A 143,064-nucleotide genomic window follows, 5' to 3' on the forward strand; every position below is an offset into this window, starting at 1 on the left:
CTGACTGTTGTTCCTTGTTGTTTCTGATGATAGGAGGGAGGCCCCATCAGCTTGTGACTCCTCCAGGAACGACCCACACAGGAGCTCCGTCCACATCACATCTAACCCCATCAGAGCCCAGATACTCTTTGAAACTCCCTGGGGAGTGCAGAACCCAACATCCACAAAAAACTGAGTTGCTCCTGAAGTATTACCAAAATGGAAAGAAATACTTTTACATAAAAAAAAAAAAACCCAAAAAAACCCCCCAAACCCAGGCAGAGTGTGATGAACGAGCTTGCGGAAGTGGGATGTATAGACCAGGCATTAACAGGTATTTAATGTCACTAAGACTACAAGAAGAGCAGATGCTGTCACCAGTGAGTGCAGTAAAGGTTATCTGGGAGTGGGGAAATTGTTCACGGGCTGCTGGACGTAGGAGAGTAATGCGCACTAACCTTTTCAGAGCATCGCTACGTGACTCTTCAAGCGCAGGAGACACGTAGCCTCTCGCTTAGAACTTACTCTACAAATAGACTTGGATGAATCTGCACAGAGGTAAGTAGATGTAAATTGGCAGGAAGTATTTGTCATAGCAAAAATACCAGTCCCAGTTACCCACTGAAAGGAAACTGTCTTTATCAATACCGGGATATCCAAACCACGAAATCAATTCCAACCACTGAAAAGAAAGAGGTCGCCCAGGATGCTTAAGGGTGGGAAGGTGTTGAGGGGATACAATGCTATTAACGTTGAGACAGAAATTAAACATTTCTTTCCAAAGCTAAGATGAAGCTGGGAAGTAGAACTAGGGGGCCAGGGGACTTTAATTTTTCAACTAATTAGTCTTCTTCCAGGTTGCAGAGAGGGCCCACTGGTAAAGAGAAAGGGCTGCTCTTGCGGGCGACCCAGGTTCTCCCACCTGTGAATTCAGTTCTGGGGATGCCCTCTTCTGGACTCTGCTGGTTCCTGAACTCACGCACGCACATCCGTACCCCTTCCACTCATTAAAAATTAAAATAAATCTTTAAAGAAATCTTTACAACTTGATTTTCAATTGTGTGAGCATATATTACCTTACACAGTCTTTTGAAACCTAATATTAATAATACATGAAGTGCAAAAATTCCAAAGGCTCAAGGGGGACATGCCAGTTATTTGTAACCAACTGATACGGGATTAATTTATTCCTAGAATGTATGTATGTATTGCTTTTAGGAGGAGGAGGAGAAGAGAAGGGAAGGCACTGCTGGTTACTTCCCTGTGTCTTTCTCAGAATCATTCTTTGTACATGGGCTGGCTGGTATGAGGGTTCCTGAACCTACTGAAGAGCTTGGAAAGCCTTTGAGGGTACCCTGTCTGTGGCCCTTGCTGTGGTTCTCCAAGGTCTGGATCCTGAACCCGGGGGGTGGGGCTAGATAATGAGGCACTGGGTCCCCCCAGAACTGGCCCCTGTCTGCCAGCTCTCTTGAGCCAGGCCTGCCTGGCAGATACTCAAACACTCATTAGGCAAGACAGATCTGTAGGCAAATATTTATCCATGTGCAGCTGTGGGCTGCAGGTGCGGGGCAGAGTCCTGTTTACCTAGTGTGCAGCCAAGCAGGCGCTGCCTGTTTGCTAAGTGCCTCACTGGCTCTGTTTAGATGCCCACCTGGGAGCAGGCTGGGCTAGAACAGTCAAGCGAAAAGTCAGGAGCTGCTGCCCTGGCAGCCAAGCCTTGCAAAGGCCCGAGCGTCAGAGTCCTAAGTGCCGGCGTGGCTTAGATGGTAAAATAAGCTGAGCTCCCGTCTCTCTCTTGCAACCGTCTCCCGCATTGTCTGCTAAGCTGGGTCATTGTCCACCTCTTCCTGGGATCTTTCTTGGGATTCAGCTCCCATACCTACTCATCAGGGTCTTCATCACTCACCCCTATTCCAGAGCAGTTGGGGCTGTTACTAACCATAGTTTTACCCCAGCAGTTACCACATGGTAGCAATGGTTGGCCCTTGTTATCCACATAGGATTGTTTCCTAGATTCCCTGCCAATACCAAGGGAGAATGCCCACGGCCCTTCCATGTTTTATCGTAGTGGTGCTGGGGATCAAATCCACAGCTTCAGGAGCAAATCCTCTGCTCCTGAGCTGCTGTCCTGCTAGGCTTTATTTCTTGGCATCATCTCTAGATGACTAACAATGTCTAACATGCCGTGTAAGAACTTGTATTACATGGTTCAGAGGACAAAAGGACAAGCACAAGGGATCTCGACATGTGCAATACAGACCCAGAGTCTTTTCTGAATGGGGAGCATGCAGATGTGGAGGGGGACTATACTTTTATAGATTTATTTATTTTTATTTTATGCATATGAGTGTTTTGCCTGCATGTATTTTTGGGCACCACATGCATACCTGATGCCCAAGGAGGCCAGATGACATGACCAGAACCCCTGGAACTGGAGTTACAGTCTTGTGAGCTGCCATGTGGATGCTGGGGATTGAACCCAGGTCCTCTGGAAGAGCAGTTAGTGATCTAAGCTCTGAGCCATCTCTTCAGCCACCACACTTATTTTTTCACTTACCTGGTTCATGTTTGTCTTGGTGAGATAGTAGAAGGGCAAGGATGGGGGACTTTTGTACACTTTTATTTCCCCAGCATTCCCTGGGGATACCAAACACCTGCTCAGGGTCAGCCTGAGGGAAGCCATTCAAAAGGGCTTTGAGTACCATACCAGTGAGTCTGGGTTTTCTCTAGGCAGAAACAGGAAATTGTTGGGTGAGGAAATGCAAATAATATAAACAAGTAAATAATAAACCAAATGCTTCCAATTGAACAGTATAAATCCCACACCATCTGCTCTCTCAGTCATGCCCCTTCCCCTCTCTCTTCCCTTACCCCAGTCCATTGGCCTCTTTGCTTTTTCTTTTAAAATTTTTTAAAAAATTAGTTATTTTCATTTAGTACATATGGTTATTTTGCCTGCATGTGTGTCTGTGCACCATTTGTGTGCATTGCCTATTCAGGAGGACAGAGGAAGGCACTGGATTACATGGAACTGGAGTTGTAGACAGTTGTTAGCCACTGTGTGATGCTGGGAATCAAACCTGGATCCTCTGAAAGAGCAACCATTGTTTTTGACTTCTGAGCCATCTCTCTAGCCCCTTTTATTATTTCTTGAACAACCCGGGAACACTCCAGCCTCAGGGTCTGCTACAGCCTGAGATTTACAGCATCCCCACCCTCTAAAGCTACCTGCTGAACACTAGTCTCCAAGGTGACAGGATTAGGGGGTGGTACCTTTGGTAGGCAAAGGCTATAGGGGGTCCTCATTAATATAGTTAGTGTCAACAATACATTTCTGTTCATAAGTACTATGCTTGGATGCATCTTGCAGTCTGTGTGCTGAAGCTCATCCCCCACCCAGTGCAGTAGTCCTGGGAGATGAGACGTCTAATGGGGCTAGCTAGAAGGGCTCTGTCCTCCTCAATAGTTTGTTTAATGCTTTTGCTTCAAGACTGGGGTCCTGATGAAAAGATGAATTCAGTAACCTCTCTCCATCCTTCCTCCCTCGCATCCCCCCACCCTCTCACACTCCTTTGTCTTTATACCTTCCTGTACGATGGGGTTGATGCTGTGGGAAAGCCTGGGCCTTAGAACTGAAAGAATTAACCTTTTCTTTATAAATGACCTAGCCTATATGTGGTGGTTTGAAAGAAAATGGCCTCCAAAGGAAGTGGCACTATTAGGAGGGCTGGCTTTGTTGGAATAGGTGTGGTGGCCTTGTTGGAGGAAGTGTGTCTCTGTGGGGGCGGGCTTTGAGGTCTCCTTTGCTCAAGCTTCACTCATGTGGCCACTCAGTTCAGTTCCTGTTGCCTGCGTGTCAAGATGTAGGACTCTCTGCTCTAGCACCATGTCTGCCTGCATGCTGCCGTATTCCACCATGATGGTAATGAACTAAACCTCTGAACTGTAAGTGAGCCACCCAGTTAAATGCTTTTCTTTATAAGAGTTGCCATGGTCATGGTATCTATTCGCAGCAATAGAAACTTTAAGACACTGTAGCAAACTGTTATAGTAGCACAAATTGGATTAAGTCAATGAACTATCCTTTGATGGTATTTTGCTACAGCAACCTAAACAGATAAGACAGGGCCCTCGAACACCCTGTTTCCTTGTCTTGAATACTTGCCCTTGAACATCACAGTGATCTCCTTACTTCTTTACATCTCAGCCTCCAATGTCGCCTGACCAGAGAGCCTTCCATACACTATGAAGGAGTCTCCATTGTCCACTGCCCCCATCCTGCTCATTGGCCTTTCTGACCTTTGAACCTGCCTATCAGCTGCCTGTTTTGCCCTAGAGACAGGAAGACAGGAGTGCCACCCTGTGTGTCCTGTGTCCTGCTGTAATCCCAGAACACAGAGCTTTAGGCTCACTGAATGCCTGCTGAGTGAATGACCGAATGTGGAATATTAAACTAAACCACACAAGTGCCAGAATGAGCTAGCTACTGCTCACATGGGCCATAGTGGCCCTGTATACAGACCCCTTTCTTAGCCCCCTTTGCTCTGCACGGCAGTAGGAAGGGGATTATGACAAGCCTTTAAAAGTGATTAGTGATCCAGGCAGTAGTGGCACACGCCTTTAATCCCAGCACCTGGGAGGCAGAGGCAGGCGGATCTCTGTGAGTTCGAGGCCAGCCCGGTCTACAAGAGCTAGTTCCAGGACAGGCTCCAAAGTTACAGAGAAACCCAGTCTTGAAAAACCAAAAGAAAAAAGAAAAAAAAAGGGAAAAAAAGAAAAGAGAGAGAGAGAAAAAGAAAAGAGTGATTAGTGACGGCACAGGGGCTTCCCTGATCATGCAGAGCTAGGATGCAATGCCTGCAGGCTCAGGGCTGCAGCAAATCAAACTGAAACACTCACTGTGCAGGGATTGCAGCAGGAAGAAAGAGTCTGTGTTTTGAGGCAGGTATTTTCTGTGTTCGGCTCCCAGCTCAGCTGTTTACTGTGTGACATGAGACCAAGAAATCCCTCACTACGAGCCTTGGCTAACCCTCGAACAGAACAGTACAGAAGATGTTTCAGTAGGGCCATTTCCTGGACTATACCATTTGCTCTGTCTCCTTTTAGGGACCCGGGTAAATTGAGTCATACACTTTGCTTAATCCGTTGATTGTTTCCGGATACAGTAGCAGTAGTTCCCCCTGACTATAATGGGAGCTTGGCTGACTATAATGTAGCTGCCTGACTGTGCTCAGGCTCCCCTGCAACCCCACTGAGTGTTGCTTGGCAAATGATGCCACACTCAGCAACGGGAGATCTGGGACTGGGAGCCATATTGTCATTCCAGAGAGCTTCCAACTTTTTGTACTGGGGTAGAGTATTGTTCTTTAAAAAAAAAGATTTGAATTTATTTATTGCTTTTGACAAGTTCTCACTATGGAGCTCAGACTGGCCTGGAACTCATGATAGGGGCAGGGATTGCAGGTGTGCGCTACCACGCCTTGGCTTTTTTTATAGGTAGGGGAAATTGAGGCTGGGGAGACCAGAGAGAGATTTGCCTTGGGCAGAACTGGGAAGAACTGGGACCCAGATCTCTCTGTGTCTGCCCTGTGCTCGCCTCTGGCCCATCCCTCTGCATTTGGGGGCAGCAGCCAAGTGTCTCTCTTCTCCTGGACTGTGGACAGGAAGCGACCAAAGAGGGGCGTTTTTTCAAGTTTCTTCTCCATAGCCGGTTGCAGGCTTGAGGACGGGTGGGGTGGGGGTGTGGGTGGCTGGTGGGCAGAGGAACCTATTCTGGTCTGCTAACGCTCATCTCTTCCTTTCTGCCTGCCCCTCCTGTTCCCCTTCTTGCCTCCCAGAGAGCTCTACTAATTAATCAGCAGACATTAGCTGCTCCAGCTGGGACCAAGTGGGGTAGACTCATTAGTACAGAATGACATTCAAATAACATTTTTTTTTCTTGAGACAAAAGCAGTGCTCCAGAGTAGGCGCCTACGGAGGGCTGCATGAAGAACCGGTATGGGCCAAGAAACAGTTGTAAGAGGCAGAGAGGAGACCGCATAACTATGGAAAGAGGACCAACAGGCCTGGCCTCTAAGATGCCTGGACAGAAGAGAGATTCAGAGCAACTGGAGCTTAGGCAGAGATTCTGTCCTCCTGTGCTAACTGGTGTCGACTGGTTTGTCCCTCAGAACCTTGGGTGGAAATCCAGAATCTCTCCTTACTCTGTATTTTAGAAAGTCTCCCTGTGCCAGCTTCTCAATGGACTAGGAATCTCTCTAACATGGAAAAGGGACTCACACTGCTGACTGGTTGGTTCCTCTGGGGGCCATGTAGAATATGGGGCCATTATGGAAATGAATCCAGGAAATAAAACTCCCCCATAGGTCTCCTCGGAATAGGCGGCTTAGAGGAGCAGTGTTGTGTCATGGCCTTGGGCCTGGATGGTTTGGGACAGAGTCTGCCTTTGCTCTTCTGCCTTCCACAGTGTCCTTCAGAAGGCTTCTGGTCCTCCTGGGCTTCTGCTTGCTCTTCTGGGCTGCGAATGTGAAATACAGTAGTAACAGCTGCTTCTTGGGGCTATTGAGGACCATGGGGGTGACATCCTTTGTAGAGCATGTACCAGAGGAGAGGACTGGCTTGCTTTCCTTCTTTCCTTGCATTTTTTTTTTTCGAGACAGGGTTTCTCTGTAGCTTTGGAGCCTATCCTGGATCTAGCTCTTGTAGACCAGGCTGGCCTTGAACTCTGAGATCTGCCTGCCTCTGCCTCCCGAGTGCTGGGATTAAAGGTGTGCGCCACCACCACCTGGCTTTCATTTGTCATTCATCATTCTTTATCCAGTAGAGCTAAACAACTCTTGGGTTGTTTAAAAGGATTATTATTATTGTTGTTGTTGTTTTGAGACAGGGTTTCTCTGTGTAGCATTGAAGTCTGTCCTGGAACTCGCTCTGTAGACCAGGCTGGCCTCAAATTCACAGAGATCCACCTGACTCTGCCTCCCGAGTGCTGGGATTAAAGGTGTGCACCACCACCGCCTGACTTAAAGGTTATGATTGTTGTGTATGTTTGTATGATGTGTGTGGAAGCATGCCTGCCATAACAAAGGTGTGACGGTGAGTGCCAACTTGAAGTTGGTTTTCTCCTTCCACCTAGACATGGCTTCTGGAGACTGACTCAGGTTGCCAGCTTGTGCAGCAAGTACCTTTACCTGAGAGCCATCCCGATGGTCCTACACATCAACTCTCCTTGCCTTCAGAGACAAGAGACTCACACTGGCCCCCTGCAGGGAAGCTTAGGCATCGGGTTCCATTGGATGACCCACACACTGAGAACCTACCATGTGACAGCTAGGCTAGACCCTGGGGATCAGGAGGATGTGACACCGTGCTTTTGGGAGGAAGTTAGCATAGGGGAAGAAAATTACTAGACCATAGGATAAGAAGGGCTGCTGGATTTTCTCAAGGTGCTCTTTCAGATGCCTTGCCTCCTGGCCCTGATGAACACCTGCACAGTTGTCACCTTTATTTTCCTTCAGGGAACGTGGCCGATGCACCTGTTGTCTTAGATGCTGTGGAGAGGTGTCAACCAGGATGGGTGAATGTTACAGTTTCTCTCCTAAGTGTTATGTGTTGAACACTTGGTCCCCAGCACATGATGCTCGTGGGAGGTGGTGGTGGAGGCAGGGCCTCGCTGGAGGTCAACAAGGGGCGTACCTTTGAATTGGATCCTGGCGTGAGCCTATCTTCTGTCTTTGTTTGCAAGCCGTGTGCTCCTAGCAATGATGTAACAGGATCATAGAGTAATTCTATTTCAATTCTTTGAGGAACTTCCATACTGAATCCCAAAATCTCAATAGCAGGGTATAGGAGACCCTTTTCCCCTGCAGTCTCACCAGCCCGTGCTGTTGTTGCTTCTTTCATACTGGCTATTCTGACTCTTGAGTAGTCACAGAATATTAATTTGTGTTTCCCGATGACTAAGGATGCTGAACATTTTTTTCCATATGCTCCATCGTCATTTGTACTTTTGTGTTTGGAGAACTGTCTGTTCACTCCATTGGCTCATTTATTGATCGAGGTTTTTTTTTGGTATTTAGGTTTTTAAAAGTCTATTATATGTTCCAGATATTAATAATCTGTCAGATACATAGCCAGCAGGGATTTTTCTTTCCATTCCGTAGGTATCTCCTTTTCTTTTATTGTGTGTGTGCATGGTCTGTGTGGGGGCGTGTGTGCCACAGCACGTAGGTAGCGATTGGAGAACAACTTTGTAGAGTTGGTTTGTTCTACCACCTTTATGTGGATCCGAGGGATTAAACTCAGGTTGCCAGGCTTCGGAAGCAAGCACCTTTGTCCCCTGCAGGCATCGGCCCCTAGGCTGTCTCTTAATTCAATTAACGGTTTCATTGCCATGGAAAGCCCTTTAATTTCATGTAATCCCATTTCCCAGCTGACGGCATTACACCCTGAGCCACTCAGTCCTCTTCAGGAAGTCCTTGCCTATGCTTACGTCTTGTGGTATTCCCCCTGACACGTCCCTCTGACAGTTCTCAGGGTTTCGGGTCTGAGATTAATGTCTTTGTTCCATTGTTGACTTGGTTTCTGTAAATGGTGATACATAGAGCCCCAGCTTCATTCTTCTACACTGGATGTCCAGCTTCTGCAGAATCATTTGCTGAAGAGGCTGTATTTTCTTCAAAATATGGTCTTGGAGTCTCTGTAAGAAAAGCTCAGGTGACGGTGCTGTGTGTGTTAATTCTGGGCACACTGCTCTATTCTGTTGATCTGCAGGTCTGGTTTTGTGACTGTGGATTTGTGGTATAACTGATACCAGGCATGGTGATCCTTACAGCATTGTTTTTGTTTTAATTTTTTAAAATCAGGATTGCTTTGGGTATCTGGGCTGCTTTGTGCTACCATATGGATTTTAGATTATATTTTTTTACTTCTGTGAAGAATGGCATTGGAATTTTGATGGGGCTTGCATTTATCCTTTAGATCTCTTTAGGCAACACAGCCATTTTCCCTACATTAGTTCTGGCCATCTATGAGCATGGATGTTCTTTTCATATCCTGGTGTCACCTTCACATTATTCAGTATTTAAAGATTTTTATTCTTGATTTCTTTTACTTCTGTGTTTGTTTGAGATAGGGTTTCATGATATAGCTCTGACTGTTCTGGAACTCACTAGGTGAAACAGGCCATCCTCAAACCCACAGAGATCCATTTGAGTGCTGGGATTAAAGGCATGTGTCCCCCATACCTGGTTCTTCAGTTATTTTTATTCCTAGGTATTTTTGAAGCTATTGTGAATGGGTTATTTGGCTAAATTCTTTCTCAGCATGTTTGCTATCTGTATGTAGGCACACTGCATACTAATAGGATTGATATTTTCCTGTTGACTTCATGTCCTGATGTTTTGCTGAAATTGTTGATGAGTTCTGAGAGTCTCTTCTATGCAGGAGCATATCACCTACAAATACGATGGCTTTCCTGCTTATATCCATTTGATTTCTTTCTCTTATTTTATTGCTTGAACTATGACTTCAAGGACTGTACTTAAGAGTGAGCACTCATTTCATTTCTAGTGGGAATCCCTTGTATCTGGGATGGCTAGTGTGGGCTGTCAGCTTGATGAGTTCTAGACTCACTGAGAAGACAAGCCTCTGGGCATGCCTGCATGAGAGTTGAGGTGTACAGATGAGGGTGATTAAAGTGGGAAGACCCCCCTTAAATGTGGGCAGCACCACCCCATCGACTGGGGCCTGAGACATAATAGAAGGGAGAAAGAGATCTGAGCCCAGCATTCATCTCTTTCTGTTTCCCGACTGTGTTTACAATGTGACCAGCTACCTCATAATCCTGTAGCCATGATGGACTGTGCGCCCTCAAACTGTGAGTCCAAACTAACCCTCCCTTCCTTAAGTTGCTTCCATCAGGTATTATCATAGGAACGAGGAGCTAATACAGAAAAGTGGTGTGGGACTAATGTTGTGATGGACCTGACCTTGTGACTTGTCTGTCTTTGGAACGGGTTTGTGGTATGAACACGGAAGAGTTTGCAACTTCGTACTCAGAGAAGCCCTACAACAGCCCCTGTTCCTGTTAATAAAGGGGCAGTATATATTTTTTTTTCTGAGTTCTTGCTTTGTCTCAGAGGAGGTTCTAAGTGTTTGCAGTTGTCCTCACTTGCTTTTGGGAGCAGGGACTCCCTGGTTGAGGCTGAGCCCCTGGGCTGGGAGCAGAGCACTCTCTGCCTAAGGCTGAGCCACTGGGATGGCCTCTGACCTCTTTTTATTCTGCTTCTAAAGGTGTTGTTCTTTGTTTACTGTAACACAAAGAGTAGTGGCTTTCCAGCTAGCCCCAGTCACTCCCCAGGGATTCTAGTGGTCCACGCCTGTGCCACCCACCATCATCCTTCTGCGGGGAGCATTTAAAAAAGACTCAGCAAGTTTGAAGTATACAACATATTGTTAGTAACTATAGCTACCAACGTTGGCCAGCACCTCCTCAGTCCTCCTACCAACCTTAGCCCTGGGAAAAGTTTTCATCAATTCATCCACCCACCTACCCACCCACCCACCCACCTACCCATCCATCTCTCTCTCTGACTGATTTCTCTGTGTATCCCTGCTGTCCTTTAACTCTCTCTATAGACCAGGCTGGCCTTGAACTTGAGACTCACCAGCCTCTGCCTCCTGAGTGCTGGATTAAAGGCACGTGCCATCACACTGGGCTCATCCCTGATAAACTCTAAGATTTTACTCTGCTTTTCTCTCATATAAATGTGATACGATTATGTAATACTTGTCTCCCTTATTTCTCTTAACATAATATCTTCAAAGTTCAAATTTAACTGGGCATCCTGCTTTTTATTTTCTTCCTAATTTTGAAACTTTGGCTTTGCTCTGAGATCGAAAGTGCTGGAAGATGTGTGGCAGAGAGTGGAAGGGGAGTGAGCAGCTTCACAGCTATCCTGTGGGAACTCTGTCCTGAACAGATCATCAAGCCAAGACAGAAGCCTGTTTTCTTACTTTGGGGATAAGAAATGGTGGCAGCACCAAAGAAATGCTCTAGAAGCGGGATGTGGTGAGGACAGAGCTGAACCCGTGTGTTAACGGGTCAGTTGTGGGTTGAGAGGGAAAAGGGGGACAAGGAAGACTCCAGGGCTTCTGACTTGAACAACTGGAAAGATCACGAGGAGAAGCTCCTGTGTACATGTCACTGTGGAGATCACAGGAGGTGACATACAGTGGAGAGCTGTGGTCATGGTCCTGGCTGGAGCTGGTCAACAGGACAAATGTCACTGAGAGCAGGGCACCTGGCTGAGGACACCGTGGAGTTGCATAGACAGATGTGTGTGGGTCTATCACCAACAACCAAGACTCTAAGAGTCTGGTGCGCTAAGTTGCTGTGGATGGCCTGCTCTTCCAACGTGCTATGGAGAGTGTAGCTGAATTCTAATTGGTCTTAATAATAAAATACCAGAGTCAGATATTGGGGTAAATGCTGAAAGATCAGAGAAGTAAAGGAGCCAGCCACTAGAGAGACCTTTTACTTCTACTGAATCCTCAGATCAAAGTGGGCAAGATCCTGTCTCCACGAATTCTCAGACTGAGTGCCCAGCTTGAATGGGGTGGGCTCCCATCTCATCTCTTCCCACTTTATATTCCTCTCTTGGCCCAGCCATATCCTCTCCTGTCTCCACCTCTCTAGTGCTGAGATCAAAGGCATGCAATTCCCAAGTACTGAGATTAGAGGTGTGAGCCATCACTGCCTGACTCTGTTTCTCTTTTAGACTAGATCAATCTCATGAAGCCCTAGGAGGCCTTAAACTCACAGAGATCCATCTGCCTCTGTCTTCCAAGTGCTGGGATTAAAGGTGTGTGTCACCACTGCCTGGCCTCTATGGCTAACTAGTGACTTAGCTCTGCGCTCCAATCTTCAGGCAAGCTTTATTTGTTACATCATGAACAAAATATCATCACAAAAGGGAGACTGGTATAACCTTAAGAACAGGGAGCCCTGGGGCTTCTGCGCTGGAGGCTGACACAGTAGATCTCTGTTACAAAGATCCTCTGAAGGAGAGAGCATTTGAAGGGCTGCAAGGGGACTGGGCTGTGACAGCAGCCCTGCTACCACATGAGGAGGCGTGGCCCAGGACAGTGGCTGGGGTTCAGGGACAGGAAGGCAAAAGAGAGGATGGGTTTGTGTGGCACTGATGGGGCTGGATGGCAGGATAGGTGTGGGGAGCAGGAAGATGGGTACTAGATCCTTAGGAAGCTCTTACAGGGTTGTGGGTTGCAAGAAGAGAGTCTTCATGTTTGTCTCAGAGGGTGCAAACTGTCTTCACCCCATTCCCCAGCACCCACGGCCCATGTTAACAAGGAACACTCCACAGAGGGAACATATGTGCTGTTATTTTTAGGTGATTAGTCGCACACCGTGGAGCGTTTGACAGTCGTGGGTAAACAAAAGCCATTTGTCAAGATGAGCTGCTCCAGCCTTGTCCCCTTGAGCAGGCCAGTTGCCGCACTGTGAGTTTCTGTCGCTTCGGTAGAGAGGCTAATCAGCACTGTGGCTCCTGAATAATAAAGCCGCGTCTGCTCAGCTTCCCGCGTGCAATGCCTCTTTCCAGACGCCAAAGTCGCAGGTGCATCTTTTTGCTGCCATTTTATGGAGAAGCAGAGACTCATGGAGGGATAGTGGGTTTCTTATGGCTCTAGGATTCTTGGATCTGAAGGATCCTAAAGCCTTGGACTACTGAGAGACTTCTTTGTACTTCCTAAATCCCTGCCTTCTCTGGTCCCGAGACGGTAACACTGCCTCTGAGCAGCTTGGTGGTAAGAGGATGCCATTCCTCACACTGAGCTCAAATCTGGCTGCTGGGAATTCCATCCAAGCCGTCCCCCACATCCTCCTCTATGGTGACTCAGGTAACTAGGGCATGGGAAACTCAAAGCCCTATTGTGGATCTGATAAGGGAGTGCCTTGGCCCAGCTCACAGGGGTGTGCTGGCCCCATGGTTCCACCCAGCGGTCTCCAAACTACCACATACCATCGGCCCGCCATATCTGTGAGTTCTACATGTGTGGATTTTACTAACCTTGGGTTGAAAATAGAACACGCACAGACTTTTCTTGTCATTATCCCCCAAAGAATAGAGTATAACTGTTGCAGACCGTTTCATGATGCCAGGGGCTTTAAGTCATCTAGAAACAATTTACAGTACTCAGGGAGAGGTGCATAGGTTACACGCACATGCCCATGCCATTGTGTGTATGAGTCCCTGCCATGTTCAGATTAGCATCCATGGGGGTTCTGGACCCTCCCACCCTAGCAAATGGAAGGATGACTGCATTCTATTATAGAATTCTGGATGTACCAAGACAGACATCTTCTGTATTTTTAGTATTCCTTTCTGCCCCGTTGCTCTGAGAGAGTTCCATAACAGCATTGCCTGCTGCCAGCTCTGGAAGAGAAGGGCCATCGCTGAACTTCCAAGTGTGCCCTATTGAAAATCTTGGGGAGGGGATGCTCTTTGATCCTGGATGCAATGCTAGATGCTGGTGTGCCTGTGTGGAGAGAAGGGTTCTGGTCTTGTATAGTATATTTCTGACATCTCCTGGACCATACTCTCAAATCCCAGCCCCATGTTACTCCTGGCGTGTATTGAACACCTCCTGAAGCTCTTTGGAGATGTAGCCCCTCTTTCCTGTCAAGCCCAATATGCCCATAGCTTGTTGTGATTCCTTCCTCGTCATTGGCTTGTTCTATTTTCTGTTTCTATGCTGGGATACCTGAGACAGGAAATTTAGAAAGACATAAGGTTTATTTAGGCTCATGAGTCTATGTAGTTTTTTTTTTTTAAACTCTTTGGGGGCCCACTACCCAACTCCCAAATAAATACACGGAGACTTATTCTTACTTAGGAATACATGACCTTAGCTTGGCTTGTTTCTAGCCAGCTTTTTAACTTAAATTAAGCCATTTCTCTTCTACATTTGCCTCTGGGCATTTTAACCTTCCTTTATTCTATATATCTTTCTTCATTTCTTACTCCCCAGGTGGCCGTGTGACTGGCAGCTAGTATTCTCCTTTCCTTCTCTTTTTCTCGCTCCTCCTCCTCTTCTCTAGCCTGGATTTCTCCTATTTATTCTCTCTGCCTGCGTATTTCTCTCTCCTGTCTAAGCTATTGACTGTTCAGCTCTTTATTAGACCAATCAGATGTTTTAGGCAGGCAAAGTAACACAGCCTCACAGAGTTAAACAAATGCAACATAAAAGAATGCAAATGTCTTTGCATCATTAAACAAATGTTCCACAGCATAAATGAATGTAGCACATCTTAAACTGATATTCATAACAGTTCTATGTGTTGGGGGTCCAAGAGCGTGACCTTAGCCTCTCGTGAGGTAACTGTCACATGGAGGGAAGCAGAGGGGAGGTGAAAGGGGAATCATGGTACATTGCATCAGTGTGCACGGAGGGAGGGAACATTCAATCCCTGAGTGTGAGCTGTCTTTCCTGAGGGACAGCAGCAATCCATCTAGAGAGTAGTGCCCACTAGAACTAAAGTTCTCTCTTCAGGCCCCACCTCCCGACACTGCCATAGTGGAAATCCAATTTTAATCTGTGCTTCTGAAGAAAACAGCCATATCTGAACCACAGCATCGGGCTGGAGGCCAGGAGGAGAGATGAAGATTCGAAGCAGGAGACGTGGCAGGAATGTTAGCCTTCAGCGGGGAAGGAGGACCATTTCAGTGGCTCCTCAGGTTAGAAGGGTCTGGAGATGACTATTTGCCAAATCTTCATTCCAGATGTTGCCAGTGATGACACTTGCTTCTGAGATGAGAGCCCCCTAGGGCCAGGATGGGGGCCTTCTGCCTTTTCTATTTAGACTGTCTTTGCTCATTAGTCATGCTCAGCTTGATTTTTAAAAATCATTTTCTAAACCAACCGTGTTTAACAATAGCCAGCCAGTTGAATGGTCCTCATAGCCAACCCTCAGCTCCCGTTCTTCAAGTGTGGCACACCAGTTAATGAGTTCCCCCTCACAGGTCTGGCTCCTCGTCACCTGTGCCAGAGATTCTCCGCGATGGGCTCCTCAGTGCCAGCCAGCAGCAGGTGGCTCGGCCCCACGCTCATCCCCGGATCTGCCTTGCTGACTTACACCTGTTGCAAGCCGGGTTCCTGGAAAGGATGCTGACAGCTCAGCGCGTGGGACATTAATTAAGAGCTAGTCTCAGATCAGCACTTGTGGAAGGCAAGGAAAAGAAACAAGATGAGGCAGAGGGAAGTCAAGCTGGGACATGCAGCGGTGGCAGCCTCAGCTGACAGGTGGGAGCTCTGAAAATGTCCCAACCTCTTAGCGCTGTCATGGGACCCTGGTTCTGATTAGTTAGCAACCGGATTTGAGCAGCCCCAGGAGCAGCATGTGACCTTGGGTAAGGTGGCCTCTCTCTGCTGAGGCCCTGAAAGCGCTGGCAGCTAGGAATGCTGGTGGTGCTTCCCACACCCAGGGAGACAGGTTTGATCCCACAGGAGGACATATTTGGCGCGTTGCGGTATTCATTACAGCACCCATGAGCTCACTCAAGTTTAAAACTAGGCCAAAGGCGTCCTTGGATAGTGTTTGGCTGAGCGCGGAGGACTCCCCAGGAGTAGCTGTTACATATCAAATAGGCAATTATTTGTGGGTATTTATAAGTGATAAAACTTATTAAAGAGTGTGGCTCCAGGTAGGATGACCATACTCCAGTGAACAGCCCTGCCTTCGGGAGTATATGGGGCAGCACACATTGGAGCCAGTGGGTAATTAAAACAGGAATTGAGGTCATGAGTTTGGGGGTGTAGGGAGGTGGATCTGGAAGGAGTGAGGGGCAAGATCAGTGGCATGAATATAACCAGAAGACATCATTTGAAAATCTCAGAGGATTAGCGAGAGGAGGTCACTTGTTCATGTGTTTGGGAAAATAGCTCCAGGAATGGATGGATCCAGGAAATCAAAGGCTGCCATGAAGATCCCCCCGCCCACACCCCTGTCTCTTGTCTCGAAGTTTTTTGAGTTGGTCTCACTTCAGGCAGTCTTTCTTTGTGAACTGGGGCCCCAACCCACGAGCAGAGTAGAACAGGGTACAAACTAGACTGAAGCAGGAACAACCAGTCAACCCAAACTGGTTAATGGTGCCAGGCTCATCACGTGGGAAGACACTCACTGAGCCAGACTTGGGTCAGAGGCCTTCGCTAGACTTGGAGATGAACCCAGCCCCTCTTGATAGGAAGCTCAAAAGACATTTCTGCAAGCAAGCAAGCAAGCAAGCAAACAAACAAAACCAAGGAGAGAAAATCTAATCAAAGACAGTCGCGTCCTTCATCAGTGGGATACCTCTGCTACTCTTCCAGAGAGTGGAAGAGCATCAGCTGGTCTGCCTGTGAAGGGCTAATGACCTAAGAGCCTCAGGCAAGTGGAGAAACTCTGAACAGGAAGGTTGGTAGCATTTGCAGGCAGTTAGGGGCTTGGAAGTCAACGTATCGATAAGAGTCACCATTAGAATTTATGGCCTTGGGAATGCAGATAAAAAAATCTACAGATGAAATTTTCCAACCCAAAAGTTCCATTTTTTGACTCTATATAAAACCCTCAAACCCCCTGCATCTGGGTACAGTCTCTGCCTTTTGTTGACAGTCTGCTTTTGTTGAGGTGGGTCTCCCCACAAGCCTGTTCTAATAGCCTGACTGGGGCCTGTGCCAAGTTCAAGTCCACATGTATAACAGGTTTGTGCGGCTGCCAGGAGATACACTGCACTGTGTCCTGGCCACGTTTCGGGGATGCATTCACAGGGCCCCAGCTTCTGGGTAAGTGGAAGAAAAATGTATTAGGGTTGGTGGACAGATTTGCATGGATTTCGTGTGACCATGGGACTTAGTCTTCGGCTGTCACTGAACACTGGCATGCGCCAACGTGTTTACCTGAAGTGCAGAGCGGATTCTGGCCGGGAGAATTAAGAGAGAGTGTGTGTAAAAGGCACCTGGCCAAAAGCCCGGCACAGGCTTTGTTCGGGTATTAAACACGAGAATATTTTAAACTGCGCTTCTTGGATAATCAGAGAGTCTGATTAGGAGGCAGTGGTTGCCCTGGAAACACAGGTTTCTCTGTACAAAAGGTCAGGAACCCCTGAGGACTGGGTTTGTCTTCTGCCTTCCCTGGGGAAGACCCGAGGGTTTTGATCTGAGGACAAGCCCTTCTTGTTCTCTCATCAACCACTGGTTTCCGAAAGGTCCTCTGTGGTAGTCTGAATGTAAATGCCTCCGTAAGCTCATAGGGAGTGGCACTATTAGGAGGTGTGACTTTGTTGGAGTGGGCAAGGTCTTATTGGAGGAAGTGTGTCACTGCAGGGGCGGGGTTTGAGATTTCCTACGCTCAAGATGTCACCCAGTGTCAAGTCCCCTTTCTGTTGCCGTCTGATCAAGATGTAGCCAGCACCATGTCTGCCTGCATGCTGACATGCTTCTGTCATGATAATGGACTGAACCTCTGAACCTGTAAGTGAGACACCCCAAGGAAGTTATAAGAGTTGCCACAGTCACCAGGCGGTAGTGGCACACGCCTTTAATCGCAGCACTCAGGAGGCAGAGACAGGCAGATCTCTGTGAGTTTGAGGCCAAACCTGTCTACAAGAACTAGTTCTAGGTCAGGCCCCAAAGCTATAGAGAAACCCTGTCTTGAAAAACCAAAAACCAATAAATAAATAAAATAAAATAAAAAGAGTTGCTGTGGTCATGGAGTCTCCTCTCAGCAATAGAGACCCTGACTAAGACAACTTCCTTTTAGCCTATGCATTCTCGATGCCCAATTTCTTGAGAAACTCTCGGCAACAGGCTCTTTGCTCCGTCAGCTCTGGTTCTGAGATGGAGACCAGGTTAAGTGGGAGGCTGGCACAGAGCCTAGTTCGCTTTTAAACCATCATTCCTTCTTTAGTGCCAGTGTAATTCACTGGTCACCAATATCTAACTGGGAAAACAGGATGGAGCATCTTTAAAATCATTAACAATAGAGTTACCATATGATGAGGCAATTCTACTTTTTGAGCTATATGTGTTCCCCCAAATTTAAAACAGAGACATGAAGAGATGCTTGTGCAATATTCAGGGTAGCTTTATTCAAAAGTAGTTAAGACGTGGGATCCTTTCAAGTGGCCACCGACAGATGCAAGGATCTCTGTCTACAGTAAAACATTTGGTCTTAAAGAAAATTTGGCATAATCTACATCACGGACAAAACTTGAGGGCAATATGCTCAGTGAAATCCACCCAGTTGTTACAGGGTTCTTACTATGTGAAGTGGCTACCAGAGTCACACAGGGACAGGGAAGTAGGTTGGCCAAGGGCTGGGGAAGAGGATGGTGGTGGATGTAAGACACCATGACCATGTCACTGCTGGGAAACGCACACATGAGATGCCATGTGGGTTTATGCTGTGTGTGTTCTAAGGGCATGGAATGAGTTCCACTATTTCCCACTAAATCTCCATTTTTGGACTTCTCTGTAATTGCAAAGCCCAGCAACCCAGAACCTACATCTTTGTACGCCCACAGCAGGAAAGCAGTGGGGTTTCCTCTTCAACGGTGCAACGTTTGATTTGTTTATTTTAAGTAAACAATAACACTTTTAGGGCACAACAATCAAAACAATGCAAAATAGCATAGAATAAAAATCTGACCCCTGCACCTGTCACCATCCACTCTGTTCTCACCCCGAAACAGATCCTGCCAGCTTCTTGTGTGTCTTTTATGCAGACGTAAACGAACATGACTGACTTCCCTTTCATCTCTCCTTCATTTATAACAGGTTTTGTCTTTGCTTTGATCACTTAATGATGTGTCTGGCAGCTAATTCCAAAGCTGCAGACAGATGCTGGCCCTTCGTGGAGACCACATTGTCCCCTATGGAAGCCCTGAAGCCACAGCGCTTCCTCTTGCCACACTGCTGGGCTCTGGGAATATTTGACTTCAGCCCGGCAGGCTCTTCCAGGATCCACAGGCACACATAAGCATCTTGATAGAGGGGTAGGACAAACAGAAGATATTTTGGGACTTCTCTTGGGTTCAGAATGTATGTGGCCCCTTCAGTGTGTTTTTAAATGTTGTTGACTGAGTGGATCAGGACACCAAGATGAACAAAACCCAGACACTTCATGTGGTAATTTGAATGTAATTGGCTCCCATAATCTCAGGGAGTTGGACTGTTAGGAGGTGTGGCTTTGTTGGAGGAAGTGTGTCACTGTCGGGGCGGGCTTTGAGGTTTCCTATGCTCAGGATACCGCTCAGTGAGACAGTTGACTTCCTGTTGCCTGCAAGTTGTAGGACTCTCAGCTACTCCTTCATCACCACGTCTGCCTGCATGCTACCATGCTCCCTGCCATGTTGGTAATGGGCTGAACTTCTGAAACTGTAAGCCAGTCCTGTGAATAAAATGCTTTTCTTATGAGTTGCCATTGTCATGGTGTCCCTTCACAGCAATAAAACCCTAACTAAGACACTTCATTATATTTTAAAAAGATTTATTTTTATTTATGTATATGTGTGGGTAAGTATGTGTACAAGTGCAGTTACCATGGAAGCCAGATGATGCTATTGGATCTCCCAGAGCTGGAGTTACAGGAGGCTTCTGAGTTTCCAGCATAAGTCCTGGGAGTGGAACTTGGGCCCTCTGCAAGAGCATCAAGCACTATTAACCACTGAACCATTTCTCCAGCCTAGAGTTCACAGTCTTATGATGGGTAATCTTGACTGTCAACTGGACAGGAGTTTGAGTTACTTAGGAGGCAGATCTTGGGATATGTTTGAGGGAGTTTCCAGAGAGGTTCGGATGGGGAAGGAAGCTCACCTGAGTGTGGGTGGCACCATCCTGTGGGTTGGGGGCATGAAACTGAGTAAAGGAGGAGGGACGGTGCTAGAGAGTTGGTTTAGCAGTTAAGAGCACTGACTGCTCTTCCAGAGGACCTGGGTTCAATTCCTAGCACCTACCCGGCAGCTCACAACTGTCTGTAACTCCAGTCCCAGGAGATCTGACGCTTTATTCTGTGGACACCAGGTACATACATGGTGACAGACATACACACAGACAAAACACCCATACATAAAAAACAAGTAGACAGTTTTTTAAAGCGAAAGAGGAACGAGCCAGTGGAGCAGCAGGATTCATCTCTTGCTGCTTCCTGACAATGAATGCGATGTCACCAGCCGCCTCACATTTTGTCACATGACTCCTGCCATGATGGATCTCACCCTCAAACCAGAAGCCATAAGGGACCCTCCTTTCTGTAAGTTGCTTTATGTCAGATATCTGGTCACAGCAGTAAGGAAAGTAACTGATACTGGGAAGGGAGAAAAGTGAAACAATGGACAGCTGGAAGGGTGGAGGCTGACCGTGGGTAAATTCATCGAGTATTTAGGCTTCATATGCTTTGTTTGAGCTGGCCTTGACCTTTCAGGGTTGCTGTGCAGTCAGTTCAGCACCACGAGGACCTCCATAGAGTAAGTGCTCACGTGCACAGAACGCTCTTTTGCTCCTTTCTGAGAGTGTAAGGGCGTCACCTGCTGAGTAGGAACCACACGTAGGGTGACCTTCCCAGGTTGACGCCATGCAGTGTGAGGCTCTCTTACGACGCTGGGCAGCAGCCGTGACTGCAGCTCCTGTTGGTTTCTGGAGAGCCATAGCGAAGCCTTGTGCTCCACAGTCAAGGTGATGCTGGGTTATAATTCCAGCGAAGTTAAGTGCATTGATAAAGTTTTTATTTTTTACATTTTTACCCACACAGGAAGCAGAGTGCATTAATGCACTCTTGACCTTTGCTATTTTTTTTTAAAATCTTAAAAATAAAATCATTCGTTTGTTTAGTGTGTGTCTCTGTGTGCGGAAGTCAGAGAACAGCCTGTGGGATACAGAATAAAGCTCGGGTCATCAGGTTTGGTGGCCAGTGCCTTCATTTGCTGAGCTATCTTGCTGGCTCCAAACCTTTGATATTTTCAACATATGATGTGCTTTTTAGGGCATCACTCTATTATAAGTGGAGAAGGATTTATTTTGTCACTGCAGGGGCGGGGGACAGAGGGAGAGGAAGACTGCTTGGAGGTAGTCCCACGGTGGGAATGAGGCTTGAGGGGGTGGAGAAGAAGGACCAGCACAGTCCACCAAGGAAAGAGTAGGGTCTCCGTCCTCCCTTGAAAGTCCTAATGCCATTTTATTACTTTATCGATTTTGTGTGTGCATGCATGTTTGCATGTGCATGCACACCATGGAACACCTGTGAAGGGCAGAGGCCAGCTTGCAGGAGTTGGTTCTATCCTTCTATGTTATGTATGACTCCTGGGGACTGAACTCAGGTTGTCAGGCTTGGCAGCCAGTACTTTAACATGCTGCTCCATCTCCCAGCCCATCACCCTGTTTTAAAGGAGGTGAATCCCGTTTAGATGTGATCTGCCCAAAGTCAAGCTTGCTGGAATGCAGAGCTGTGTTCCGTGCTCCATGATGCCTGTCTGTGAGTCCAAGGTCAGTGCTCCAAGTGAGTGCTGCAGACATCAGGGCTCCCTCCTGCTGTGACTTGGTGCTTTTGGGGACCATGAGGGCAGTGCCCTCTGAATGAAGGCAGAATTTGTGATGCCCAAGGCCTAGATAGGCAACTTGCACCATTGCTCAGCTCTGCTTCTCTGTGTGAGCTTCCCTCTCACAAAGGTTCTCACCATGACCACCAGTGTCTCCAGACATGCACTTGGCCACCTCAGCCAGCAGGAAGGAAGTGCCTCTTCTCCTGACAGTTTCTTCTAAAGTCCTAGGGAGAGTTTTCACTGCCACACCGGGATCATGTGACCACACTCGTATGGCTAAGGAAATACGGTCCTCTTTGGGTTGGACCTGGATCACATCATCATCCTGGAACCAAAGGGGTCAAAACGACATGGGCTAGGTGTGGAGGAGAAGCAGCCCCCCCCCCATAATATTGGAGGGAAAGTAACTAGCCAGTAAAGTCAGTGACTGTTCCTCATAAAAGCCCAGAGGATGCTGGACTGAGATCAATAGTTTGCTTTGACCCTGGGATAAAGGAGGCACAGGGCAACTGAACCCAGGGGTTAGGAAAATCCTTGAGGAAGAGGTACAAGAGGAAATCTGGCCCAAGGAAGCAGTTCACATGAGGGGTGTAATAGCCTCGGCAGTCGGGAGAGTGTGGCTGTGTGCAGGCTTGGCTGTGGCCAGCACCTTGGCTGTGGAGGAGCGCATCCCCATCTTCTCCTGCACTATCAGGTCTGCAATTTGGAGAGAAGATGTGAACAAAAGAGTCCAGCTCCCCTGATTCATGGGCCCAAGTCACGGACTCCATCGGCTGAGGTCCTCAGGGGATTAGCAGTAACGAAGCAGGGAGAGGATTTTATGAATTAGTTCCAAGCCCTGAAGGGACAAAACCAGCCTAAGGGAAGGCAGAGAGGTGAGCCCAATCCCCATGGCATCCACTGCCCCTTTGTGCAGAGAATCCTGTGTTTCCAGGGCAACTGCTGCATCCTGATTGGACACCTCACCTTGCCAGGGAGTGCAACTTGAAACCTTCTGGTGTATAATTTATTTTGAACGCTCTGTGCATGAAGCACCGTGTCGGTACCTTCCAGATAGGATCTCCTTTTATCCTCTTTCTGTATGAGGCATGTGTCTGATGTGTTCCTCACTCGTGCGACAAATAGCTGGCAAAGCAGCTGACGGAAGGAGGGTCGGTTTGAGGATACTGTCCATCCTCACAGGGAGCGCATAGTGGCAGGGCTGTAGGGATGCAGGGGGTAGGGTGACTAACCAACCCCGTTATGTCCACAGTCATGAAGCATAAAGAGAGGAAAGTTGCTGTTCCTTTTGCCTTATCCTTTTCATTTTGCCTGGGATCTCAGCTCACAGGGTGTTGCTGCTCACACTCAGGGTAGGTCTGGCCTTCCTCAGTTAAACCTCTTGAAAAGCCAACACAGACACAGAGGTATTTCCTAGGTGGAGAGAGAGAGAGAGAGAGAGAGAGAGAGAGAGAGAGAGAGAGAGAGAAGAAGAAGACGAAGAAGAAGAGAGAATTAACTGTTAGAAAAGGAGTATGGTCCCCATTTTACAGAAAACTGGGAATGCCCACCAACACCAGCACACTGGGAAGTATAGAGAAGGCAAGACTCTTCTAATCTTACTTGAGGTCTAAGCAGGATTTTTTTTTCAAGCTAGGGCCTTTTTATACTGATAGGTCATAGGCCCAGTGGAAGCCCTATGTGTCTTCTCAAAAATGGCATGTATATATGTGTGTGCACATGTATGTGTTTGTGTGTGCTGCTTCTGTCCTTAGCCACTAGATAGGTCCCAGTGACATGTAAAGATGAGGCCAGACAGAGACTCCATCCCAAGTTTATCAGAATTCTTAAAGCCCTTCCCAGAGCTTGGTCCCTTCTTTCTCATTTAGAGCCCAGGTGGGGGTTCCCCAAGGTCTAGTTGCCTCAGTGAGGATGGTGAGGGGTTCATGAGAGCTGAGTAGGCATATAGGGCATGGGGGCCAGAGCCAAGGCCTCAGAGGAGATAGGAACAAACTTCATTATCCTGTTCCCAGGAGACTGGGCAGCCTGTGGTTAAACGCTTCCTAACACGGTGAGCTTGGTGGATAAGGGAAGAAATATTTAACTCCTGAGTGGGGTGTAAGTGGGGTGGAGATTGCCTGTGCCTGGACTGGGAATTCCTTGTCATTTAATAGGGCAGGGCTGAAGCTGGCTTCTCAGGAGCTCTTGCTGTCACTACGTGGGAGCCACTCCTTGTAAGCAGGAGTCCGCATGATCATCTTTGGAGGCGGGTAGGGAGCTGAATTAGCCTCAAAGCTGCTTCCTATGGTGTTCCCAAGCTATATCACATCTGAGGGGGGGATGCCCTTGGTCTCCATGGTGGGGGATGGGGGCTGTAGTATTCACTGTACCCCTGTCTGGTTTGTCTTTGGGAACAACTCAGGGTACAGTCTTGGGGCTCCCTACTACAGGACCATGTTATTTCCCCAGGAGGTGACCTGGTTCCCAAACCTCTTCCCTTCTCCCTCACTACCTGTCCTGTGGGTTATCAGTGTGCTGAACTTCCTGATTCCAACCTGAAGCTCTTAGCTAATAACTGTCTACTGGAGTCTCCCTGGGTGGAGACTGGCTGCTTCCGGGCTTCTGGACATCCCTTCCAACACACTCTTCCTCTGTGATACCGCATCTCCATGAAGGGCTCTACTGCCTCATGTAAGAAAACCCCCTTCTGCTCCTTCCTTGACCCACCCTAGGCAGGCCCACTCAGCCCTTTGAGCTTTCTCCTTGGCAATCCATCGCCATCTTTCAGACTCTTCTCTATTCCTACACTCTAATTATAGGCACTCTAAACCACTTCCATTTAGGACCCATTTATACCAGAGAAACTTTGGCATGACCCGAGTATACAGATATATAAAATAGGAATGAATGTCAAACACGTACTGATAATAAATCATAAATACATAGTACAAAATGTCACTTCAGAAGTTGTTGGAAATTCTGTCCTAATCCCAAGCCTAAATTCATTTAATGGTTTATTTTTTTGTAACGAACCTCAAGGAACAACATTTAAAAATCAAACATTCTAATACAATCCAATTCAAATATAAATCAGCTTGATACTTTCCGTGCTAAGAAATGGTGATGGAAAATATCAAAAGTCATGTTTTCCCTAGTTCGACATGTTTCTGTAAGAAGAGGGACTTTGAACATGCAGTAAAAACACTGTAGTCCATAACACAGTAGTCTTGATTCAGAGCTGATGTTCAGACAGTGTTTTTTGGAGCAATGGTGTGCACAGTTATGTGTATTCAGAACCAAGGCTGCTGTGAGGACCTGCAACCCAGCACAACACGGGGGCGCCCTGCACAAGCCACCCTGGTTTCATTGCATGTTTGATTTTGAATTACCTTTTGGTTGTGCGTGTTGCCAGATTTTTCTCAACCTTGGCATTCATTATGAGACTGGAAGCTAGATTAAGAAGCGCTTCAGAAGCCAGGCTCCAGTTCACATGCCTTCCCTTCCTTCCTGTCCCTTCCATCGCTTCACCCTTGGTCACACTGCCTGTCCCTCTCTCTCTTCTGCTAAAATTCCCAGTGGCTCCTCAGCATCTTTGGCAGAAGTCCACCTCCTTTTTACTGGCAGCCAGGGGCTCTCGCTTGCCACCGCCGCTTTTGTACCCGCCTTCAACCTTTTGCACACTCGGATGCCTACAGTGCACCAGATTCCCACACACTTCAGAGCCATTGCCCATGCAGCGTTCTCTGCCTGGGAGGCCTTCCTCCCCCACTTCTTCATTCCTTTTTGGTACTTAGTACTGAAGCCAGGGCCTCTGCACGCTAGAGATGCTCTCCACCTCTGAGGTACAGCATTAGCACCGGCTTTTGGTTTTAAATCTCAGCTCACCAGAGAGTGAGGGAAGCTTCAGACTCCTCTAGAAAACACCCCTCCCCACCGAATGTGTCTCCTTCGTGCCCATGTAAAGGGCTCTGGTATTAGCCTTTGCACTTCCAGATTTATAGATTTGTCTCTGTCCTCCAGCTGACTGTGAGAGTCTGGAGGACCTGAGCTGGGTATGGTGTTCATCATGAGGTTTCAATACCCAGCTTGGAGCCAGGCACATGCCTACTGCTTAGCCATGACCACAGGAAGGAATGGGATGTGTGTCAATCGTTCTCTCTGTGGCCCATATCAGGGCCTGTTGATGTACTCTGGTTTCCTATCGCTGTTGTCACAAGCGACCACAAACTTAGTGGCTGAAACAGCACAAATCCATTCTCTAACAGTTCTGGTTAGCAATCAGGCAGGCTCAGTCTCACTGGGGGAACTTCAAAGTGTGGACGGGCTATCTGTTTCCCTTCTGGACACCGATGGAAGGAACTGCTTGCTGGTGTTTTCCAGCTCCTTGAACTCACCCACTTTCCTGGGCCCTTGGTCTTTTTTTTATGTCTTCCAGCTTCTGAAATGTTGGACGGAATACTCAAGCTGTCTCTCCTCCCTCCTCTTCCTCTCTTTTTCCATTTTCCTCATCACTGGGATTTTCACCGAACCCAGTCGGACAATCTAGAGTAAGCTCCCTATTTTAAGTAATTGACTGACGCACGGGAGAAGAGCCATGAATGGGCATTTCTCTAGGTGTGGCGTGGCTGAGGGGCAGGTAATGCTCCTGAAGCTCTGCTCTCTTGGGCTCACATGTATCTTTGTCTCAGACTGACTTCATCTTCAGGCCACCTGAGGCTGCCCTCTCATAGCAGCCGCACCTGTGCCTTGCCCCCTCATCTGCCCCAAGCCCCTGCCCCACTCCACTCGACCCAAGCCACAGGCTGATTAGGTTGTGTTAATCCAAACCAGACACAGAACAGGCAAAGGGGGATTCCTAAAGGAAATGCTGGTTGCTATGCACCAGATGAGTGACAGCTCCCACGCTGTTCTAGGGAGTGTGGACAGTGTTTCTGGTTCTGCTGCCCTTTGCTGTGTGATATTGAGCAACGTATTGAAGTCTCTAAGCCTTGCTGTAGAAGGAAGGGTGGGATTGGATGCTCTTTCAGGGACCTTCCAGCTCCCACAACCTTTTCACTTGGAGGCTTTCCCCATCTGTCTAGCCCATCTGCTTGCTTGTGCTTGCAGGCGTTAGTAGTAACTGTCCTTAGAAAACATGGTGTGTTTTCTGTAGAGAAGGATGCGGGGAAGAGCGATGTCTAGAATCTGAAGCAGGACTGCGCGGGTTCCAGAGAGGGTTTATGTTTCATAAGAAGAAAGAGCGAGGGGGCTGGAGACATGGCTCAGTGGTTAAGAGTAAAGGGTCCGAGAATAAGAATATAAAAATGTAGATTCCAAAAATAAGAATGTAGAAATAAAGAAATATAAAGTTATAAGTCTAGGAGAATGAGAACAGACTGTCAGCAGCTTTCTTAGCAGCTTGAGGATTAACTATTAACAGTGGGTTATTTCACTTTACAACCCACAGCTCTATTTACAAGGCCAAAGCATCTCTCCACAAACTGAGAGCTAACCTACGGACAGATATGAGCTGAATCAACTTTTAGGAAATAGATATATGACCTCTGGGTTATGTATTCTCCTGCTATGTGAAACTGGCAGCATCAAAGGGGAGATCACAGGGCTTCAGTAAACACTACCTAAAAGTACCAGGGAAGACAATAGATTAAGTACAAACACTAATTTAACTAAAAACTCTGTTAAAGGGGATTGTAAAATAAGGCAATCTGTATCTAAGTTTTACCTTGAGATTGTAAAAATTCCTTTGTTCAGACCTAATGCTTGGTGCCCCTGTTATAAAAAGGTGAGTTCAGAAACCAGCCATGGCCACAGCCTTACAAAACCCATCTCTGGCTGTGGTCTCAACTAGCTGACAAGCTTTCTGTGCCCCATGGAAATTTTTTATTTTATTTTTAATTTTTTTCCTGGACTCTGATCTCTGGAATAAGTTTGCTTCTAGTTTACTAGACTTTGTGGTCTGTCCCCATCTTGGCGCGACCCCCCTGGACCCAACAAAGAGCATCTGCTGCTCTAGCAGAGGACTTGGGTTTGGTTCCCAGTGCCCACATCATGGCAGAACACTCACACATGTGAAATAAAAGAATATTTAAAAAAGGCTAGCGGGAGAGTTGTGAGGAAGTAAGCATTGGGTTTCTGGAGAATTTGCAGGCTGAGCAAATGAACAGGTAGGAGCAAGCATGAAGCAGGGCTCTGGTCTGCCACGGTACTCCAGCCCTGCCCTGTGCCTGATGTCAGGGGGTGGTCAGGGCTGAGGTCCATGAGCAATTCAGATGTCCTGTGAAGAGGGCTCTGGCCTCGAGGGATGTCTCAGACATTTGCTGTCATTTGACATGCTCTGCATTTTATTGTTCCCAGTCAGAGCTTGTGGACAGAATATCAATTCCATGCTGTTCAACAACCTTGTTCTCTGTGTTCATGTTGGAGTGACTGGAGAATACAGAGGTGTGCGCAGCCAGGACTAGCAAGTACTGTGTACACTGGGATAGTAGGTCTGCAGTCTTGCTACTATTAGAGCCGTCTGTGGGGCTCTTAGGCTGCACACCATAGCAATTGAACCAGAAGGGTGGGGGTCTGGAGCCAGGCATCACTATATATATACATATATATGATTTTCTCAGGTTTATTCCACTGTACTTTGAAGTCTGGCCATGTAAAGTGCATACTGTCCCATGGGAGGACGCACATGGCAGGCTGCCCACCCCCACACAGAATAAAGGAGTGGGGCTGGAGATGGAGCCGCCGTGGGCCTCAGCTTCTGGGAGGTTGGATGGAGACTTTTTGTTCCAGATCTCTATCGCTTTCTCTGGACCCACTATGGAGGTGATTACTTTGCTATCATGGAATGGATTTTGGCTGTGAGTCAAGAAGAGCTCTTGTTTCCCAGCTAAACGATGGCAAATCAATTTGAGGTCTTGGCTGGAGCTGCTGATTAGGGCTGGCAGCCAGGGAGCCTGGGGCTGGCTGAGCCAAGTCAGGGCTCAGCTAGTCTATGGGAGGAGGGAGCAAGCAAGAGCTGAAGGCCAATGTTGAGTCCAAGAACCCAGAGCTCTTGTCCAAGACTTGGAGGGGTTATAATCTCAATTTATTTATAATTGCAACATTGATAGTCTTTGTTTATTTGTTTGGGGTTGGGGTTTGCTATGTAGCCCATGCTGACCTGAGAATTCACTATGAAGCCTTAGCTGGCCTTGAACTCACAATTTTCCTGCTTCAGGTTTTTGAACGCTGAGAGTCCAAGCATGAGCCATCATGCCTGGAGGAGATCGATAGCAATCATAGTCTTAGGTACCATGTACCAAGAAGTTGATATGCCTGGGCTAGGCATTTTAATACATTTTGTGGCTAACTGGGTATCACAGGCCTTATCCTTTTGTAATGCGACTCCTAGGAGGTCAAATGAATGACTCCCAAGTTCCAAAGGAGGTGTCCTGGGAAGAAATCCAAACGTTTTATCCTGTGCTTAGCTGTGTGTTGTTTTGCACATAGGACTCTGAGCTCTCATGAGTTTGGCAAATGCAAGTCTGAAGGTAGGCCTGACTTAGACTATGGGCCCAGGAAGGGAATGAGGGAACCTTAACTGTACAAAATGATCAGTGGCGGATGTTTACTGACTAAGCCTCGAAGAAAGACCTGTAAGGTAGGTCGGGGTACATATTGTGAAGTCAGTGGCCCCCAACATGTCCTGGTCTCCAGCTATCTTCCTTTCTGGGATTCATGCTGTGCAGAACCTTGCTATCTTGATGGTCCCCATGTAGATTACCAGGGCACCCACTCCAGGATTGATGCCCCAAAAGAAAAGCGAATGTTCACTGCTCAGAGCCACTAAATTGGGGGGGTCGTTTGTGATGTGTCTATAGATAAATAACTATAACACATTGATATCATTTTAAGATACAAGAGGAATTCTTGGAGGAGATAGTTGATCCCCATCATCCTCTTGGCTTGTTTTGTGGCCCTAGGAAAAGTCACACATCTTCGAAGCTTCTCTTTCTCCTGTGTAAGGTGGAGATAATTCCGACCTCACAGATTGCTTTTGAGATAGGTCATGTATTTAAAGCAATCAGCTCTTGCGGATGGCATATAGCAAGTGTTTACTGAGTAGGGGAGGGGGGCTCCCTTTCCCTCCCTAGCTTATTATATTAGCATGACCATTACACAGACAGGGTCATTTCATTTTTCTCACAGTGAATGCACCAGGGAATTGATGTAACCAAGAGCTGAAGATCCCTGAGCCTGCCTCAAGATAGGATGGATGGATGGATGGACGGATGGATGGATGGAGGGGGAAATACATTGGGTCTGGAGACTAAGATGGTGATGCTAGCTCTCATGCAACCTTCTGAGCCTAAAACTTTTCTAAGTTCTATGTTTGGAGCTGGGGATGCCCTGCCCGAGGTCACACAAAGAGGAAGGACTGGAATCTGCATTTCTACCTGGGTCAGCAGGGATGCAGAGGCTGGATTTGAGGATGTCTCTGGTTGGAGGAGCCTAACTGAGAAAATATTGTCTTCAGGCAGTATCAAATCAATCTCTTAGATAAGGCAAGAAACCCCAATTAATTACAAGGACTAAGTGAACGGTCTAGAAGCTGGGCTTTGCAGCCAATTAGGGAGACTTAAAGGAGGTTTCATTAACTCTCTGCCTCCTGGCGGTTTTTAGTTTAGAGAAAGGGGGAGCTTTCAAACTAGTGTGAGCTCCAGGACGCCATGGAGAATGCAGACACAAGAGTACCTCCAGCCAAGGGTGGCACAGAGGGGTTCCTGAAAACACAAGATAACGGGTTTGACTTTAATCCCCCTGTTCACTCTAGGCTTCTTGACTTCAAGATCTTTTGGTCCTGTGGTGAAGTCAGTGGTCAACACCTTTTCCATCTGGGGTACCAGACCGTGCCAATGCCATTTGTAAGTCTATGAGTAAGCCAGCGGGAATGTAGACTACTCACTGGATCCTACCAGGTGCTCAAATCCAGGATACCCAAACTCATGTCCTTCCCCCGAACTTGACCACATCTGCTGGGTTCCATATCCTGGGGTGTTCTGCCATCCAAGGTGGAATCACGATGCCTCCCTCCTCCACGCTCTGCACACGTGACCCTGTCCATTGCTGTACAGTGTATCCCTTCATTCTGCCCGCCTCATCACACTCTTTCCTCACTGGCAAAGATCAGGCTGTACCTCCACCTACCTTGACACTGCACTGTCTCCTCCGGGTTCAGGGTTTCCAGCCTCTTACTCCCAACCTGAGAAGACATTCTCCTGTCTGTATCTCAGCTTACTGCCCTTCCACAGCTCCTGGTGGCCTGCAGGCAGAGCCCAAATTCTGTGCGGTTGCTGTTCCCAGACTCAGTTTTCACCAACAGCTCAGCCACCTCTGACAGACATCTCTCACCCTTCCTCGCTCTTTCCTACCTCCTGGATGGAGCTTATTTTGTCCCCACCTCCACCTTTCCCTTTGTTCTTGGTACCCGAGGGCTCTCCTTCCCCATTAAGTTGTTGCCTTCTCATATGAGACTCATTTTAGTTGTTGCCTCCTCCAGGGAGCCTTCACCAAAGGCCCAAGTATACATGAGTTACTGCATATGCTCTGGTGGGCAGCTGGTCTGTCTCTCCCTTTCTAAGCAGTTTCCTGGGTGGATCAGGTTGTGTGGCTGGTGTTCTTGGTGTCAGTACAGTGCCAAGCATGCAGCAGACGTTTGACTTAACTAAGGGGATTAAGACACTTTGAAGAAAAACTTCAGGATTCAAACCAGGAGGGCGGTGGTGTTTACCCACCAGGGAGGGTGCAGGTGCACTGGGATCCACTGTAAGGAAAAGAGAGGAGAGGAGAGAAGCAGTGCCTGTCTCTTCGTGTCTAAGCTGTCACTAAGGGGCAGGGCCTTGTGTGTCTGGCAGAGTCCCCCGCATGGTGGACTCCCAGGTAATTCTGGAGTCCTTGTTCTTTCTTTCCCACGATCTGGGCCTGAACTTTGTCTTGCAGAACTCCACAGGGAACTCACCGACAGCCACTGCTCCTCTGTGAGACGTCTTTACCTTCCGAGACTCTGCTGCGAAGGTCTGGGACAACTGGCCCTTTCTGAGGGAGGGAGGTTTTGGGCTCAGACCTGCTATTCTCACTCTGCTGCAGTTCCCTCTCTCTCTGGCAGTGCAGGAAGAATTTGTAATTGCTTCTAGCCAACAGCACAGGGCACATCCTTCTGCAGTTAGTAATAGGAGGTTGTGGCTTCCATTTGGCTAGCAGGCTTATCTAGAGTTCTCCCGGCTGGCACACTGGGGTAGAACAAGCCTCATGTTGTGAGCTGCCTCAGCGGAGGGGCCCACATGGCAAAGGTCAGAGGACATTCTCCAGCCAACATCCATCAAGTACATCCTCCCAGCAGCTGTGTGAGCTTGGGAGCGATCCTTGCTCAGCTGAGCCTCCTGATGAGGACCGCAGCCCTGACCTGCACTTGGCTAGTTTCCTCATGAAGACCTGAAAGCAGAGAATCCAGCCAACCTTGTGCCCAGGCTCCTGACCCACAGACACTGGGAGGTCACAAGTGTGTTGTTTATGGAGATTGCAGTCATGGGGGAGATAAGTGTATTCCCAAACCTTAAATAGAGTTAATAGCACTAGTCGATAAGTGCTTGATACACGATGATAAGGGCATGCGTGCAAAACTCTACTTACTCCTTACAACAGTGGAGGTTAGAATAATTATTATCATTCTGCTTCCCTTGTGAGAAGATGCTCACAGGGGTTAAGTGTCTTGCTCAAGATCGCTCTGCTGGGTGGCAGCGCCTGTCTGTATGCTTGGGGCTTTTATTGCAACACAAAGCCGTGAGGCTTTGTGCTCCGTGTGCATGGTAACAGACTCTGCTGTGGCCAAGAGACAGCAGCTCTATCAGGGGACTGTGCAGAGGGGAGTGACGTGAGCTAGTAGCTAGAGGATTGTGCCGAGGGTGCAAAGGGGGTGAGGGGTAATTTATACAAATGTGATGTAGCATTGAATGGGGACCTGGGTACTCATGGAACACTAAGGTGCACGTGGCTCTGACGTAGCAGGCTGGAATCACTGGAGCCATAGCACACAGGGCCATTTTGGTCATGGGGATGCTGTCCACCAGGTAGATACCATCCTATAGGTGGGTGGGAGGGGCTGGGCAGGGAGTGACATATTGATGCTTGCATTTTAGATAGACCCTCTAGCTGGGGCTGGGATGGCAAGGAAAGGGAGGCAGAGAAGGGAAGAGGTAGAGGAGTCTGTGAGGACAGACCCATGCCTGACAATAGGAAGTGCTGAGAAACCAGAGAGAAATGGGCCTCACTTCAGGCTGGTCAGAGATGGGGGGTACAGACCCCCAGTGAAAGGGGTCTTATCCTGAGCCCTCAGCAAGCTGTGTCTGTGTCTAAGAGGAATGCTGAGTGCTGTCCTCTCTGTGTGTCCTCAGCCTCCCGCAAGCCTCCCTGGTGCAGAAAGGAGCAGGTGCCCCGTCTGCGTTGCTGGATGAACTACTGATAGACATTTGCCCATCTATTGTGTTCATGGGGTTCTCAGGATGCCACATCCCAAGGAGCTGGCAGAGAAGGGCAGCCTGGGATGGGATGCGAGGTTCAACATGCACAAACCCTACTCTGGGATTGTAGAGCTGGCCTTCAGAGGTAGAGCGACCCTGGAACTTGGGCCAGCTCCAACTTTAGCCTCCATTGATTTTTGAGGTAATTTCTACAGTGTCCTGGCCAGAAGCTGGGGGTAAGACATTGGAAGACATTGGGCGTTCTGGGGTATCTTGAGCTGTGTTGGTTGTCACCAGTCACTGGTGGTGCTAACGGACAGAAGAAGGCTGACAGACGGAAGCTGCTGTACAAGGTCTTTTTCTTTGTTGTCATGGTTGGTTTTGTACATCTTAGCATTTGCATCATACAAAGTGGGGAGCACAGCCATGGCTTTTGGTCAGGTTCAAGGGAGTGCAGGGGGTGGCCCTCCCCTCCCCCAGATACTGACACATTTAAAAGAAGCAGAGCAACAAGGACAGAGCACAATTGTGGGAAAGGGGATCCCCTACATGAGCAGGATGGTCCATCTCCCCTGGGTCTCAGGAGAACCCACCTCCATCCTGGGGCCAGGAGGAGCACCTCTGTTTTCTCCCTGGTGAAAAGGGTAGGGCTATAGGAATAGGGACGAGAGCAGAGGACATTTTCTGGGAGGCATACCATACCCTTAGACCAGGGAGACAGCCCCCTTGGGAGCCAGTCTGATTTCCCAGGCCTCCCAGTTCAGTCACGAGCTGGCTAAACCTTAGAAAGATGGAACAAGGTGCTGTGGTGAGCACCCTTGCCAGCTGGGTGCTAGCCCTTGGGGCTGGAACTCCCATGCCATCCTTACTCTATCCTCAAGTCTTTAGGGTTGCTGGTTTGCCCACCAGCTACCCCACGGTGTGTGTGTGTGTGGGGGGGGGGCTCTGGGCTGCAACACATCTGTCTCTGTACCGCTCTCTCATTTTCTCTCTCTCACGTGCCTAGGATGGCCTACAGACCTCTCGGCTCCACTGAAGGAGGTGCTCCTGAAGCTTCTCTGCCAAGGACTCGCCCTCCAGTGCTTTGGAGCTGAAATGGAGGGCGTGCATTTTGGAAACCCCTGTGTCATCACCACAGAGACCCAGGGAATGCCCTTGTTCTCTCTGATGGGGAGTCCCAGGTGCAGGGGCCTGGTGGCTTTCCCCAAAGGTTCACGTGCCCATGTCAGTGGTCTACCTCATTCTATCTCCAGCCACCCACCATGCTGTGTGTGTGTTTATGTGCGCGCGTACACACGTGTGCACATGCTTGCATCCATGTGTGTGCTCATGTGCATGAATTCTGGAGCCTCTTTTCAGTGTGTTACTTGCATATCACATTTCTGTATGATATACTCATCTGCTTATTCCATGGGATGCACACACACCTCCTGCTCTAGGCACATCAGGTGAACAAACATCCCTTCCCCTGCTCACAGACCCATGTTTTGTCCTCCCAAGAGGACATAGCATCTTTTAACCCATTGTTTCCTCCCCATAGTCAGGTCTGTGTCAGAGATGTCAATCGTTATATCCTCCTGGGCTTTGTGTGGGTGGAATGAGATCTATACCAAGTAGAAATTCTCTCTCTTGCCTGCACCTCCAAAAGGCCTCAAAATCTGCTGTCTGGGCATGGAAAAGAGGAGACTTAGACCTAGGCTAAGCCAGCCCAGCTTGAAGGACTGTGGGTGGAGATAGAAAGCCCTGATCCTACTCTGGGTATCCAGAGGGGCCATGGAAATCCAGAACCAGCAGAAGGGTCTGGATTACCTCAGGCCCATGAGGGTTATCTTGCATGGCTGGGTTCTCTTGCTTACCTGCAGGTCCCTGGGTCTTGGTCTCTACTGCCCTTCTGGTGCTCTGTGTCCTGCCATATTGAGGCCTAAGAGTCTCTGTCACAGGGAAGGCCTATCCTAACCCTGGTATCCATCCCGTGTCCAGGTGGGAGTCTTACTCAGGGTTTAAGGAAGCCTGGGGCCCCTGGACTCGCTCCTGCTTGTCTCTGACCCTGGACCCCAATGCATTTGAGAGTGACCATCCTGCCCAGGATAGAAGAGGGAAACAAGCAGACAACAGGGGTGCAAGATGGCTCCCCATCACAGACACAGACACAAACACTGGCCCTGTGGGATGACACAGGGGTACAAGGGGATGGGGGAGAAGGGTATGTCCCAGGAGCTGGAGCTGCCGAGGCCCTGCTCCTTAGAGAGGGGACAGACCAGGGGACTTTTCTGGTTCCCTAAACATATGGATTGTTTAGTCTCCTCTTTAAAGTATTGCGGTCTAACTGATATGGCTTTAACTATTGGAAACGGACAGGAAGACACACGTCTTCTCTGAAATCAAAGCATAAGTCCACTAAAATGGAAAAACCTGCAGAATGCAAGGGGGCCAGTGGGACAGAGGCTTCGGGAGTGGGCAAGTCGCCCCCTCCTGGGCCCCTACTTTTGGGATAGGCCCTGGTAGGGGCCCAGCATGGCTTCCTGGGGCACTGCCTGGGTCTGTCCCAGTAGAATTCTGAGGACCTCAGGTAGGAAACCCCCAAGGGTGGGAGGACTCTAGGCCAAGGGGAAGGTCTCCTGTCAGATGTGGCCACCTGGACTAATGGTCTCAGGGTGAGGAGGAGGCATCTTATTCTGGTTCTTGCTAGCCAAGCACAACTTATACATACACCTGTTTGAGACCCACACACGTGAACACCTGTCTTGGCCCATCTGACAGTTCCCTCAGACGTTTCTGTATCTAGCATGTAACTGTCACTCTTGACACACATGCCATTTTGAAAATACATGCATATACAGGCTACCACATGCAATCTTTAAACACATGAGATGGCAGGCACACACCGAGAACATGGTTGAAGCTCAGGCACGCCGCGACCCACAAACACATATACACAAGGTACATCAGAGAAACTACCTCTGACAAAGAGGCATGACGACTAACACACATGCAGTCTCGAGACACCACACTCTAACCATACGCAGATGCAGGACGAGGCCTGCCATACTTATGTGTGTGGTGTGTGTGTGCGTGTGTGTGCGTGGACTCACACATTTGTCTCTCTTTTGTGCCTTCCCCTCTGTCCCTGTTCCATTTCTACACAAGTCACAAAGCAGGCAGCCTCAACAGTGTGGGGTGTGAGGACAGATGGCAGTCTTATCCATCCCAGAGGAGAGCTGATTCTTGGCCAGTGGGATGAATGGACAGTCTTTCGTCTGGTGGGAAGTGGCTTTTCCCCAGCTGCTTGGGGCTTTGACCAAGAAGGGTCCTCCTGGGGACAATGGGGACTTGGAAGCACATGGACAGGACATGGAAGGGAAGAAAGGTTGAGAGGAATGGGGGCAGTCTGGCTGTACCAATGACGGGTCCCATGGCACAGACCATCACTGCCCGATGGCTCCAAGTATTTTCTGGGGACCTGGGCAGCCCCTTGGCTGGGCAAACTGGGGCCTAGCCTGGCAGTGGGGTCCCAGGGCCTAAGTCAGATGAGGGAGAATAAGGGGTTTCCCTGCCCTAGGCTCCTCCACAGATGTGCTGAAGTCCAAAGAGGATCCATTTGGAGGGAGCAGCTTGGCAGGGGCCGTACTTTTTAAAGTAGGTTGGGGAGAGGTGTGCTCCTAGGTAGACGCCACCAGGAAGAGGGAAAAGGACAGCCCGAGCCTCTTGCCCAGACTCTAACCTGGCCAGATCCAGCTCGATCCTCTCAGGGCAGGCTCACTGTGAACAGCCTTTCTCAGAGCCAGGGCCGTTCAGTGCCTCTGCCCTGACCTGGACTCCCACTGGGGATTCAGACAGAGGCCAATGGTCAGCATGCTGGGCAGGGCTGGAATGTGTCATTACTTTGGCTGGCTGGGGACAGTGGTCCTCCTGGCAGTGGGGAGCATGAAGGAATGTATGGGGGGGTCACCACACTAACATAGACCTCGGGCTTCTGGAGGGGCACCCAGTGCCTTTGGTTCTGGGTTCAATGCCCCCTGCTGGAGTAAAGCTGTCTTCCCTTTCAGGCTATTTGGGAGTGGAACAGGGCTAGAAGCCCTGGGATGAAGGGGAGAACAGAGGGGAGGCGCCCCTGGCTAGGGAAAGGGGGCAGAGGCCAACTGAGGTTTTCCCCTTTGGAACTGATACTTAACTGAATAAAAAGAAAAGACTAACAATAACAAAAAAAGTCATAAGGTGGATGGGGCAGTAGGGATGGATTACTTCTTGAACATGTCCTGCAGCGGCCCGGGCAGGTATTTGAGCACTGTGTCCAGGATGCTCTCTTCCTCCTCCTCCTCCTCATCCCCACATCCTGCAGGGATGGCCTTCTTGGGTCGGGTCAGGCTTCCCTCGCAGGGCTGTTCCAGGGCTGCCTTCTCCTCTGCCTCCTTCTCTTCCTTCTTCTTCAGCCCATACTAGGGAAGAGAAGGACAGAGAAAGGTGTGAAGTCAACAAGTCAGGGGAAGCAAAGGGTTGGTTTTCTCACTCAGTCAGACTTTGGGGACAGGTCTCATCAGCATTTTAAACTCCCCAGGAAAGCTGCTTTCCCTGGAGCCCTGAACCAGTCCTTAGTAGGTGAATAACATAAAAGGCTGTGCCTCAGGCTGGGCGGTGGTGGTGCACACCTTTAATCCCAGCATTTGGGAGGCAGAGGCAGGTGGCTCTCTGTGAGTTCGAGGCTAGCCTGGTTTGCAAAGTGATTTCCAGGCTAGCTAGGACTATTATGTAGAGAAACCCAGACTCAAATAAATAAATAAATAAATAAATAAATAAACAAACAAATAAATAAATAATCGAAACCCAAAAACCAAAACAAAACATAAAAGACTACCTCGGTTTCCTGTAAAATGAACCCCTTTGTCCTTTTGAAGGCCTCTAAGTTCTGAGTTCTGAATGTCTTCCAGGGCAATTTTCGTGACACAGTTGGCTGACTGAGGGCTACTTGCAGTGTTACTTGGCAGCATGGTACAAATAGACTTGCACTAAATGAACGATAGCTCCCTCCCTGGTGGTCAGGGTAGCAGGGAACTGTTTCTAATATCCACAGATTCTGAATTCCACTTCTATTTGGTTCCAGGAGCTCTGGCAGGGAGGTTGGGCCTGCTGCTTTGCTGCATTTCCTGTATGCTTTTATAGCTCTATATGCCACTTCCTGTATGCATATATAGTTCTATACACCACTTCCTGTATGCATATATAGTTCTATATGCCATTTCCTGTATGCGTATATAGTTCTATATGCCACTTCCTGTATGCGTACATAGTTCTATGTGCCACTTCATGTATGTGTACATAGTTCTATATGCCATTTCCTGTATGCGTAAATAGTTCTATATGCCATTTCCTGTATGCATATATAGTTCTATATGCCACTTCCTGTATGCATACATAGTTCTATGTGCCATCCTTGAGGGCATGTTCCAAAGACATTCATTTTCTTGATGAGAGTGTGGCGCAGAGGGCACTAGGTCTAAGATGAGAGCTGGGACTCGGAGCAGGATGCTGACCTTGTCTCGGATCTGCTGCCGGACCTTCTCACGCTCGGCCTCCATGCGGGCATGCTTGGCCTTGCGCTCCTCCTCCTGCTGCCGCAGGGCCTCCTGTCGCTCTTCCTCCTTCTTCTGTGCATCAGGGTCCTTCTCCTCCTCTCCCCCCAGCATCTTCCCCATGTCCTTGGTGGCCCCTACAGGAATATGTGGTGGTCAGGGGAGGAAGAGGGTGTGGTCGGTCGGGAAGAGAAGGCAGGTTTTGAGGTTCCCTTTCTCATGGGTCAGGGGTACATGGGGGAAGGTGGTGGGGCTCACCTCCAAGGGCTTGCTTCATGACAAAGTCCATTCTGCAGGCTTTGGTTAGTGCTCCCTAGCCCGTGGCTGAATTTGCATTCAACACACCTGGCTGCTGTGCCTCCAGGAAATGAGCCCACCTGCAAGAGAGGATGGGGGGCAGGTCAGATGAAAAGCTCTCTTCCCGAGAAGGGTGGTGGAGACTGACACATAATGACCTTACTGCTGTTCTCACGGGGCACCACCAATTGAGGATACGGCACAATGCCCTGTTAGGAAGAACGAGGAGACAGAAGAGAAGTATTTACTGAGCATGTATCATGGACCAGGCATGGATGTACAATTAAACAGCTTCTGTTATATTCTTTAAAAAGAAGACTTGTTCATTTTTCTTTCATGTGTATGAGTATTTTGCCTTCCCGTAAACATGTGACCTGTGTAAGTGATGTGGGATTCCCCTCTGTATGATTACCATTAATGAATAAAGAAAACTATCTTGGGCCTGCACAGGGAATAGAGGTAGGCAGGGAAAACTAAACTGCATGCTGGGAGAAAGAAGGAGGAGTTAGAGAGAAGCCATTGAGCCACTGCCAGAGACAGACGTGCTGAAACTTTGCTGGTAGGCCACGACCGCGTGGCGATGCACAGATTAATGGAGATGGGTTAAATTAAGATGTAAGAGTTAGCCAATAAGAAGCTAGAGCTAGTGGGCCAAGTAGTGATTTAAATAATATCGTTTCTGTGTGATTATTTTGGGGCTGAGCTGCTGAGCAGCTGGGAACCAACAAGAGGTCCTCTTGCTGCATGTAAGTTCAGTGCCTGTGGAAGCCAGAAGAGGGCATCATACCTCCTGGAACTGGAGTTACAGATGGTTGTGAGCCCCCCTGTGTTGGGAATAGAACCTGGGTCCTATGTACTTCCAAAGCAGTATGTACTCTTAACCTCTGAGCTATCTCTTCAGACTTGGTTCCTATTTTAAAATCTTCAGTTTGAATATATATATTTTCTAATTTGATTGAAGCCGGGACTATCGGCATGAGACTGGAATTTGGGCTTGGAAGAGCTGTGCTTCGATGACATCCTCACTGGTTGTTTGTCATGTGACCTTCAACAAGCGACACCCTTTCCTTATGCTTTCAGTTTCATCTTTCCTGAAATGGAAGTGGCAGGGCCTGGGCTACTGCAGAGAGCAGAGAGGAGACAGGCTGGGCCATTGGTCCAACTCACCAAGCAAGCGAGCACCGTGCTAGTGGCTGCAGAAAATCAGAGAAACATGAGAATAAAAGAAAGGTCTGGTTAGCATGAGTGGGACCTACCCAGACTCTGGAAATCAGACCAATAGAGAAATAAAGCATTTGTTGTAGCATATGTCTAAGTTTTGTGTTTTATAGCTTAATGTTGATTTTTATTTTGAATTGCACATGCAGGCATTGGGGATATTATCATCTTGGCAATTCTGGCCTTTACAGAGTAAGGACCTTATAGGAGCTCTGCTAATCTTACTTCTTCTAGCCTCCTCCCTAAATTACTGATTTTCAGTTTTTATTATATTTTTAATTGTTTTTTTTGTCTCAGAAGATTTTCTCCAAATAAAGTCATAATTGGAAGGCAGTATGAAGAATATGGAAAAGTGGGGCTAACCCAGTGGTGGCAGAGGGGCCTGCAGACTCGGGCCCCAACATCTCTGAGAATTGATCCCTGGGCTCCAACTTAGAGGTCTTCTATTTTAATTGTTGACTTGTAATGATTCTTTAAAAATGTTTATTTTAACTCATATGTATGGGTTTTTGTCTGCATACCACATATGTGCCTTCCAGAAGAAGGGGTCAAAGCCCCTGGCACTGGAGTTACCAATGATTGTAAGCCATCATGTGGATGCTGGGAATCGAACTCAGGAGCTCTGCAAGAACAGCAAGGGCTCTTAAGCCCCGAGCCGACCAGCCAGTCCCTGAGTTACAATGATTCTTTAACAGGCAAGGCAGCTGCCAATCCCTCTGTTTTGTGTGGCTGCATCCACGAACTGTAATGTAATGTGAGCTGGAGGTTGACTGGGACTAGACCTCCCCCACCTCCGGGCCCTCTCATCTCTTATAGACTTCAAGTCTCTATTACTTTCTAGGAAGGAAAAAAGGGTTCGGGGAAATGATGCCAGAGGATTTTACCAGGCTAGTTATTGCAACCAAGTTGAATTCAAGGTCACAGGCTATTCGTGGATGGATTATCCTCATTTCGTTCAGAATGAGAAACCATTAGCAGACTGTGAGTTTTTCATAAGAAGGGATCAAGAATGTATCTATAGGATTAGAGCACTTAATGGGTTGTTTTTGGTGGAGAGAAATCATAATGTACTAGATGAAAAAGGTCCCAAGGGTTTTTGCACCAGACATAACTAGTTAAAGAGTCTAGGCTGGGGCCGAGTCTCTGGAAAAGCATCAGCTTGTTCCAGATGGGGAAGTATTGAGGTGATCATTTTCACTGATATTAAAGGAGAAAAATTCGGGTCAAGTGCCTGGAGATGCAGTCAGAATTTATACAAATGGCAGCTATTGCTGACTACATATTTATGGGACTCCACTGTCCAAAAGAAACATGCAGACTTTCCAGTAAAGGCAAGAGAACCCACCCTGACCCAGAAATCTGAGTCTGAAGGTTGCTCAGCTCTGTCGAGATGTTTCCCATTGATTTTAGACCTCGGGAGAAGACTTAATTTCTAAGAACAGGAAACGAGCAGCGAACAAATTGAGTGATTTCAGGAACTCTTTAGTTTCTACGCAGTGTTTACACGGAGCCCAAAGAATTACCAGGTGGTAGTGGAAGACGTAGGACTCTAATTTGAGCTGATTCAAATTGGAAGGCAGGACACCTGGGCTGTAGCTCAGCTCTGTCCCTGACTTGCTTGCTGCATGACTCGGCCAAGTCTCTCTTGGGACCAGATGCTCCCCCACATCCTTCCTCGATGTTTGAGCTGCTGACCTGCGCACCATGCCCTCAACCCCTTTCCCTCTTGGTTCTGCACCTCACCTCTTGCCTCTCCTTTCATCTCCCTTCCCTCTTTTCTTTCTCCCACTTCTCTTCTATTTCCTCATCACCCCCTTTTCCTTACTGACTCATGTTCTGCTTGCTTCTCAGACTTTAGCCTCAGCCTCTGCTTTTGTTTCTTCTGTAAACTTCCTCTTGGGGGTTTCTTGAGACTAGAGGCTTTATTGATTGCTGATACATTGACTTCTAGACCTTTTCTCTGGGCTTTCAATCCCTGGGTTTATCCATGTAGCAAGTATTAATTGAGGGCCAACTATGTGTTAGTATCTTAGACACAGAGACTCTAACAGCGAATTAGAGAGGCGAAGCTGTGCGTGCAAGCAGATTACAATCTGAGGTGTCTCCGTGTGAATAGTATGCATACGGGGAAAAATGTCGAGGGATGCATTTGTGTTCTCCGGGGTGTTTTGTGGACACAACTCAAATGCAATACACCACCCATCAACAATCCTTATTTGGACACTTTTGCATTCATGCATTCATTCAGCAATGGTCATCACTACTACCCCTCCCCCCCAAGTCTTCAAAATACATCTATTGAAGGACTGAATCTTCTCAATGCCTATATCTCTATTGCTCCAGGTGGGTCCTAAGTAATTCTGAAGCATTACTTAGCTGGGCTTCTTGGGTCTACATGAAAGTCCTGTTGTCCCATCCTTAGTGTGGCCCTCTTAGCTGGCAGGCAGTCTCTTTGCTCGTTTGGCTGAGATAGTACTAAGTGACTGCAGAGGCCCAGGCTGCGCCTCACCCCTGCCTCCGTCAGGCATGCTGTTGACGGGGGCCCTTTCCTTCACTGAGAGCTCTTCTCTGCAGAAGGAGTGGCCAGTTTGCAGGTTAGAAATTATCTGTGGGATGTGCCTGTCACGTGACAGGTGCTCAGTAGATGGAAGCTATCATTAATGTGATTAATTACGGCGATTGCACACACCTGCAACCTCCCCTCTCCTAGCCCCATGGAACTCCCTCCTCCTAGAAGAAGCAATCTAGATTTTTCTCTTTGTACTTCTTCCGTTACCCACGAATCACCATGCCCTCCTAAGTCTTTAGTGTCCTTTTCCTAGTCTCTCGGGTCTCCTCCCTTCTCCAACCCTTTACTTGAACAATGCACTTCTTTGACTCTCTGACCTCTAGTGTGGCAGAGAGTCTGCACCCCGCTTCCTCTTCATCTCCCGGTGAAGCTCCATGGCTCCCCAGATCCTCTCTTTGCACACAGCCCAGAAGCCACTCTGATCAGCGTGGCTAGGACTGACCAGGAGTGCTCACAGCCCTATGCCTCCTCTCTCTTTCTGTAGCGTTGGACGCTGATCACTGCTCCCTCCCCCTAATTTCAGCCTTCTCAGATCTAAATTCCATGACACAGCACTCTTATGGTTTTCCTTCTCCCCAAACAGGTCCCCCCCCCCCTCTCTCTCCTTCTCCCTCTCCCTCTCTCTCCTGGTTCCCTTCCTTCTCCAGGCAAAGTCCCTTCTCCTTTCCTCTGCTCCTCCCATGGAAACCTCCCATCTGTGCCTACCAATCTAGGATCCCTAGTTAGACTCAGAGTCACACATCTAAAGCCTGCAGATTTTTAACCCTCTGCTGTATAGCACCACACGTGCCATTTCCAAGTCAGTCTCTGGAAAATCAATCCCACCCTTGCCGGGCTCCCATCTCATCCTCCAGCATGTCTTGTTTAAATCCCTTCAACTGAAAACTCCCATCAGTATTTCCCATCAGCACACACTCACGCACTTACTCATCGTGTGTTCTTTGAGTACCTGCCATCTACCCGGCACTGCGGAAGAGGACAAGGGCGTGCTCAAACACTGGTTTGCACAGCCTTCCGTTATTTGGTGACTGTGATTGGGATAGAGGCGCACAGAAGACTTCTGGTGTCCACCCCACCTCCTCCCTCCTACTGCTTCGATGGCTTGGTTTCATGGCTCTGTCTGTCCTCTAGCTCCTGTCTTCCACATGACCCTCAGATTAATCCTAAAAGGCACATGTGAGCCTACCACCCTGTGCCGGTGTCTCATGGCCTTGCTAAACCTCCCACAGTCTGTGCTCTAACCCTCAAAGCCTGTGGTTGAGCCCCTGCTCCCGTCCTCTGCCTCTCTTTCCTCATCTCTCATACATGGCTGTGTCTTAACATCTTCCCGAGGCAGGGCAATTTGGACACACTGTTCCCACAGCCTTAGAACCCCTTACCCTCATCTCTACTGGCTCAGATCTTGGCACTACCACTTACTGAACGATCCTGAGTACTTGCCTGGCTGTTTTCTCATGTGTAAAATGGAGGCAGTTGATGCGTGTGCAAGGCCGGCTGTGAGCACTGAGATTATGCAAATCAAGTGTCTAAGCCAGTGTCTGGCCTGTAATAAGCATCCTTACAATCATCATAACCATCGGCAACAGTGGCCACATTAACTTTCTGAGATCATTTGCCAATGCTGCTCCCTCCATGCAAGTTCCCAGTTCTCCTTGACAAGATGGGACAGCATCTTGCTTTGTAAAGATCTAAGGCACTTTCTAGGGCAGTTTTGCCGCCTCTTACTGTCTGGGTATCTTTTCCTTTGTTATCATAGACTCTTTTCTGTTGCCCGAGTCTTATTCAGTTCACCTATCTGGAGAATCCCACAGGGTATCTTTAGCATGTTTGCTCAGTGGAATTTAATGTTGTGTGCACGGGCTCAAAGAACGAGCCTGCACGTCTGATCCTGAGCTCCTTAGACACTGGGTTCTCTCTCTCTGTCTCTGTCTCTCTGTCTGTCTCTCTCTGTCTCTCTGTTTCTCTCTCTCTCTCTCTCTCTCTCTCTCTCTCTCTCTCTCTCTCTCTGTCCCTGTGCCTGTAGCTTCCACACATGGGTGGGACTGGAAGAGGTCCTGCGGACTGGGTGCAGTTGAGGACTAGGGCCTCACCGCCAGGAGGCGCTCCTCAGCGGCTGCGGAAAGCTGCCGTCTGTCTCCGCGCGGGAAGGGTGCTGGTGGGGGTGGAGGCTGCTGGTGGTGGTGGAGGGGTGTTGGACTCGGGGAAGGAGAGGGGGAGGTAGACTAATGCAAAAGCTTCCATGATGTCAGTCACGGGAGTCCCAGGGCAGGTCCTCACCTTCCCTTCAGACCGCACCCCCCAACACCCCTACAGTCAGCTCCAGACCAAAGGCAGTCAAGGCACCAGTTCCGTCGAGTCCCAGGGACTTGGCCCCCTCCTTTTGCCTGACAAGTACCTGCAGTGTTTGTCTTTGCGGCTGTTTTTCTGATTTTTCTGATTAGAGTACGGGCTACAATCACACCTCAATTCAACACTCAGTTGCTTTTTGCAAGGGACCCCACGCTAATGGTGGTGGCCAAGACAGAGGACATCTCCCTTACTTCCCCACCAAACGCCCCTAGAAGCAAGATGTCCCCGGGGAGGAGAAGGGGTGATCAAGGATGGGTGAACGTAAGGGATTGCTCGTCTGGGTCATGAAAGTGGCAGGGGCTTCCCTCCACTGAAGAGAGGGTAGGCTTCCCAGGCGCTGCTTCCCGGGCCCTCATGGAGACCAGCACTCGCGACTGCCCTGGGGCTTTCAGTTGGCCACTGCGTGTCCCCTTCCCCCAACACATCTTTCAACCCTGAGCCCCAGCCTGGCTTTAAACTTTGCAGTGAAGGGGGCAGTCTGAGAGTGGGGAAAACCGTGTAACTCCCACACGGGCTCAAGCTGCTCCAACCGCACTCCTGCGGGAAGAGGACAAATAGTCCCCCTGCCCCCCACCGACGTGGGCACTCCTCTCGCCAACTGGCCTCTGCCACCCTCAGACTCCCCGAACTCTACCTCTCCAGGCGGCTTTCTGTCCCAGGAGCAGAGGGCCCTGGAGGGCTTGGGGGTAGCCACACCCCGAAGTAGCTAAAGACCACGTCCCCCACCCTAGTCTGTGAGCTCGAAGTTGTTCTCCAGGTTCACTGTTGAATCTCCACATTCGGGGCGGTCAGGGTTCCAAGAGCCCCACTGTCCCCTCTCTGGGTGCTCGCCCGCCCACATCTGCCTGCCCAGTGTCCGCACCAGCCCTCCGCCTGGTTTCCGCGGGGAGCTGTCCCTTCAGCACCATGCCGAGCGGGCAGGGGCTGCAGTTCCCAGCACGCGCCCCGCGGTCTCGGGGAGTCCCTCAAAGACTCAACTGCTAGGCTCCCCCACAGTTCTGAGGTCAGAGCAGTTCCCTACTGCCCCCAGCCCAGCTCCGCCTCCCCGGCCCGAGGCCAGCACCGACCTGGTGGTCCCAGCAACCGTCTAAGCCACTGCAGGGCTCCGGCCGACTCCAGCAGGCGGTGCCGTGCGAGTGCTCAACCAGCTTGCGCCGCCGCCTGGTGTAACTCCGCCAGGCGAGCTGGGGCCGCGGCTGCTGCTGCGGGCGGATGCTGAAGGCGCCCTCCAATCACACCCCTCAGCCAGGCCCTGACGCCTTACAGCTCCTCTTCCAGAAGGGAAATTCAAAATCTCTCTCTCTCTCTCTCTCTCTCTCTCTCTCTCTCTCTCTCTCTCTCCCTCCCTCCCTTGTTTCCTCCCTCCCTCCCTTCTTCCCTCCCTATTTCCCTCTCCCCCTCTTTCCCTCCTCCTTTTCCTCTCGCTGCCTCCTCCCCTCCTCCCTTCTTCCTTTTCTTCTCCCGGCTTTTCCCTTTCTCCTTTCTCTATGCCCTTCCTTGTCTACTCTGATTCTTGTCGCAGAGAGCCCTACTGATCTGCTTCCAGATAGACTTCTTTCCCAACTCCACTGTGTCCAAGCTCCAAGAACCACAAGCCTGTAGCTTTGGAGGGGCGATGCGGGCAGCAGTGTTTGTAAAGGGTTTTTAACCAGAAATCAAAGGAGTTGCCTCCTCAGGGAAGCTCTCTTTTGACCTGGCTAGGCATGCTAGGATAGGCATACGCCCCTTGGGGTGCCCCTTTCCCTAAAGGAACCCCAGTTTCAACCACATTTTCTCTCTGCTTGCTTGTGTCTTGCCTGTGAGCAGCTTCTGGACTGGGCAGTCCACTGTCAGATCATTTCTGCAGTTTATGACCACAATGTTCAGCTACAGGCTCACTCCAGAACCACTGGTGCACAGGATAAGGACGGCCCTCCTGGGGTGGGGAGCAGGGGGGGGCTCTGTTCTGGACCCAGGAGCAAATGACTACTGCAGAATCGAAGGGGGATCCTTAGGCGAACTGCTCCCCAGTCCTCTGTAGATGTTATCCTCTGGTGGTGGTATTCTAGAAGGCCTTCCTTTCCCTCCTAGGCCAGGGAAGAGAGGGAAATCCAACGATGGGGGGCAACATCAGCTCCGTCCTCAGCCTTGTCCCTTCCCCTCTCGCTCTCTTGTGTGTTCTCTTATTCTTTCCTGATGAGCCTTTCCATTCTGCCTGTCATCTATTGGCTCCCAACCTCTTCCTTTAATCCAGCCTGAGGTGCAGAAAAATGGCTCTGGGGGGTGGGTGGGTTTGTATTTAGCCTTTGCAAGCTGTGCAGGAGTTCATGCATCCATCAGGGTCATGTCAGAGTAGAGACAGCTTCTGCTTCTGAAAGGGATGACTTCTCTCCCAGGAGGGAGAGCTGTGGCAGGACAGGGTCCAGGGGAGAAAGGGGGTTCACAGTAGACGTCTCAAAGTGGAGAGCCTCACAAGTCTCTCTGCACCCTGCTTTCCTGAAGAATTGTGTTTGTGAAGTTTCCCTCTGTTCTCCCCTTTCAGACTGCAGACTTTGTGTAATGGCAGAGCTCTCTGTTTAGCATTGTTGGGGCACCAGCATAGGGTGCTCCTTTTTCCCTCTCAGTTCCTAAGGTGACCTAAAGAGTGAGTGAGTGTGTGTGTGTGTATGTGTGTGCATGCGCGTGCACACACACTCCTGTGTGATTAGGCTGACTTAGACTTGCCACTAGTGCTGGGAGTTCTAAGCCAAGAGATCTGACATTCTGTCATTTCGAGAGTGGCAGTCGTCCTCACCCCTTTCTCGAGGTTCTTCAGCAGCCTTCCCTGGGAACAGAGCCTGTGCCAATGGCACTCTGGCTACAGCTGGGACATTGCCTTTGACATGGACCTTGATCAAGCTAGGTTCAAAATCCAACTAGGCTTCAGAAAAAGACCAAGCTCAGTCCTGGGCACTACATTAAAGATGGACTCCAGTTATGGGCACTGCACTTTAAGATGGGCTTCAGTAAGCTCTGGGACATTGCTCTTGTGAAGAGGCTGGTCTGGGGATGGAGATGTTGAAGGATTTGAGGATAGCTCACTGTCAGGACAGAACTGATGGGGCATTAGTTCTGTAAGGGCTGACGAGTCTTGTTTAATTGAAATTGACTCAGCTTAACATTTGGCAAAGTGGAAGCCAAGGGTGTGCTTGCCGAGTGGGTAAATAACCACGGCAAGGGAAGATCAGAGCTGCCGCCTTTGTTTTAGCTAATTGACTAATTATTATTTTTACCATTGCTGGAGATGACCCCACGGAAATGGGGACGGTAAAGGGAGGTGAACTGGAGCTCTAAGAGGAAGACCCAGTTCTCAGCGGACGCTTTCCTCTCTGCCTGTGCTTCCTGGCCCGAGGCCATTAGCTGCAGTTGGATAAGAAGACCATCCAGGCACAGTTACATTTGAATCCAAGCCTTTTGTGACTCTGTCTAAAAAAATCCTCATTATTAGCCAGGAACTGAGCCTGGTTGTGGAAATCTTCTGATGAGCAGGGTTCAGCTCGGTCAAGTTTTGGTGCCTTTGTCCTGTTGATCAATTAGGGGTAACTCACAGCAGAGCCATGGGTCTCTCCCAGGGACAACAGAGGTAGAGAGATGCTCCCTGTTCAGTGTGAGCATCCCTGACACGGTCCCCAAATCTTTGGTTATTATTTAAGAAAAATGGCCAAGAGTTGCAATCATCTCCTAATGACAGTGGTGCCACTAACCTCAGAAACGAGGTAAAGCACCCAAAGGGTCGAGGTGCTGACTTTGGGGCTTTCATATATCACACTTTCTTCTTACTTAATTTCCACAAACCCTCATTTTCAAGACACAGACATTGGCACCCAGGGGAGAAAGTGAGTCTAGGTTTGGAAAGATTCACGAACGGGGTGAAGGCGCCTTGGATGTTCACTAGGAAGCCGGTTAGAAAACCCGATGCTAGGACTTACAAGGACCGGGACAGTGTGTGAGGAATGACAGCTGTTATAGGCTGCAAATGTGTCCATCAGTGAGAACGGCTTCCGGAGAGTGTCTTTCCAAAGGCCACTCATTTCTCCCCTGCAGTCACCTCACTCCAGGGAGCACTCTATGACAGATAGGCTCTGACCTGGAGCTTCGCTGCCAGCTTCTCACCTCAGCTCCAATGGGCTGGGTTCGGGGAGACCTGAACTGCCCCACATTCTGTGGTTCTAGCTTGAGCCCAGAGGGGCAGCATTGGCCTTGGTTTGGAAGACTGACCTGGTGCCAGGAGAAAGAGAACTGTGGGGGTTGGAGCACAGAGAAAGGATCTAAGTCATTTTGATTCTCTGGTGAGTTCCTGCCTTATTGTTACCAACAAGGCTAGGGCATGATGTGAGTCTCCAAGTCCACGACCTCTGTCAACACGAAACAGTACAATGTGAAGGCAAACTCATCCTTGATCAATGCTGTACCTGTGCTTGTAGCCAATGTGGAATCATAGAACAGCCATGCAAGATGCAGGTGCTATTATTGTTGTGGTTAAGAGCACAGCCTGCTCCTCTAAAAGTCCCGAGTTCAATTCCCAGCAACCACATGGTGGCTCATAACCATCTATAATGAGATCTGGTGCCCTTTTAAGGAAGATACCTGGTCAGTCATTCTCATCAACTTAGACCATGAAGCCCAATATGGACAAGTTCAATAGAACCACCATATACAGGCTGCCCATGCATGCTTCAGCATTGCCAGGGCATAAATTTCATTAATTTTTTTTCATGACGTGTGGGTCTGTGGTGTGGGAGGTCCTTCTGTCTATGTGTTGCTTTTATTGGTTAATGAATAAAGAAACTGGATTGACCTATAGCAAGGTAGAACTTAGTTAGTGGGGAAAACTAAACTGAATTCTGGGAGAAAGAAGGGTGGAGTCAGAGAGGTCATGGAGCTGCCAGAGACAGACACGCTGAAACTTTGCTGGTAGGTCACAACCTCGTGGTAATGCACAGATTAATAGAGATGCATTAAATTAAGATGTAAGAGTTAGCCAATAAGAAGCTAGAGCTAATGGGCCAAGCAGTGATTTAAATAATATAGTTTCTGTGTGATTATTTCAGGGCTGAGCAGCCGGGAACGAAACAAGCGGCCTTCCTTACGACAGGTCTGCTGCCATGTGACTCTCGTTATTTGGCGGGGAATCCCTCCTGTCCTGTTAAGATCCAGTGTGATGGTACATCTCTAACTCTATTTTTGTAGTATAATATGTCAATGGTGCTATGGGGGGTTCAGGTATAATGCAAGGGTATACATACAATCGTGTAGACTGTGTACCATGGGGCCCAATTTACATAGACAGTGCCAGATTTCGCAGTTCTCAGGATGGGCCACTATTTCTGGTTACTAACGTTGTTATCAACTAGAAATGAACCAGATATTAGGACGGTGGGCTTGTGCCATTATCAGTAGATGTGGACGTGAGCCACAATGTGTGGGCACGCAGGTTACTGTCATTGTGTGGAGCAGTAGAGGTGTGTAGATGTGTACATGTGCAGCCAGAAAATTGTTCTGCAAACATGAGAAATATGTCACTGGAGGTGACGAGGCTTCCTTTCCACTCTTCGCCACCTAAAGGCTGTAAGCAAGCCAATACGCCAGCCCCTGCCCTCTTTGAAAGGAGCAAGAATCCTCAAACCTGGCATTGTCACTGTAGTTTTTCAGAAAGTTCCCCGACTTCACATCTGTGCCCTGACTCACTGGCAACACATGGGTGTGTCTGTGGAAATTCTCTAGGGATCCTTTCTTGTCCCCAGAACCTTGTCTTCAGTTCAGCCCACCCCCCTCTGCAACCGCCTACCGGTTCCTCGTGGGTCCTACATGCCCTTATCCATGCCCATCTCCCCATCCAGGCACCCATTAGCATGTCAGAGCAGCCGTGTTCCAGCCCACACAGTGTACCCTGGGGCATCCCTACACCGCAGCTCCCTCTCATCCGGAGATTTCCCGAAACCTTGCATTTTCCTGTCTGTGTCCCAGTCTGCAGTAATCTGCCAGCCACTGAAAGAAGGGTGTTTGGGTGGTGACTCTCTCTTCTCTTGTCTCAGGTTCTTTTTCAAGCTCCCTGTTGGGGCTTACACCCCCTTACTTCCACCCCCAGCCCTTCCAACCCTTCTGGACACGGTCAGATGTCCCTGTCCTCTGATGACCTCATGAGCATCTCCTATCAGCCCCTGATTTCCAAGATCTATGTCTTGCCTTGCTCTTGCATGGTGGGGGCAGTACTATTAAATTCTGCTACCTGGGCTTTGGAGTCTCCCCTTTTTGATGATCATTCACCTTCTAGACTCTTGGCTTCTTTCCTTCCCTGAGAAAAACCCACTCAGAGATTGTCCTTATGTCCCAGAAGCCTCTCCTTCAGCACGTGGAAACAGCATATGAAATCAGTGGTCCACATGGGAATCCCACTTTACGTCACAGGACTCTACTCTCTTAGACGTGGCACGTCAAAGGGTCCCACTCCTATTCAGAAGGGATGGAGCAGAGATGTGCTTTTAAACACTCTGTAGTCTCAGGCCTTTGTCACACACAGCAGAGCAGTTCTGGGCCTGGAGAACTGCATCTTGTTGTGACCCAAGAGAGTCCGACCCATGTGCTGGCTGGAAAGCCCTGGTCCTGAGTCTGCAGAGCCTGAGAATGCTGTGACTCAGCACCCAATTTTATGCACAGACTGAATCACAGAATCACAGAACGTCTTAGGACTGACAGAGGTGCCACACACTCACTCAGCCTCACCATCTTCACTTCTACAAATCTGTGTCTGGAGCTTGGAGTTGGGAGGTTCTCCGTCTGGGAAGGACTTTCACTGCCCAGGCTCCTTGCTCCTTTTGTGTGGAAAGCACCCCTCTCCTTTGAAGGATTGTGGTCACATGTAACTTTTCTGAGAGCTGGTAGTCTCCCCATTGATGCAAAGGCGACTGTCAGGGCCTTGTGTTCAGTGGGTGAACAGAAAATGATGTCTGTGTCCAGTTAGGACCGGCATGAACTGGCCCACAGGCAGATCTTGCTTGTTGATAAAATGAATTGGCGAGGACGTTATTGCTGTCTTATTAAAGCAAGACGTATCGAAGATCATGGACAGATGATAATAAGCTCCTAAACCCCTGGTCAGGAAATGAAGGAATGTGCTGAAGGGCCCCAGAATGCTATTTTTTGGGACTGATGGTGGGGAGGAGTACATGCGGTTAGGAGACAGGGACGATGGAAAGCAGTTAAGCATGCATCAAAAGTTAATAGCACTCAGTGGTGAACACTTGCCTGGTGCACACATGGCCCTAGGTTCGGTCTGGAGAAGCACATAAAAAGGGAGAAACAGCCAGCCATAAAACTAATAATTTTCCATATTTGGTGCTTGGGAAAATGGGGCCAGAAAAGGGAAGAACCTTTCTTAAAGTTACAGAGCAAGTTCATGCACCTTCTAATTCCCAGGTAACGATTCCTTTATAGGTACAAATCAGCACCCAGCCATGCCTTTCCTAAAGACTCCCTTTGTGCCAGGTGCTATTTTAGGGACACAAAGATGCCAGCTCTTTAAGCCACACAACTACCCTTGGTGCTAGGTGTTTTCCATGCACGTGTTCACTTGTCAAACATGGACAGAGAGCCTACGGCATGCCAGGTGCTTCCTACCTGCTCTCTCTTCGCCGCTTCACACCAAGAGAGAAACACATGCTCTTATTCACCCTTTTAAGGTCCTTTCTGCTCCCAGACTCTCTGGCGGGAGCGGGGGAGAGATACTCACAAACAGTCCACACTATGACAACATGCGAAGTGCTGTCCTAGCAAAGAGGGAGCTGGAGGGAGAAGGAAACACACACAGCTTGCCAGCCAGATGGAACCAAAAGCTCCAAGCAGGGAAGAGACACGGGCTACGATGATCCTGACTTCAAAGGCTCCAGGGCATCTGAATCATCTCCAGTGCTGCCCAGAGGAGACAGCATGGTTCTGCTACAGAGAGGTGAGGATGGAGTCTCAGTTGCCCTCCGGCCTTCCTGATTAGTACTGAGACTCAGTTTTCTCATCACTACAATGGGAGAGCCATCTCTACCTCCCAGGGTAGTTGGAAGACTTTGGAGCTCTGTTTTGAAAAATGATAGCTCACTCCCAAGAGCACCAGCCCCTCTCCAACTCTCTGGTCACACATGGGGCTCTCTTCTGGATTCCAGGACTGTGTGGTTATTAGACAGAGCCTACTTTTATGACCTTCTTAGACAGGAATTCTACCTTTAAATCCCCTAGAGTTTGAATTGGGATGAGAAAGAAAAGAAGAGAATGCTCAGGTGTGTAGTCCCATCCTTCTTCTCCTTCTTCCCCCTCCCCTCTGGCTTCTTCTCCAAACACAGGAGACTGAGACGTGGTACTCCCCAGCAGGAGCTACCAGAAGGAAGTCCAGTGGACTTTAGACATCAGGCTCAAAGAACAGGAGGAATTTTCCACACACAAATTTAGAAGTGGCTGTTTCTGTTGCTCCTCAACCTCCAGCTGTTTCTCTCTGGTAAGAAAACAAAGTAAAACAAAAAGCCAAACCCCTTTTATTTGGCAAGCGGAAGGTCTTAGGAAGACATAGCCAGAACAAAGTTTAAAGGCATGAAAGCAGAGGGGAACCCGTTACCATGCCTCAGTGGGGGTATATCACGGTCTCTGACTGACTTGGTCCCTGCTGCTGCCTGCCGCCACCTCCACTTCATTTTCAGCAAGAAACATTCGGGTGCAGGGGGATTGTTCAGAGCAGCACAGCTAAGACATATCAACATCAGCATTTGAAGTCGGTACGTGTTTATCGTCGGTCATAAGGCTAGAGAGGAGCTGGGTAGTTCTCTGGAAGGCCAGGATGGCTGTGTCGCTGACGGACAACAGGTCCTAGAGTTTGGGTGACTCTCGTGGGGCATCCTGGGGACCTTGTCATGGACTGTTCCTTAATGGGGCTGGATGTTTCAGGTGTGAAACTGGTCAAGGGACGGGAGTTGTAGGTCGATGCTTCGGAACGCTTCCTTGAGGACTTATGTGAGAACCTTGCCTCTCTAGCGGGCCTCTGCTCAGTTCCACTCAGCCTCAACTCCTGCCTCTGCTCTTGCCCACTAATTTTCTTCCTAACTGCTTTTAGATCTGTATAAGAATGATGCTTGTAGAATATACGTCTGATTGCCTCCCTCTCCGTAAGGCACACGGTGACCACAGTTTCTTTTACCACCCAGCACCCACTCCTCCCTCATGTGCCGGCAGCTTCAGAGAAGCCATCTGTGTAGCGGTCCCTCGGTATCCATGGGCGAACCCGTTCCAGGACCCCCGTGGTTATCAACATTCTCGGATGCTCAAGTCTCTCGTGTTAAGCAGAGCAGTATTTCTATAACCTGGGTGTGTGCTTTGCAGCCAGGATGAGGGTGATTGTTGATTTTCTTGGTTGTAGAATTCTGCACAGAGTCAGGGTGATTCCCAAAGAAGACAGGACTACAGCAGAGTGAGACCAGAGGCAGCTGTCTGCTGTGTGTCTTCAGGTTCAGAGTCTCTACATCAGAGCAGAGCCCCTGGAAGAATTTGCTTAGTAAATGAATAGGGACCATCCCCAGACACCCAGCAATGGCCCTCAGCCTTCCTCTGTGATGTCACCAGGATGTTCCCAGAACTCATTGTTGGTGACTTATTCTCCATTCTCTGGGGTGGGGATGGGGTCACGGTTATGTAAGTAACATCTTTTGTGGGTGCAGTACTCCCCTCTTCTGATGGGAGCCGAACAAAGCAGAGTTCTCTTTGACTTCACTGTGCTGCTCGTTCCTGCCTCAGCCCAGCGGCAGGACAGCCTGCTGCCCGGATGACTTTGATCAGGGTTCCGCCTATCTTGGTTTTGCAGTCTTCACTCTCCTGCTCCCTCCACAGGCCCGTTGTCGCCCCTTTGATCAGCCCTGTGACTTTCCACGGTGCCTCATCTGGCTCCATTAGGACGGTGAAGCTTCCTCTGGCTCCTGTCACTCCCATGCTCAGAATCCTCCTCTGACTCACCGTGGCTGGCAGCACGGGTCCAGATCCATGAGGCCTTGCCTGGCTTCTTCCCCTCCCCAGCCTGTACACTGTGGCTGTGCTCTTAAACACTGCTTCCTACGAGGGTTCCTTCCTTTCTCAACTCGCTCATCCTCTTGTTTGCTCCCATTGGATGTAAAAAGCTGGAGGACAGAGAATGTGCCTTCTTTGTCTGCAAGTCTTCCGTGTCAAACCCAAGCCTCTCTTTTTTTCTGATGGTCAGGCGACTGTTTCCAGAATGCATGGAGCACATGCGTGGTATCATGTCCTTTACAATGGCTTGAGGTGGCCTGTGGCACCTGACGTTTCCATCTCAGGGATAGGTCTTTGGACTTCTTCCATGCTTGAGCCCACAGTGGTGTTCTGTCCTTGGAACGGTTCAGATGTCATTTTCCGTGGGGACGACCCTGTTTTGACCTGTCCATCTGGACTCTATTTGGAGTACCTCAGTCACGGTACCGGGTGGAACTGATTTCATGCCCCACTTCTGTGGGTAGACATCCAACTCAGAATCAGCTACCTGGCCTCAGGGACTGTCCCTGCTTGGCAAGTAACATTAAGCCAATAAGAATTAGCTTAGGGTGTTAGCTGTGGGGTCTGTAGGGCTGGGGCTCTGGGCAGGTTTTCCAACTTCCTGAAGAGCCCACTTGAAGGCAATGCCAGCATAGAGAAGCCCAGGGCTTTGAGAAGGGCAAAAATGTGAACTCCTGGTGGTTCTGTGAGAACCCAGACTCCTTTCTGCCTCCTCTGCTCATGTGATCAGGGATGCCAGCCACTAAATATTACTTTTCTACTTACGCTGCAGCGTTGTGGCAGTTTCTTGCCCCCCTCACCCCCCACCGTCTGGACTCTGCCTCTGGGCTTGTTCATTCTCTCCTTCAGATAAGGCTGCTATGTAATACTTTTACATTTAAAGGAGGAGCCAGGCACCACTGGCCTCCAAGCTGCCCTGTGGCCTTACCTTGGCATGAGCCTACCTCATAGAACTCAAGGCCAAGAAGGTACCTGTAACGTGAATCTCAACTCAAAGTTGTGTTCGAGTCCCAGATTTGTATCCAAGGATCCCATCTCCTATGGCCCTATCAATGAAACGGGTCCCAGCTTTGTATCCATGGATCCCATCTCCTATGGCCCTGTCAATAAAACAAGCTGGCTTCGTATCCATGGATCCCATCTCCTATGACCCTATCAATGGAAACAGAGTTCTGTCTGCTGTCCATACAACTCCCCTCAACCCTTGAGTACGTCAGCCTTGCTGAGAGGGTGCCGTTAATCCTGAAGATTTGTCTGAGTTTAGTCTGTCAATTGCAGCTACAATCCCTCCACATGATAACAGTGTTTGTGTGTGTGTGTGTGTGGGGGGGTTCTGCTTACAAAAGACATTTTGAGGGCAGGAATTTTCCCCAAGGTCTTCCCCAGTGGCAGTGGGGCTTTCTCAGATCTGAGATCACTTCAGTTCCCAGCTCTGTCTCACAGGGCTCTCCCTTCAAGCGTCTTGCCAGGACTTTGACCTCTTTTGTGTTTGATACATTTGAAAGATCTCTTATTCTTGGCTGTATAGTCCTTTTCAAGGTGACTTTTGGAGTATTTTTGGATTGTGTAATTTTGTGGCCTCTCTGCCCCGAGTGGGTCTTTTGGTTCCAAGGCATCTATTTAAAAACCTCTTCCCAAAGGTGCTGATTGTTTTCCAGCAGCTTTTCTCCTTAGCTTTGGTACTTTGTTTAGTTTCATTCCCACCATTGTGGCCAGGCATACAAGACAATAAAAAGTGGGAAGAAGGAGGCATTGTGTGTGTGTGTGTGTGTGTGTGTGTGTGTGTGTGAGTGTGAGGTGCCCATGGTGGTTCCGGAAGCTCATGAGGGTTTGGTCATAGTATATGGCCTTCAGGGGCACAGTGGGAGGGGGAGGGAGTCAGGAAGTCACTAAGGTTTCCATACCAAGCAATGACCTCTCAGGGCACTTCCCATGTGTGTAGTGATGAAGATCAGAGAGTAAAACAGCCCCACTGGTCAGTCTTACAGACCAGGCAGTGGTGACACACACCTTTAATGCCAGTAGCCACACTAGTTGCCATAGAAACCAGGCAGTAGTGATGCACGCCTTTAATCCCAGCATTAGACAGGAATATAAAACGGGAGGAGACAGCGCTCAGTCTCAGTCTCATTCTAGATTCCTAGAGGCAGGATCGTCATTTCAGTCTGGGATAGAGGTAAGAGCCAGTGGCTGGCTGTTTTGCTTTTCTGACCTTCAGGCTGAGCCCCTATTTCTGTCTCTGGGTTTTTATTAATTCTGCTAAATATATGTTCTTCCAGTTCCTCTCTTCCTTACCCTACTTTGTGCCAAGGAGGCTGGCCCCCACGGCCCAGTCAACAGGCCCCCTTCTCTGTGGGCTCCAGTTGGGTTTTATAAAATAAAAAAAAAGTCAGCAGGGCTTAGGAGCAGGGAGGAGAGTGTGGTTGGAGTGTCCCTTGGCTGGAATTCACAGTTCACGCTCAGTGGTTGTTCTTTGCACAAACGAGTCCACCATGATACATGGCCGAACTGGCTTGTTCTCAGTTCCAAATTCACTGATTTCTTTTATCTGGTCAGTTTCTTTAGCAAATGACTGTTTCTGGAGACCAAAGGCCCCAAAGATTCTGCATAGACTCCTCTATCACTTCTGGGGAAACCGAGGCCCACAGTTGTTGGCGTCAATTCCTGGCCTCATTGGTGAAGACCTCCAGCTGACTCCCCTTCTCCCACTCTGGCTGGACTCTGGGCAGAGCAGGTCTCACAGATTCACCATTTCCTCTCCTTGGCACTGCCATCTCCTTTTATAATAAGGAAACTGAGGACCCGGCGTCTCCCTGTCACTGCTCACCTCAGGACATCCCCCTCCTGCATGCAGCAGCCCACACAGCATCCTGTAAATAACTGCATGTTCCCAACACCTCTCCCGCTTCTCCTTGGAAACCTGTTCTGTCTTTGGACTTGGGCTGTCAGATTTTCCTGCTCCGTTCTGTGCAGAGCATGGCAGGAAGCCGGAGCTCTGGCTGCGGTGCAAGGCTTAGAGCTGGCGACCTGCTCAGGCATCTGCCGGCTGGTCGACCTGGGGCCCATCACTGTACCCCTCTGAGCCCCAGTTGCCCACTTTCATATGCAGGGATGTAATAGCTGCTGTCTATGGTGAGAATAAAGTGGAGGCTGTCCTACTCAGTGCTTGGCGGAGTGCGAGACACGTGCAGGGGAATCACTGAAAAAGGGTCTCATCTACCGTCATTGAGCTGTGCAGCAGCCTTGTGAGATAAATGCTCTTGTCAGCCCCCTTTTTCCAGATGAAGAAAAGGGTAGAGAGAATGCAGGAAACAGGCCAAGGTCACACTGCTGGAAGGTGCCAGAAGGATTTGCATCCAGGCCTTCTGTCCTTCTGAATGGAGATCAGTTCTCTCCATGGCTGTGTGCAAGATGTCCCGGGTGACTGCCTCTACTGCCTGGTCCCCCTGGCTGAGCTATGGTTTAAGAGTGTTTTGCCAACGTTCCTGAAAAGGAAATTTAATCCCTCATTGCAGCCCTGTTTGGGAGGTGCTCTAGTCGTGGGTGGAGCCCTCACGCTGGGTGAATGTCTTCTTCCTGAATGTGAGTCCTCTCTCTGTCAGGCCTGATTAGTCACTGCCAGAGAATGTTGTTCCAGGGCGCTTGTCTTTCTCATGGGCTCGCTCGCCCTTACAGCCTCAGCTTCAAGCAGAAGCTGCACAAGGCTGTCACTCTGAGCAGGGCAGGGCAGGTCTTACCATACCCTAGGGCGTCTCACCACCACCACAAAGCTCTGCTGCTCACACGCCACCCACTCAGAGGAGCAACAGAAAAAAAGGGGCTAAGGCAAATTGCTAGGGTGGGCGCCCGCTGTCTCTTATGGCCCTGGAAAGTTTCTTCCTTTGAGTGCCTCAACACTCCCTTGGGAAGCTGCCCTTCCCCTTGCCCTGCTGTCTAGACAGGATCAAATCCCTCTCCCCTTAAGTTCCAAATAGTGCCATGGAACCCTGGGCATTTGGTTTCAGTTTGATTTAGGATTGATTGGGTCTGCGACGGAGGGACTGGTGAGACCCGATCCCAGGACTGGCTCAGGGATATCTGAAAGGTTCTCTTTCTTGGAATTGCTGAGTCAGGAGAGAGTGAGAAGTAGAATTGCAGAGTCATGGTGTGGGGGGTGCTAGCTCAAAGGGGTCAGCAGAGCTGACAGGGAGTGAATCTGTGGACTGGGGACCAGGGCAAACTTTAAATCTGTCACTTGAACCAATATTGCTCCTTAGAAGCCATTTTAACTCCTTTTTCTTCCGGCTGCAGCTAAAATAGAATTGGGGCATTGTGCTCAGTGCACCATTGTTTGTTATTTTACTTAAGCCAATGAGGCAGCTAAAGAGTCTGTTATGCAGAAAAGGGAACGGGGCTAAGGGCCCGGGTCACACTAGTTAAGGATACAGGGGAGGGCTGGGGTTAGATTCCAGGCATTCTGACTCTAGACTGTACTACTACTCTGTCTTTCGGGAGCAGGCTTGCCGAGTCCCATTCAGAACTGAGAATGACCTCCTTTTTAATACTATGATGGCAGGCTGGCTTAATCCTGCTTGGTTCTATGGCAGCCGGCTGGCTTACCCACCCCTGCTTGCTCCTGGGATGAAATTGCCATTTGGCCATGTGCTGCCAACTACCCAGCTACCATCCAGCCCCTCCACCTCCTCTCCTGTCCCTGCTTCCCTAGGGAAGAAGTCTTTGCTGGCTGCACCTTCAGACTAAACGGTCTCCTGACAGGAGTTATTACAGCCTGATGGTTTTCTTAGCTTGACTGAACCTCAATAATTATTTGGTCCAGGTATAGCTCTTGCATGTGGTTGGGACAGCGATGACCTTGCTCTGGCCCTTGCGGCAACCTTGAGGCTCTGGTCCAGTGCCTAGCCCGTGGTGAGCCTCCAGGGACTGTCCCTCCTCTCCCCCAGCAATATACCATACACCTGTCTGAAAGTGTGCCGAATAGCTCTGACTCAGCAGGATTCCTTCCTGCTCTGGTAAAGTCCGTACAGCAGGTGAAGGCACTTGCCACAGAAGCCTGACTGCATACAATCTCCAGAGCACACGTAAAGGTGGAAGGAGAGAATCAACTTCAGCAAATTGTCCTCTGACTGCTACACTTGGAACATGTGCCCTCTCTTTACACACACACACACACGCACGCACACGCAATCACGCATGCACTAAATAAGTAAATAAATAAATATTTATTTATATGCTTATATAAATATACTGTGATTCCTTGGCCACAATAGCTCTCTTCTTTGCCTCTCTGTGTGTTGGATGGATACTATAGAGAGTGACCAATGTTGCTGAGACTCTTTCCTGGGTAACCCTGATAATCGCAGCACCAGGAAAGAACACACCAGTCATGTTCCATATTGTGTGGTGGGCTCAGCTCTGGGACTTCCCCACCATCACCTAGTCCTGTGGCAACTGTCCTATGCACTTCTGTGACCTCTGCACTCCAGGGAAAGCTGAGGCTCAGGGAGGACACCCTGCCTGCTTTTGTTTCATCGGTTTGAGTTGGACTCTTTCTCGTGGGGCCAAGAGTCTTTGTTTTCTGGTGAGTCTATTGTGGAAATGTAAAATTGACTCGGTTTGTGGAGGCCTGGTTGTCCTCTCTTGAGAAAGAGGCCCTTGTGGGACCAATCAAAGGAACAAGGCCCTGTGAGGAATAGGGAGAGCCTTAGGTTGTAAGGGTGAGGGTGGACCAGAACTCAGGAATGCTGGAGAAAGGAAATACCTTAAGTGTTCCTATCTGGGTCCCAGCACATCCTAGCTGTGTGCCCTGGGGGTAGGCACTTTACCTCTCTGAGCACACTTTGTAGAGCTGATTCCAGGACTGGATTAACACCAGAGATTCTCTGCACCATGACTCAGGCACTGTGTGAGTGCAGGCGGCAGGCCAGATTTGCTGAAGATTTTCCTCCTGTATGCACCCGTGTGGTCATCATGACAGCCCCAGGGAACAGTGCCAAGGTGTCAGAGCCTGGCTCTAGGGTGAGGAAGACCGTGTCACCGGTGCCACTCACTGGGGTAGCACCACATGAGTCTACGTGGCACCTGTGCTGTTGACTTAACATTCCCCTCTAATGCACTCACTTACAAAAATAAAACCCTTCATTGCGTTTATTTTACAAAGAACCCTCAGAGGGCCACTTTAAACCAGCAAGCCTGCGTTCCTTCTGTGCACAGGATGAACAATCTCGGTAAAAGCGATGTGAGAGCAGTGAGCTTCAGGCTGGGGAGGCCCTGGGTCTCAGGATGGGCCTGGAGTCTGAGGCTGGAGCGCTCCGTGAAACGTGGGGGTGAATGGGAGAAGACTGGTAAGGGTGTGTTGGGTTCTCACATACAAATGAAGATGTGCCCCGAAGGAGCCGAAAAGTCAGAAAGGCTTCCTCTGTGGATTATCTTGTAGTCCAGAGAGAAGGATATACTTGCTGCTCCCACCCTCAGTTTTCCTAGTCCTAGCAATTGGGAAATTACAGGTATGATTCCCATTTCCCAAGGGTTACAATCAGGAGCTGTGTGTGTGTGTGTGTGTGTGTGTGTGTGTGTGTGTGTGTGTTTGTGTGTGTGTGGAAGGGGTGGCCAGGTGCCTGACCCTGAGAATGGAAACACAGGTACTGTTTCTTTATTCTGATCATGTAAAGAAAGCCCTTCGCAGGCCCCGTCTTCCCACCCAGAGAACCTGACAGCCATGGGTGCAAGTCTTTTCCCTTACAGTCCTCCAGGGTCAGGTCTCCTTTCTCTGCCTCCGTTTGCTCATTTTCTAAGATGGGGCAGTAGCAGCTACCTCTCCAGGTTTCTGTAGAGCCAAACTGGTCGCGCAGGTGAAATTTTACGCACACGCAAAGGCCCGTCTCTATTCTCCACAACTTCCTGCCAGTGACAGGTCTGTGTGCTCTGGGATCAGTCAACCTGCCCCAGGAGATATAAACGCACAAGGAAGGGTCTGGGTCCCTGTCAGTGGAAGAGACTGCCATCGAAGGGGTATTACAGTTTCCAGTCACGGCAGCTTCTGCTTTTAGCTGGGATCACTGCTTAGCCCCTGTGGAAAGATGTGGTGCAGAAATAGCCCGTTCCAGGGGCTGCCCAAGACAAGGGCTTATTTTGACTTAGGATGCTGCTGAAGCTGTGGCAGCCTTGTCAAAATACATCTGCCTCTTCTTACGCTGCCCACGGATCCTGAGACGCAGCCAGGACCACAGTACGGCTGCCAGACGCTCACATCTGGAACTCGTGAACTCCTGGGAGCTGAGGACAACCAGCTTTGGTTCCAGTGGCAACCACCTCCTGAGCTCTGGGAACCCATCTTGGTATGGAGGTGTATTCACTTGTGTGACCCCGAGGCTAGAGTGCCCTACAGAGGGGTGCAGCCGAGCACAGAAGGACTGGCTAGCTGTAATGGAGTCTCTCCCCAGCCCGGTGCTTCCTTCCAGTCAAGCTCAAGTCCCTATGATCCCTGAAGTCTCCTCTCAAGCCCTTTCTTCTGTGACTAATCATAGCCCAGGGCCCACACACTCGCTCTGGCCAGGACTGCTCCCTCGTGCAAATTTACCAGGATCCCTCTTTTCCTGCTTGGTGACTCAGCTTGTCCCCCACTCTGAGATGCAGGGACGAATAGGTGTTGACAAGAAATGATGAGAGGTGCTGGCATGTTTCAATGAGGGACCCATGGAGGAAGCTTCTCACTCCAGGGAGAGAGGGGCAGCCACCTGTCACAGGCTCCCCGCAAGGAAGGTGCTCAGAAGTGAACTCATCCAGCTCCCAGGAATGTTACCTTGGGAATCCGGAATGTGTGAGGCCTCATCTGTCTTCACCCATTTCCCACCCACCCTGCCTTCTGCATTCTGAATGCTCCATGTGCCACCTTGGAGCCTCCTGGGTGTGCCCTCCAGCCTCTGCCCAGCTCCCCTGCTCTCCTGCATTCCTGTCTCTTTTTTGTCTGCCCCTCAAGCTGCTTCTGTGAGCTCAGCTCTGACCCTGGTTGAAAAAGTCAGTTAGCAACTTGCCACTTTCTAAATGGCATTTTCCAAAGTGGCCTGTGTGGGGTGTTATGTAGGAATGGGGGTGTCTGTGCAGCTAAGGGCCCGTGATCAAGGGAATGCAGATTGCTGGGATTGCAAGACCTCCCAGGGCCATTGGCACACCATTGTGGGCTGCGATCTTCAGAGAGGGTACACAATGTGATATTTCCAGAGCTTGCTTGCTCAGAGTTTTTCCGATGCAGAGCGTGGAGGGACGGGGCAGCGCTCTTAGAGACGCTGGTATGTTGGTTGGAACTGGAACTCCTGGCTTTGATGGCTAACTCTCACCTTTCAGGGTGACTCTCACCTACTTCTTTAACAGCTGCTCTGGCCAATCCTCTGCTATCAAGATATTTCAGGGGAGGAAAAAAGATAAATAAAAAAAAAAAAAGGAGAGAGGAAGACCAAGTGCACACAAACCAAAGCAAACGCTTCTGGATGCTCTCTGGGCCTCCTTGGCATTCCGACCTGCCTGCTGCCCACTCACCTCCTGCCAGGCCCACTCTTCTCACTTGTCCTAACCTGTACAGTGCAAATGCCAGCATGCCTGGCCCTGCTGCCGATCCTCTAGCAGCGGCAGAGAGTAAAGGAGGCAGGAAAACGAGAAGGGAGGCCTCAGCTCTCTTCTTGCCCTAGGACCCTAAATCTGACTGGTTGGGTCAAACCAAGTCTGATGAATCTCTGGATATATTCTAATCTGGAAAAAAAAAAACCCCATTCATTTGTGAACTTCAGTGTTTTAATGAGCACTGCCAGCAGGTGACTACCATATCACACCACTGCCGTGTCCTGAAGAGTGGCAGGCAGGATCCTGTGTTAGGGCTGTACACTTGCTTGTGGCCCCTTCGATGTGCTGCCCACCCCAGTCTATTCAGTAGTAAACAGATGGCCTGAAGAAGGATGGCATAAGAAACCACATGCTTCTGGCACCTTTAGTCACATGGTCACCCCCTGCAGAGATGGGTCTACAGAGAGCATAGGAGGGACTGATGACAGAGAGCCCACCGCATGGGTTATTACCAAATGAGAGCTCCCAAGGGGACAGCCCAAGATACCACGCTGGAAAGTAACCCTGCCAATCGGTCCCCTCAGGTGGAAACAGCTCCCCAACTCTTTTCCTGTAAGGACTCAGACAGGACCCACATCCGTCCACCCAGTACCCTCTGCCATCTCTTCCCTCGAGGCTTCTTCAGGCCATTGCACAGCACCTCAGGCTCAGGCAGGGCATCTGATCCATGCACATCTGTCTTCTCCAGACAGATGCCTTGCGAGTTCAACAGGTTCTACAGAGTGCAGCCCCCACTGGACTTGGTATGCATGAAACACGAGACCAGTATTTCTTGGTTTAAGGGGGATTCTGAGCCTTTGGGGGACAGTCCCAGAAAGACCACACCCTGAGATCCTGTCATGAAACTCAGCATCCTACCTAGAGAGACCACTCTGCTCTCGTGGCTGGAGGGTGACTAGCTTGCTATTTGCCACATGAAAGACATTATTTTGAGCCCAAACACAGGAGCTAGCTGGTGGCAGTGGATGGTCAGCAGCACCCAACAAGCAAATAGTGACCTGCTGCTTATACCTGCTGCAAGGTGGGAGTCCTTGTGACATGCATGACAGTCTTCTCTTAGCGGTAGACCTCTGTTTGAAGGCCCCCATCTTTACAAAACCACCATTAGGATGTGAGGCCCTAAGTGAACTGAGTCCCCACATTCTGTGGGACAATGGTCTGTACCCTGTCACTTGTATTTTAATAAAACACTGATTGGCCAGTAGCCAGGCAGGAAGTAGAGGTGGGGCAATGAGAACAGGAGAATTCTGGGAAGAGGAAAGCTCAATCTGTAGCTGTTACCCAGACACAGAGGAAGCAAGATGAGAATGCCTCACTGATAAAGGTACCAAGCCACATGACTAACAGACAAGAATTATGGGCTAATATAAGTTATGAGAGTTAATAAGAAGCTTGAGTTAACAGACTGACCAGTTTATAATTAATGTAGACCTCTGTGTGTTTCACTGGGACTGAACGGCTGTGGGACCGGGCAGGACAGAAACCTCTGTCATCACCCACGTGATCTGAGTCTCCTATTCTCCACCCTTATGTGCCCCACTCCAGCCCCTTGGGCTCCTTGTCTGCTCTGAATTGTCTGCCTTGTTCCTGCCCCAGGATCTCTGCATTCCTGGACCGCTGCATTCAGGACTGCTGTTCCTTAGCACAAGGCTCTCCTTCCTTACATCTTTACTTAGTTGCCCCCTTGGTGTCTGCATTCTGGCTTCAGTGATCTTTTATCAATGTGCTTCCTCCATGTTTGCTCGTTGGGAAGCATGGCGTCACTTTCTATCACAATGCTCTGTTTCTGTAGCACCTCCGCTGTCAAAAAAACTGTATTTGTCTTTGTCTGAATATGTTTGCTACAAGCGCATCTTCACGAGGAGCGGAGGCCGAGGCCCTACACGTTCCTCTGCTCCCTGAAGCACCCACTGCTGGCACTGCCCTGTGGTGGCTTACCCTCACTCCCCCTTGCCCACTCCTTCAGTCACCACGAGCTTCAGTCATGGTGGCTCACTTGCTACTCCCACTGACACCTGTTCTCTGGCCTCCATGTTGCTCCTGATTTTCCTCTGCCCTTTCCAGTCACTTGGTTTGCACGTGTGTGTCCATACAACTCAGCCCCACATCACGTGGTTCAGGGTACCTCTTGACCCTGTTTTGTACACTGGCCCTCATAGTAGCCATCTGAGTCCCTTATTGTGTCCATTCATGGATCCCTCCTTCCCCTACCCTGTTTTCCTTCCTCCTTCTCCTCCCCTGTCCTTGGGTACACTGTCCCACCGTAGGGGATCTTTCTGGAACCTGGTGGATGAGGTAACATCCCTGCCTCCTGGGGCCATCTGCTTTCCCCACCACCCTTTACCATCATGATGTCCACTCTCAGCCTCAGGGTTGTTTGGGGACAGGACTGTCTGAATGTTCAGCTAGCCCCAGAACCAGGCTCAGGGTCTAGCACAGAGAAAACACTTCCAGGGTTTACTGAATGAATGACAACAGGTCACTGCAAGCTATGTATAAATTACGGATATGGACCGGTGGTGTCAGTGGCCAGGAGGTGGTGTCTCCTTAAGCAGGGATAGGAGGAGAGGGCTGGGGTCAGAGCACCTGAGGCCTCCCCTTCTGTGTCTGCTGCTCCACTAGTGTGGTCCCAAGAAATAGGGTCCTTTTTGTTGTCTGTGGGCTTACAGCCCTCCCTGGGTGGTGGGGCTATGGTTTACACAGGGCTTCCTGTCCGCTGAAATCCAGCTGGGTCAGGAAGCCCATCAGAAGCTTATTCAGGTTCCGTGTGGAACAGCTTTATTCCCTTGGTATATCTGTTGTGCCAGCATAGAGCAGTCCTACATGTGGTGTCTGCACACCTCGGTTCCAGACCCAGGCCTTCTGCTCCGGTGACTGCTCTGAGCTTGATGCCTACAGCAAACGTGTTTTATGGTAAAGGAGTTGGTGCAGCTCGGCAGAGGACCTCGTTCTATTCCCTTGGGGATGCTGACGGCCCTGGACTTTTGGGTTCAGTCTGGGATGGGGGCCCCATTTCTCACCTTGCCTTACACACCAGAGGGGTTAGAGGGGGACCCGTTTGCAAGTATTTTCCAGGCATACTCCGCTCATACTCCCCCGCACGGTTCCTCAACTCAACCTGCATTCTGTTGCCAGAGAGCCTTCCTGAAATACCGCGCACATCACACTGCACTGTCACCCCCTCTGCTCAGACTTTCGGCAGTGGCCTCGCATCACCTGTGAGCTCACATCCCTGGGAGCCCGCTGTGGTCCCTCACTCTTCCTTTACCTCCCGAGACTCTGTACGGGAGCCTCTGCAGCATCCTCAAGTATGAGAAACAGCTTGATAACATTACATGTGAGGAAGAGAAGGCTGCTTGACACCCTAGTTGCTTCCGCAGAATCATGGGGGCCTCCCAGTGCCCAGGCCTGCTACTTTGAGGGCCTCCAGATACCAGACGTAGAGCCAGATTTGGCTAGTGCAGAAGTGTCTCCCTGCAGGCGTGGGGTGTGGGCATTGAGGGTGGCTGAGCAGTGGCGGTTCTCCCAGGAGCTGGTGTAAAGGGGTGAAGCAGGCCTGAGCCGAGTCTCAGCTCTGTCACTACTAGCTGTGAGGACTCGGGTAGACTCTTGTTTTCTGTGTCTGCGAGTGTGGTGTTGGGTTTCTTGTGAGAATAAAATGGGACAACAGTATGCAATAGGGTTGTCATAAATGCACCGTATCTTAAGAAAATCTCCCTTCCTCATTGGAACTGAAAACTTCCCTTGAGAACATCAATTCCCCATGTTTTCATTTTGCGGCTGAAGAACTCAAACCTCAGAGGAGGAAGCGACTCACTTGAGGCTGTACCTCCCGACTTTTTACCCAGCCCTTCCATGTCCTTTCCCCTGTGGAGGTGATCCTCTTTGTCCCAGAGCCTCCAGGAAGCACAGTGAGGGTAGTGTAGGTTTGATAGGCCGTGCTTGTCCTGTGCAGCCGCAGACTGCATACAAAATGGCTAGTACCTGCCTGGTCCTTGCCTTCTCTGGAGAGGATGTGGTCAGGTGTTGGGGTGAGGGTTGTGCGTCCACCCAGAAGGGGACGGTTTTAAGACAAGCCTTAAAATGAGGGAAGGACAAGCCCATGGGAACTATTGGGCAAGCGACTGGCTACTCCCTAAGTTATGGCCTCTACAGATTCCAGGAGGGGCCGAGTGGGCAAGAGTAGGTGAGTAGATGGCCACTCCTTTTACTTAGGCTGCAGGAGACAAAGTGGTGGGGGCGGGATGGAAGCAGGGGGTGCCCTTTGAAGCCCTGGAAGGAGCCTCTGACCTTAGGAGGGAGAGTGGGCTCAGCTGCTGTTAGCTGACAGCTATGATGGGCTTGCCTGTACAGGCACAGCATTTATCCAGCTATCTTGCAAATCCTCCTCTCTGCTCTGTGCCAGGCAGAGTGCCAGCTCTGAGACCCACACCAGTGGCAGATGATCCATAAGCAAACAAAAGGCAGGATCATTTTAGACAGACTTAGATGCTCTAAAGAGAATAGTGAGGCGCCAGGGGAAGGTCAGCGGACAGGTGTCACTCTAGGTGAGTAACCCCCGGAGGGGGATAACTTTTGCAAGGTTGGACCATCTTAGGGTAGGCTGCCCCTCCTAAGGGTTCCACCAGATCCTGCTGGGGAAGTACCTTGGAGACCACACAAATTTGCATTTTGGAGATGACTCCATGTCCAAACTATAACAGCACTGGACCTGGGGCAGAGAGCCCAGAGCAGTTCTAAGAGAAAGAGGGTGTGTCCGAGGAGGTCTCTCACAGCTGGGCAGGAGGGGAGCTCGGGGTCTCAACAGTCTGTGCTTTTAACTGCTGTGATAGTTTGATCTAAGGCACAGAAGACACCTCCTGTCCCAGCCCCCATGCCTGGAGCCCTGAGACCCCCGTGTATCCAAAGGCTTGTACGGTATAGATGTTTTGTGTACCTGCTGCTGGGGGGAGGAGGTGGTCCCTCCTGAGCCTGCCATGTGGAGGAGACCTCAGGGTTTCTAGAGTTGCTGTATCCAGTTCTGGTAGCAACAAGCGTGTGGGGGCTGGGTGATTGCAGAGCAGCTCGCAGCTGCAGGTACCTCTGTAGATGGAGCCAGCAGCTTCCTGGAATGGACTCTCCCATGTTCTCCCCCAGGCTTGCTGCTTCCTTGGTGAGTCCTCGTCCTCACTGCTGTCCCCTTCCTGTGAGAACGCATGTAAGTCAGCTGTGGGCCTGCTGGGAGACACCCAGTGCCTTCTGTGTAGCTGAGACTTCAGATCATGTGTCACAGAGTCTGTATGTTTGGGGCATGTACCTGTGTGGGAGCTGGGATGGTGCCTGCTGACAAGCCACCTGAGGGAACATGAGGAGACTGGAACCCTGGGTAGTCATTGCCTTGCTTGGGCTTACTTTCGTCTCAAGGTCTTTGCTTCACGAATGAAGCAGAGAAAGCCGGTTCCCTCATGCGCACCTTCATACAGTCCTGGCTTGGCTCCCCAGAGAGCTCTCGGTTTGAATGTCATCGTCAGCATTTGCTGGGCTGGAGGCTAGTGAGTTATCCACGTTTTTGGGTGCTCATGTCATGTGAGATGGGCACTATCCGACTGTGTGGGTCTGGCACTCGTGTGCTTGAGGAGAATCTCTGGGACAAGCGTGCTGTAGAAAGAAACGTTGTCGAGCCCCGTGCAAAAAGGCTTGCTTCCCCATGTATGCGTAAGCAGGGATGGCACCTTGGCATTCTTGCAAGGCAATCCCAGTTCATCCTAACCATGCTCACCCCTTTCCCTGGCACCAACTTCTACAGACCACATGAGAGCTTCCTAAACCCACGGTGGAGCTCAGAATAGCCGCATGCTTTGGCATGGACGTATACGGCTTAGTAGGCTTTCCGCGCTTTGCCTGTACCCTGATAGTTCACCTTCACGGAGGGCGAGTCATTCAACTTTCAGATTGGAGGGACATTTTCTACTTAAGATGAATGGGAGCTACAGAATCTTTGAGGCTATTGTTGGCTCTTTAAACTCCGATATGAATTGGCTTCCCAAACTTAAGGCGTTCTCAAGCAGGGTCCACCTGGTGGACAAGTTGGGCATTTTACCCTTGTTTTTATTTTGCCTGGTTAAATACCTAAGTCTGAGAGGTGAAGATTTAGAAATGTTTACCAAGTGTTCCCACTTTGCTGGAATTGCACTGGGTTTGTTGCTCATGTGACTTGTGTTTTCCGCTGCCTGGCAGCAATCCGATTTTCACAGGTAGTGTGCTCAGCTTGCTTGGGGCTGTGTGCTTTTAGAAGTGAGAGCCAGGCTTTAAATCTTGGTCTTCTGATTCCAAGTTAAGGCCCCTAAGGGAGCTGCACCCTTAGCTCAGGTGAATCGGTATGTACGATAAACCAAATAGGTGAGTCACGCTGGCTGAGGCAGTGGTGGGCTTAGGGACACCTGAATCTGCTCTCATTCTATGAGGTGGCCAGGGAGACCTCATATTGTGGAATTTTGGGGCTTCAAAGAACACAGCTGGAAACCCATGTGGCTACAGTGGCCAGTTTCACAAGAAAAGCCTAGATCTGAGGTGTGGTGGGCAAACAGTCCAGGTGAGTGACCAAGGAGGGAAGATAGGAAAATAAAAATGCTAGATACGGCTGCCCTTGCGAAGGGTGTACGGACGCCATGCTGCTGGCTCTGTACAGCCCTCAGGACAGGGGACCGACTCCTTAGGGTACTCGCTGACTGTCACAACAAAGCTCACAGGTCTGAGACTGTGTCCCACTCTGGGGTTTCTTGATAAATGTGGCAAGAAAAACAGAACTCCACCATCTGGGAGGATTTTTGAGGTATATAACGTTTTAAAAATACATATACAAGATTGTTGTTGTTGTTTTTTTAACAATCTTGTGAATTGTAATCTTGTTTAATTCCTTATTTTCTTGTTTTTATCCACCTCTCCAAGTAGGCTTGTGACCAGTACGGGAGTAGGGCCTTGCCTGTTCAGTGCAGTATCTTGGTCTCTGGCCCAGTGGCCAGCCCAGGGTAAGTACCTGAGAAGTTTGCAGTATTGCAGATAATCCAAACATTGGGAGTTTGAGGCAGGGTGGTCTGGAGGCCAAGATCAGTTCAGGCAACCTAATGAAACCTTGTCTCAGAAATGAAGAAACAAACTTTAAACACTGGCTTAGGAGCAGGCAGGCCGACAGTGAACATTGTCTTCCTTTCACAGGTAAAAGAACCGAGGCCTGGGGAGGTTGAGAGCTCCCATGGTCAAGGCATTACCACAGAGCCAAGGCCTCATTTGGACCCAGCTCTCAACTTTGTTAGCGGTGGGACAACAATGGCCTGCATAAATGCATTTATTAAGCCCTAATCTCCCCTTCTGATGTCGGGTTCAGCTTCTTCCAGTCTAAAAGCCACCAGCCTGTCTACAGACTGGGAACATGAAGACAGAGAGGGCTCTCTGGGGCCGGAGGATTAATCAGCAATTAGTGTGCAGAACCCTTTCCAGACAAATGTTAAGTATTATCAGTATTTAAACTTAGTTTCATCCTCCCTGCATCCTCACAAGAGAGAACAGATGGCCCTGGCTTCAGGTGGGGAGAAGGAAGGCGGGACCAAGTGGGAAGTTAGCAAGGCTTGGGTTTCCAATTAGCTCCATTGAGCCGTGGTTGGTGGGAGGTCTCTTAGGCAGCCTAGCCAAGTTGTAGGAAAGCTGAACAGCCTTCTACACTCATGACCTTGAGCAAGGCTCTTGCCTCTCAAGTCTCAGGCTGGCCTTGCCTCAAAGAGGACCAACTGAAGCAAAGAGGAAGCTCGGGGTGTGTGTGGGGGGGATGGACTTAGTTCTTTCTCTCTCCTTTAGGAGCCCTAAGACTAGAGAATGCTAGGGTTATGGAATCTAGTAGACACATCTGAACCCAAGCTTTGGTCCTACTGCCTGTGTGATCACCTCTACTTTGGACCTTGTGTTCCTTGTGTGTAAACTGGCTGTGACAGGGGCCTGCCTCGCTCAGGGAAGGAGAGTAGATGAGACAAGGGCTGTGTTCCCTGTAAAGGCCAACACTCAAGTCCTCAGTCGGTAGAGCATGAGACTCTTAATCTCAGGGTCGTGGGTTCGAGCCCCACGTTGGGCACCATCTGTAGTAATATGAGCGGCGGGGCTGTGTCCCCAACACCCCAGCCGCCTGCTAGCTTATGCAAGAAATAACAATACACAAACTGTATTCATTTAAACACTGCTTGGCCCATTTCTATCTAGCCTCTTCTAGGCTAACTCTCGCACCTGGACTAGCCCATTTCTAATATTCTATGTAGCACAGCTAGGTGCGCTTACCGAGAAGATTCTAGCCTACGTCCATCCTGGGTCAGAGCTTCATTGCGTGTGCCTCAGAGAGCAGAGCTCTCACGTCCGCCCTGGAGACAGGAGCATGGTGTCTCTCCGAGGCGTCTGCCCCCAAAAGATGATGACGCCTGTCTCCTTCCTGCTCTCAGCAAATGCCCCTGTCTACAGGGCTGTTTAGGGAAGGTGGCTGGAAGGGGAAGTGTGGACAAACCGCATAGATATCCCAGCCAGGCTTCCTCCCAGGACGTTCGGTGGTTTGGTGGACAAATACCTGGTGTTATAGGCACCATCTTGTCACCTCGGGCAGAGCTTGCCCGAGACACTGGGACAGTCTGGAAGAGGATGAGTGAGGGTGGAGAGAGTTGGCTCCCTGAATGCCAACAGTGGGTTCACTACACCTGAGCTTCCAAATGATACAGCTGGACTTTCAGTCGTTCTAAAAGACGGAAGCTTTCCAACTGAGGCACCTACTAATGCCTTGGTGCTAACAAGGCCTTAGACTTCAGCAATGGGGTGACTCAGATGTGAACTGCTGAGAAGATAGTGTGGATGCCTGGGTTTAAAGTGTTGATGTTTGGTATAGTCTCTGTGTCTGTGTTCCCGTGTAGTATTGGCTGTGGTTTGGTATAGTCTCTGTGTCTGTGTTCCCGCATGGCATTGGCTGGTTTTCTTACAATGCCTTGTCTGGCTTGAGGACCACAATCATGTTGACCTAAAATGAGCTGGGAAGGTTCTTTGCTGTTTTCTAAAAGATCTTGAATAGAATTTATGTTATTTTTTTTCCTTAAATGTTTGATGGAATTTACCGGTGAATCACGATTCAGATTTCTGATGCTATAAATTACTTTTAGAAAAAAAAAAAAGGAGCTGTTTTGCCCACTATTTCTGTCTTATGTGTTGATTGAACTATTTCCCAACATTTTGTTTCCCAACATTTCCCCTGGATTCTTGTTTTGGGTTCTACCGGGCTCCAGTGTCTGTAATAAGATCTAAATTTACATGTTGTGAGTTTTCAGGTTTTATGTTTCAAAAGATGCAACAAATTGCTCGCAATCTGTTTAAAAGAAATGAAAGGGAGCAGTTAACTTTGATCCTATGCTGCCGTGGATTCAGCGTCCTTGTCTACTCTGGTGCCCCAGACTGGCCCCTGCCCCTGCCTCCTGGCCTTTTCCAGCAACAGTGTCTTTCTGTCAAATACCTTCCCTATTCACTATCCCCACATTGAACAGAGGGCTGATCTCCAAAATATACAAAGAACTCAAGAAATTGGTCATCAAAAGAACAAATAATCTAATTTAAAAATGGGGTAAAGACCTAAACAGAGAACTCTCAACAAAAGAATCTAAAATGACTGAAAGACACTTAAGGAAATGTTCAACATCCTTAGCCATCAGAGAAATGCAAATCAAAACAACTCTGAGATTCCATCTTACACCTGTAAGAATGGTCAAGATAAAAAACACTGATGACAACTTATGCTGGAGAGAATTTGAGGTAAAGGGAACATTCCTCCATTGCTGGTGGGAATGCAAACTGGTGCAGCTGCTTTGGATATTAGCATAGTGATTTCTCAGAAAATTAGAAAACAACTTACATTAAGACCCAGCAATACCACTGTTGGGTATATACCCAAAGGACCCTCAATCATACTACAAGGACATGTGCTCAACTATGTTCATAGCACCGCTATTTGTCATAACCAGAACCTGAAAGCAACCTAAATGCCCCTTAGCTGAAGAATGGATATGGAAAATGTGGTACATTTACACAATGGAGTACTACACAGTAGAAAAAACAGTAACATCTTGAAATTTGCAGGCAAATGGATGGATCTAGAAAATATCATATTGAGTAAGGTAACCCAGACCCAGGAAGACAAATATCATATGTAATCTGTAGGAGCAGGCCGCTTGTTTGTCCCAGCCTTCTGGCTAGCTTAGCCCCAAAATAACCACACAGAAATTATATTCATTAAAACACTGCTTGGCCCATTAGTTCTAACTTCTTATTGGCTAACTCTTATATTATTTTAACCCATTTCTATTAATCTGTATATCTCCACATGGCTGTGGCTTACCGGGTAAAATTCCCAGTGTCTGTCTCCTACGGCTCCATGCTTCTTCCTAACTCTGTCTCCTTTCTCCCAGCATGCCGTTTAGTTTTCCCTGCCTACCTAAGTTCTGCCCTATCAACTAGGCCAAGGCAGTTTCTTTATTCATTAACCAATGAAAGCAACACATGGAGAAGGACCTCCCACACCAGTACTCACTCGTAAGTAGCTTTTAGACACAAAGAAAAACCAGCCTACAATCCACAATCCCAGGGGACCTAGACAACAAAGAAGACCCTAAGAGAGACATACATGGATCTAATCTACATGGGAAGTAGAAAAAGGCAAGATCTCTTGAGTAAATTGAGAGTGTGGGGATCATGGGAGAGGGGAGAAGGGGAGGGGAGAAGAAGGGAGGGAATTGAAGAAAAATCTATAGCTCAATAAAAATAATAAAAAATTTTATAAAAGAGAAGAAAACAGGTTGTGTAGCATGATGAACAAGCTGGTCAGCAGCACCCCTCCATGGCCTCTGCATCAACTTCTACCTCTAGTCCCTACCCTGCTTTAGTCCCTGTCCTGGCTTCCTTCAATGATGAACAGTGATATGGAAGTGTAAGCCAAATAAACCCTTTTCTCCCCAAAACCCCCAAACCCAAATACCTTCCTTAGATCCTGGCTTGGTTTGCTCCATTGGGATGAAACTTTTGTAAGATTTTTCTGCACTTCCAAGGCTGGGCTAGGTGACCACTTTGGCAACTTAGGCACCGGCCATATTACTTTAATGTATCACGTAACCATGGAGACACATGCTGAGAAACGAGTCATTGTGTGAATGTCACACAGCACTTGTGGAAACCTAGGTGGGACATGTCAGTCATTTGGTTGGCCTCCAGGCAGCCTAAAGAGATGGGTGGCACAGGGAGTGGCCCCTTTCTCTTTGAGACAGGGTCTCTTTACATAGTACTGGCTGTTCTGGAACTCACTACGTAGATCAGGCTGACCTTGAACTACAGAGATCCACCTGCCTCTGTCTCCTCAGTGCTGAGATTAAAGGCATGCCCCACCATTCCACGTGTGATTATTGACCACAGGTTCTCGGAGGTTAGGGACTGGGCTTCTTTGGTCTCTCTATCGTAGCAGCCAGAGGTTTTCCTCTGCAAAGTGAGAGTGGCAGTTCCTCATCAGAGGCTATACACTGAAGACTTGGCAATACATGAGATTTCCAAAGGTTCCCAAAGTCTATAGCTGTTGCCAGTGTGGAGGAAGCGAGCAGGTGCCAATCACTTCCTGCTGGTAGCTTGCTCAGATCTTCTCAGTGTACATTTCCTCCTTTTACTTTGGGCCGTGAAGAGTTCTGGGTAGAGGAACTTTCCTGGCAGGACAGAAGTCAGGTCCCCTTCATTTTCCACATATCCCATCACCCCAACTCTGGCTGCAAGCCTGTTGGGCCCACACTGATTCCTCTAGAGGGGAGGTAGGTCTCTTTAAGCCCAGGAGCTGACAACCTCCCTCCTGCCTTGCATCACTCAGCTCTGCTGGCCACACTATTGACAGCACAGGAGTCCATCATGATGAGTACAGGCAAAAGAACAGCCCCTGTGGTGTTAGCAAAGCCGAGATTGTCGAGGTACTCAGCTCTGGTACCCAGGGACCTGTCCTGGCAGGGAGGGCTACAGAGGGACTCAGTTCTCCTGTCTCTTCACTCGGCTTCCTTTCAGAAACAGGGCTTCCACACTTAATTTCCTGTGTTGCTTGCAGGGACCTACATCTGGCGTACCACAGTGCTCAGAAAGCTCCCGCCTCGGGCCAGGCCTTCTCTGTTTCTCACTGCTCTGGCCCAAGGCCAGGCATGGAGGAAATGGGGACTCGCAGTGTTTAATGCTTTGGACACAGGCCATGCTCAGAATCCAGAAATTTCTGGTGCTCGGGACACATTTGCTGAATGAGTGAATGAATTCCAGGTGGTGGGTACGGCTAGAGTTTGCAGGAGAGATGTGGAGGGCAGACCAGGCAGAGCAGCGGGGAGGGACCGAGTCTCTAGAACAAAGCATCAGTCAGGTGGTAGGGAAGATGGCAGTGCGTAAACTGTGCCCTCAGCTTGCAGTGCCCTTTCTCTATGTCAGATGTCAAACTTGTTTATTTGTTAAATTCTGATCCAAATGTCATCTCCTGATGAGCTCTGTTTAGCCCTCTGGACTGAATGAGTTGCTTTTCCTCCTGTGTGTTTTCCGGGCCTCCGTGTCCACACCATCACTAGGCCCCTACCTATGTGACCTCCTCTCACACTCTGAGTTCTTGAAGGCCAAGGCCATGACCCACCCTCCCAGGATCTCCAAGGTCTCAGAGCTGGAGGACTAGCGGGTTGAGTTAATTTTCTTTCCTCAGAGCAAGGCTTGTTGAGCTAGCCAGGATGCTATTCAGGGTTTCTAATACATGCATGGGGTGTGCCTGTTTCTCCCGCACCTGCTTGGAACTCACTGGGCAGGTGGTCCAGTTGGTTTCATCCATGGAAGCAGGAAGGGAGCATCTGTTGACCCTGGAGATGGAGCTTGGATGGGCCACCATGTGACTAGGCTTTGGGGGCCAGTACTCTTTGCTGCAGCTAACTGCCCTTGGAGTAAGTCCCTGTTCCTCTCTAAGTTCCCATGTCTTTTTTTTTTTTTTTGTGACCAGGGCGGTGGGAGGGGAAGAACTAACCCACAGAAAAAGCCAATGTTCCTCCTACCTTCTAAAGTTCAATATGTTTATTTCCTGGGATTCTCGGATACTGACAGACACACATAAATACTCATGTATATGCATACAGGACAGACATGTATAGGGGTATATAATACATGAATGCGGAAGTGGTGTCGTATCACTGTGAGCTGGCTTTCAGGCGTGCAAATACCACATTTGCATAGGATGTTGAGACACTTAGGCGGCCACAGAAACACATATACACCCTAGATTCTCAGGTGGGACCTTTCCTCTGGCAGGTGATTGCCCCAGCCTCTCCCACAACCTTTGGGCAGGTAGAGGAGATGCAGCTGCTGAGCTCTGAGCAGGATGGCCCACAGGGCTGAAGATGGGGATAGGCTTGTCTCCCAGGTTACTGCTGAGGGCTGCTGCTTTTTAAAAATAGCTTCCTGCTGTTTCCAGGAAAGCTCTGGGGAATGAGGGCTCCAAAGACTAGATTTGCCTGGTCCCAAGCCTGCCGGTAGAGCCCTGTACAAGGGGCCCCTTGGGAGACCGCCAGGGTCCCTGTTGCTGCCCTGGAGCCCATGGCAGAAGAGATGAGGAGAGGCTGGGGGTCAGGGTGAGGGTTGAAATACTGCACATAGAACCTGCCTTACTGGAGGAAGGCTGCCTCACTCACGTCCTAACATACATCCGGGGACAGCACACAGCACGCCATAATTGTTCATACCTGGCTGGCTATGCTTCTTGTTTGTGAGCAAGAAAGTGGAGCAAACCCTGTCTCGCTTCATCATGTCTGCGAGAGTGAAAATAGGAGATAGGCCCACGTCTCTTGCGTCCAGATGGGCCTTATCTGACTGCAGGGTCACGTGGCATTCCTGGGCCTGCCTGGATCCACTGGAGTGCTTGCCTTCTTGCCTATTCTCCGTCCTCGTCCTTTTGTGTACAGTGTCCGTCGCTTGCCCTTACAGCTCACTTGGCCTTTCTTCTGAGTTACTAGGCATCGCCTCCTTTCATCTTCAGAATCTCAGAGAGCTAAGAGAGACATCAGCAAGGGGCGGGGTGAGGGGGACCAGCAGGCAGTGACCAGATCTCATGAAAGGCGAAGGACACTGACATTGTGATGGAGCAGAAACTGGACTTGTGTGAGGCCCTGGGAAACAGGAGTTGGCAGCTGGTGGGCCCAGGGCTAGCCACCATGTTGCTGGCTTTTCTTCACACCGTTGTGAATCTTGTGGACACAGACTAAGCCTCTTCAAGAGCCCTGAGGAGACATTGTCACAGTGGTAAGGGTCTAAGCCTATCTCTGTGAGAGCCCTGAGTAGATACTGTCTTGCTTGTGAGAGTCTGAGCTTGTTTCTGGGGGAGTCCTGGGTAAGCACTAAATGACAGAAAGGGTTTGGTCCTCTGTCCTGACTTCTGCCTCCCGTGGTCTTGGGCCTGAAGAGGTACTCTCTTGGTTTCTTCCTCTACACCAGGCTCCATCCTGTCTATATTATAGGGTTATATCAGGGAAAACCAGTGGTGGAAGACACTATGGGTGTGGCCAGATGGGGAGCTGGGGTGAGGAGACTATTCCTAGGAACAGTGTTGGGGAGACCAACTCCCTTGAAACGACAGGGAAATGGAGGCTCAGAGAGTGTCTTCTAAAGACTCAGTGAGTTCAGAGGGCAGGTGGAGCTCTGGGCTCTCCTAATTCTCACCCCATCCTCTGGAGTCCAGAGAACTCAGGTCTGTCTCTGGCATACTGTCCCGGCCCAGGAGTGTCTCCTAGGAGGTGTGGGTCCCACCGAGCCTCAGGAGGGGATGCAACTCCAGAGCTGGTCACAAGCAGTTGCTGGCATCTCTGAGTCTCAGTTTCCTAAGGTAAGGCTTCCTGTGCAGGGCTGTCACTTTAATTAAGGCTGCAATGAGAAGAGCCTTGGGCGGCTTATAGAAGAGTCAGTGAGGGACACATTTTCCAGCTCCGGGATAGATCTGCCTCCACCTCCAGAGTTGACCTATGTCTGACCTTGGCTGACTAGACTGTCACGGGGCCTGGACAAGGTGGGGAGGAACAGGTCCAGGTCAGCATGTTTGTTGGGGTGAGAGGTGCTGCCCTAGTGGCTAGTCTCCTGCTCCAGACTTTGCTCTCTGCCTACCACAGGGGAGGTGTTCTCTGTGGTGACAAATCCCAGCATCTCTAGACAGAAGGCTAGTACAGAAGGACTTCACATCTGCCGAGCTGGTGACGCAGACACCAGACACTGCGAGTTTTGAGATGGGCAGAGGTAGGTGACACAGAGGCAAGACACATCATTCTGAAGAGGAGGGGGCCATCGGGGTCATCTAGGTCACTAAAGTCTCCGAGAGGGGTCTTGTTTCGTCCAAAGCCACACAGCAAGAGCACTAACGGAGCTAAAACTATGGGCCATGGTTCAGAGACCTACTTGTTGGAGAAAGCTGGAGGCCTTCCGTACTTTCAGGAACAAGGCGCCCACTACCTTCTATGGCAGTCTATGCACTTTATAACAGCTAGGGTCTCTAGCTGTTACATGGAGCTAAAATCCTTCTCCTGGTCACTAGACCTGCTGCCCACAAGATCAGCAAGTACAGCAGCATACACCGACCCTCTACAATGAGCTTGCCTGCTTTAGTCTTTGTCGGGACTCTAATTGTGTAGCTCCTTCTAATCCCCAGGCTTCCAGACCCTCCCCCACCCGCCACTGAAGGCCGCACTTTCTCAGAATGCAGGGCCAGACTTAAAAGAGGATAAACCGTGAAGCTCCCAGAGGCTGCCTTCGTGAGACCGTTCAATACATGTAATAACAATTAGGTATTTTCATCAGTGGAAACAAAATTGACTCAGAAGTAAAAGGAGGGTTTTAAAGGCGTTTTCAGTTCCTGACTTTTGCAGAAGTCGGTTAAGTTAGCAAGCAGATAAAAGCTTCCAAGGGCCAGGGGGAGGTATGCAGCACAATGCAGGGTTTGGAAGGTGACTCTGTCCGTGTCTAACTGTCAGATCATTAGACCTAAAATGGTCTCTCCTTCCTGCGACCTCCTGCAGGTCAGAGCCAGGGTCTTTCTAACCCTGCCAGAGTTGGCTGGCACACACTGGAGTAAAGACACAGGACACAGACACATGGCTCGTTCTGGCTGGTTGATATTTCAGTGTGCAGAAGGTCAGATGCGTCCAGCTCTCACACGCTGTGAGAGAACCTGGTATGATACCATGGCGTGGGTACCAAACTACTGCAAATTCTGGACCACCCTGGGCAGCCCAGGCTGCTGTGGGGTACGGAGTGAGCTGCTTGTCTTGCAGTCCATGCTTCCATCTTTTTTGTGAACAAGGACACCCCCATTTCCCCTTGGGGAACTCTTTCTCCCTAGTCTCTTTCTGCATGCTTTGGGGGTGCTAAGGCCAGTCTGGGACTCCACTAGAAGGACATTGACCGGTCAGCTTCATTCTTTTGCACTTTTACATGGATGCTCCATGTGGCCCTTGGCTCTCACCTGGACGCATGAGGTTTCTCTCTCAAGACTGATTGCTCAACGAGGACGGGGCCAGCACCCTTCCTTCCCTGGGTCCTCGGAGTCCTGTCCATATTGGCACAGGGAGGGGCTGCGAAAGCCTCTTATGCAGTGTTCCCCTTTATTCAGGCTTCAGTTTCAGAAATCTCAATTTCTTTCATCACCCATAGTTCAAAGCATAAACAGAAGATTCCAGAAAATTCACAGTTTTAAATTGCATACCCTTCTGAGTAAGGGGATGAAGTCTCGGACCATCCCATGCCTCCCTTCCCTCCATAGATGTGAACCATCCTTTTGTTCAGTTCCGTGCTGTGCACGATGCCCACTTTTTCGTCACTTAGCAACTATTTTGGTTATCAGAGCACCTGATGCCACTGTCACTTTACTTCCTATCTATGGGTACTGTGTCATCCAACATCACAAGAGTGGAGTGCGTTTGGGCTTTGGGACATATCCCCTACAAGGGGTGGCTGTCCGTTGAATTTCTGCCAGAGGGATTGCTTATTGGTTTATCCCAGTCACTAAGTTACCAAGGGCTGTGTGTGTGTGTGTGTGCGCGCACACGCGCGCGTGCACATGTTAAATTTTGCTCACTTAGAACAACTTCTAGGAAGAGACCAGTCAATCATTCAACTTCTACCTTGTCCAAGAGAGAGAAGGAAAGAAAGGGGTCAGGGTTACCTCTCTTAATTTTTCAGAACTGGCGTTTTGTTTCTGCTGCATTAGGCAGCCTTCAGAAGAATACAGGTTTTCCAGGGGTGTGTGGGAAGTTTCAAGCCATCAGCAACACAGAATCAACAAAGCAGACAGGGAAGCAGCTGGCCACAGCTGGGCGAGCAATGACACTCGTTGTTAACCCTTGTCTTAGAAGAATCTGCCCAGCTAATTGACCACAGGGAAAAGCCAGTCTTTTGTCCCACAGCCCAGAAGACCTCGAAAGACAGAAGTAGTCAAGATGGCACATTCTGGCTATGCCAGCTGGGTGAGAGAAGGGAAGAACAGCCCCAGACAAGGAGCTGAGGTGAGTATGGGCACCAGGCAATCATCTCTTTGGGATGGATGATCCCTGCCTTTGGGGACCAGATGCTATCCCAGGAGGAGAGAATTTCACAGGTAGTTGGGTGAGCTCGTAGGAACCCCAGCCCCTCACTTCCCAGCTGGGTGGCTTATACAAACCCCTTGAACGCTCAGTTTCCTCCTGTACCAGGAGTGTGTGAACTTGCCTCCAGGGGTCTCTCTGCTGAGTCTCCTGTGTAGTGAGGTCCCCACTCTCCTGGGTGGCCGCTGAGTTCTAGCTCAGTCAAACCTGGAGGGGCCAGGCCTTCGCCTTCGAATCTCCCCAGTCCTGCCAAGGAGGCAAGCTCGTTCTTGTTTCCGGGTCTAAGTTGTGCAGTCTGGGTAAGGAGAGTCCTGTACAGTTCCCTCTTCCTAGGCTATGGCTCGCTTATTTCCCCAGTCTTCCCGATGTAGGATAGCGATGGAGAGTGTCTGGCAGCTAGGCAAGCTGACTACCAATGTTGTCTTATTTCTTCACTCTGAGTTAGAGGAATTTCACCTTGTGGATTATCAAAGCTCTGACTGGCAGTTAAGTGCCTTTGATTAATAAAAAATGGGGGGAAATGAATTAATCATGACTTCAATTCAGCGTGTTTGGGAAACACACTCTTTAAAACGCCAAACCTGCAAGGGCCAGTGTGAGGGGCATCATAGTGTCCTTTCGGGTCAGAGGGTGTGACCTGGTGTGATAGTCACGGAGTCTCTGGCTGTGGACAGAGGACCCGTGCGACAGCAGATGGACTGGGTGCTGCTACTTGGACAGGAGGCTTGGTCCCTTTAAGGCTCCTCTCCCTATCTAGAGCCCCAAGCCTGTGCGGAGGAGGACATGCATTATTGAAAGCGCATTTCAATACCTATTCTCTCCCCTCCTCCTGTGGGTGGCAATCACAGTTTACATAATCTGTCTCTCTGTCCTCCCAGGCAGCTGCTCCCTTCTGGCTGAGTGGTTTGAGGAGGGGAGGGTGAGGAGGGACGAGATATTAACTCTATGCTGCTACCTCAGGTCTCAGTTAGGATGCCTTGTGGTGAGGGTGACCGAAGACCTTGGCACCACACAGTTCTGGAGACCTCGGGTGCACCAGTTTGCCCCTCTCCTGTGATCTGGACATATTTCATGGCTCCCATCCTAGTGTCCTTGTTAATGGCCTCCCACCCCTGTTCACAATACAGAGCTGGGTCCTGATCTGCAGGTCCATCGACAACCTGCTTGCGGGGCAGCTGTTAGCTGGTTCACAAGCAGTTCAAGCTCAGCCAACTCCAAATTGACCTTACCAGTTTTCTCCCAGCCATCCGCTCCTTCCATCTGTCCTAGCTCTGTCTTTTCATGTCTATCCACCACTCACTCAGCCAACCATCACCCATGCAGTCACTCACTACGTACGCATTCACCTGTCCATCATTTTTACTACTGTTCACTTATCCACCTCTTTATCCATTCGTCCAGCCAGCCGCGTCTCCATCTGCCCAGTCTAGCCTTTGTCGGTGTTGAGAGTGCAGTGACAGGCAGTGCAGATGCTGGGTTTGTCCTCTCAATACTTACAACCTTGCGATGACAGCATGCAGGTGACTAGACTACTGTAATACACACAGGGAGTGTGGGAGAGGATGGGGCGCTGCAGAAGCAGAAGAGAGGCACTCTGGGATCCTGGTGGGCACCGAACGGTGTTTAATGTAATATGACCTAAGCAGACCACTGAGAGCTGTTCCTCGTCTCTACCTCCCGAGAAAATACCCCTTTGGGAGGAGTTCCCCTTCCTGTCCTTCCTCGAGGTCTTTTTTGGCCCGAGTAGGAAGATTACATTGTCACTGGTTCCAAGTGACATAGCCTGGCTGTGGGAAGGGGTTAGGACTTAGTCTGCTGATGTTCAATCCCGGAACACTGCTGGCACCTCAAGAAATAGGGGGTCCATCTCCACTAGAGCTGCTGGACAGGTATGAAGGTGGTCTGATATTCTGCCATTTGAAGGGAGAGCTTGCCAAAGAGTGAGGACCCCAGTAGAGACCAGATGGAGACAGGAAGGCAGCCCTAAAAGTCTCCTCCAGAAGCCTCCATCCAGACCTGTCTGCTCACAGCAAGGCCAGGCTTTCCCTTGAAGCGATTTGGAGTTGGTCTCTGTCACTTGCAGTCAAAAGAGCCCTCATTAACAGCAAAGATCCTCCGGTAACAGCGGGACACATTTCCACATCCTTTGTCTTATTTGATTTCACAACAGCCCCAGGAGGCTGCTTATCAGTGATGAAATGAAGGCCCAGACAGTCCAGTCAGCAGACATAGACCCTGGTCTTAAAGACAGCGAAGTCAACCCTTCCTCTGTGACTCTGGACGTGAAACAGAAAGGATGCCGCAGAGGAAAGGATGGATGGAAAGGACCGGGAGATAGCTCAGAGGCACTGGTCTGTGATAGGATCATTGCGAGTAAGAGAGAGCAGAGGAGAGAAGATGGATTTGCAGGGGAGTGAGTTAGAAGGGGAGGATTGTTGAAAGTGGCAGAGAGGGTAACCACATCCAAACTCAGAGTTTGCTACATATCGGCCAAAATGAGCCAGCATCTGGGCAACTGGTGCACCAGAGAGGACCTTGCTCCTCAAAGTGAGCCTGTATGCGTGACCAAATTTCAAGATCTGACCTCCTCTAGGAAGCACTCACCCCTTCCCTAGACTACTCTCTGGAGATTCCCGAGTCCTCCTATGTCTCCTCTGTTGGTCACATTGGGAGGATGACTCATCTTCCTCTGGGGAAGTCGACGCCTTTCTCCACTGTGATGAGACCCAAGCTCCTAACCTGGCACCCGGTTGGGGCTGAATGCATATTTTTAAAGTGGGTTTATTTGAAGGAAATGAATGCCAGATAAGGCTTAAAGTCAGGATGTGAGCGTGTCAGAAGGATAGAGGCAGGAAGAGAAAGCGACAGAGAGAGAGAGAGAGAGAGAGAGAGAGAGAGAGAGAGAGAGAGAGAAGATAGCACAAGTCAGTTAGGAATGCAGACAAGGAAGATGGAGGTCTGAGGAGAGACCCAGAGTGCAGCCTAGGATAAAGTTCAGAGTCCATTGGACTTCTAGAGTTCATCTGGCCTTGGTCCTTGGAAAGCGCTTCATTGTATTTTGGTGGTGGGGGGGGGACCATGACCATGTGGACAGAACCCAGTTTGCCCAGAGTCCAGTAGACTTGGGAGGAATAATCCTATAGGATAGGTGGGTGCAACAGAGTCCTTACAGTTCTTATCCCTGCCGCTGGGGGCGGGATACACAAGATCATGGTGAAAGCATGGAGCAGTCAGCAAAGGTGGGAAAGCCTGCAGCGGGAAGCAACCAGAGCCTTGATGCTGCGGCATCATGGGCCTTTCACAGATAGTCCGTGTGGTATGATCCTTCCCTTCAGTGGCTGCCTTCAGATTCTGACCCAGGAAAGGACCCAGCTTCACAGGCGGCCGCTGGTCTATGACTATTTCCCCTCTGCTCTGGAAGCAGGTGGCTGACCAACAGTCCCCGCCCATCACAACTCTTCTCTTTATCCTCCGTGGTCCTGAGGACCGTCTAACGTAATCCCATTTATTCTGCCCATCTGCGTGTTTATTGGCTGTCTCTCCTACTGTGGGAGACGCTATGGCAGGGACTCTGTGGGTCTCCCAGTGTCTAGACCAGCACCTGGAGATGCCCACAGAATGCCAGGCAGATTAGTGAATGGGAGGACAGGTGGATGGGTAGGGTGGGGATGGGACGTGCTTGGATGTGGCGCTGATGAAGCATTTCACCAAGCAAGGCTCTGGAAATAAAGGCTTCTAAACTGTGAGATGAGAACCCTGGAGAAGAGAAAGGCCCTTCCTTAGGGCTAATTGTGTGCTGTGAGCTGGAGCACCGCAGCTGCTGGGAGGCTGGAGACAGGGAGGTCCTGAGGGAAGGATGTAGTCCCAACCCCAGGGACACCTGCTCTCAGGCAGCAAGGAAACACACTAGGGGCTGGCTGTCTCTGTAAGGACAAAAGGATGTTAATGTCACTTCTTAGAGATGAGGGAGCACTGGACTGGGCAGGAAGGGGGCATCAGTTGTAGAAGATGGGGAGGAGCATGATAACTATGTGCCAAGCAAACCGGGAGGAAGCATGCCGGACACTTCTTTTGTTTTGTTGCTAGTTTGTGTGTCTTATTCCGGTCACCCAATTTTATCATCATAGTCATAGTCGTACTCCCTCCGTCCCTTCTTCTCACTATGGGATTAAAGGAAAACGATCAAAACATATAAAGAGCCTGAAGCCCAGGGGAGCTAAAGGGATCAGCCCAGATTCATCCTACAATTGATCAACTTGGTCTAAATGGATGAGTGTCCAACATGACATTAGGGTGGGCTGCTCCTCTCTGCCAGGATTCTCTGTGTGAGAGAAGAGCCAGTGAGGAAGAACAAACAGGTAGAACTACTGTCCAGCAGAATAGGGGTGAGATGGATGATTTTGGAGTTTTCCTTTTCTTTACTGTTTTAATCTTTCCTGGGACCTCCTGTTCTTATCTGAGGTTGGTATGAAAACAGACGACAGGGCCCCTACTCATAGGCTCCATTCCTATCTCCAACTGTGGGATATTGGGCAAATTGCTCCTGCCTCTGAGATACTGATAATAATTCAGAACCCTTACGGCACAGCAAGGATTCAAGGAGGGAGAGGAAGAGGGTGAAGCCTGCTAACAACCGAAGAGATTCTATGTGGATTAGCCATAGACCAGAGGCTCTTTCCATAACCCAAGTCACTCCACCCAAAACGAATTGTGTGCCATGTCCAAATCCCTCCAGGGGTGTGAAGAGACACTTCATGAGAGTAACCCACTTCCTCCAGCAAGGCTCCACCTCCACAAGTACCTACAACCTTTCCACAGCCCCACCAGCTAGCAATCAAGTGTTCAAGTGCCTGTAGGAGACACTTCACTTCAAAACATTGCCCATGTGGGGCCCTCCTGAAACTGAGAAGCTTGTGTGAAGCAAAGGACATGGTCAACAAAACAAAATGGCAGCCTACAGAATGGGAAATGATCTTCACCAAACCCACAACGGATGGAGGGAGGGCTGATCTCCAAAATGTACAAAGAACTCAAGAAATTGATCATCAAAAGAACAAATAATCCAATAAAAAAAATGAGGTACAGACCTAAACACAGAACTCTCAACAGAGGAATCTAAAATGGTTGAAAGACACTTAAGGAAATGCTCAATATTCTTAGCCATCAAAGAAATGCAGATCAAAACAACTCTGAGATTCCATTTTACACCTGTAAGAATGGCCAAGATCAAAAATGTTGATGACAACTTATGCTGGAGAGTAAAGGGAACACGCCTGCATTGCTGATGGGAGTGTAAACTGGTACAGCCCCTTTGGATATCAATGTGGCGATTTCTCAGAAAATTAGGAAACAACCTTCCTCAAGATTCAGCAATACCACTTTGGGGTATATACCCAAAGGATGCTCAATTTTACCACAAGGACATACGTTCAACCATGTTCATAGCAGCATTATTTGTCATAGCCAGAACTTGGAAACAACCTAAATGCCCCTTGACCAAAGAATGGATAAGGAAAATGTGGTACATTTACACAATGGAGTACAACACAGAAGAAAAAAAATAATGACATCTTGAAATTTGCAGGCAAATGGATGGATCTAGAAAACATCATATTGAATGAGCTAACCCAGACACAGAAAGACAAATATCATATGTACTCACTCACTCATAAGTGGCTTTTAGACATAAAGCAAGCAAAAACCAGCCTACAAATCACAACCCCAGAGAATCTAGACAACGAAGAGGACCCTGAGAGAGACATACATGAATCTAATCTACATGGGAAGTAGAAAAAGACAAGATCTCCTGAGTGTGGGAATCCTGGGAGAAGGTGGAAGGGGAGGGGAAAGGAATGGAGGGGAGCAGAGGAAAATGTATAGCTCAATAAAATCAATAAAAAATTAAAAATTATTTCTTATTTTTTGAGATTCTAATATAATCACATGTATTTTTAAAAGTAAAGGATATTAACAATAAAGTATTTTTTCCTTAAGAGAAAGAAAAACAACAACAAAGTGGCTGTCCTGGAACTTGCTATGTAGGCCAAGATAGCCTTGAACTCCCAGAGATTTGTCTGCCTCTGCTTCCTGAGTAGTGGATTAAGGGTGTATGCCATTAGACCTGGTTTAGGAAACTGTTACTATTTTAGGCTCCTGTTTGCTCTTCTAGGGAGCACATCACTTGAGGTAGGTAGACCTTTCTTTGTTGTCTGATGACACACTTTCTAGAGCAGTGGTTCTCAGCCTTCCTAATGCTGCGACCCTTTAATTCACTTCCTCATGTTGTGCTGACCCCCAACCATAAAAGTATTTTTGTTGCTACTTCATAACTGTAATTTTGCTACTGTTATGAATTGTAATGTAAATATCTATGTTTTCCGATGATCTTAGATGACCCCTGTGGAAGGATCATTTAAACCCTAAGGGATTGTGACCCGCAGGTTGAGAACTGCTGTTCTAGAGCCGTCTATTCTCTAGGCTAAATGACCCTAATTTACATATTTACACCCAGTGTCTCACAGAATGGATTTCTTTCTCTCTTTTCCTTTTCTTTTGTTGATGAAGCACAAATGGGCACACAGACCTCTGTTCCCACCACCTCCATCCTCACCACACTTAACTCAAGAGGACAACTTCTGGAGGCCAAAGTGGTTGGTGATTGGTCAGGGGATGAGGCAGACCCCTTTCCTTAAACCTTACTCCCTTGGGACACTAGGTCCTCTCGTGACGCACATTATGGGAGTGGTCCAACACAGAGCAGGATACTGGAGGGGGCGTGGGAAGTTATGACAGTCTTGTCATCAGAGGTATGCGAGTGAGTGGCAGCAGCCGGGAGTTGCTGGTGGGACACTAGTCTCGCTATCTCCAGACTCAATGAAGAAAAGGAAGAGAAATGATATCAGTAGAGTCCTTAGAATGCACGGGCCTGTTAGATGCACAATCTCATGGGCTTCACGTGTTCTTCTCCCCGCTCTTCCTGCCCACATTGAATGTGCAAAGGAAGGAATGCTTCCACACACACACTATGAAGAGCCCATTGTTACGTGAGGACATTGAGTCTCTAGAAGTTTATGGTTACCTCTGGATCCCCAGGTTCCTAGATACTGGCTGCAGGTCATGATCCTTGCTGTAGGGGACACAGGCTGTCACTAATTTTTTCCATCTCTGAAAGGGAGGCAGTTACTGAGGCTACTGGCCAATGGCCGAGAAGGGGACCAGCGACTATGACTTCCAGGTGTTGAGGTGTTTAAGACCAGGTGGTCCTCACCCTCTCCTCCCCTGCTGTATAACGACAAAGCCGGTCTGTCTCCCAGAGTCACCGCTGGGAAGGATGCTCTCCTCTTTTTACAGGTGACATCACGTGAGAGAGAAATGGCTGTTATTGTGTCAAGCCACACAGAGCTCAGTCTTTATTGGTCATCACCGTGTGATCTGGCTATCTTCCCCAGCAGCCCCTCCTCTGCCACTGCCACAGTACTGTGTGGGAGGTGTGGGGACTGGCTTCTAGCATAGTGATTCCTCAGAGCTTGTAACCCAAGAGCAGCAGACAAGAACCACTAAGTGTTTAGAACAGTGAGGTTTAGTATCATGCCAGGAGGGGAAAGGGGCCTATGGATGTCCGAAGAAGGGTGACAGGGCAGAAGGAGGGGGAGACCACAGGAGATTTTTCTCCAGGAAGCGGCATTTCAGCTGAATTACAGTCACAAACAGAAGTGGATTCAGCATCGACCAACTGGTATATATTGTTCGGTCAGCACGATATTGATATCTTTTGTTAACTGGTGATAGGTAGGAGCCTGTTCCTGCAGAAGTCTGGATTTGACATTTCACTTTAAAATAAATATTACAAACCGGCTAAACAGGGAACAAACAAAGCTAGGCCCATGTGCCTGTGTGTTGACAATTACTTGAGCTGGCAGTGACTGTCATATAGTCAGATCCACATAACCATGTTGCTACAGCTCCCTGGGGAGCACGCTGTCCTCTGATCGCCCTGCAGACAGCAGAGTACCCCAGTCAGTATCTCCTCTTCGGGGGTGTGTCCTACCTGTGACCTGTAGCTCAATACAAAATTGCAAATTTACCTAAAACATTCTGAGTCTTTGCCCCCTCCCTTTCTTTTTGTAACTTGCTTTCCTGGCTCTCTATTGTCAGCTTTGCGTATGACACCATTTTCGCATCGTTAAAAGGTTGGACATGCCATTTAGATTTCTTCAGTCCTGTGTATCTTAGACTTCAGTGAGGCCAAGGGCCACTGGTTTAGCCTCGTTATCTTCCCTAGAGCTTTAATCTAGAAGATTCTAGAAGCCTGGGGTGTGTTAGGAGCCTATGCTCTGACTCCTGATTGAGGTGTTGACCTTGGTCCAGCCATAGTGAGAGAAAGGAGGCCCCAGGGACTGTCCCCACAAGTCAGGCTGAAGGAATCACATTGCTGGGGGGTCCCTTGGCTTTTCAGAAGGGACCCCTAAGGGGTTGGACTTCCTAGAATGGCTCCTTTTTTCCTTTGACCTCAGCTCTTTCTCGGCTACAGGCCTGCATGTTGTGTGTGCTAGCTTTCACACTTTCTCTTGGCCCAGTGTGCACAGAGCCAGGCCCACTGGGACTGTGAATCTCAAGTTCAGCTGCAATTGATGCATCCCATAGGAGGCCTCAAAATTGCCATCTCAGCTCCTCTTCCAGACCCTCTGAGTCTCTGGGTAGCTGATGACACCTAGAACCCCCTTTATGGAGACCAGTAAACCTTGCATTAGATGCTGTTATCAACATAGCTGAACTCACTTATGACCCTTCAAGTGCTGATGTGAACAGTTTGGGTTTCCACCTGGTTCTTCAGAATGCTAAGCTGGCCCAGGTTACCTCTTCTGGATCCTCAATTCCCTCCTGGTGGAACCACCCAATCATTTTTTTTTTTAAAGATTAGCCTTGCTACAAATGGATGAATCTAGAAAACATCATACTGAGTGAGGTAACCCAGACCCAGAAAGACAAATATCATATGTACTCATTCATAAGTGGCTTTTAGACATAAAGCAAAGAAAACCAGCCTACAATTCACAATCCCAGAGAAACTTAGACAACAATGAGGACTCTAAGAGAGACATACATGGATCTAATCTACATGGAAAGTAGGAAAAGACAAGATCTCCTGAGTAAATTAGGAGCGTGGAGACCATGGGAGAGGGTTGAAGGGGAGGGGAAAGGAAGGAAGGGGAGCAGAGATAAATGTTTAGCTCAATAAAATCTATTAAAAAAAATCAGAGAGAGAGAGAGAGAGAGAGAGAGAGAGAGAGAGGTTAGCCTAGCTAAATACCAGAGGCCTGAGATCTGTTCCAGACCTGACTTCTAGCCACGGCCTAGGTCTTATTGACTTTTGACCAAGCTGCTGTCCTGGTTCTTACACCTCTGCCTCAATCAGGAAACCCTCGGTCACTTCCTTGGCAATGTTCCTCCTTTTCAGGAGCCTGCATTACCCCCTCCAGGATACATCACCTTGAAGGTTGGAGATATGGTAGTGAGAGATACCCCTGCAGATGGGCTAGCATGGGCTTTAAGTTGAGGGGCCCTCCAACGTTCCTGCTCCATTAGTTCTTCCTTAGTCAAGGGCTATCTTCATCTTTTTTACTCCTGTACATTTTGCTTGTGGTGCTCTACAGTTTGCACGTTTCAACATCTCATCTTAAGTGGATATGCTTTTAAAAAGGGAACAGGAGATCTATTATATAAGCAAGAATCCAGTATAGACCCTTCTTGATTTACGATGGGGTCACATCCTGATAACCTTACTCTAAATCGGAAATGTTGTAAGTAGAAACACAGTTAAATACCTTTGCGGAATGCCCAAGCTTATCAGCCCAGTACATGCTGGAGTGCTGTGTCTCCCTTTGTCACCGGGTGACTGACTGGGAGCTGGGCTCCCTGCCACTGTCCGGCATTGCTGGAGACAGGCTCATACAGCACACCGATAGCCCAGGGACAGATTATGACTCAAGATTCCAAGTGTTATTTGTGCATGTGTGTGTGTGTGTGTGTGTGTGTGTGCATGTATGCATGTGTGTGCCAGAGGACAACTTTGGTGTTGTTCCTCAGGCACTGTCCATATTTTAAAGAATTGCATTGATTTATTTGCTCATGTATTTGTTTATTGATTTATTGGTTTATTTGTGTGTTCCTGTAGATGTCAGAGGGACAACCTTTGGTTGTTGGGTCTCTCTCTGTACCACGTAGGTTTTGGAGATTGAACTCAGGTTGTTAGGTATGGCGGCAAGGATCTCCCCTCACTGGGCCATCTCACTGGCTCTAAAGATGTAGCCAAGGCTAACCTCAAACTCATGTTCCTCTTGTCTCTGCTTCTTTATCATGTTCTACCAGCATGAGACATTACAACTGACCTTCTGTTTTGAACATGGTTCTTTCTTTAACCTAGAGATGGACACCTGCTTTGCCTCAGTGAATGAGCTTGACGCTAGGTCCACATAAAAACAAAAGTTAGAGTAGAAAAATAGAAATAAGAACTCAAAGTTTTGAGTGCTTCCTAAGCAACAGACACTATGGTTGGTGTTTTACATGGATTATTTCAGATCACCCACCCCTGTTTTATTTATGCCCCCACTCTGTGATTTCTGCTTTCCAAGTACTATTCATTTGCTTGGCAGGTCTCTTTACACTGATTTGTCTTCTTAAAAATGCACAAATTTATCTTCCAAGAAAATGCTATATTATTTCCATAAATTGGAGTTTGATATATGGCTTCCATATTTCTCATGTGCGCTGATTACGAGCTGCTGAAATAACAGATATGCATCTGTGTACCACCTAAAGTCATCTTACACAGCATCGATCTTGTGTGTGCAAGTCTTTGGGGAATTCAGCAGCATCTCAGCTAAAGGGGCACATACCCCTGGGAGGATGCTTTACAGACCAGAACAGTCCTTCCTGAAGTCCCAGCAGTGTGGAGGGATGGAGCTGGATTTGAATCCAACCGTCTACCTCTGGGTGCTTGGGCCTTTTCAACTCCATTGCTTGTCAAATAAATGTATTTTAAACCCAAAGACCCTTTTAAGAATAAAACTTTACTTGGGAGTCTAGTATAGAAAACAAATGAAAGCAGAGATATTTTTTTGTGTGTGATTAAAATGGGCTAAGGAATCCAGGGTGTATGTGTGTGTGTGGTGGGGGGGACTTCCCTTCCACCAAAGTCATCCTATTATTGTCTCGTGAGACCCTTTCTCAGAAGCCTGGAACTCATAGAGACATCGTTTCAAACCCACAGTCTGTTACTGTCCCTTGGTTCTGTTTAGTTCAACTTTCTCTGTAGACTCCTGAGGGGTGAGTTGTGGGTCTGTGCTGTTCTTCCTGGTTGGGCCTCTCTGCTTTTAGACTTTGGCCACCTTGATCATTTTGAAATTCTCCGTCTTGCCATCTTGAAACATTCCGTTGGCTTTCTAAGCCTGGCTCTGACCTCATTGCTCATCCATCACCCGCTGATGCAACCGTATCCAGTGTTTTAGAAGGCACAGAGGGGAAAACTAGGAGATTTTCCTTTTATGAGGTCTCACTGGTGTTGGCGACAGAGTGCAGCTATGAGCATCCCCTGTTCACCCAATCATTTGCTCTCCAGGTGCCTCTGTTCCTCAGGACTCTGGTTGCATCCTGGGTAGTGACTGAGACAGAGCCAGCCAAAGTGCCCCAGGCATGCTGGATGCCTTCTACAGTGATGTCAGAGGTCGATGTCCATCCCCACCCTGATCCTGAGACATTGGTCCTCTCAGCAGTATCTGACTTCCTCTGGAATTAAGAGCTATACCTCACTCAGACCCCACATCTGCTTCCCAGTGAGGGCCATTTCCAAGTATCCCAGCCATTGCCTAGCTCCCGACCTCGGCCTGCTTTCTCTTCTCATGGCAGAGTTTGTCTGACCACCTAACTTCGAGGTTGGGAACCCTGTGAAGCTCCTCTTTGCCCAGAAATAGAGGAACCTAGTGCCTTAAAAAATGAGCAGATCTGAACAAAATTTCAACGATTTTAAACGTTTCTAAATGATAGTCTACCTTACTGTATTCCTGGACCATATCGACACAACTACTCTTTTCCTTAGTCCTAAATATGGCCCTGTCTTCTCTGAGATGCCCTGAAATGTCCTCAGTGCATCATCTTTGGGGGTATCCCTTGTGCTATAAGGCCAGGTCTTAGCTAAGGCTAAGCCCAAGTTCTGGAAAGGTTTGTCTTGGTGGACCCATGTATGTTACTAAGTTCAAAACTTCCCATGTCACTTTGATAACTCAGCTCAAGTCAAACCAAGTCAGGCATCACCAGCCTGAGTCACTGTGCACTGCTGCTTGCTCATACTAAGCCAGGTCATCATCAGGGAATGAGAGTCCAGCAATGAACAAGATGCATTCCCCACTCTCCAAGATTCAAGATTCCAGTCTCAAAACTTCCCCGAGCAAAAACATTTCCCATGAACGAAAGGCTGGAGTGGGGAACCTCTGCCTCTGGCCTCCTCCCAAAGGTTTGCTGTCGTGGTTTGAATGCTGGTTGTCAGCTGCAGAGCCTTTAGAAGGTGGAGCCCGCCTGGTGGACCGTCCCTATGTGTGCCTTAGTCTTCACTGTGAGCAGCTGCTACCTTACACACCTGATGCTGCAGACGGCCAGCTCCCACCACCCCAGGGGACTGAAATCTCTATAACCCTGAGCCCAAACAGTCTGTCGTCTCTGATGTAGCAGGCAGGGGCTCTGTCACAGTTACTATCACCCTTCTCAAATCACCTCCTGGAGTACTGAGCTGAGCACCTCAGATGGCAGAGCTGGCTGGCCCCTCCCCTTTTTAGGGTCTGCTGTGTAGGGGTCTTGAGTCTTTTCTTCATCGTTCAGTCGCTTGCTTATTTACTCAAAGCCTTCACTAAACACTTCGTACAGATGTGCTCAGCACCACACAGACATTACCACATTTAATACCCTGTGACAATTAAATTGTCCAGGTCTCTGCATAATCAATATAAATCTAGAGGCATTTAAGTGACCGGCTAGAATGTAACTCAGCCCTGACGCCAAAGCCATGCTCCCCGTCTCTCTCTCTGCTGCCTGTTAGAACAACCGAATAGACTGTAGTCACCAAGGCTCACAGAAACACATTCTCCATGGAGGGAGAGAGAGGATTAATGGATGTCTTATGGAGGGGCCGAATCCCACCCGACTACTCTATTAGAATTCTTTGAGGAGTGAACTATGTAGGGAGATAAATGGTGACTTTCACAAAAAGCCTTTGTTAACTTTCTATCCCAAAGCCTATTAATAAAATTGATTCATTATAGAATTGGGCAGAAGTGGGTGGCAAGTGGGAGGAAGCCTATTTTTATATGGATAGAGAACTGGCTTAGAGACAAGAGGGAGGGTGGGGATAACGGGTGCTTTTTCAAACCGAGAACTAGGGTTCCCCAGGAATTGCTATTGAGTTAGGTTTGGCTATAGGTGTTGAGCACACAGTGTGTGTGAGCCCTGGTCCAAATACGGGGCAGCCCAGAGAAGCCGGATTCTGTTCATTTCTTAGAGGATCTAAGGGGGGCAGTGTGAGAAGTCTTCATGATTCAGGGCTTGCTCCTCAGGGAGCTGCAGAAGGTGACCAGGGAGCAGAAAGACCTCCACACTGTGGCCACAAAGGTGGAGGTGACATTGGTTCTGCCACTGACTCTGTGGGATACTGGGCATGTCCCTCACCCTCTTGGGTCTCAGTTTGCTTTCCTATACATTGAAGTGTCGGCTCTGATGGCCTGGGAAAGTGGAACGCCCTGGGTGGAGGACACTAGTTTGAAACAGGAAATACTAATGAGAAAGTTTTCATTTCTTATAACCCAAACACCCACCTGCTGGGATTTCTTCTCTCCGTCCCCCTGTCTTCTCCCCTTCTCCCCTCCCCTGTGACTATCAGGCAGAGAGCCAGGAGGTCTGTGGTGCTGGGGCTCAGAGCCCAGCCAGGGATTCCTCAGTGGCATTGCCTGTGGATGACTCAGCATCGTAAATAGCTCCCATCTGGATGAGCCACGGTATCTATAGCGTTTGCACGATCTCTGTATCCATACACCCTCTCTCTGTACAAATATGTGGATCACTGTATGCTAAATATGAGGTGGCCTGGAGATGTTCCTCCTCTTAGAGGACTATTTGCTAGGAAACTCAAGACTGTTTATTTAAAGAAACAAGTTTACAATTATGCACACTGTGGCTTGGAAGAGATGATGTGGATGGAAGGATGCTGGGGGTGGGGCTGATCAGGCTGGGCGTGCTAACCTGCAAGAGAGCTGAGGCTGATTGCTCCATCCATGGTCCTTCTGTATTTGTGGAATTGCACGGTGGACACACTACTGAGATACGCGGATGGAATAAGGGAGGGGAGACGTGCTGTATTTTAGTGGAAAGAGCAAGGAGCTGGAGGTAACAGGAGAGCCAGGTCCTGGCCCAGCGTCCCTATCTTGTCACAGATGAATCATCAGTTTGTTCATTCACTTGTTAAACACTAACCAAGTCTCCCTGTGTGCATGGCTCCAGCCAAGGAGAGTAGATGGGGATTCAGCTTTCTCCCTCTGCCTGGCCTGTACACTAGGCTAGCCCTGGCCTGTACTCTGGGCTAGCCCTGGCCTGTACACTAGGCTAGCCCTGGCCTGTACTCTGGGCTAGCCCTGGCCTGTACACTGGGCTAGCCCTGGCCTGTACACTGGGCTAGCCCTGGCCTGTACTCTGGGCTAGCCCTGGCCTGTACACTGGGCTAGCCCTGGCCTGTACTCTGGGCTAGCCCTGGCCTGTACACTGGGCTAGCCTCCGAGCTTCAGTTTTCTTCTCTGGAAGCAGGGATGGGAATGCTCACCTTGGGCTTTAAGAGATAGCTCTGGATAAGATATTGTGCCAACGATGCGGCCTAAGCCATCGCACCGCCCCCAGCCGACCCATCTCACTCCAACTTGGAAATGGAAGAACGACCCCCTTCATCTTAATCCCAGGCAAGAGGCTCCCTGAATGCCACACATGGCTATGACCTTGGGCAGAGCTCTTACCTGTGATTCCTGTATGAACCGGGATGCAGGGGCCTCACGCACCAAGCAGGGTCGATGGCATGTCAGAGATATTCAGCTTCCTAGAGAAGGAGAGAGGATTTGGAACTGAGAGTGTAGCCAGGGGTGGGGCTTCCTAAGTAAACAGTGAGACCCTAGTGTCCTCAGCCACTGCCATCTCCTGCCAAGGCCGTCACTGCTTCTTTCGGTTCTAGCAAAGAGCTGGGTGGGATGGGGCTCTGCCTGGCATCAGATCCAACTCCTGGCTCCTCTCCCCTAATCTGCTGGCCGTCACCCATCTTATTTACTGGCTCACAAAACACTTGTCTGGTGCCACCAGTGTCTGATTGGTGTCAACAGACACATTTTATTGACAGTCATGTCTAGTTTCCAGTTCTGCCTTGGGGATATTCGTTGCATATCCCTGACCCTCTGCTCCCTCTCACGTATTATGGGGCTTTGGCAGTGCCAATTCATGTAAACTGGATCTTGGCTATGAAGACACATAGAACATGAGCCCCTCAAATCCTACTTTCTTCCCTCACTTTAGCCTTGGGGTACCAATCCTGTTGTAGGAGGCAGGAGGTAGCACATCTGTGTCTGTTTCCAGACCTTCCACAAGGTCTGCCAAGGTCAGTGCCCCGCCAGTGTTTGTTGACTGAGCCTGCTCTCATGGTCTGGTGGAGCTGTCTTTGCACACCGAGGATTAGAAAGGTCAGTTTCGGAGAACAGAGGCAGGAAGGCAGTTGATGTGGCAGTCAAGTGTACATAGAAGTACCCAGGGAGCTGGGACCCAAAACCATAACTCTTGCACTTGTCCACCCCAGCTGCTGATTTCAGGGCCTGGGAGGTGGCCCTTTTTGGACGAGCACTGGATGTAGGCTGTGGAGAGGCCTTCAATGCCTGCTTACCCACTTCCTCCCAGTACAGCTTGTTACTTCCTCCTGTAGTCTCTCCTTGTCTTTTTTCCAATAACAGTCTCTCTCCCAGTGCTCCAGGAGCGGGCGGATCTGTCATTTATCACCATGGGGACTGAGGTTCAGAAGGATGAAGGGCTGCCTGGCTCACAGAGGCACTAAGTGGTGAAATAGGGAGTCCCACAGCGGTGACTCGAGGTCCTTTGTCACCAGCAGTCTTCAGGTCCACTTTGGATGAGGCATCCATCTGACCCCCCATCTTGTGTGATCCTGTTTCACCACACACAGCTCTAGCCGTGAAGCCCACTGTTGGAAAAGGAGCTCCTTCAGGCTCCCCCCCACCCCTGAGTCCAGGACTGAGCAGGACTTTGGTAGGTGTCTGATGAACGAGTTCAGGACTGAGCAGGACTTTGGTAGGTGTCTGATGAACGAGTGCCTGAGAAGGAACTGTGTGACTGAGCGAGAGGGCCAGACCATGTTCGGATGCGGTGGCACAGCCGTAAAAGGGACAAATGTGATCCCTAGTCTCAGAGAAAATCAGCAACTGGATTGGAACCATGGCCAAGTTACTGTTTTCTGATTGGCTGGGGTGGGGAGGTGGAGCTGTGTGTGTGTGTTTCAGGGAACAGATGGGTGGAGGGACTGTATTCTGCCCAGCAACAGCATCTAAGTGCAAACAGTAATTTGTGTGTCTTCGGCTGGGCCACCTGGGTGCAGGATCAAGTACCTGAACTTTAAGAAGTCAATGAAACAACAACAACAAAAAAAAAACGGGTGGTACAGTTAACTACTTGGTGCCAGCCTCCTGCTGAGTCCCAAACAGCTAGTACTTTAGGTGTTGGCACATAGTAGGTGCTTGCACATAGTAGGTGCTGGCACATAGTAGGTTCTTAGTCAACTGGAGTGAATTGGAAAGTAGGCAGAGAGCAGGTCAGGATAACTTTCATCTTAGGGCTTGTGGGAGTCCAAAGCATCAACTCTCAGCTTGGCTGCAGATGCGTCCACAGCGAGCTATCCTAACTGCACAGGGAGGCTCTCTATTTCAGCACCCTGTCTTCAACATCTCACTACCTGGCTAGTCCAGTGTCACAGACTCCTTCTACAGAGCATGGCAAAGAGGCTCAATAAGGACTTGGCCCATAGTTGAAGCTCAGGACCCGTGCCCATCTCTAGAAGTGAGATGCAGACAGCTGCCCAGAAAGCAGTCGATGAAAACATAGTGTGAATCCCACTCTAATGCAGGCTTGTCGAGGGTGCTCCTCCGCAGGAACAGCAGGGGTTTCCCTGAGAAGAGGAACTGAGGCCTGAAACTTAGACAGACCGAGAGGGCAGTGGGATGGGGAGAAACACCATCTGCAAAATCATGGAGGCAGTATGGTCCATGAGGAAACTTGGAATCGTGTGGCTTGGCTTGGTGCAAGATCCGTAGGGCCCACGTGTGTGGGGCCTCAGAACAGCCAAGGGAGGTAGAGAACCCTTGGTGGGCCCCAGATCTGTGCCTCTGGAAGACTGAGAGCATTGGATTTGAGTGGAGGAAGGTGGGCGCTTGAGAGTGTCTTGCCAGGCTGTGGGAGGCCCCCACTGTTTGCCATTTTCCCCTCTATTTACTCCTTTTCCATCCTGTGACCTTGTTGTGTTTTTCCCTGTCCCAGGGCATCTGCCCTTTCTGCTTCTTATGCCTGCATGCTTCCTGTGGTCAGCTTCTTTTTTTTTCCTTTTATTGAGATGTTAGCTTCACTACCTCTTCCTGAATTCTTCCCTAGATGCTTTATTAAACAGACCCACTTTCTGTTACACATCCCTTCCTTACCTCTTAGAACTTAGAGAACCTGGCAAAATGATTTAAAGTGTTTGTTTTCTTTCTCCCCATTAGACTTGAGCTTTGTGAAGGCCAGATCCTTGTTCTGCCCCAAGGATGGCTCAGGGAGACAGTTCCGTGTCTGTCTGCACATTTGGGAAACAGGAGGATAATACTTATCATACAGGGTTATTGACAACATTGAAGACACTCTTGCATGTGGCCTGCCAAAGCCAGCATGACCCCGGGGATCCCACCAGTCAGTCCCCACTTTCTGGATCATGAAGCTGAAGCTTAGAGAAAGATGGGACTGGCTACGTGGCCCAGCTAAGAGATGATGGGATGGACTTCTCTGATGTCGGAGAAGTGCCTGGCCCTGCACCCTGCTCTGAGTAGGCGTTCAGCAGCGAGAGCTGGCACTGGTCTCCTCCAGCCATCTGCTGCTTGAACTGAAAGACCCTGCTTGCTTGCCTGGCTGTCACAACTTGCCAACGAGTCAGCCACAGGAATTCTAATGGCTGGGTTTTTGTGGAACACAAAGGCCTGCCTCTCACAAATGGAGAAATGCATTTTTTCTGCATTGGCAATTACCACACGGAACATCCAAGCAACCGGTCTCGTCTTGTAGGCACGTTACCAAGATTAACTTCTGAACCCTATGAAGGGTTGCTTGTTGGGGCTCGAGGGGGCAGCTAGGGAAGTGTACACCTTGGTGTCTTTCATCACCCGAGAACCTGGGGCTCGAGGGGTTTGAGAACCCCCTCAAGACAAACCTCTTTAGCTGTTTGATCTGTTTTAAGGAGAGCTGTTTCCTCGCCTCCTTAAATGCTGAATCTCCTCAAGGCTTCGAGGTTTCTGATGTGTCCTCTCCCACTTGGTTACTGACTCAGCAATGTATTATATAAATATTGGCTGAGAACATACTAGGCATTCTTATAGGCTCTGAGGATGTCACTGGGGAACAAAACATAACCCGCCATTGCCATCCTACAGACACGTGGGAGACAGACAGCAGAGTCCTGCTGGTAACCGGCTGTGTGATTGTGGGTTAGTTCCCTTCCCTCTCTGGGCCTTGGGCTTTTGTTGTCCTCTACTGCTAGGTCTCCTCTTAGAATGTTCTGATGGCCCCCACTGATTACAGAGCATGACGGGCGTCCCTAGCCTGTGACTGTAGGTCCCTCACAGCATCTTGTTCACCCATTCTCTCGTTTGTCCCCTTTTATTTAAAAGTACCCATGCTGCTCTTTCTTTTTTGTTTTTATTTATTTTGCATGTGCGGTGTAGGTATGTGTGTTTGCTCTGTGTGTGTGTGTGTGTGTGTGTGTGTGTGTATACATGTGCACCAGAGGTCAATATCAGGTTCCTGCCTTTTTTCTTTTGAGATAGGGGTTCTCACTGGTTTGGTTAGAATAGCTGGTCAGGAAGGCCCAGGAAGCCTCCTGTCTCCACCTTCCCAACACTAGGATTACTTGTGTGCACAATCACATCTAGCTTTACGGTGAGTGCTGGGGATCCGAACTCATGTCCTCACGCTTGCCAGGTGAGCACCTAATGACCGAGCTAACGTCCAGCCCTCACATTTACTCTCTGAGTGCTAGACTCTCTGAGTGTCTCACAGTTTCATCTTTACAGAATCCCCTTGAAGGAGGGACATGTATTCATCATCCCTAGAATGAGAAAGTGGAGACCACAAGGGGAGATATCAGCTCCTAATTCACGAAGCTTCTCAGTGAAGGGCTGGAATCTGAGCGAGACAGCCCAGATCCGAGGCCATGCACCCCTGTCTGCCACTGTCGCAGGCTGGCCCTCACCATGGGGTGATGCAGTCTTTGTCTGTTTGTCTGGGTGCTGAGCAATCTCGTCCCTATTCTCTCCTTTGCTCCTAGCCCATCAACCTGGGCCACCCGCTCTCCACACAACCACCAGAGGCTTGTTTAAAAAGCAAAATCAGTTTTTATCATTTTTATGAATTTTAGGTAAAACTCCACCTTGTGACCATGGCTTGGAAGGTTCTGCACTGTCTAGCCCTGCCCTGCCCTGCCCTTCCCTTCCCTGCCTCTGTCTATGGCCAGTTCTCTGTGTATTTACTCAATTCCAGACACACTGACTTCCTACCTGTCCCCAACCAGCCCAGGCTAACATTTAGCCATTGGCTCTTTCCAGAGTGTTTTCCCCACAATAGGACACGACTCTGTTGTTTGGACCTCGGTTCCACGTCACCATTTTCCATACTAACTGTTTAGGTGTTTTTATCTTTACCTTTGATTGTTATTAATGATGGTGTCTACTCTGAGGGTGTGAGCCCCAGGAAAGCAGGTGTCAGATGTATCTGGTTCTGTCTGTCACCGGCACCTGCAGTGTCTGATGTAGAAGAGCCTGCCAGTGACTAAGTGTCTTGAAGGAAGAGTAGAGTCCCCCTGAGGCTCTCTCCGTGGTGATTCGGCTAGGCCCTGAAAGGTTGGTCACCAGATCTGCTCATTCAGGCTAACTTCACAGGTGCACGCTCACTGTCTGCCACTAGCTTTCCTGCCTGTAATCTTACACCCAGGCGTGGGGCAAGTTCATTGGCTGCCTTTTGCTGACTTCCCTCACTAGGGATCCTAAGAGCTCCTTGCCTGTTTCTTTGTTTGTCTTCCTTTAACTTTGGGTAACTTGTGAGATATTATCTTTCACAGTATGTCACAGGTCAGGGGCTTCCCTGAGAAGGGAAAATGCTAACTTTTAAGTCAGAACACCAGAGCCCAATCAGAGCACACCCATTCAACACAGCTGTTACATCTCACCAGTCACGGGGGAGACTTTAAACTCTAAAGAGACACAGAGTGCTGAGTTCTGTCAGGGCCTGGGCCAAACACTGCTTACTCATTGAGCACATCAAAGGAGTTCAGAGGGATGTGTGGCCAAATCCAGGCCAAATGGAGAAAGAGACTTTCTCTTTCTGGGTTCATCTACCAGGACTAAACAAAACTGCAGAACTCCACAGAGATGAAGTCTGGGTGTCTAACTTCGGAGCCCTTTGCTAACAGGAAGCAAAGAGTCACCTGAGGGACGAGCATGGTGACCAGAGGATTGGTGTCACTAGCCTTAAAATCACTCCTAAAGCCCATGAAAAGGCAGCCTGTCAGGTCTGAAAGATCACCCACCACACGTGACCTTCGTCTTGGAAACCAGGAAGATTCTCTTCTCTGCCCTACTTTCAGGATCTGGGGAAGGAACTGTCGTACCTACCAGAAAACCCCAAGGCCAAATTTTCTAGGCGAAACAGTGAACTGAAAAGCTCTCTGGATGATAAGTTCAAAGATCCTGGCCCTGCTCTCAGGACTGGGGAAGAATGTGGCTTACTGATCACTATACCTTCTGCCTGTACGCATTCATGATGAAGGTCACTTGGAAAGGAAGCTCACTGTTTCTTTACAGGACTCAGTTTGTCTGGATTGTGGCTGATGGTCTCTGCCTTGGTAGCCATTAGGGTATCATCATCGTACAATTCTGGCTCGGTAAAATCTGTCATCTCCCCTCTCCTCCCAAAGTAGCTCCTTCTCACGTAGGTGTCACCACAGTGGGGCTTATTCCCCAAAACTTCCTGCTGAGGACAGGAATGCCCCCATTTCTCAGTCACTCTTTCATCACTCAATGGTGGATGCGGGAAGGTCAAGATCTAACGACACCTGAGGCGGTGCGGCACCCAAGTGACACAAGTTGTCATTGATGTTGAAAATATCTCTGCACAAAATAGGTCTTAGATGATGTCTTGGGATTGTCTTTTCCAAAATAAAGTCAGTGTGTGTGTATGTGTGTGTGCTTATGTGTATGTGTGTGTGTGTTTGTGTGAGATGAGAGTGAGTATGGGTATAGAGAAAATTAAATTGCCCAGCCACTGAAGCTGGACAGTCTCATCCCCCTACCCTGCTCCCTCCTTCTCTGGGGTCTCCTGTAGTGTAGACTGGTCTTGAACTCACTTCTAGCCAAGGATAACCTTGAACTTCCGATCATCCTGTCTCCATCTGGAATCACAGTTGTCTGCCACTATGCCAGGTCTATGTGGTGCTGGGAATCGAACCCAGGGCTTGGTGTATGTTAGGCTGGTGCCCTAACGACAGAGCTACATCCCTAGCCTCTCCCTTCCCCTGTCTATTAAAAATATTCTTGAAACATTCTATCGTGGGCCTGGGCTCAGCCTTTCTGTTCTCTGTTCTCAGTCCCCATCCTGAGGACCTTCTGGCATGGTGACATTACCCTGGTGGCTGTGATTTCACACCTCTAGGCCTTTATACACAGCTCCATCTGTCTGTGATCCCTTTTCTCCCACAATCCAACAGTCCTGCCTCTCAAGTCCCACAGCCTTGTTTACTAGCCCGAGTACTTCTCACGTCGTGTTTTAATTTTATTTTTCGCTTCCTCTGATGGCCTGTGGCATCCTTGGGGCGCTTCTCCATCCTCCTCAGAACATATTTTCAGAAATAATAGTATGATGATGATAATAATAATACTTTTCAGAATAATAGTAATGATGATAGCTACAAGGTTTATTTATTTTTTCAGTGTTAATGTGCCAGGCACCCCCCTCACTAAACTCGTTACATAGCTGTGACATTAAACCTCAACATAGTGTGTACTGTTAATGCTATCACCTTTTCTTGAATAGCCAAGATGCTTTCGGGAGGTTATTTTACTGTGTGCTACAAGGTGACAGAGCTGAGGCTGGGTTCAGAATAAAGGCCACCTGTTCTTCTTTCCCTAAGTCCTTAAGGTTCCAGGAGTTGAAGAGCCTAGGCTTTAGGCTCCATTCTACTTCTCAGTTGCTGAGTGACTTTAGGGGGCACCTTTGCCCCTTAGGCTCTGTCTGCCCGGTAGTCTTTCAGAGAACTAGAGGATCATGTGATGCGAGGGCCCTCCCAGCTTCAACCCCCGGAGAGGAGATTTTTCTACGGTTGGTTTTCTGCCCAGGAGCTGGCTTCCCTCTCTGGGAACCTCCCAGCTTCTCATCCTCAACCTCTTTTCTCGCTAATTGTCGTCTCTCAGAGCAAAACCGCGTTTGCAACCTGCTGCCGGGGTCGCCTCTGCCTCCCTCCCTCCTTGCCAAGCTGGGATTTCTCTTTAGGTGGGGGTGGAGCCCTGGACAAGAGGGAGAGGAGCCTGCTGCTGCCTGGCTCCTTCCTGCGGCTTCCCTGTTGTTTCTCAGCCCCTTTCCCTCTCCTTCCCCCCACCCCGACAGAAACTCAGCTTCACACTTTCTAGGGATGCTCCGGGCACAGCCGGAGCCAGCGGTTTTAGCGGGCAGCCGCGGGCTTTCTGGGTTGGTCTCTCCCAAGTCCGCCGCCCGGGAGTTGGAGTGGGCATTTGCAGGAAAGGGGGGCGGCGCACTCCTTTCTCCCAGGGCACACTAGGCCCAGCCCGCTCCGCTGGAGCCGGGGACCCCCCCTCCCCGGTGCCGGTTCCCTCCACCCTCTTTCCGAGTCCTAGCTGAGCCCAGCCATTGCTCCCGCCAGGCCTCGGTAACTGCAGACCCAGGCCGGGGCCGCGGCGGTGACTAGGCCCGGGTCCAGGGGGCCCCCTCCGCAGCACGGGGAGGAATGGGAGTCCCCGGCTGGGCAACCTTCGGCCTCGGGAGCGCCCAGGCTCGGGCGCTGCGCTTTGTGGGTCGCCGGCGGCGGCGGCTGCAGCGGCCGGCGAGGGCGGCGGGGCGAGTGCCGGTGCGAGCGCGCGGAGCCCCAGGGCCGCTGGGTCCCCAGCGCTCGCTGAGCCCAGACGAGGCCGGGAGCTGTCCCCGGGGCGGTGCTGAAGGGAGCGGGGAAAGCGCTGCGGAGGGAGCGGCCAGAGCGGCGCCGCGCAGGGCTGGGGCAGCGCGGGCCCTCGGCCAGGGTCTCTCCGATCGCTCGGCTGGCGACCCGGAACGAGCGCGGTCTACGAACCTGTTGGAGGCAGCAGTTCCTCCGCGGCCGACCAGGGCGCCCGGGACCGAGGCTCTAGCGCGCCTCTCCCTCCCGTCCTCCTCACTCCTCCGCCGAGACGCTCCCTCCTGCCGAGCTTAGCGCGCCACGCGGGGGGCGCAGAACCCCTCTCCTGTCGCCCCGAAAGCTGGCCGAGCTGCAGGGCACACAGCTCAGAGGCCTCCCCCAAGGGCAGCTGAGATCCCAGGGAGACCCGAGCTTCCTGAGAAGGGAGGTGGGGGCTGGCTGCTGGGACAACGGCGAGTGCAGAAGGAAACAAAACGGCTGGGAAGCAAGAGGGAGACAGGGGAGTTCCCTAGACTCACAGCTCTGCCTTGAAGTTTGGGGACGCGGCTGGCGGAGGGGGGAGCGGGTGTTGCTAGGATATCCCTTCTTGGAAATCTCTTTCCACCTCTTTCTATTTCTGTGGCCAGTAACTCCAACATATGCCTCACACTTACCTGTTCCATGGCAGACTCCACTCAGCTCTGTCTCTGACATCTCATTCCGGGACGCCATTAACCGTCCCCTAGGGAAATCTTTCTGAAGATAGGATATTTAAGATCATTCAGCAGCAAAGGGCAGAATCTCCTCCCGGGTTCTCACCGCGACAGAGGACTACCCCAGGGCCTTTGCACCTGAGTCTTTTTAACCTGTTGACGAAAACCTTACTACTTAGGTTTAATCCTCAAAGTACGGTGTCCTCACTGTCACTGAAGTCTCTTGTGCCTCGGGTTGGCCTGTAGTCTCTCTACCAGATGCCCCATCACACCTTATTATAATTGCTTATCTCCACTCCAAGCTACCAGTCTTGTAGAAACTGGATCCATGTTTTTCTCGGGATCCCCAGCACCTAGCACACAATAGTTGTTCAATTATAACTGCTATGTCAGGGAACAAATACAAAGCATAGCTCTGAGGAACTCCCCTTTCTTCGTGTGACTGCTCATTTGATTTCCATATTTCCGTTGCAGCCTGCAAGGCCCCACTTGGCAGCCTTAGCGCCAACACTTCTCTGAGTCACCAACTCCCCTTACAGTGACCTCAATTTCCACCTTGAGCTGCTTCAAAAGTAGAAGTTGCTGCTTTCTTTGCTTGCCACACTCATTATCTTGACTCACTGGGCTGAATCCTTCTAGTCATTTGGATTTTAGCTTCAATGTTCAAATGCCACTCCCTTGAGGAGGCTGTGTGGCCGTGTATTTAATCCAAGGGTGTCCAACACCTCTGTAGGCAACACCATCACATTGCAGTATCAAAAGGTGGAGCATCCCTGGTCTCATGCTTTCCCCATTCACTCTGGAGCGTACTTCACGAGGGCCAAATTTCCATTATTTAGTAGTTTCTGCTCTGAAATAATTTCACAGTCATCCTTTGTCATGTATGGGGGATTGATCTCTCATATCAAATGGCATTGAATTTGTATACAACCTACAAAATCTTCCCATATGCTCTTTTTGGGGGGATAAGGTCCCATGTAGCACAGCTGGCTGTCTTCCTACCTCCACCTCCTAAATGCTGGGATTGCAGGCGTGGGCCACCAGGCTTGGTCTTCTCTCTACCTCCAGCCATCTGTGCCTGCTGTGTGCTCAGTTGTCAGCATTCTGAGCAGGATAGATCTTAGTCTGCACATCACAGCCCCCTTTTCCTGATGTGTGGGTGACGGGCCAGAAGTCACCAGAGAGGGCTTGAAAAGAGCGGACATCCTCAGAAAGGGAAGGCGTGGCTGGGAGAGGGCCTTGGGCCATTTTGTCATGCTTTAATGGGATAGGCCACAGACTGGGCAATTTATCATGAACAGATACGTACTGGCGCATTGTCCAAGGGCTGGAGAGCCCAAAGCAGAGGAGTTGGCAAGGGTCTTTTTTATTATGTTATCTCACTAGCGAGGAAATGAAAGAGGAATGGGGGGCAGAGAGGAAGGAGGGGATAGGAAGGAGAGGGGGGAGAAAGAGAGAGAAACCTTTTTTGTATGTTTTGTCTTTTTAAAAATGTATTTATTTTTACATACTAATCCTAGTTCCCCTTCTCTTCCCTCCCACTCACCCCCCCCATCTGCTCCTCAGAGAGGGTAAGACCTCCCATGGGAAGTCAATGAATTCTGTCACATCACCACGGTGAGGCAGGACCAAGTCCCCCCCCCCCCCTTGTGTCTAGGCTGAGCAAGGTTTCTCTTCATAGGAAATGGTCTCCAAAGAGCCAGACCATTCATTAGAGATTGCTCCTGTTCCCACTGCCAGTGGCCCCACAAACTGTCCAAGCCACCCACTGTCACCTGATTTGAGAAACTCCGAACTTCAAGCTCTGTGACAATAGTCATTTATCTACTTATGAGGACAGAACCATCGTGGACTAATGCCTCCTATAAGAGAATTCTGTCTCTGTCTCTAGTACGTGAGCCTAGAGACATGGTCAGTACCAACAGGGAACCATAGCTATGTGGCTGTGGTTAGAGTCAGGGGCCTGAGCAAACCCTTTCCCAGCCTGGGCAACAACATCAGTAGAAACCATTTCCTTGTCCTTCACACCAACACTCTCACTTGATGTACATGACAACTTTAGCCAGCGGGCATTATTCTGCCTGTTTTATACCCCAAACCATCGAGGGCAACAGAAGCAGACTAACTTGATCAAAGTCAAACAGCTTGTAAAATGGCGGTACTATTGCTCGTGCCATAATCCCTGTTGGGATCTAGAGGTGAAGAATGACTTTTTGCGTCTAGGATTTCACATCACTAGGAGATACAGGCGGAACAACAGATTGTAGCTCAAGAATGACTTTCAACCGGGAGAAGAGTGAGGTGGTATAAATGGACAGACGCCATCAGACAGACACCAAATGGACAGACACCCATATCAAGAGAAAATGAAACGTGAATACCAGCTAGAACCTGTTGAGCGCTATCCAGATGTGACATACTGTGGTGAGAATTTTGCGTGCTGTGTCTCAGCTAGTCATTCCTTCTTGCCCTTCCTCATTTTACAAAGGAAATTGGAATCATGGAGCTGGTGAGCAGCAGGATGAGCTTTAACCTGAGTTTATTTGACTCAGATCTTGAGAGCTTAACCATTATGAGCTGCTGAATTTGAATTTCTGGTGAGCAGGGATTTGGATACGATGATTAGGTCGTAAAAAAGCTGTGCATTAGATGTCCTCACTCCTATTGAGAAAACTTGGTATAGGGAGTGCTGCCAGGCAGTGGAAGGGAGGGTGGCACTACCTTTGGGGATGGTTACAGAGGCTAAAATTGAACTTTTAAGGACTAAGTAGGGGTTTCCAAGCAGACACAAAGGGCTCGTGTTTCAGACAGAGGCAGAATATTCAAGGGCGATTGGATATGACAAGTAAGGGATTGTTATATGTGCATGGGGTTATATGTTACAAGTTGTGTGCTCATGAAGAGGCTATAAGGAGGTGGTCAAGCTGGAACAGGCTTGGACTCAGTTATCACAATTTCATCTCTGAGGCAGCGGAGACCCACTGATGGGCAAAGACTCCACCTTTGACAGCTGTTGTCCTGTCCTTGGTCACCCCACAGTTTCAGCGTTGTCCTCTGCGATTTGCAAAGTACTTTCTCTGGATGCTGTGCACGTCACTCTGAGGTGATGCGGGCCTGACGCTCCATGAGGGTACCATTCCTGTGGTTCTTAATTGGTTTATATAACACCTGGCAGCAAACCTGGGCCTATGCGGGTGCCTAGAGAGCAGCGGGGAATGAAGAACTGTGCACAGGGCGTCTAGTTAGAGGCAACCACTTCCAGTGACAGAACATGAGAAGGGGCACACGGGTCTTTAGAATGCCTACTCTGGAAAGCACCAAGCTACTGCTTCCCGCCTCCGAACTCCTCAGAGAGGTTGGGATTCAGCTTTCCAAAATGGCCGCTGAATGATCACAGCTCCTCTCCCCTGCCATATACAGAAAGGCATGTTGGCACCAGGCTCCCAGTACCCAGCCAGGCCTGGGCTTCTCTGCTGTGTTATATCTTTTGGCTCCTGGATTTTAGTCCTGGTGTTCTCTGTTATGTGACAATCACATCCTATGGCATCGTTTGAGTTTATGGTTTAAAAAGGGAGGTTGCTGTGCTGATGGCACTCTTGGCTCCACCCCTCCTGGAAGTGCTGTGTGCTCTGGGATTGGCTGGCTTGCAGGGCCGGCTGGGGTCAGCACTGCTCACTTCGCAGCACACCTGCCATTCAGTGTCTTGAAAGTCCTTGGGCATCTCTCCTTGTCAGTGTGGAGTCATAGAGGAAGATTACCCCTCAGCATTCAGACTGGAATAGGTGTCTCCCAGGAGAAGGCAGACCTGCATACATTCTCTAATGCGCCTTCTCTCACCCGGTCCACAGTGCGATTACCTCTCATTTTAGTTCTGATGATAGTTTCCGCTCTTTGAAACGCTGGCTCCCTTATTCTTTATTTCTCGTCCTTTCACCGAATCCCAGCTCCATGAGAACCGAGCCTGTTGTGTTACCCCTGAACCTGCTCTTTCAGTCTGCTTTATGTTGCTATGGTATCTGAGACTGGGGAATTTCACAAAGGTGTAGAAATTGATTTTCTGAATTCTGGAGGCTGGGAACCAAGATCAGTGAGCTGGGACCTGGAGGGGGCAAACACTGGGTTCCCACAGGAGGAAGAAAGATATCCTGCCAGCCTTTCCTCCCCAGCACAGATTCGCCTGGGACACTGCCCTCAAGGTGCCACCTTCCACAGTGCTACCTGGAGTTTTAGGGTTACCGTCGGTAACAACTGCTAGAGTCCTGGGTCAGGCAGGATGTGCCCTCTGCACCTTCCCTTTAGGCACTCGCTGCCAGAGTAATGTACCACACCTCAGGGATTTCACTGTTACCCCTTTCACATCTGACAAGTTTTTATAAAAAGTATTTCATGTTTTGTTCATGTATTTGTGCTTAGGTGTGTGCCACATGAGGTGGGTGCCCAGTGGCTGTCAGATCTCCTGGAGCTGGAGTTAAATTCAGTCGTGAGCTGTCCCATGTGGGTCCCGGGAACGGAACTCAGTTCCTTTGGAAGAGCAACAAGTGCTTTTAACCACTGAGCCACCTCTCCAGGCCTGTATAGATGTTCTTAAGTCCTGGGCGTCACTCTTTTAGCAAGTCAACTTATATTCATTTTTGAGAGGGGGGAAAAAAAGGAAATGCAATTCTTTAACATGTATATTATATTTCATTCAAATATTAAAATGGGCATTTGACGGTAAAACTCTCATCCTTAGTTCACAGACGAAGAAATGGGCTCAAGAACCAATATAGTGACTGCTTATTCGGATTGCATAAAGATAGTCTCATGATACCAGTTCAAATCCACATTAGCATACCCTTCAGAGACCATGCCGCATGCCATTCTGACATTTAGGGAAAGATAAAGGCTTGCCTCTGGGGAACCATGACTGGTGTTCTAGGCTAGTTTTACCTCTTGCTGACTTCTGATGTTAGGTAAGCTGTGTGAAGCTAAGCTTTCTCATATGGATGACGAGACTAAAATAGAATGCATTTCTTAGAGTTGTTTATCGAGAAGGATAATACGCCTGTGAAGTGCTCACACATGAAAAGAGATTGCTAACGTCGCTGCTGGTGCTGGTACTTATGGCAATCTACTTGCTGTTTCAAGATGATGCCACAGAGCTGCGGAGGGGTAAGTTCCTGCTCAGGGTTGGCACAGCACTTTATGGTTGTATGGAAAATTCTTCGGAGCAGGACTTGGGACAATGATTCTCTTCTGATGGGAAAGAATGAACAAACCCACGCATGAATGATGGCTAATCTTGGTTGTCAACTTGACTACATCTGTAATCAACTAAAACCCAAGCAACTGGGCACACTTGTGAGGGGTTTTCTTAATGAGAGTATCAGAAGCAGGAAGATCCACCCTAAATCTGGGCCACACCTTCTGATGGCAGCCCACGTAAAAGGGCATGGGAAACAGAAGCTGTGCTTTTCGCCTGCTTGCCCTCACTCCAACTGGAAGTTCACCCATCTTGTTGCTATCATGTTGCGGCAGCCGGCATTAACTCCAGCCCCTTCAGGATTCCCAGAATATGGAGACCAGCGGCTCTCTAGGACTTCTCTGGGACTCCAGCACTAGACTGGTACTGCTGAAAACATCCAGTTTCAAGGACTGAGCAATCTCCATCCAGATCCTTAGCCTTTCCTTCGTGAGACAGCCATCGCTGGACTACATGGACCACATCCGTAAGCCAGTATAGGAAATAATCCCTTAATATATATTCATCTATATATTCAGTCCCTCAGTTCTGCTCCTTTAAGAGAGACCCTGATTGGTACAGTAGGTCTCTATTTCCCTGAGTAGAGGAAAATAATGGGCCCAAGAGGAAGGGACTTGGTCAAGGACAAAGAGCTGACTTAAAGCCTCAACTCGACTAACTCTCAAGCTTTAGAAGAATGTGAGTTGCCAAGGTGCTTGGGCCCCTCCCTTGGGCTCTGAAATTACAGCTAATCCCCTCTCCATTGTGACTGCCACAAGGGGAGAGAAAAATCCACAGATAATCTCTAACCCTCACTTGAGCCAATCATCATCCCCATTTATCTCCCCTTAAAGCTGCTTAGTGTAAGGTGGACAGGAGGCCCGGCAGCAGGGCCTGCAGCTTCTCCCGGGTCTGACTGCCTGCAAACAGGGTATTTTTCACGACTGTTGGGAGGCAGATGCCGCAGTGAAATCAGTAACCCAGTCACCCTGACCCATTGTCCAGGATGGCATCTGCAGAACTGGAAATAGTGTTTCTCATTGCCCTCTGGGGAGATCCATGAAGCATTTTCCTGAGAAGAAGAGCCGCCTGTGCCTCAGTTTCTCTATCTGTAAGATAGAGATAAGGGCCTGGGTGCTGCAGGTCCTTTGCAACACCGAGTGAGATGCTGTGTGCGGAGCTGGGCTAGTGGGCTGTTTCTATCCCAGTGCCAGCCAAATTCACATCGGCCAGTATGGAGTGTGGACTCTGAGCACTCTTAGATGAAATGGGGAGTCAGCCCACTCACGAAAGGCACATGAGTGGGTTTTGAGACAAGCGTGCCCAGGCGGGAGGGATAAAAGCTTGATGTTAAAGGGAGAGAGAAAAGAGGAGTTTGTCTACAGGTGACACTCCACTCTACTAGTTATGCATCTAACATGCATCTAACATGTCCTCCATCCAGGAAGTAAGGGGAACTTGTGGGCTAGAGTGGATCTTTAACTCTTAAAGACCATTCCCCTTTTCCTAAGTGTATCTTGCATTTCTCATCCATATGAGTTTTGAATCTCCAGAGGGTGGACTTGATTGGTTTAGACTAACCGAGATGCCGCATCCTCTGGACCACAAAGGTTACACAATGATCAATTAGTGGCACAGACGCCAAGTTACCCAACTGGAGCTAAACAGCGTCAGTGCTGGATCTCACCTTGGGTGGATGAGGCGTGGATGTGTAATCTCTGGAGACCCTGAAAAGGATCAAGAAAAGGGCCAGATCTGGGACAAGGCCTGGAGACGAGTATGCTTTTACAGAAGGAAGAACACTAACAAAGAAGGAAGCTGAATTCTCCCATTCATCACCTAAGTATCTGGATCAAGCCTGACTGGAAGCTAGCCTCCCACCGTCCTTTCCTGTCCTATCAGGCGACACACTCCTCTTATTTGTTCAAACCAATTTAAATTGAGTTTCCTAATATTTTCAACACTAAGAGTCATAACTGATATGTTGTGGATTACAAGCTTCCAAAGCTTGGTAGGAGAAAAAAAGTTAGATTTTGAGTTCCCTGTGTGAAACATTATCTATAGTCTTCCTGCCCCAAGACCCCTTCCAAAGGTTTTAAGAAATACTTGCTGGAGAGCAATATACATAAATAGCTCCACCCTTCTCTGGTATTTGGGACTGGGTTTGGGCTCCTCTAAGAAGGAGGCTGGTGCATATGGAGGGAAGCATGCATATGCAACGAAGGTTCACACCCAAGCATCTGTCTGTCTGGAATGCTCATGCATAACCAAGAATCCATTCGTACTTGGATGCATTCAGAGATGCATATGCAAGGAGTGCAGAGGCCTGCCAAAGGCAGCACAGGGAGCCAGGGTGTACAATGATGCCATGTCAGGGAGATCAGACAGGCAGGGAAGTGTGGTGGGGCAGGACATGATGAGACTTGGGAATCTTTGAGGATCTTCCTAAGTGGGTACAAAGAAGGGATGTGCATTTATGATGTGTAGGGAAGCTGGGGGTGAAGATGCCCCTGAGAGGATGGGACATGGGTAGTCCTCTTCTCCTGATGCTAAGGAAAAAGAGAAATGACAGACAGAGCTCTGGAGAAAGGATGCAGCAATATGGTCCAGGCTAGCAGCAGAAGTAGCTAGTTTCTTAGTTTATGCCCATTATATGAGGCCTTGAGATGCCCAGGCAGGTGTTTGCACGTTTGAGTGTGTCTGTGAAGGAGTCCCTGTAAAAGCTTAGCCTTTGGATTCTGGAGCCCACATTGTACAAGGTCCTCCCAGTGTGTGTGTGGGGGGGCATCACACTGTTCATCGAGGGCCTGAACAGAGCAGGAGGTGTGAGAAGGGCACGTTCACTATGCCTGGCCAAGGCCTGGCATCTTTTACCAGCCTTTTGATTCTCAGTCTTTTAGAGGCAGATTGGATGTTTATTATCAGCTCTCTCAGCCTCTCAAGCTCTCAGGCCTTCAAACTACACCATTGGTTTTCCGAGGTTTCCAGCTTGCAGACAGCAGCAGACTGTGGGGTTTCTCAGCCTCCGGAATGGTGTGAGCCAATTCCTTATAATAAATCTTTTCATACATAGATGGATATATATATGCATTCCTGAGAAACAGAACCTATATTTGTATACACACTTTTATATGTACATGCACACACATACATACATACATACACAAACACGCACATATATGTAAACACATATACACATACATATGTAAATATACACACTTACATATACATAAACACATACACAGACAGAGTTTTTCAGCAGAAGCTTAATAGAATTTTCTATAAATAACTTGGGACTAGGCAAAAATACCACTCCATTCCATGTGAATTACTTCAAACAGGGATTAAAATTTTGACACACAGGCAAGTTAGAAGATTTGATTTGGACTGTCAGGAGTCTAAAATGAGATAGAATTAAGTGTCCTACATTTAGCAAAAACAGGACACAGGTAAAAAGTGAAATAAAGTTTGATTTTAAGGATAAATAAGAATTATTGGTGGGGGTGCCGGGGAGATGGCTCAGTGGTTAAGCGCACTTGCTGCTCTTGCAGAGGACTTGGGTTTGATTCCCAGCCCCCACATTAGGTAGCTCAGAACTGTCTGTAATTCCAGTTCCCTCTTCTTGTCTTCATGGATGCCACACACACACATATGGTACACTTATATACATGCAGAGAAAATTTTCATATACATAAAACAGAAATCTTTTTAAAAGGGAATTCTTTGGAAGATGTAATTTTTCTGAATAAAATTTCTGGATGACTCATTATTGCCTCCATTAATTTTCATTGGACTTTTATAGTATGTTTGGCCAGAAGACCACTTTTTTTTTCCCACAAAATGTTCCTGGACTCGATCATTTTTCCTGATGGAAATCAATCAATCTCCTTAGTATTGTGAGATTGGAGAGATCCTCACTGTGGTGCTTTTCAACCCAAGAGCATGTGCGTCAGTCAGTTGCCGTACAAGCCTCTCCAAAAAGCCTGTGCCTTGAGAAAATCACCCCTTAGCTCACAAACCTGTGGTCTGGGTGTGGCTGGTAGGAAAACCGGTCTGCTGCGTGCATGGTGGACCGAAAGGCCCACAGCAAAGATGCTCACTCATGGCCACATGCTGCTACTGACTGGTTCGGGAGTTCATTTGTGGCTGAGAACTGAGGGTGCCTCTGTCCGGTCCACCTGAGCTTCTCCTTCTAAAGCTTTCCACTGCTTCCTTCTCTTGCCTACATCCTGAGAGCTCACTCTTCAGAGACTGACACTGTAGACCTTTTATGGTTTAGCCTTAAGAGTCCAAACTAACTCTTGTCATGTGGGCTGACAAATCACGACGTTTGCCCTGGAAGAGAGATGTTCCAGTTTGCCTTCTATTGCTGTGATCAACATCAGGAGCAAAAGCCACCGGGGAGGTTTCTCTCAGTTCACAGCAGAGTCTATCATGAAGGGAAGTCAAGGGGCCATGGAGGAGGGCTGCTTACTGGCTCACTTTGTCAACTACCTTTTTAGATAACCCAGGACCACCTGCCCAGGATAGGCCAGGCCACTGTGGAATATCTATAACAGATCAATCACTAATCAAGAAAAAGTCCATAGACTTGCTTATAGGACAATCTGATGGAGGTAATTCTTCAATCGAGGCTCCCTCTTGCCAGATGACTCTAGTTTGGGTCAAGTTGTCAAAAACTGAGCAGCATAGAAGACAGTTACAGTTCCCATGACATGGAAGGGATGTCTGAGTTTTAGGGGCATCTTCTAACACCACTACAGTCTAACCTCCGGGCTGAGGAGCCCATGGAGTCATGTGCGTTTATCTCGTGTGCAAAACAACTGTACTACTTCCCCAGATCTCATTTCCCTGCTTCTTGCGTAGAAGGCTCATGATCTAGGATCTTGGCTCCTAACCCAGGCTCTCTAACAACAGGAATCCTTGGGGTGCACTGAGGTGGATACAGTTCTTAGCGCTATTCCTTTGGCTCTGAAGACCCATGTCCTAAATACTTCTGTCTCTCAGGGTAACTGCTACAAGCCCTTGAAAGCTCACACCCCGTACTGAGCAGCAGCCATTGAGATAGGAGTCAGGATCCTGATGTGACGGGTCCCCAGTCTGGGCATTAATCATAGAGGCTCCATCTGTTTCACGTATTTGGAAGAGTTGATAGATGTGTTTCTTTAGGTACATCTAACCATTCAAACCTCAAAAAAAGTTTTCCAGGCCAAGTGTTTTTTTTTTTTTTTTTTTTTTTTTTTTTTTTATCCTTTCCACTATCTCTGTGCAAGAATAAGAAAAGTATCAGGATACAGGAATCTTGCTAATGGGACCAAAGGATGGGCATCACTTGCTATGGTTACTTTAAAATTCTTGTTTGGAAATAATTTCAGGCTCACAGAAAAAAAAAAAGACAAGACCAGTGCAAAAAACTCTAATGTATTCCTCATCCAAGCAGTAGAGTCTTGATAAATTGCCTCCTATTTCCAAAATAGGAGCTTAAGTGGAAAAAAAGGGGGGTGGCAGAGAACCGCAGAGGAAATAGACCGACCTCAGGCTTGCCTCCAGGCACATTTAAAAATTACTGATAATGGATATCTTTTGCCTGCATGTCAGGGATTTCTCCCTTAATGGTAACAGGGGCCCACATTTCCCTCAGGAAATCATCTCTTTCACTTGACAGGTGAGTTGCTTGGGTCTGACCATACCTTGGTTCTCTTAAACCCATCAAGATGGGACCTACATGGGTTTAAACAGCATGAATTTTGTCAGAATTATCCTAGGAATTCTGGTGACACGATTTGTCCTTTTCTGATGGACAAATCGAGGCATGCACTTCTTGGATCTACTTGAAATTATTTTAGAAATCTTAGGGACACCCCTTGAAGTCAAGTGGATGTGGAAGAAGATAGGGTTCTGTGTGAGAGTTTCTGGTCCCGCCAGTGAGGCCTAGGCCACTTCTGGACTTTTTATGTCATCAACCATAAATTCCTTTTGTTTATCGGAAGTCAATTTGAGCAAGCACAAGTTTGCTAATTTACTTCCTCCATAATGGTAGTTGTTTGGGGTCAAGGATAAAAGTCCACTGAAGAAAAAGTTCTCATCCCAGAGCTGAGGCTGGAACTGTGGTAACCATGTGCCGTGAGACTTAGAGAACATAACTTGTATTCCTGGAAGCTTCTTGGTTCTGTCCAAAACAGGCACATAGCCCAGTCTTTAAAGAGCAGTGGTCAGGAGGCCCCAACTGTGAGAGGAGCAGAGTAAACTCTGAGCATGTCCCCTAGAGGCTCCAGCATCTGAATACTTGGTTCTCACTTCGAGGTGCTGTTTGGAGAGCTCTAGGGCACAGCCTTAATGGAGGAAGTACTTCACTGGGGGTGGGCTCTGAGATTAAAAGCCTGGCAAGTCACTTCTAGTTCGTTCTCCCTTTGGGCTCATGGTTGAGGATGTGAACTCTCGGCTTCTTGATCGGCTGCCATCCATGTCCAAACATGATGACTCATGTCTCCGAAACCATAAGCTAAAATAAACCCTCTCTTTCTTAAGTTACCTTTGGTCACGATGTTTTATAAGAGCAATAGAAAAGTAACTAATACAGGCCTGATGATGGAGAGACCATGCTGGAGAGAGCAGAGACCAACTGGAGAGAGGAGAGACCATTCTGGGGGAGAGACCATGCTGGGGAGAGCATGCTGGAGAAAGACCGTGTTGGAGAGAGACCAAGCTCCAATAAGACACCTTGTAACACAAAAACAATGACTTGAAGGCTGGTCAATTTTAGGGGGTGGACAAGCAGGGGAGCCTAGGTGGTTAGAAACCTCTACCTGAGCGTCAAAAGACTTCCATGAACAGGATAGAGGTATGTAGGAGCCCTAGGTCACAGGAACACACTAGGTAATGTGTGTGGATGCTGATGCCACTGATGCGGATGGAGAAGATGACAGCGTTTTCTGAAATGACTCCTACACATGTTCATTAGCATCTCTTACTTTCACCTTCCAGGGTCCATTCTCCCTTCATTTGCTTAGCATCCTGCTATTCCTTGTCACACTTCCTTCCTCACTGTAGTCTGATTGGGGCTGAGCCAGTCTGGACTGCAGGGCTCCAGGCAAAGACACATGACCCAGTGCTGGCCCTAAGGAGAGGCAGCATCTCCCTAGGTGCCGAGGCTGATTGTGGGAGTGAACAAGGAACCTGAAGTGGTCTAATCAGAGGCGACGAGGGCCAGGCTGAAGACCGCTGGGAAAGAAGCACTCTCTCGGCTGGGGAAAGTGAACCTAGAGTCACTGGTGGCCAGCTTGTTGTGGAGAACGGAGCTGTGTTTGAAAACATCGCCGTGTGGAGGACATGAGAACAGAAGGGAGAGAGGGGATTTTTGGTGATAATCAGGTACCTACTTTCAGCTGTGTCTAAAGCTAGACCTTCTGTTTAACTTTTTAGTAATGCTTTGAAACATTAATCACCTTCCTTGTTGTTATTCGTTGGTGCCTCTCATCTCAACCAGGAGTCCTGGTAGCTTATCAATCCACAGAAGATTTCTACTGTAGACACTTACTATTCCTGTCTCACAGATAAGGAAATTGAGGCACAGATTAAAAGATGGCTGCCTCAACTGGCATAGGGCCAAGCCTGTTTAACATCAAGCCCCTTTTCACTCCGAGATCAAGGCACTGTACACCCTGCATTCTGGATGCCTTCCCATCCTTCCCCAGCTCTCAGATCCTCTCTCGCTGTCTCAGCATTGGACAAGCGCCAGACTGGGGGCAGCAGGTAGTGGATCAGCTGCTGCTGGGTCAGGAGCCCAGCATGCTCTCAAGGACACAGATGGGTTGGCAGCCTTGGGCATGGGCAGGGAGCCTGAGGCGGGGGTGGGCACTGGTTCCTGTGAAAAGACTCATTCAGGACTTGCTGATTCCCTAGGGCGCTGGGCTCTGAGCCCCTGGAGTCCAGGTCTGGTGCGACTTCTCTTTATGCTCTGGTGTCCAGCAAGGAGCTCTTGAGAGTTTGTACACAGCTGAGGGAACCCCTATTCCTCTTTAGTGATCATGATTGTTGCTTGGATGTGTGTGTTGCAGGGGGATGGAGGACCATGGGTAAACATGGAGGCATTTCCTCCATTCCCAGAACTTAGCATTCAGGGGATCAGAATAAAAACTTGTTAAATTGGGACGAACAAACATCTGTTTCTCAAATCTCTTCAAGTCAAGAATTTCAATATTTATAACTTTGATGTTGCATTAATAAAACAATAGATGGCTTTTATAGATTTTATCAGCACCATGTATGGAATACCTACTATGTGGCAGTCAGAAGCTTGGTGCTTTCTATCTGTGAGTTTATGGATGCTCATTTGGTCCATGAAGAATGTGTTACTACCCATTTCTACCTTGTAGATGAAGGAGCAAAAGTACAGGAGAATCAGTTAACTCATATGGCCAAAGCCGCGCAGAATGCATGCCAACATAGCCAGGCATTTCCAGCCAGATCCGATGGCCTCAAGGCTATGGCTTCTCCACTCTACTTGTTCTGATGTTCATTATTGAAGATGAGTAATCAGGAATCTCAGGGAAAGAGTTCTTACTCAATTAAAGGAGCTGCAACAGTTTCATTACTGAGACAGCACCTCCCCTGTAGGCACGAGCTATGAGCATATTTGTGTCCATGGAATGTCCCTGCTGGGTGCTTCAGAGGCATATGCCCAGTACAGAAGCCTTCATCTCCTCATCCCAAAGTTCCTACTTTCTTCTCCAACTCACTGGGTGTGGCCCATTGAACAATACAGAAGTGTGGCCATTAGTCGAGGCCTCCCCCCCCCCATTTCTCAGGCCTAATCTATTGGTGGGTCTTTGTGCTGGGTAGTTACTTTGTCAGCGTGACATAAAGTAGAGTCATCTGTGAAGACAGAATGTTAATGGAAGGAGTATCAGATCGTCCTATGGGCACATCTATGAACATTTTCTTGATGAATGGTTGATGTGGGAGGGCCCAGCCCATTGTGGATGGTGTCACACTTGGGCAGGTAATCCTGAATTGAATAAAAAAATAATCAAGCTGAGCAAGCTTGAAAGCAGCACCCTCCCTGGTGGGTGAAGGAACCCCATTTGTATTATTCCATGTAAGCCCCACCCAACTGTAGGAAGCAGGGGTACCATATGACACTTTCTCTGGGGATATATGACACATGTACATCTACTGACCACAGTCCAAAATAATCATAAATTTAAGTTGAACTCTGTTGACCCATGAGTTGATTGTAGTTACTTTCAGGAGTGTGAATGGGTGGTGGGTGAGGGCTCTCAAAAGCTGAAGCCCTGGAGCTCTCTGCATGACTTTCGGGCAGCTCAACAGGTTAGAGTCTCTATGCAGGTTGGCTGGGCTGAGTTCCCTCAGCAGCCATCACTGCTTAGTAACCCCGAGGAAGGAGGGACCATGCAAATCTGGTTGGTTTCAGGGATTTCTGAGACTTGCGAGTTGTTTGCTTCTGGAGTGAGTCTTTAGAAGCCTTCCTGTGGAATTTTCCGAGTCTTAAAGAGCTTCCCTCCAGGACAGAATGAGGACACAGCAGAGTGGGGTTATTGTTGACTCATCAAGAAGTGTGCAGGACAAGGTTTTAAGAGTCACAGACATTTCTCTCCAAGCAGAGTCACAGCTGAAGCCAGGCTGCACTGCCAACCATACTTTTCCAGAAGCCTGTTTCTGCTTGAGCCCCCACCCACACATGTATGTGAAAGACTTTTTAACATGTAAGGAATAAAAGTCTGTAATATGCCAGGTTTTCAGCTCACAGTCTCATGTGTGTTATTCCCCAAGTAAACGGTCCACTACACTGTGGTCACGTAGCCAGAGCTGTCAGAACTGAGATGTGAGTCAGGATTGATGCTGGATAGTGATAATGATGCTAATGATGATAGTCGATAATGATAATGATGCTAATGATGATAGTCAATAATGCTAATGATGATAGTCGATAATGATAATGATGATCAGCCTGGTCTAGAAGATGACAGAGCCCCTGGTGAAGGGTCATCTCCCAAGGGCAAAGTGATGAGGTCATGTCCTTAGCTGTACTCCTCAGCTTTGGTCCTGAGCTGTCCCCCTTGATGCTGTTGTTTTGTATTGTCACTAATGTTTCAGCAGGCTTTTCTGTCCCGAGGCGCTTTATTCACCAAGGGCCCTGTTCCAACGTGTTCTGCGTAAATAATGATGGAACTAAATGACGCCTGCTGCTTCCATGAGGATGCTGCCCAACCCAGCTGAGCTGCCCCAAACCTTGCACTTAGCAGTGGAACCTGGCTTTGCTTGTCCCGCGGTGGGGGCGTGGCTTCTCCCAGGCCCTTTAAACTTGCATGCTTTAGTTTTCTAGCAGCCAAATAGGAGGAAACCTGCTCATCAGTCTGCACAGCCAAGGCAAGGCCAAATCAGACTGTACAGAAAGTTTGCAGAGCAGGAGAAGCCACGGAAAGTTGGGGGAGGGCGTCCGGGAAATCTGTATATCCCCTGTGATAGTCTGTTGGCTTGTCATTGTCTTCTGGCAGGGGAGCCCTAAGATACCAGTTGTCTCTGAGGCTCAAGGAAGAGTGTCCAGTGCAGCTTGTGGAGCTGGGATGGCCATGTTCGCTGTCCCCTGAGCCAGCGGAGGCAAGCCAAGGAGAGCTGTTGCCTGAGGCTGTTCCTCACAAGCCAGGCAGTTTTTCTTTGAACAGAAATCTTCAGATTTACAAAGCTCCTGCAGGCTGGAGAGGTAAACAGGGTTTTCAGCCAGCCGTGGGTGGGCTCCCTGCTGCTCTGGGCCTCTCAGGCAGACCAGACATCCTCAGAAACCTGAATGTAAGTGTGTGGAAGCCAAGCAGGGGCTGAGAGAACAGGAGTCAGGCAGTGGGGGTCTCTGGGAGGCAGGTGAGTCCCTGTCTTAGACCTTGGGATCCTGGAGTCATCTCCATGCCATCAGGGTTGCAAGTCTAGGAAGCTGAAAGTGGGTGCACCTGTGACCTTGAGCAAATGACCTCCACCTCTGAGCTGCTGCTTTCCTGACTGTCCTTTTCCATACTATTCCTGTCTTACAGTCCGTTATGGACACTGGATGATTATGATCTTGTGATGAATGAGAAACTGAGACCTTGGTCTCTGGGTCCCTCCATTCCTGGCAGTGCCCCTGAGACCATTGTAGATGGAGGCAGGGAGGGCACAAGGAGAATCGTGGCTTCTGATATTTGGTCTTTGGCCCTAGTTCCTGACACAGGGTACCTAAGGCCTCCCCAGTTTGCTAAGTGATGGAAATACCTTTTGTTCTTATATTCAGGGGGCTCCTGCAGAGTATACAGGTAGGTGGGAGACGGTTGCCAGGGAGACCAATTGATCAGAGGATAAACTTTCAGCATAGCTGCCTGGTCTCCACCGGGGGCAGGGGCACTGAGGGTTAGTCACCACTGGCTGGTGATTTTATCAGTGTGCCTATGTAAGGGAACTTCTGTAAAGCCCCAAAGGGCAGGCTTCCGTAACTGCTCCTTCCTGAGCAAGTGGCATTAGAACCCAAAGGCCTCCACTTCCTCTAGCATACCTTGTTCCATGCATCTCCTTGTCTGATGCCTTTATGATTTCTTTAGTAATAAATAGGTCGGTGGCCTTAAGTCCTGTGAGCTGCTCTGGCAGACAAATGGACCCAAAGGGGCCATGGGGACCACGATTCACAGGCGGTAAGTCAAAAGCATAGGTGACAAGCTGTGGCTTTGATGTTCATCTCAGGTGTTGGGAGTGCTTTCGAGTGAAGGGCCTTGCCCTGTGGGGTCTGTAACTCCAGGTAGATCATGCCAGGTTGGAGTTAAATCATATAACACCCAGCTGGTGTTGGCTGAAGAGCTGCCCTTTAGTGTGGAGACTTGCATGCATTTCAGCGACCAAAGAGAGTATGCTTTGGTGTGTGGTTCATATGATGAGGTGCCCACTTCATCAGGTGGTCAGCAAACCTGACCTGAGATCCTAAGGATGCCAGAAAGCTTAGACGGTCGTGAGTCATGCACACTGTGACCTTCCTTGTCCTAGCTTCCGTGATGAGCACCCTGACCAAAAGGCGACTTCGGGGAGGAAAGGGTTGACTTAGCTTACAGCTTAGTCCACCAATGAGGGAAGCTATGGCAGGAACTCAGAGGCTCTTGAAGCAGAGACCCCAGAGAAATGCTGCCTATTGGTTTGCTCATCTGGTTCTTGCTCAGCCAGCTTCATAAACAACCCAGGACCACCTGCCCAGGTGGCACTGCCCACAGTAGACTGGGCCCTCCCATATCCATCAGTAATCAAGAACAAGAAAATGCCCACAGACAGGCCCATGGACCAGTCTGATGGAGGCAACCCCCGAGCTGGGATTCCCTCAGATAACTCTGGGCTTGTTAAGCTGACGGCTGAAGCTACCTGGAAGATTTCTATATGGACGGCAGGTGTCTGTGACACACGTTTTCACTTCAAACATTTCCTGGCTTCCCTTGGGCGTATCTGAGTTACTAGCATCACCGCTTTTGCACATGGGGCTATAAATAAGTAAGAAGGGATTACTTGAACCCAAACGGCGGATTCCTGCGATGGTAGATCTGACGGCCCTACTGTGACTAAGTGACCGCACAGCTGGTGGCACAGGCGGTCTGGATATGCCAGGCAGAGGATGACTCACATCCCCGAAGATCAAGGGGTGTGCAAATCAGAATGGTGCACAGCTTAAAACTCACAGACTATGTATTTCTGGAATTTTCCATTTAATATGAAAGACTCCAGTTGATCACAGATGTGGAGACTTTGGAAAGTAAAACCACAGGTAAAGGATGGGGCTTTCCTGCCCTGGGTGTGAGCGGGTGGCAGAAAAGGGTGTCTTTTCCTTTACAGAGCATACAGGGCTCCCCATTGACCTGGTGAGTGGTGGGCACTCAAGACATCTCCACTGGGACTGAAGTTTGTGAAAGTGAGATCTGGGTATCCATCCGCCATTTGTGTATCCAGGCCTGTGTCCCCTGCCGTTCTGCCCATCCATGCGTCTGGCTATCCTGTGTTGTTTGTTCTCTTATTTATCCAGGGAGCTGTTGATGGACGCTGACCATTCCTTAGTCCTGTCAGAGTCAGCCTTTGGGACCTTCCTTCCTTCCTTCCTTCCTTCCTTCCTTCCTTCCTTTTCTTTCTTGGCAGGGTTTGGTTATGTAGCTCTGACTGGTATTGTACTTGACTATGTAGATCAGGCTGGCCTTGAACTCATAGAGATCTTCCTGCCTCTACCTCTGCCTCTTGAGGGCTGGGATTAAAAGTATGCACCATCTCAGACTTTTTGTTTGTTTGTTTAAGTGTTTAATTTTATGTGTATGAATGTTTTGCCTGTACGTATTATGTATGATGTATGTATATGTATGTATGTATGCCCACCACATGTGCTTCTGGTGTCTTTGGAGGACAGAAGAGGGCATCTAGAACTCTGGAACTTCAGTTACAGGTGTCGGTGAGCTGACCCATGTGGGTGCTGGGAACCAAACCTCACTCTCCTACTGCTGAGCAATCTCTCCAGCCCCAACCCTTGGGGTTCCTGAAAACACGGTAGAGCATAGCTCTGGGGAGCACACCTGCTGTTGTTTGCTCCAGTGGGTGGTGAGTGGGTGTGACTGACCAGGGAAGAGGAGCAAATGGTTCAGTGACGGAAGTATTTATTTCCACGCTGTGAACCACGCCAGGGACTCAGAAAATAATGTCCACAGGGAAGCTAGTTTCAAAGGGCAAGAAGAAAGAAGGGTTACTGGAACCCCTGGAAGCTCAGTGGTGGAACCCGGGAGCTCAATGGCAGAACCCCAAGAGCTCAGTGGCCCAGGGAAAGAAGCCCACAGGAAGAACTTGGGGCTACCAAAGAGTGGTCTGGAAGGAAGGATGTAGAAACTAAATGCTTACCTTTCTGCCATCTTTTTCTGGTGCCAGTATTTTCTGTGCCAAGGTGAGTCCAGGGAACAGAGGAGCTGGGGCCTCGATAGAGATGGGAGGTATGGCGGAGGGGCAGTGAACAGTGACGTCCACCAAACCTGGTGGACATTGTGGAAGTGTGGCCTGGTGTTTGCTGGGCACTGAGATCCTGGGGCATCACAGCCCCATGGTGATGGGGAACTTTCTAAGGAGCAGCACATCGGAGTCCAGGGATGGGTTAGACTGGCCTGAGTGTTAGACCGAGGCCGAGGGTGGAGATGGTCAGTGTGGGGCTGTAAGAGTTGGGGAGCAGGCCCAGTGCCAGAGGATGGAGTCAGTGAGTCATGCAACAACTCTTGCTCAGGCTCCCTTGCCTAGAGCAGTGGGGGAAGGGCTGGCAAAGCTACCAGGCTCAGGGCTGCCAGGCCTCTTTCCCGCTCTAGGACCACATTTCCCAGTGATTGAAAAATTAATTTTTAAGGCTTTAGTCAGAACTGCATATATTCTCCCTATCATACAGAAAGCACAGGTGCCCATCACACTTGGTGCCCCGTGCCCACTCAAACTCCCCCACAGCTGGAGTTTGCCCCTCTCCCAGGCTAGTCCTCTGTGCATGTGTGTGTGTGTAAACTTGTGTGTACACATTTTCTTATAAATGATACTATGCTTTATAAAGAATTCTGTCATCCATCTATCCATCCATCCATCCATCCATCCACGTATTTTTCTGCTTTCTAGCTACTATCTACCTACCTACCTATCTGTCTGTCTGCCTTGCAGTCCAGCAAGTACATTTCTGGGCATTTGCCACCAAGGAATTAAAACTTAGGTTTACACACACACACACGTGCGCGCGCACGCGCGCACACACACACACACACGTTCAGAAATGTTACAACGTTAGATGCTTACGCTGTGCAACATTCTGTTATGATCTACCATTTCTCTACTGTGATTCTAAACTTTTCTCCCTTGAATACCAGCAATGCTGCTAACAATTATAGTATTATTACTTTAAAAAGATTCATTTTTATTATTTTTAATTTTGTGTATGTGTGGTCTGTGCTAGGTATGTGCTAGGTATGTGCATGTGAGCGCAGGTATCCTTGGAGGTCAGGAGAGGGCGCTGGAGTCCCTGTAACAGGAATCACAGGCAACTGTGAACTGCCTGGCATGGGTGCTGTAAACTGAACTCAGGTCCACTGCAAGAGCGGCGAGTGCTCTTAGCCACTGAAGTGTCTCGCTAGCTCTAAGTATTACTATTTTTAAATAAGCTTTTTAATTGGAGATATCTGCACAATATGGAGAAGTCTTATATCTGTTTAACCTAGTTTCTTGCAAAGTTACAGGAAAATATAAAAACCAGGATGTTGACATGGCTACAGTCAAGTCACACAGAACAGGGTCTTTCAGGTCACCCTGTCAGTCACACCCATCCTATCCCACTCTCCCCTGACAGTCACTAAGCTGTTCTCCCGCTAAAGCTGTCATTCCAAAGACACTGCAGATGGAGTCACATGATGTGCAGCCTTCCTTACTGACTTTCACTTAGCGGAACTCTCTGGAGAGTCATCAAGTCTGCTGTGCTTTGATAATGTTTTCCTTAGCCATTACCACAGTCGCCTTGTCAGATGCCACTGTGAGCATCCTGAACATCCATGCATGGGCTGTTGGTGTAAGCTCAGGCTGGACTCCTCCATGGGAAGTTCCAGAGATGGGGTTGATGATCAGTTGTGTGGTAGGCATGCAGTTTGCTCTTTTAAGAATCCACCAGGCTGAATTTAGTAGTGGCTACCACGCCACACTTACACCAGCAACAGAGGGATGGTACTGTCTTCCCATGTCTTCATCAGCATTCAATGCTGTCAGCATTTTCTGCTGTAACCATCCCAACAGTTGTAGCAACATGCCCTGTGGCCTTGCTTTCTGCTTCTTGAAGGCTAGTGCTGTTTGCTGTGCTCATGGCTAGTGCTGCTGACAATTGTTTGCTGAGCTCACATACCACCCCATTCCTTCTTGGATGAAGTATCTCTTCGTAGTTTTTGCTTATTTTGTTCTTGGTTCTACTGCTAAGTTCTTAGAGTCATTTTAAAATTAGGTGTGTTATTGTGAAATTTATATATGATTGGGTATATTTTAGGTACATAGTTCTATTAATTTTGTTAAATGTATTCAATCATGTAACTACTACCCCAAACAATATATAAAACATTTCTGTAAGTTCCTCCCAAATCCCCTCATTCCTCTTTCTAGTCAACCCCATGCCAAACAACACAGATATGTTTTCTTACTTAAGAGTTGATAATTTTGCCTTAGTAGAAACTCGAACTAAGCGATATGTCTTAGTTAGGGTTTCTACTGCATAGATAAAATACCATGACCCAAACCAATCCGGGCAGGAAAGGGTTTATTTCATCCTGCACCCCTCAGGTCACACTCCATGGTCACAGTCCATCACTGAGGGAAGTCAGGGCAGGAACTGCAGCAGAGACTGTGTGGAAACCCTGCTTACTTGCTTGTTCCCCTTGCCTTGGTCTGCCTGCCTTCTTCTACAGTTTGGGGCCACCTGCCCAGGAATGGTATCGTCCACAGTGCACTGGGTCCTCCCACATCGATCATCAAACAAGAGAATGCACCACAGGCTTGCCCACAGGCCACTGGTGGAGGTATCTTCTCAGTTGAGGTCCCCTCTGCCCAGATGACTAGTGTGTGTCAGGCTGACATAAAACTAACCAGAGCATAAAGCACTATAACTGGAATTACACAGTTTATGGCTTGAGGGGGGGTTTCTAGGAATTGAGCTCTGTGCTCTCCACACTTAGAAAATACACTACCACAGAACTAGATCCCCAGAACCTTTTGTTTTCTTCTTATATCTTGAGACAGAGTCTCATTTTGAACTCACTTTGTAGCCCAGGCAGGCCTTGAACTTGTCATCCTCCTGCCTCAGCCTCCTGAGTAGCTGGGATTACAGGAAGGTGCTACCAGGCCAGACTTGCTATGATACCTGTGGACAATTCTGCATACCACTCACTCTTCAGTATAATTAAATAACGAGGCTCAGATCTAGACTTGCTACTTGTGGCTACTACCCCAGTCCTTTGTTGGCGAGCGTTCCGTGGGCCTTCTCCTCCTGCTCACCTTCTTATTCTAGTAACAATATCGTTCACAGAGAAGGAGCTGAAATTTTAATGAGATCCATTTTCAATTTTTCCTTTTGCAAATTAGAGTTTTGATATTGAGCCTAGAGATTCTTTGCCTCGCTCTAGACCCAGAAGATCTTCTATTTTTAAAAAGGTTTTATGTCTTAGCGCTTTCTGTGTAAGTCTATGATCCATTTTAAATTTTGTATAAGATGTGAGCTTTAGTTTGAAGGGTTTTTTAAATTTTTTTTTTGAGCTATAGCATTCAGATGCTTTCAGTGCCCATTGTCTGCATCTGCTCAACTTTTGCTCCTCTGTCAGAGATCTCTGGGGTGTATTTCCACGGGTCTCTTTCTGGATTCTTGGCTCTGTTCCATACATCATAGTCTTGATTCCTGCAACTATTTAAACCTTAAAATAATAATTTTATAAACATTAGTACAAAAAGTTGGGGGGAGTTTGGGGGAGTGGGATGGTTGAAATGGAAGAAGGACAGATATGGGAGCAGAGAAGAAGATAGCTTAATTCAGGGAGGCATTGTGGGGTTGGTAAGAGGCTGAACTCTAGAGGGGGTCCCAGATGTCCCCAGAGATGTCCCCAGTTAGGACCCTGGGCAGTGGAGGAGAAGGTGCCTGAACTGGCCTTGTCCTGTAGTCAGACTGATGACTATCTTGAATATCACCATAGAACCTTCGTCCAGCGACAGATGGAGATAGAGACAGAGTCCCACATGGGAATATTGAACTGAGCTCCCAAAGTCCAGTTGAAGAGCAGAAGGAGGGAGAATATGACCAAGGAAGTCAGGACCACGAGGGGATTATCCACCCACTGAGACAGTGTGCCTGATCTAATGGGAGCTCACCAAAGCCAGGTGGAACGGGACTGAATGAGCATGAGATCAAATTAAAGCCTCTGAATGTGGCTGACAATTGGGGCAGACTGAGAAGCCAATCATAATGGCACTGGGATTTGTCTCTACTGCATGTACTGGCTTTTTGGGACCCTAGACTATTTGGATGCACACCTTCCTAGGCCTGGATGGAGGGGGAAGGGCCTTGGACTTCCTACAGGGCAGGGTACCCTGCCCTCTCTTAGGACTGGAGGGGGAGGGGAGGAAGGTGAGTGGGGGAGTGAGAGGGAAGTGGGTGGAGGGGAGGAAGTGGAAATTTTGATGCCTAGTATTAATAAAGTAATAAAAAAGGAAATGTTGCAAATAAGACTTTATACCCTGATATTTACCAGACCCAAAGTCTATACATCTCAGTGAACTTCTATACAATGAGGACAACCTAAGTTTGGAAATCGAGTAGACTGATTTCTCTCACATTATTCTTGATTTTTAAAATTACATTAGCTATTCTAGCTACTTTTCTGTTCTACATGAGTTTTAGAATAGTCTTTCCTATAGCTATAGAAATATTTCTTGGGTTTGGATATTGTGTTGCATCTGTACATTAATTTTGGGGAAAATTAATATTTTTGCTATGTCAAGTCTTCTGCTCTGTGAGCACGGCAGTCTTTATATAACCTGATTTAGGCCTTTGATTTCTTTTATCAGCACTGTATATTTCAGCACATAAGTCCTGCACATGTCTTGTTAGGTATGTCACTTCCTCTCCTCTGAGTGATTGCAAGTGGCATTGGATTGGAGCTTGTAGCATCTTGGCACTAGCATCCAGAAGCATGCCTGATTTTTGCACGCTTATCTTACTCCTCAGTCTTGCCAAATTCACTCATAGTTAAGGTTTTGGTTTTATTTTTATGTTCCTTAGAATTAATTATATATGTTGTACATATATAATTATGACATCTGAAAATATTGATACTTTTGTTTATTCCTGCACAGTCTGCATACTTCTAGGGTGCATATGCATGCATGTATGATATGAATGCAGGGTATTTGCACACATGTATGTATATTCATGTGTGTGTGTGTGTGTGTGTGTGTGTGTGTGTGTGTATGAGTACATGTGAAGGCCCGAGGTTTACATTGAGTTCTCCACGTGACATCCTGGGGCAAGGTCTCTTGCTGAACCCAGAGTTCTGTTCTGGCTTGGTTGGCTAGCTCTCTTGCCTTTGGGACATCCTGTTTCCACCCGTGAGTGCTGGCGTCGAGGGATCTGAGCTTCTGCCCTCATGCTAGTGCTAGAAGTCCTTTTCTCGCTGAGCAGTCTCCCCAGCCTTAGTTGGCATACTTTTAATTTCTTTTGTTGTATTTAATTTTTTTAATTTTATTTTTTATGTGTATGAGTCTTTGCCTGCATGTATGTCTGTGCACCATGTCTGTGCCTGGTACTTTGAAGGCCAATAAAAGTCATCGGATTACCTGGAACTAGAGTTACCCATGATTGTGAGCTGCCATGTGGATGCTGGGGATTGAAACTGGGTCCTCTGGAAGAGCACCCTGAGCTCTTAGCCACTGAAGTCATCTCTCCAAGCTCAATTCATATATATATATATATATATATATATATATATATATATATATCACACACACACACACACACACACACACACACACACACACACCTTTGCACTATGACACTGGCTATAGCTTTTAGTACCCAGGAGGAATAAGAGTGCAAAGATTAGATGCGCTAGTCTTTTCTGTTTTATGGAGGAAATACATGCCATTTTCTCCATGCGTACGTTAGCTACAGTATTAGTTGTAGACTTTGTGTAGACATTTTGATCGAGGTTAAGTAGTTCTCCCTAATCCTATTTTTCCTCAGAGTTTTGATCATGAATGGGTCATTGAATCTTTTGACATCGATCACTTACCATACTATTTTTCTTCTTTGCTTTGTTAATATAGAGGGTTGGTTTTTAGATATTTGATGCATTTCATGGTGAAATATTACAAATTCTGTTTGCTAATATTTTACCGAGGAAGTTGTGTCTATATTCATGAAGGACACTGGTCTGTGGTCATGGTTCTCCCCTCCCCTGGAGTCTGTGTTTATCTTTGATTTTAGTATCGTGGTAGTACTAGCTTCATAGAGTGAGCGTGGCTGTGTTTCTCCCTTGGCTGTTTTCTGGGAGAGATCGCACAGAACTGGTGCGACTTTGAACATTTGGTGGATTCTTCAGTGAGGCCATCTGGGTCTGGAGATTGTTTTTGGAAGGTTTAAAATTATGAATTGGAGTCCTTAATGGGGCTCCCCAAATGATCTACTTCTTATTTGGGAAGACGGAAGTAGTTGCAGTTTTCAGGGAGTTGACCCATTTTATCCAGCTCCATACAACATCTCCATAGACACCGCCTGGCTGGAAGGAGTAATCTTTCCCTGCCACCCCAGGTGAGAGGGGCTTACTACTGCTCCCCACTTGTTGACAGTATCTAAGGCTGGGGTGGGAAGCTTATAGCCAGGTGGGATGGAGGTCAAGTCTCCCAGCTTGGCCATAGCTTGGTGGCAAGGGGTCGGTCTATAGTCTTTCTCTCAGTTTATCAATTGTTGATAAATGGCTTTCTGTCTTTCTGGGCTGCACATTTAGTGGTCCTTTGCATGGAAAATGCCCACCCCCGAAGGCTTTTGGAAGTGACTGAAATAAGAGGGCTCTGGCTTTTTAAATGGATTAATCTGTTGATAGACTCATAACTTGACAGCATTATTGGACTAGAGACTTAAAAGGTAGGGTTTATCACACCTTTGAAAAGTGCTCTTTCCCTGGTCCCTTCCTTCAGTCTGTCTTTCTTCTACCCCGCTGCCACACATTGAGCAACTTCGTTCTTTCCTGTCCTTCTGTCAGGATGCTCTGCTCACCGCGACGCAGCAACAGGAGCTAGCTGACCAAACCCTGAAACCACAGCCAAAACAAACTCACATTGTTTCCCTCAGATGTTTTGTCGTAGCAGCAGAAAGCCTTAACTAGCCCAAAAGGAAGCCCTTTTGTGGGCTTTATCGTTTGGGTTGGTGTACATAGGCATTTCTCAGCTGCTGTTCTTCTTTAGCTTTAATTTGTGACACAGCAGGCAGGAAAGTCCCACAAATTTTAACATCATGTGTTCCTTGTGTCCTATTTAATCTGCCTTCCTTCTTCTACCTTTGAGTCCTTTGGTGTTTGTTGTGTGCATGATCCCCAGGATTTTCAGCTGTACCTATGTGAAGAATAGAGAAGACGATGCATACTCTAGCTTACTGGTGGTTCAAATTCTTATTTTACATTTTTTAAACATCTTTTTTCTTTTTGAGACAAGATCTCTGTACATAGTCTTTGCTGTCCTGGAACTTACACTGTAGAGCAGACTGGCCTTGAACTCACAGAGATGCACCTGGCCCTGCCACAAGTGCTGGGATTAAAGGCGTGCGCCATCCCACAGAGGACGGTTTTAAATATTCTTCCTTGGAAGGATGTGGGGACACTTCTCTAGGGTAGAGACTGAGAAGTACTACTGCTTGATCTGAGGCATCTGCCTCTGCCCACCCTGATGGATCTCCCTCCGGAACTGCAAGCCCAAATCAACTCCTCCGTAAGCTGCCTTTGCCATGGTCTCCTCACAGCAATGGGAAAGTAACTAGGGCAGCATGAAAATTTATTTTTCATAGCCTTCTCGCCTGCTTATGTGGATTTTATATTTTAATGAGGGAGAGAGATAAAAAGAGAGACAAAAAACAAATTAACCACACAGTCTCAGAAAAACAATTGTATGAGGGAAGTGGTTTAGCATGGCTGATAGAGGGGAGGGGGATGGGAGAGCCTAGGGGCTTTTAAAAGAAGTTTTGTTCAAGGAGCTACCATCCAAAAGTGGCGGAGGACAAGAGAACCCTAAAAGCTGAGGTTCTGGGCTACGTGGGCATATCCAGGTGATGTTGACATATCCAGGTGATGTTGCTCAGGATACATCAGGGCCTTGGTGTCAGTTTTTCCCAGAGGCAGTAGAGCCCTGAGACTTATAAGTTATTTTTGTTAATATCCAGCAGAAGAAGGTATAGTTTTATGGAATATGCACAGCTTCCGGTCCAGAGTAAATAAAAACATTTCTTTAGTGAGCTATTCTAAAAACAAGTAGATGTGTAGCCATTTGAGTTTTCCACTGTGGGTTTTTGAATTAACTAGACTCAGTCTGCTGTGAGGAAACAACCTTGGGACCAATCCACAGGGCTATCTTTGGCACACTTTTACATCACAGAGCTGTGGGACAGAGAGGCTCGCTTTACAGGGTACAGTCGGGGAGCCTGTCTCCCGAGGAAAGAGACACCAGAACCAGCACCTGAGAAAGGAGGAGGCAGCTGCAGTAAGGCTTAAAGACTTTAAAAGTAAGAAAAAGTGTGGCAGAGAAACAGAAAGGTCCTGAAGTTGTGACACCGTACAGGCAAAGATGGAGCTGTGTTTAATGAGAAGAGTGGGAAGTCGGGGTTAGTGGCTGCTGGGTGGAGCAGGCCTCTGTTCTTAGTCCCATGTGGAACCAGTAGAGAGCTTTGGTTAATATTTTAAGTGTTCTGCTTTATATTTGGGGAAACTCACTGTCAGGCATAGGGAGGATGGAGCAAGATCCGTGTAGAGTTCTGGCTAAGACGAGATGGCAGCTTGAAGCTGGGAGAAGATGGGGATGTGGCTGGAAGTGGGCAGATGGCAAGAGCGTGATGCAGCCTGCAGCCTTGGCTCGGGCTGGGATGGGGAGATGTGGGCAAGGGAGGTAATCTAAGATAGTCCTGGAAGACGGCAGCATCTCAGTGCTCGAGGTGGAGAAGACCAGGAAAGGAGCGAGTTGAGAGGAAGCTGGGAGCTGCCTGTGTGAGTTTGTCTTCGCTGCCCGTGGACGCAGATGACCCGGGGATGTGCAGTTGGCTTCTGCGATGACTAATTCCTGTTTGCAGCTCCAACCAGGGCCTCCTGACTCACGACAGAGGACTTTGGGGACTCTGTGTCGCCAACCAGGAAAACGAGAAAACAGACTTCAAACTGTCATTAGCCAAGGAGCAAAAATAAATTCTTAATTAGCCTTTGCCGACTGCATATTAATTACAGCTCCATTTACGTGCCTGCTTCTTAGATGCAGGGAGTGGAGAGGAGGAGGAAGTGAAAGTCAGGATTGCCCTGTGTGGAGGAGGAAGGAGCCAGGATTGCCCTGTGTGGAGGAGGAAGGAGCCAGGATTGCCCTGTGTGGAGGAGGACAAAGGAGTCAGGGTTGCCCTGGGCCTTGTGCTAGGCAGCCGCCCCCCCCCCCCCATGCTGGAACCTTTCCAGCGGGTCCCACCCTCCCAGGTCCTACAATTCTTATTTTTATAGATGAAGCAGCTGTGTCTTGAGGAGACAAAGGACATGTCTAGGGTCTCACTCACAAGGTCAGAACCCTTCTTTTTGGACCCCACAATGATGAGCGTTGCCATGGCTTCCTGCCTTGTGCTCACCAGCCCACAGCTCTTAATTTTTTTAAAATCAATTTAAAACCCAATCATCTCTGACAGACCAGAAGGTCAGTGTCAGTCCCCGTGGGGCATCTCACCCCTGGTTTAAGGTATGGCGTTTCACATTCTTAGACCTTGCTGAATCTTTCCTGAGGGTCACCTTGTCTCTGGACATTGGTACCCATTGGTTACCATGGTGATGCTCCCTGTCTCACTCCAACAGCTCTGGGATGCTGCAGGACTGATGGTTCTGTGGCTTCTTTGCTGCTCTTGGTACCTGAGGAATTTTGTCAAGGTGGGACACTTCTGCCCATTGGGAAACTTCTCCACTTGTCTCCTGAGGACTTCTATAACACTCTCCCCTCTCGTCAATGAAGACTCAAGTAACTGTTGGTTTCGGCTCTGCCTTAGCCTCCCTGGAAACCAGAAAGCCCAAGTGGTTATTCCAGTCACTTCCTTTTGTTTCCCTTTGCCCGGCTACGTGCACTGGAGCAGTCCACCCTGGTATCAGGCAGGGCTTTTTACTTATTTAGTTTTTGACATTTTATTTTAAAAATTGCAAATGAGACACTATTAGTAAAAGCAGCAGTGACCTCCCTGACATTTATTACAGCTTTGCAGCTTCTGTGTCTCCCCCTCCCCACTCTCTCCCTCTGTATCACTTTGAAGCATCAGACGGTCGGACCCATTCGTATTTCAATCTGTATCTTTAGAAACCAGTGGCAGATATACTTGCAAAGGAAGCGCTTTCTACCTGAAATCTTTCCTTACTTTGTAGAAGACTGGTGTCCCACGGAGGGCTGTGGCAGGTCAAGTTCTTCCTGTTCCCGAGGGTGGTGTGTCTTGTTTGCTCTCCACTTCCCTTGTCTCCAACACTATGCGAAAAAGCATTTCCACTTTATAGAAGAGACAACTCACATCCTTCTAGGAAGGGAAAGAATTTTCCTAAAGTATTGAGACTAACTCAGGACCAGAGGGTCACTGAGGCAGCCAGAGTCCTTTCTGAGCAATATTTCTAAATGCCTGGTCATCTCATTTGTAGAAATGTGGCTGGTGCTGCAAAGATGAGGTGAAGAGGGGTTCTGGGAGAGCGTGGGATGTGGCTGGTGCTGCAGAGGTGAGGTGAAGGGGGTTCTGGGAGAGCGTGGGATGTGGCTGGTGCTGCAAAGATGAGGTGAAGAGGGGTTCTGGGGCAGCCTGGGATGTGGCTGGTGCTGCAGAGGTGAGGTGAAGAGGGGGCTCTGGGGCAGCCTGGGAGTGTGGCTGGTACTGCAGAGGTGAGGTGGAGAGGGGTTCTGGGGCAGCCTGGGATGTGGCTGGTGCTGCAGAGGTGAGCTGGAGAGGGGTTCTGGGGCAGCCTGGGAGTGTGGCTGGTACTGCAGAGGTGAGGTGAAGAGGGGGTTCTAGGAGAGCCTGGGAGTGTGGCTGGTACTGCAGAGGTGAGGAGAAGAGGGGGTTCTGGGAGAGCGTGGGATGTGGCTGGTGCTGCAGAGGTGAGGTGAAGAGGGGTTCTGGGAGAGCCTGGGAGTGTGACTGGTACTGCAGAGGTGAGGTGAAGAGGGGGCTCTGGGGCAGCCTGGGATGTGGCTGGTACTGCAGAGGTGAGGTGAAGAGGGGGCTCTGCGGCAGCCTGGGATGTGGCTGGTACTGCAGAGGTGAGGTGAAGAGGGGGTTCTGGGGCAGCCTGGGATGTGGCTGGTACTGCAGAGGTGAGGTGAAGAGGGGCTCTGGGGCAGCCTGGGATGTGGCTGGTGCTGCAGAGGTGAGGTGAAGAGGGGTTCTGGGAGAGCCTGGGAGTGTGGCTGGTGCTGCAGAGGTGAGGTGAAGAGGGGGTTCTGGGGCAGCCTGAGCTCCTCTCCTCTGGCAGCTCACTTCTACTTACTCTGCGCTCTCTTTGAAGTAAGCAGCCACTCTTGTTGCTGAACTTGTTATTGGGGATCTCCACCTGGCCCCGCCCAGATTTTTGTTTAAACCAATTATTCCCAATTCCACAGGGCTCTGTCCCTGAAATGAATGGTGTCAACCTATCCCAAGAAGAAGTGTCCGAAAACCCAGCTATTGCTTCAGGACAAGACTGTGCTTCAGATTGATTGGGTTCAGAGAGAAAAACCTGCTGTTCTCTGCTTCCTGCCCTTGCTTTCATGCCGCTGCTGGTTGCTTGCTCAGGCTAGCTTCTCCTGTACAGAGTCAAGATGGCTGCACACTGCTAGCCTGTATGCCCCTTGTTAGTCATCCAGCAGAGGAGAGGGTTCTTCTCCTGATTCCTGATTTTCATTGCTTTGTTTCAGATCACATAACTGCCTGAGCCAGTCGTCACAGGCAGGGGTTGAGATCTGTCAGCTGGGTTAGATCTAGATTATCAGCCTTGTTAAGGCCGCATGGGTGAGACCGGCAGTTTCCCCCAGGAGAATGAGAGGCTGTGACTGAGGAGCAATGGGTGGATGCTGAGCAGGAAAGTGGCAAATCCTACCTCTGGTTATGCTTCTGGAACTGTCCCTTGGAAAGGGTGTCCTGGGTAGTTGCTTTCTCCTTATTGAAGCGTTGGTCATGGCTGAACCGTGGAATCCAGCGTCACTGCTCATGGCCAGTCTTTCTCATGGCCTGTCCTCTTCCTCTTTCCACATGCGTGGCCAACAGCAAGTTTCCTGGTGCTTCCCTGGACCTGGCTGTCTGAGAACTGGGGAGCTATTCCTAGTGGACCCAACTTCCTCTGACCTTGAAAGAGCTCCTCTTGTCTCCAGCCTTTGCTTTATCCCATAGAACATCTGTAAAGGAGGGGCTGGTGGCAGCCACCCCAGGGCTGTGAGAGCGACAAGAGCTTGTGAATTGTGGCCGCAGCAAATGGGAAGGATAATACAATAGCCACTCACTTCTGCCCCTCGGGAAGTGCTCTCACAGCCCCCCTTCTCCATTTTCCTCCGGGAGCAGTGGCTCTTGATGGAGATGGGTTTAGATGGCTTGGAAGCTTCTGTAGCCGCCCACTCTTCCTCCTCCCTCCCTGCTGAGCTGACAGTTTCACATGACATCAATTCCTCTGACAGCAGTGTAAACAGATGGTGGTCCCTGCTGCCCCGGTGCTGGGTAGCGATACCATGGTAACCTGCTAAACTGTGACAGGTGCCAGGACGGTTGGAAACCAGGACCTGCAGACGCATGGGCACACATGGCTCAAGAGCAGTACGACATCAAGGACGCCGGACTTGAGGACTGCCCCTGCCTCTTCCTAGCTGTGCATACATGACTGAATTGCTTCCTTACTCTCGATTCAAGGGACCTATGGATTCCGGTCCAGAGCAGCAAGGGTTCTGGACTGGAAAGTGCCTGATGTGGGGATAGGCACATGGTGTCTCACAAAACTACAGGTGGGTGAGTGACCACATGATCAAAGGGAACTGGAGCATCAACTGCCTGGAAGGTGGTCAGGAGGCAGGTTAGGCAGTGAAAAAGTTTTGGGGCCAGGGGAAGGAAATAAAAACCCCATCCTGGAATCTGACTGAAGCCTCTTGCCAATCAGAGTTCCAATATGATTACATTTGCTTCGGGCTTTTCTCCCATCCGAGCTGTAAGCCTCAAGTTTCCCAGGATTCTCCCCAGAAATTCCTTTGCAGCAGCAGGACAAGTTCTGACCCTGTACAGTCTTAGTGGCTCCTGGTTTTATGCTATCTGATTGTAATCCTATCTAAGGAACCTCCGGAGCTTCCCTATACTCTCAGTAATTGACGAGGGGAACATAGACAGAGTCGGGGGGAGAGTCCCCTAGAAACCCATTCAACAATGAGGTTTTGAGAGCTTCCAAAATCCTATGTACAATCACCACTCAGACACTTCAAGGGGACTCTCCCTTGGGAAGCTCATATCCACAGGTGGGTTTGTCTCTTGCTCCCTGAGTATCTCCAGTGCTTAAGATCTATGTCGAATTAAAATCAAGCAATTAACTCCAGCTCTGATTCATACTGGCTCGCCTTGAAACTCTTCCCCATGGAGAAGCATCTGACTTGACCTGGGTGGAGGCACTTAAAAGCTAAAGGGGGGGGGTGTCTCAGGCTAGGGCAGGCAGTGGGGGGTGCTCTCTCTTTCTGCCACCACTCATGTTTGGAAAGCGGGCTCTGTAAAGCATCTGTCTTGAAAAAGGCAAAAGACATAAATGAGATCTGAGAGGCTGGGCACATGTAGAATACTACATGAGGGGTAAGTGAGCATTGGATCAGGAGGGCCTAGGACATCCACCGCCTGGAAGGTAGAGCTGAGGCAGGATAGAGAGACAGGACAAAAGTTAAGGGGACACAAGAAGAGAAGGAGGCCCTCATTTCCTGCCTCCTCAGGTTTTTCTCTGAGGAGTTGGGACCTCATTCTTGGCAAAGGTTGGGAGTGCCCCGCTGCAAGCCTCACTGGCACAGAGAGGGTAAAGGACCGTGTTCCCACCTAGGTGGCGCTGGGTTTATGGTGCTGTGAGCATTTGCTGACTCTGTTTGCCTCAGTTTCCTAATCGTCCTCTTGTCCTGCTAAGGCGTGAGCTTCACTTTAAGCCATGGCTTATCCCAAGCTCAGGGAGGAGCAGGGCCTTCTCTCAAGCCACAGGTCACCCACACCACTGGGTTGTGGGCTGACCTCTTCCTTTCTGTAGTCATGCTTCTGGCCTGAAGGTCTTTGTCAGCCTCTCACCATCTCTATCAGTCCCCCCTTTTTACTGTCCTGAGCCCCCCTATTCCACTCGGCTTCTCCTTGTCTCTGGGGTTGTCTAGGGTGCCTTGCAGTCAGTGCCCTTGCAGAAATTCGAGTGATCGCATAGCTGGCTTTCTGTACCAGACTAGCTCCGCCAGACTGGCTGTGGCCTCAGGCAAGGTACATTGGTTTTGAGGGTCAGTTCCCTCATCAGTGAGAAAGATGGCTTGGATGGATCAGGGGGGATAACACTGTGACATGCTGGAAGGAACCTGGGGCAAACTCAATACACGGAAGTGACTACTGACCGCCAGTTGGAGCAAGACCACACCGGCTTGCTTCCCACAAGCGGGACTGACTGCAAGGAGCATGCAGAAGGACAAGTTCACTGGCACCGAGACATGTGGACATGGTGGCAAGCTTTGTAACCCCGGAGAAGCCACTTACTTTCTTTGAGCACCTGTAAAATCAGACTAATAATAATTTCAGAGTCGTGGGGGAAAGGCAGGGGTTGGTCAAAGCAGGTGCTTAGAGTATAATGCATTGCCCGCTGGCTCAGACAAATTCTCCAAGAACTAAGGTCATTTCAATCCCACCAGTCTACTGTCAACCAAGGCAGAGTCCCCGCACCTTATTCCAGGAGGTGACAGTTTGGCCTCTGTTTACATACCTCTAGGAAAAGAAAGCTCACTCCTGCCTAGCTGGGCATCTGTATAAGACACTGGACTTCTATGGATTTCAAACTTGTCTCCCTGTGGCTTCTCTGGGGTCTCTGTTCTGTCTTGGGGTCCCCATAGTCACATTCTCTTGTGTGTTCTAGGGGTGTGGCAGCTTTGTTCTTTCTCTAACCCGCTGAGAACTGGCATGGGTGGGAGATACATGCCCCTGCCTCATAGCCCTCACTCCTTGTCTAGGCTGCGAGGCCTGACAGATGACAAGCATACAGGTGTTTAAGCCTGGGTAGGCTGGATTGGTTAAGTCTCAGGGCTGGAGTAGGAAGGCTAGGTCATGCCTGGGTCAGAAGATAAGCCAGGCTTGAGGCTCGTTCCCTAGCTGTGGCTGGGTTTGGGGAGTTAGCAGTTCCTGCTTCATGGGGTTCTCTAAGAATTAAATGGTCAGAGACACTTTCATGTCCAACATGTCTTTCGAAATCTGTTAATCTTTTCATCCCCCTTCCCTGCTGCCAAATCTGTCATCAGTGAAGGAGCTAAACCACGGCAAAGAGAGGCTTCAGACGGTCATCGGTGAACGAGCTAATCTACTGCAGAGATAGGCTTCAGACGAGCCAAGCTTTGAAATATTTATTACTCTTTCAGCTTCAAGGTTATTAAAAATTATTCTATGCTTCTTTTAAAATTCATCAGCTGCAGGCAAGCTGGCTGCCTTCATGCCAGTACCAGAAACTGACGAACCTCTATGGGTAGCACCCACTCCAGTGGGAAGTACGTGGACGCCTGGAGACTTCCAATCAGTCTTCCATTTAGGTTCATATCTTTCCAGGGCTATGTCAGTCACCCTGATGCCACAAGGCTCTCACCTCTGCTACAAGAGGTAGGGAAATTGGATGGAAGACAGCAGAGAACCCGGAGAAAGAAAGAGATGGCTCATAAACACGAGCTTAGACTGTTTGGTGCTGCCATGAGGGAAGGCTTGACAGTGGGTAGCTTATAAAGAACGAGGGAGCCAGGCTGTGGAGCACTCCCTTAATCTCAGCACTCGGGAGGCAGAGGTAGGCAAATCTCTGTGAGCTTGAGGTCAGCCTGGTCTACAGAGTAAGTTCCAGGACAGGTTCCAAAGTTACACAGAGAAACTCTGTCTCAAAAAACAAACAAAACAAAACAACAAACAAAAAAATGGAGGTTTATTTCTTATAGTCCTGGAGGTCAGGACTTTCAAAGTTCGGGGATCCTTGTTTGCTGAGGGACTTGGTGCTGTATCATCATGTGGAAAGTGGCAGGGGGCAGTGACACATGGAGGGGGAGGGACTGGCTACCGCACAAATCTGTGTCAGGATTCTTTTAGCTGCAAATGTTGGCCAAGTGCCCCTACTCTGGAAATCCCGAAAACAAAATGTTTCAAAATTCAGAACTCTAGCGACTCCAACAAGAGGAAAATTCCACAGCATGAAATTTGACAGACAAGTTGTTAAAAACCCTTTATGACATTGCAGGTTGGGTGAAAGGTACATATGAAATAGAAATGGGTTTCATGGTTAGACATGGGGCCTACCCTAAGGGTTCTCATTTTGTAAATGAACATATTCACAATTCTGAAAAAAAAAACCCAAACAAACCCAAAATCCAAATGCTTGTGGTCTGAAGCATCCTGGGTAAGGGATGCTGAACCCAAACATGAACAAGGTCTGTAGCTTTAGCCCTCAGACTTGATGTCTCGAGGAAGCTGAGTCAGGCTGACTGAGTGAGCTACTACACAGTCTCACCCAGCCCAGACTCCCCAAACTCTCAACCACTGCCCTCCCAAACAGGGCATCATCCTCAGACTGGAGGTAAATTGTTAGACTGGTCTTAGGACCCACACAAAGACCCAGTAATACCCTGGCAGAGAAGAGAGTGTTATTTCCAGTGACCCTCTCTCAGGTGCTAAACGATGTTCTCCAAGTCTCTCATGCCTGTGGGTGGTATGAGATCACATCCCCGCTCCTGGACAAGATACTGGCAAAATCAAAGGCAGTTAAATAGCTTCTATCTCAGTTTCCTGAGAAGTTCCTGGCTACATGCGTAGAGGTAGACACAAGCAAAAGCAGGGCTGTGGCTATGAGGGAGAGAAGGAGACAGGGTGGTGGCAGACCTGACCTCACCATACGTCATAGCGGTGAGGACAAAGGTTAGCTCCATTCTACAACAAAGAGATTGAGACCTCGAGAGGACAAATAACTTGTCTGGGGTTACGCAGTCAGTAACTGGCAGAGGAAGAGCTAGAATCACATTGTCTCTTGATAAATGTGTTTAGTATTGTGTCCTGAAGTCACAGAGGGGAGAGCTTAGATGTCACCTTTCAGCGTTTGCCAAGTGTTAGCATCTTGACCACTGTCATTGTGATTTTTTTCTCATGATTGTCTTGCATCTGTTCAATGCTAAGCTCAATATTATTATTAAAATTAATTTAATAATTTATATCAGGGCTGACAAGATGGCTCAGCTGTTGTGGGATATTCCTTTACACCATGTGAAGATATGTCACCATGATTGGTTTAATAAAAATCTGAATGACCAATAGGTAGGCAGAATTTCCAGGTACAGAGGACTCTGGGAAGAAGAAGGGTAGAGACACCATGAGAAACAGAGCGAACAGGATGGGCAGTATGCAGATGAGGTAAACAAGCCTTGGGGCAGCACACAGATTAATAAAATTATGGGTTAGGTTATAAGAACTAGTTAGAAACAAGCCTAAGCTATCAGATGAGCTTTCATGATTACTAAGAAGTCTCTATGTGGTTATTTGGGAGCTGACTGACATGACAGAAAAAGTCTGACTACAAATGGTGTCCAATGTGGGACCAGGTATATCCACATAAGACCTGAGAAAGCTTTAAAAATGGTTCAAAAAACAGAACAAAAGGAAGGGGATTGAAGAAAAATATATAGCTCAGTGAAAACAATAAAAAAAAACACCAGAGCCAAATGCAGATTCCTAGTCTCCAGCTGCCTGATTGCTTGAACTGACAGTGCACCATCAGCTAAGATGTATGGTGGGATTTTCTCACTGACAGTAAAGGTTACAGGTATGAAGTAAAGACAGATCCAGACAGAAAATCTCTAAACAGGTTACAGTGTTTAACAATGTGCATACACTCAAAAAATGGGTATAAACAGTCACAGAAAAAATAGTTTAAAAATAATAAAGTCTTTAAAGGGAGAATAAATTAATAAAAAAGAGTAAGTCCCACAGAAATTGGAAATATTCAGGGAGTCTGGATTCCTGTTATTGTGTTATCTTTGAATTTTTTGAATGCCAGTGAGCAAATGGCAGCTGCTGAGACACATGGGATTGCAAAAGGGATTGCTGAATTAAGCCAGCCTATATATTTTAGGGATGCCTTAACTTGAAGATGGAAGTCAGTTTTGCTTTGCAGAAGAGGTTATGCTTTTGGTTCCACAGGAAACGAAAGACTATGGATTCATTCAAGGTCAAGATGGATCAGATTTGTGCAGGGGAGACTCCCTGAAAATACTGGCTACAGATATAAAGAGATAAACCTAAAAACCTACATATTTTTATGACATAT

The 143,064-nt window shown here is 48.9% G+C and overlaps 1 protein-coding gene and 1 long non-coding RNA gene across 3 annotated transcripts; both read right to left on the bottom strand.

Moving 5' to 3' along the window:
* Positions 1–33,379: 33,379 nt before the first annotated feature.
* Positions 33,380–105,281, bottom strand: Cplx2 (complexin 2). Of its 2 annotated transcripts, XM_041659968.1 has the most exons (5): positions 105,023–105,281; positions 96,399–96,478; positions 38,863–38,981; positions 38,566–38,741; positions 33,380–37,473 (listed from the first exon to the last, which is right to left on the bottom strand). In XM_041659968.1, exons 3-5 carry the CDS (start codon positions 38,891–38,893, stop codon positions 37,276–37,278), a joined length of 405 nt encoding a protein of 134 aa, XP_041515902.1. In that variant the 5' UTR covers positions 38,894–38,981; positions 96,399–96,478; positions 105,023–105,281; the 3' UTR covers positions 33,380–37,275. The 2 variants fall into 2 exon arrangements, with proteins under 2 accessions (XP_041515902.1, XP_041515901.1); XM_041659967.1 differs by lacking the exons at positions 96,399–96,478; positions 105,023–105,281 and adding an exon at positions 46,105–46,355.
* Positions 105,282–133,587: 28,306 nt separating this feature from the next.
* Positions 133,588–136,847, bottom strand: LOC121453156. The gene is made up of 4 exons (XR_005974979.1): positions 136,627–136,847; positions 134,928–135,031; positions 134,317–134,572; positions 133,588–133,907 (listed from the first exon to the last, which is right to left on the bottom strand). It is a non-coding gene; the product is annotated as an uncharacterized LOC121453156 (long non-coding RNA).
* Between the last annotated feature and the right edge of the window lie 6,217 nt (positions 136,848–143,064).

Source organism: Microtus oregoni, unplaced genomic scaffold (genome assembly GCF_018167655.1).
Source record: "Microtus oregoni isolate MIOR12 unplaced genomic scaffold, Mior012 000011F_ref0000422, whole genome shotgun sequence".
Classification (NCBI taxonomy): domain Eukaryota; kingdom Metazoa; phylum Chordata; class Mammalia; order Rodentia; family Cricetidae; genus Microtus; species Microtus oregoni.

Coding starts and splice junctions, on each gene's coding strand:
- Cplx2 (XM_041659968.1), bottom strand. CDS start 38,893: ATGGACTTTGTCATGAAGCAAGCCCTTGGAG. Junction 38,742..38,862: donor CATGAAGCAAGCCCTTGGAG/GTGAGCCCCACC, acceptor ATATTCCTGTAG/GGGCCACCAAGGACATGGGG. Junction 37,474..38,565: donor GGCAGCAGATCCGAGACAAG/GTCAGCATCCTG, acceptor TCTCTTCCCTAG/TATGGGCTGAAGAAGAAGGA.